The sequence below is a fragment of the Cupressus sempervirens genome, chromosome 10, assembly GCF_028749045.1.
Source record: "Cupressus sempervirens isolate cs-2001-9-10 chromosome 10, ASM2874904v1, whole genome shotgun sequence".
Lineage (NCBI taxonomy): Eukaryota > Viridiplantae > Streptophyta > Pinopsida > Cupressales > Cupressaceae > Cupressus > Cupressus sempervirens.
The window spans coordinates 172,130,321-172,274,499 of NC_143127.1; the positions used below are offsets into that span (position 1 = coordinate 172,130,321).

Genomic DNA, 144,179 nt, shown 5'->3' on the forward strand with positions numbered 1-144,179 from the left:
ATTATACTAAATCAAGGAAAATATACAATTGATATATTAACCAAGTTTGGAATGTTGGAATGTAAACCGGCTGCTACACTTATGGAGATAAATCTACACAAACTAAAAGATGATATGAATGAATCTAAAGATGTGGATCCTACTTATTACAGAAAAATTATTGGATCTTGATGTACTTGGTTAACACCTATCCTGACATATGTTATGCAACTCATACCTTGAGTCATTTTATGTGTGCACCTAAGAAGATACATTTGTAGGCAGCTAAATATATAATGAGGTATCTGAAGGGTACTATTAGAATGGGAATCAAATATGACAAAGTCAATCTTGAGATAACTAGATATTCAGATTCTAATTGGGCTGGAAGTTCTATTGAGCGCAAGAGCACTTCAGGATACTGTTTTAGTCTTGGATCCAATATGATTTCTTGGACTAGTTGGAAACAAATTTATGTGGCCTTGAGTTCTACCGAAGCCAAGTATATTGCATCTTCCCTATGTGCTAAAGAAGCAGTATGGCTCTGAAAGTTGCTCTCAGATCTCTACAATAGACCTTTGAAGCCCACAGTGATTTATTGTGATAATCAGAGTTGTATCAAGCTTTCGTCTAACCCTATGTTTCACAATCGCTTTAAACACATTGAAATTCTATTTCATTACATCAGAGATATGGTTAATCAAGAAGTCATCCAATTGGAATATATATGTACAAATGATCAAACAATTGATATTCTTACCAAACCTCTTGCTAAAGTCAAACTAAAATATTTCAAGGAAAGACTCAGTATGATTATTTGTAATGGAAATTTTTTGAACTAAAAGAGTTGTTCATTTGTTTCCTCTAGTAATTATTCCATATGTAATGAAAGGTGATGATCTTTCATGTACATATTCAGTGATGGAAAATTATTTACAAGGTGACAATCTTGTAAATAGATATTATTTTTGGGCTTCTCTAGACATTGCTTAAGTGCAAGTAGAGATTATTTTTGGGCTTCTTTAGACATTTCTTAAGTGCAAGTATGTATTATTTTTGGGGCTTCTCTAGACATTGCTTAAGTGCAAGTAGAGATTATTATTGGCCTTCTCTAGACATTGCTTAAGTGCAAGTAGAGATTATTCTTGGCCTTTTCTCTAGACATTGCTTAAGTGCAAGTAGAGATTATGTGTGTTATCCCTAGACATTTCTTAAGTGCAAGTAGAGATCATTTACTGTTCATGTAGTATTGCTTATTTGATGACTCTGACTAATGTTTTTCTTCTCCCTAGCTAAAGAGGGAGTGTTGATTTTTAGCATCAGGAGAAGAAAAATTTGAATTTTCTATAATGTTTTTTGCAATTACATTTCAGAGATATAAGCTATTTGTGTTCTAGTATCTATCTTACTTTATAGAGATATAACTATGCACCACTGTCCGATATACATTACAAAGACATATATATACCTACATGTATTCATAGTGATTTATGCATACATATACGTATACATACATCTCTATTATGTATATGGAATTTTGACAAAAAATATGCATGATGATGGGCCAACTTAAGTGGTTGTATTAATTGTAATAGATATCATTTCCATTATCGAGTTTCATATTACCCATGTTTGATGCCATTATCGGGTTTCATATTTTCACCAATTGATGCAATTGTCGAGTTTCATAATTCCATTGATTGATGTTATTTTTGGGTTTTATATTGCTCATGACTGGTGATATTCATATCACTTGAGTCAAGGTTACTTTACTTAAGTCGGGTATTCAACACCTGTGCCTTGGATTTGATTTAATATTGTGTTGTTATTGGGCAGTATACAAACTATTATTGAAACCATTAATTGCTAACTAAACATGCCTCCAAAGAGGCATGTCCCTATGTGGCCTTTACACTACGTAGAGACATGACTCTTTGGAGTCATGCCTCTTCCTTCTATATGTGTGTGCGTGCGCACACATCTGACTACACTGAAAGCATCAATAATAAGCATACAAGTACCTGCAAAATCAGATCAACATTATATCATTGCTATTATTATTCACATCATTTTTCTTACAGTAATTCAGTAAAGTATTCATTACTGAAGAAGGAAGAATTTAAGAACTTGTTGCAAACATAGTGAAAAGATAAGTACTGTCATTCTGCTTATTTGGTTCAGAATTTATACACAAATATTTGCAATTGTTTATCTATCAGAGATCCTTTATTCTCAACAGGTACTGCTCATATTTTGACGTGAATCATAAAGATCCAATTTAGCTTGTGTAATCCACAAACTATCTTCAATAGGTTTTTCTTTCCACTAAAGTAGGTATTCCATGTAATTCTTTCCTCTAGTACTCTTTCTTACTCTTCTATTCAAAATCTTTTCAATGTCTTCTCTATACTTTCTAGGATAATTCAGGTTACTTCTATTCTCATCTTCTGATTCATAGTACTCTAAGATATTTGCAATGTTGAATGTAGGCGATATATATCCATATCTTCTAGTAATTCTACTTCATAGACATTTCCACTATCAAACTTCTTCAAAATCTTACAAGGCCCAAACTTCTTCATTTTCAACTTACTATAGGTACCAATTGGACATCTATTTTTCTTCAAATGAATCATAACCTCATCACCAACTTCAAAATATTTGTGTCTCTTCTTTTTATCAGCTCTCTGTTTATACTTCTAATTAATGTGTTCCAAATTTCTTTTAACTTCCTCATGTAAAGTCTTTATGAAATCTGCAAAGTCCCTAGCTTCAACACTCCTTGTCTTAGTAGGAAATCCTTTCAACTCTATAGTTCCCTTAGAATGAATTCTAGTAACAATCTCAAAAGGTTTCTTCTTAGTGTTTCTATTCACAGAATTATTGTATGCAAACTTTACTTGTGCCAAAACTAAATCCCATTTAGCAGGCTTATCTCCAACTAAACATCTTAGTAAGTTACCCAAACTTCTGTTCACTACTTTAATTTCTCCATCTATCTGAGGGTGAAATGTAGAACTGAACTTCAACTCTATATTCATCTTTTTTCAAACTATTCTTCAAAAGTAACCAGTAAACTTAGTGTCTCTATCATAAATAATAGTCTTAGAAAAACCATGTAGTCTTACTATTTCCTTGAAATATAACTCAGATACATGCAATGCATCAGAGGTCTTCTTACTAGGTATCCTTTTGCTACTTGACAAATTGTGCAACCTCTAACCATTCATTGCACATCCCTGTAAATCTATGGTCAAAAGTATCTCTTAGAGATCAATTGAACAGTCTTATCAATCTCAAAATGTCCAAAAAGTCCACCACTATAATCATCTTTTATTATGTTCTCCCTCATTGATCCTCGAGGTATGCATAATAGAATTCCTATGGACAACATATCCTCTTGAATGAAATAATTTGTCCACTTATCACTCACTATCTATTCCTTAAAAACCTTCCAAGGTTATGCAAAATCTAGATCATTCTCATACAAATACTTCAAGTCATGAAAACCAAGTACCTTAACTCTCATCTTGGTCATCAAATTTCTTCTTTGGCTTAATGAATTAACAACTTTGTTTAACTGTCCAGTCTTATGCTTCTATGAAAAGGAAAAATTCTACAAGAACTCAACCCACTTCATATGTCTCAGATTCAACTTATTTCGAATTCCCAAATACTACAAAGCTTTATGGTTAGTGTACAATACAAAATCGTTAGGCACCAGATAATGACTCCATTTCTTGAAAGCTTGAACAATAGCATAGTGTTCTTGATCATAAACTGAATATTTTCTTTTAGCATCATTCAATTTTGCACTAAAGAAAGCTATGTAAGCCTTCCTTCTTGACTCAAAACAACTCCAATTGCACTTCCACAAGCATCACATTCAACTTGAAAAACTTTACTGAAATTAGGCAAAGCAAGTGTAGGCAATTCTGCAATCTTTTGCTTCAATGTTTCAAAACTCTTTTGTGCTCCATGTGTCCATTCGAAATCCCTTTTATCTCCTCTCATAGTCTCAGTAATATCATTACAAATAGAATTGAAATTCTTGATAAAATTCCTATAAAAAACTTGCCAATCCATGAAATTATCTTACCTCTCCAATATTGTCAGGTGTAGGCCAATCAAGAATTACTCTTACCATTTTAGGTTCCATCTTCAATCCATCAACCAAAATTATAAAACCAAGGTACACAATATCCTCTTTCATAAAAAAAATTTCTTCAAGTTAATCAACACCTTTTCCTCTTTCAAACTCTGCAATACTTGTTTGATATGTTCAAAGTGCTCTTTCTTACTTTTACTGAATATCAAAATGTCATCAAGGTATACGATTACAAAATTTACTCAAGAAAATTTTTAAAACTTCATTCATCAGCCTCATGAAAGTACTAGGTGTATTAGTTAAACCAAAGGGTATAACCAACCATTCATATAAACCTTCATTAGTATTAAAAGAAGTCTTCCGCTCATCTCATTCTCTGATTCTAATATGATGATATCCACTTTTCAAATCAATATTTGTAAAATATTTTTCTCCACTCAAACTATCCATTATGTCATCCATCCTAGGCAAAGTAAATTTGCATTTCACTATTATCTTATTTACAACTCTTGAATTAGTGCACATTCTCCATTCTCCATTTTTCTTATGTGCCAATATTGTAGGTACAATAGACAGACTCAAACTTTCTCTAATCAACCCTTTCTCCAACAATTTCTACACTTGTTTATTCAATTCAATCTTCTCATCAGGTGTTAACCTATGTGGTGCTTTATTAGGAAAACTAGCTGTAGGTATCAAATCCATACAATGACTTATATTTCTCATAGGAGGCATACCATTAGGTACATTATTAGAAATAATGTTATGAAACTCTTTCAACAAAGGTTCAATCTCATGTGCATGTTCTAATTCATCTTGTTTCTAAGTTTTCCTTGGAATAAAAGCATAGAAAATATTGTGTTCTTTCATTTCTCTTGCAAACTCATTACCCTCAACTAAAGATACTTTGATTGTAGTACATTGAATTTCACTCAACTTTTCTACCAAAGGAAACAATATTTGTTTTGTCCCATTCACCCAAATAGTATACTAATTCAATCTACTAGCATTCAAAGCTTGTCTATCATATTGCCATGGTCTACGCAAAAGAATATGACAACAATCCATAGGCATAATATTACACAAGAATTCATCATTATAATTCCCAATTTAAAATTTGACAAGGCATTGTTCACTTACAGGTAGTTTATGCTCCTTCTGGATCCAAGCAACATGGTATGACTTAAGATGTCTCAACCTCTATAACTGCAATTTGTTAACCAACTCTTTAGATGCAAAATTATCAGAACTTCCACTATCAATGATTACCTTGCAACATTTTCCAACAATCTTACATTTGGTCTTGAATAAACTTCTCCTCAAAATAGGTTCTTCATTAGTTTTTGCATTCCATAAGGCTCTTCTCACCATCAAGTTTTCATCCTTCTCAAGTTCATTAGATGTTTTATCAACTTCTTCACAAGAAATAGTGTTTCTGCTATTACCTCCAACTTTCTTTCCTAAGTTATTACTTTCAAAAGCTCTATGACCTTCTTCTCCACATTTGTAACAAGTTCCCTTAAACCAAGATGTTTCTTCCTTTTTCCATTATTGTTATCCCTCAAGTAACTAGTATAGTTCCCTCTAGAGTAATTACCTCTTTTACCAGTAGGTTCATCTTTTCATCCTTTATCTTGTACTAAATTGTCAGATCTACTCCTTTCTCCATAAGTTCTGCCTCCACTTCTCTGAAATCTACCACCTCTTCCTCTATGTCTTTGATCATGTTTCTTTGTCAATCTTTCTTCAAACTTTAAAGAAAATTGATATGCTTCCTCCACACTACCCATCTTAACATAGCTAATATCACCTTGAATTGATATTCTCACTCCATTTAGGTATTTAGCCACCTTTTCAACTTCATCATCCACATGTCCAGATCTGATATCCAATTTTTAGAATTCTTCAATATATTCCTTCACACTCATGTCCTTTTGTCTCAAATTTTGCATCTTCCTCAAAAAAATAACTTGGTAGTTTGCAGGGAGGAACTTCTTTTTCATCATTCCAAGCATTTTCATCCATGTCTTGATCTTTTCCTTCCCTCTCTTCTATCTATCATCTTGAAAATGATCCCACCAAAGAGATGCATGACCTTTAAACTTTGTAACTACTATCTTAACCTTTTTATTATTAGGAGTACCTTCATACTTGAAATACTTTTCTATTTTAGAGATCCAATCCAAGATGACATTAGTCTCAAGTTTTTTGTCATAGCAAGAAACTTCAACAATAGGTCTAGCATTTTTTTAAGATAAAACTCTCAAAATCCTTTCTTCATCTTGTTCAACCTCAAGTTTAGGATTAGGATTAGGTATCATCTTTTCTTCATCTCTAACATCTTCAATATGTACTCCTCTTCTCTAGGCTATCTCCATAGCTTCAAGTCTAGTTGCAATCTACCTCAATAGATCCATTATAGCATTATCAAGATTTCCTCTTCCATGAACCATATTGATAATTATTCTTGCAAGATCATAACCTTCTACAAGTTATGGGTCTGATCTCAGATCTACCACCCTAAAACCAATCCAATAAGGTTTCCCACAATCCAAAGAACTCTCTCTAATACCACCTGATGCATGGGTGGGGTAAAGTAAAGATGAAACACTTGAACTTAAACATAAAAAAAGATCCCTTCTAAGAGTTACACAAGGAAGCAATATAAATATCACATGAAATTAATGAAAACAAGATCCATGTAATGCTAGGCAATTGGCAGCCACAATGATGTAATAATTAAAAGAAGTCTATCAACATGCCTGATTGTGAGGCCTTTCGAGTTTCGGCCATATACAATGAATTATGAAGTTAGAATCAAACTTGCATCCTATCCTACTTCTCAATGTATCCTATCATTCTCTACTTCCTCTTCTATCTCTAACCAAGCTTCTTATATAGCTAGCTAAGCCACAAGTAAGCTAGTCAAGCATTTTATTACACTATAGGTCCAACCTAGGAAGAGTAAACAAAAATTGATGCTAAATGAAACATAAGATAATGTGCACTTGAAGGGGAATCCATATGTGTCCTAGGATTCGGCTCCTAACTTCGTGACATGTCAGGTTAACATAAGAAACCATGCCAAATGAAACAACATGCCTCATTAGAAGGAAACACACCAAAAAAGAGACCGCATAGAATGGTTCACAACTCAAGAAATACAAATGATCAAAGTTTGTGCTCTCAAGAGGAAGATCAAGGATAGGTCCTCATCAACATCTTAACCATACATAACATGACACCAAAAAAAAAAATGACTACTTCACAAACAAAAGAAAGGTACAAAAAAGAAGATATATTTTTGGTTGATGCAAATATTTTTCAAATACCCAAGATGCTCCTGCATCAAAATGGGAGAGGTGTAAAAGGGATGGGATGTAGAAAATGTGAGTGGGTTGGCTCATGGTAAAGACCAATTGAACAAAAAGTGGAGGCATCTAAAATTGTTCTATTTAGATGCCCAAGGAATCTTTGCAAACGAACGATAATGTAATGATGATGCAAGCATGATGTCAAGATGGGGAGTTATAGTGAAAAGAAACTAGACGAAATATGATGATAAATTGTAAATATTTGGTTAAAATGAGAATAGAATTATTGGAAGAGGCTAATGAAAAAATATTGATGTTAGAATGACATCACCAAGGGATGACTTATGAACCTTCCAACGTGAACAAGATAATGAAAAAGGTTAAGGATTTGGTTCATAAGCATTCTAGACCTATGTAAGTATTCAGACATGCCTTTATCATTTTTTTGGATGAATAAAATAAAGGTCAAGTTCAACAAGCTTCAAAATTCTACAAAGAATTAAATTTAACTTATTAGGTGTGAGGAAATCCAAGTGAGTCAAATTTAAAAACATAAAAGGAGAGGCTCTTTTAGACAACAAATTCCTACAAAAGTTATACTTAATTGGATTTTTCATTTTTCTTTCTTTTGCCAAGAATCCATTTCGATAGGACCTTGTAAAACAAATCCCAAGAGAACAAGACATGACTTGGATGGACATGAAATACTTACAAAGAAATAACTTGTTAGTAACTACATATTTTCACAAACCTTCCACCCATTCAAAATAACACTTAAAATATAAAGATACATTCTATATGATTAAAATGGTTAACAAATGGATTGAAGTGGCTAAATAAACACATAAAACTAGCTCCATAGATCTCACTACAAGTCCTATGCACTTGCTTTATTTGTGTTTGATTTATGAGTGCTTTCTCTTTTTGTACTTTCTTTATATGTCATCATAGTTTCTTTATTTGTGTTTTATTTTTGTGCTTTCTTTGTGTTCTTTCTATGTATATGTTTGCATATTTTATTTGTGAATGTTGGTATGTTTGGATACTTCAATTGTTCATTTATTAGAATGCATGTAGTACTATCTTATGCATGCATTATTGAGAAGATATGTAACATCATATTTAAAACTTCATTGTATGGGATGCAATTATTTGTTCATTTTAATGGTTTATGTTCATATGTGCATCAGATGATGGAAAATATATGTTATGAACATTAGTTATCTTGAAATGATTATTTGACATGCTTCTATTTAGGACTGTGTATTGTGAAATCCATTCCATGTATGTTTAATGCTTGGATTTAGAGTTTGTATATATGATATTAAGATAATGAATCAAGACGTAATAATTACTATTATGTTGTACTAGACCTTTGTATTGGATGACATGTCTACACTGTGATTAATGGATGGGGAATAAATGGGCATCCTAATGGTAGATGTAGAGATCCTTCCTTGATCAAGTAGGAGGAACTTATAAGATCTTAGAGGATTACCTCATACAATTAAGCTTTAACTTGTCTAGACACCACTTATTAGGTACATTAATTTTGACCACTTGTATATATGTGGTTGATTTCATGATCTATTATATTAGCATGGATGAGAGGTATGTTTATGATGCATTATATACCCAAGTTATTAATGATACTATCTTTAATTTTGAGTATTAGACAAATTTTTGTGAGAACTTTATATTATTCCTATGTACTTGAGATCTATTCCTTATCATACTACTTGAGGGAGAGGTACATATAATGTGTAGATTCTTATTGGATATCACTTCATGTATTTCATATCATTCTAATTTTATGATTGAAAGTGAATTAAAGTTGTTGAAAGTTATCTTTTACTATTTTTTTAGCATTGCAATATCATCTTCATTAATAGTGAATGAATTTTCTACTTGAAAATGTTTTAGGTTGTTAGACATTCTCCTTTGATACTTATCTAAAAATTTAATGTAAATTATTTTTGAAAAAGCTATCAAATTGCTCTCTCTAAGAATCTAAAATATCTTTAAAAAATAATAATCTATATGGATCACACAACTCTCTACATGCAATTCAACATCAAATGAAAAGAATTAGAAAATAATGAATTTTCAACCTCTAAGACTAAATGTAGAAAATAGTAAATTATAACCTAACATTAAGAACTCACAAAATCATATAAAAATGATCCATTTCACATTGGATTCATGAAGATGAAAGAATGAAAACTAGAGTTAAAAAAATAATTTATTAAAATATAACTTAAGGCACATTTACTCTATCCAAGAAAACACTTGGTTGAGTGACTAGAGGAAATGTATGTAAAATATTTGCTAATTTGGAAAAAGAAATATATTGCTTCAAAGTATATATATGTTTGTCCTTAATTCCTATAATGCAACATGGGCATTATTCTTTATAATAGAAATGGATACGTGGGTTCAAATCTTGGATTTTTTGAGTGAATATGGAGATGTTACAATAATAGTGGTGTTGACTGATTACATATGACAATTAAGTAATTTTCATGAAGAAGAAAATAATATGTAAAGATAATTAATTATTTACTTTCATAATTAACTAATTATAGATGCATGTATTTAAATTAATTAATTAATCATGTATGGATAAAATAATAATTTTAGAGTTAATTAATCATGTGCTTATAACTTTGGAAATAGATTAAATATAAAAAATAACAAGTTTTTGATTATAACAAAAAGTTAAAATGGGTTGACGCTTACAAAACCATACCACAAGAGTAGAGGTGTTAGTTGTAATGAAACACAATAAGGTCACGAGAGGACTATTGACAATAGACTAGTTGCATAACTACTATCCTACATCAATAGTGGGTAGACAATGTAACTACAACATTGGATGGAGAAGAATGATTGTACTATGTTTCTTCCTTTGTCAATGAACAACTATTTAGGAAATACAATCAAAGGGTTCCCCACCACCACGAGTAGAATCCACAACATCATCAAAGACAACATGTTGACATGTTAGATCCTCAAAGATAGAAGAAACAATAACATCAACAAGAGAAAAGTCTTGCCCAACCCTAGTAATCTTAATTTGGAGCATATCATAAGAAACAAAAGTTGGAGATGAGTTCACTCTTCTAGAGGGTATTTACTAAGAAACATGAGGTGGAACCATTGTAATGGTAGAAGATAGAACAAGAGCATCACTAACAAAGTAATTAGAGGAAGAGTTAGAGGCCAAGATAGTCAAACAATCATTATTTGCATCCTTTTACCTAGTGGCAACACCCTCACATCAAGAGAGAACATTCAATGGCCAAATGTATAGTTGAGAAGTACTTCTTGCAACAAAAGAGAAAGTCCTCAAAATCCACTGATGAGGTCCAAGATGTCTCACCAAAAATGAGATTCACATTCCTCTAGAGGGGAGTAGAGATGCCAATATCAATTGAAACGCGAGAAAAGTGGAATGGCTCGCTACAATAATAGTCTTATCCACCTTTAAGAAATGACAAGAGTAGCCAATGGCCTCAAAGCAAGAATTTTCCCAAAAATGAAGGGATAGATTTGGGAGATGAACCTACATTAGAAACACATTCAGTGGTTCAATGTGAGGGTTAAAGGAAGTTGACTAAGGTTTAGTCAAGAGCATCATTTCCCCACACCCATAATTATCTCAAAATCAAATCATGTTCCTCATAGAAGTAAACAAAACAATAAAAATTACCTCCACAAGGGAAGAGTTCAATGTTTCTAGTAATTAACAATCTCCAAGAATTTGAAACCCAATGATGCATATCAAGAAGAGAGGTCCAATAGCTAATAAATTTGTAGATCAATCCACATTGGTGGAAATCAACATTTTCCACCAGCTCTACCACACATAAAAAAAGAGTAATCTTGGAACATGTAATTGGGTGAGGTTTCACCTTTGGACCAATAGTTTTAGTAGCACAAACATCCCTTTGTTCACTAGAAATAACACTATTAGAGGTTGAAGCCCCAACCCTCACAACACTAATTAATGGAGAGGATAATACTGATATTTAATATCAGTTAAAATAACTAACTAATTATCAATAAATCAACTACTAAATAATAATTGATTAACTAATAAGAATGTGATGATATAAAAATTTAGTTAATTAATCAATGTGGTGATGTAGGGGAATTAATAAGGACTGGTGACCATATTTAAGTGTTGTTATAAAGTGATATAATTGAGACGTGTATAGGAACCTACAAAGCTAGGGTTCAAAAAGGCATATACACTCACTAGAAGAATTCTAAAATTTGGTGATAATTGGCTAGCTTAATGAGATTTAGTAGCATAAGAGAGTATAGGTGATGTTGCCACTGATGTAAGTAAATATTTAGATATTATACAAAATCTTAGCAACTAGAAATATTCTTAAAGATCTAAGGATTTCATATGATAAAGATGTAAGATCATCTACAATAACTCAAGTTGATTGTAAGAAACATGTTGATAATGTATCTTACAAACATCAATCATCAAAAGACAAATTTTTTAACACTCAAAAACGATAAGAAAATTTAATTAGAGTCAAATCAAAGTGAAATAATTTGAGCAACCACTAGAATTTTAAATGTTGGACATGTTGAACAATGGTCTAAAAGAATAAACACTCTAAATTGTGTCTAATGGTTCTCAACAAATTGCTCCAATAAATAAGAATGGAAACATATGCCATGAACTACCTTACAAAAGGATGCACCTAGATCATTTTTAATAATTCCATATGCAATAAATTACAAAAGAAAATATTGAATGAATGAAACTAATTGAAAATTTTAACTTATTCTAAAGAAATTCCTACACATGTAAAATTTATTTTGCAATGGGGGCAAAACTATAATTTTCTTTACTAAAGGAAAATACAAAGATAGAAATAACTCCTATTGAAAAATAGGAATAAGGTTGTTTCATTATAATCTATTTACAAGATTGAGATAGGAGAACTCTTAGTTGTTATAGTGAAGGAACATGTTTATAGAGTACAAACTCTAAGAAAATAGAGAAACATAAATGCAAATGACTCTTCTCTAGATATTGTTAAACTCATAAAACTAGATATTATACTAATATGGTAAGGTAAAACTATTTTTTGGCAATTACATAAATACAAGACAAATTAACCAAACATTTTTTTTAAAAGCTTATTCTCAAACAGTATTGGTGATTGGTGGAAAGATATTTATAAGAGGGAATAAAAATATATTAATGGTTCCATCGATGTAAGAAACATTAATAGAGAATAAATTTTTAAAGAAAGGCTAGACTAACTTAATGTGGACATGTCCACTTAACTTTGTATAGTTTAAAAGAGCTAAGAACGAGAATATACAACTAAAATCTAAACACTTGAAGAACAAAATTATAATGAGAGGGGGGCAAATCAATAAAATAATATGTTTTTATCTTCTAATAAGTATTAATTACTTCATGATTCTATCTTAAATAACTCACAAGAAATCAAATAATGAACAACACGATAAGAAGTCTATGTGAGAACCCGTGCTGGAGAAGACCATGACTAATATATTGTTTGTATTAATCTTCTTTCTATACCTAATTCACTTTGTGACCACCAACCCAATAAATAAAGAAATAAATTTAAAGGTCTAAACATTAATATGTCTTTACATTGGCTCATATGCTAATTAACAAACTCACTCATAAACATAATTTACAACTAATTTAAAATGTATTAACATTAGCCATTAAAATATCAATAAGAAAAATATTAATGAACAATATATTGTAATTATTCGAATAACGATCTAAAGAAGTATGAGTCCAATTATTTCATAGCACCGGAAACAAGAACTAATTACTATTATAACATGTAATATAATTAACCTCTTATTCAAATTGTCTTCACAAATTTTGTTATATCTCTCTTCTTCAATTTTCTCTAGTTCTTTTCTTAAACCTACAATAAGATGATCATAAATATGTTGTAGAATTTTTACAATATTCTCATAAACCTACAATTATCTTCATACAAATCACAACTCTCACAAGTCAACAAATAATCTTCTTCATAAACTTGGTGTATACGATGTGTTTTTCTTTCTTTAACTCCACAAATTTTTCTTCTTATGTTTTTCAAATATCAATCATATCTTTATGGCTTAATGTAGAAAGACATCTCTTTTGAATGGTTTATAACCTTTAATAACTTATCCCACTTTTTCCTTAATCACATGCCATGCAAATTTTAATCCCACTCTATTATTCTTTGTTCATTAACCTTTTTTTGTTGGAAATATTAATGGGAAACAAGATACTGAGAGTGGGGGTGAATCAAGATCTTTAAAACTTTTCACTAATAAAATAATTAATTGTATTCAGACCTAATCTATCTCATATCTTAGATCTCATACCATATAACATAAACTTGCAATGTTGAAATTAACTCTATCTAAGCATAACATCCATGAATATATCAATACATAATACAAAAGATTTTGGTAACCCAAAAACATTTCAAGATGAAGGTAAAACTAGGGTGGGAATAAAACCCACAAATATTTACTACTACAACAACAAAGTTTTCCTATTAGAGCTACAATTTGATAATATCATATGATCTACCCTTTGAGGGGTCTTCTCTCTTAAAATATTTTAAGATTGTTAGATCTTACCTTGTTAAAGGATTTTAAACTTACAATACAGTAATGACTCAGTTAGGAGATTTAAATAGGTCTATTATAACCACCCTGATTTAATCTGTCAAATATGATTCAGTACTTGATTCTTTGGTTTTATCTTAAAGCTATTTATAGATCTCCTATCTTCAATATCTAAAAATGATCTCCTTATCTGATATCTTTGTTTTTTCCTTCACTGCTAGATTTCTCTATCTAATCTCCTATCTTAGCTTGCTTGCTCTATTCTTAGCTTGTTCGCTCCTTTACACTTACTTCCACTCATTGTTTTTGATATAAAAGTAGCCAATACTAGGGGGATGACCCCATTACAATAGTGGTGGCACAACTCGCAAAAGTCTGGCCAACAACTAGTAGAGAACCACACACAACACCCTTAACGATTGACATCAAAAACAAAAGTAGTAGAATAACAATAATTAAAAGTACCCGAGATCCAACCCTTAGGACCAACAAAGTTGAATAGTTTAACAAAAAGCATATAGGTGGTCATCACATCGTACCACCTATAGCCTAGAACTTAGTTTAACCAAAAAAAGACCATCACCAAAGGATGGAGAGTGAAAACCAACAAAGTACCAAACACATCAGAAAAAAAAGGGCCACTAAGTGACATCTTTCTTCTTTCCTTTTCTAGCTAGGAGCACCTTGGCCCAATCTTTAGCAGGGAAGCCATAGAGAAACTTTGAGTCCTTCTTCCCTAGGTTGTCCTCCTCAGACTCACTAGCCAATAGTTGAAGAGTAGTGGCAGTTGCATGAGTCACCTTAAGGGTGAACTTAGAGAACAGGGAGAAGCTCTCCTCCACAGCATTGCACCTATCTTTGAGCTCCTGGAGATCCTTGGGGTTAACCTCCCCTTTTTCCTCTGTTCCCAACTTTAAAGCCTTGTTGTTTGTTAGAGTTTTTCTACTATCCTATATTACAAGATTATCAGTGGGGGGCTTTAGGTTTAGCAAACAATCTTTTTTGACCGGGGAGGAGATAGTGTCAGGTGAGTCAAACATGGTTTTGGAGTTCTCCTAGTTGTCAGTTGGATGCTGGGTGATGGTTGCAGAGACATGGGTGGGGTCAAAAAAGGGCTCTTTGATGGGATTTCCTATATTAAAATCCCAAGTACCTTCCAGGGTATCATCCCATTCCTCTACCTCTTTGTTTGTTTCATCTTTCTCCTTCTCCTGGCTATCCCTCGAGTTCTTGTCACTCTCCTTAGAGTTAGTATCATCCTCCTCCTCCTCTTGAGAGTGACAAGCCAGTTGCTTAAATCTTCCACAGGTCTTAGCAATTCTTCCCGACCTTCTTCTACCCTCACCAACTTCCTCATCCAAATCCAAAACTTCCACCTCCACCCTTTTTTCCATTTTTATACTCTTTTCCAATCATTTTTATGATCTTATGGTTGGAACCCTTCTTAAATAGATAATTGTAGATAGTTCTAGATCTTAATCAACAATTCATAATTCATCCTTTTTTTTTGTTTTCCCTTCTAATTTTTAGATTGGTCAATCTGCCTTTCTTGGGATTAATACCTTCTGACAAAATGTATAATCTCCTCCTTAACTATCTCTACAATATTTAAATATCATGCAGAAGCTGGGTAAAATGATTTACATAAATTTTTGTGCCATTACAAACTCATATGCCAAAAATGGTATACCTGGCACTTGAATGCTCTAACACTCATCCATAACTAACATTCATACTGTCACTCGACTTCTATACACTCGATATAAACTGACTCACTCGACGTTATTTCACTTTCCAAATGCTCAGTCTCTTTTGTGATACTCGACATGTATGCTGACTCGATCTCTACTGGGGTGCTCAGTAACCTTTGACTTTCTCGACATGAAATGAAATGTAAACAAGTCCTTTGTAACTTGGCCTTCTTTGGATGGCTCGGCCGTGGTAATGACTGACCAATGCTACCTTGGAAATGGCTAAGTGTTAGATAGTAACGGGAAAATTAGGCTTAGAGATTAACACTTTTTTTTTCTCTTAAAGAAGACCTTAAATGAAATGTAAACAAGTCCTTTGTAACTTGGCCTTCTTTGGATGGCTTGGTCATAATGATGACTGACCAATGCTACCTTGGAAATGACTAAGTGTTAGACAGTAACAAGAAAATTAGGCTTAGAGATTAACATTTTTTTTTCTCTTAAAGAAGAATCACAACTCCAAACTTAAGTCTTACCTTTATTAAAGCTTGATTTCTATCTCATTAACAATTGCTTTGTTTTAAAATAGTTTTACTTCTAACTATGGTGAAATTATCTTTTCGTAGTTTTAGTTTCCGCATGATATATTTCAAGTATTTCCTTTTCCTTATTATATGTTTTACACTATACATGCATAAAATTATTTCTTTCTTATATTTCATTAGAATCCCTTCTTAACTAGAATAATTATCACTCATGATTATTAATAGAAATATATTTCTTTAATCAAGTACACGTTATGCCTTATTTATATATTCATGTTGTTTGCTATGAATTACCTTGGCCAATATTTGCTTGTTCTTGTTATCTACTTGCAATATGAGATCAATGAAAAATTTATTCAAATATATATTATATTTACTCATGCTTTATCAATTACATTTCAAGGTTAATTCCTAAATAGGGACTGGACCAAGTGAAGCTACTTCCCCCAATAATCTCTCCCTCTCTTTTTTGTGCATGCATCAGTTCAGAGTATAGTTTTGATATAGAGCTAGATACCCATTTGGATGAACTCTCCAAATCCACTTTTAGTTTTTATTAGTGTCAATTTTAGGTATAGGTTTCCAAGTCTAACCTATACTTGTAAAGTTTTACCTATACCTATTATGTGGTGGTGAAAATTGACATGCTTCTGAAGTATAACTGAGAACTACCCAATTTAGATTTATAGAATGCAGATTGCCAGGAGTGGAGATTAGTTGATTTTGGGAATCTACTAGACATAAAATCACTCTTCAACTACCTTCTTTCTTCCCTTATTTTAGGTACACACATTCCTATGTCTCTTTCTTGCATCTACTATCATAAATGATCAAATCTATTATTTTATCTTACTCTCCAACATCTCTTTAATCATTTATAACCTTCTTTTTCATCCACATAAGGAAGTAACCTAAATACCTCCTTTGGTTAGGCCTTGTATTTGTATCCCTTCATGTTCTTAGGCTATACAAGTTAGATTTGGTGTAAGGACCAGATTTTTGGTCTTCCAATATATGTATAAAGTGGTTGTCTACCATTGATAACCATTTTATATTTCACAGTAATAATCTACCCCTTTTATTGATTACAACCTCTCAAATAAATTTAATTAAATATATAATGTCCCCATTGCTAAACTAATCTCCTTATCTCAATTTCTCTTTCTTTGACATCAAGGAAAAATGAAGCCATAGTTGTAAGATAATTAAATGAAGAGCTCCTTGCTACATATAATAACCTTAATGGTTCAAACCAAAGGTTTTAACCCATCACTTTTTTCTAAGAAAATGAAATGTATCTTTGGGAAGAGACTTCATACATATGTTTACAACTTTATATTTAGTAGTAACATATTCCAATTTTACTTATTTATTTTCCACTTATTCCCTTAATAAATGGTATTTTATGGGCATGTGTTTAGTCATTGACTACATTATTGGACCATGTTAGAAGTATTAATGACACTAGAATGATTAAAAAAAAATATAGATATTGGACCATCATACTTTGATATATTTTAAAGTTTTTCGTATTTGAAGAACTTGAATACAACTAAAAATAATTTTTATGTATTTTGCATCAACAATGTATAGAGAGATTGAAGCTTGTTTAGATTACTAAATGATGAAATAGGATTGTTTCCCAAAAAGAATGCTTTTCCACAAGAACCCTTTTGATCATCCAAACTAGTATTCTAATCTACATCTATATATGTTTTCATGACAAAATATTTACCTCTTGGGTACCGTAAACCAAATCCAAGGTTCTTTTTTTGTAGTTGAATATTCTCTTCACTTCTTGTACATGTGTCTCTTTGAAAGAAACCTAAAACCTTTCAAATATCCTATTTCTTTTAGATTATCAGGCCTTGAGTTTGTTATACACAAAAAAATCCTCTCATAGGTTTTTAGCGAGTTTGGTTTTCTTTAAGAGAATTGTCATTCTTGCTTAACTTAGATTATATGACTATTAGCATTTTCATAGGAATTATCCCATTATAAAATTTTAAAACATCTATACATCATACTTAGTTTGAAAAATAAAAAATCTATTTCCAAATTTACAAAAATCCTAGGAAAAAAGATAGTTCACCTAAAATGGACATTTCAAATTCTTCATTATTTTGATGCATGAGCATCTTGGGTGTAAGGGCAATCTTACATTAGTCAAAAATATTTTTGATTTATCTTTCACTAAGGGCTATATTAGTGCATAGTTTCTATTTATGGAAGCTTACTATTTTTATTAAGTTAGTTGTTTGAGCTAAAAATGTTCTAATTTATTCCTTGGGAGCTCATTTTAGATATATCAAACTTCTAGTAAAGTTTTATTGTAATATCAAGTCTATTTGTGAAGTTATAAATAATGTTTAGTATTGGCCACACAATATAATAAATTTGAACTCAACTTTGAGGGCTTTAAAGGAAACAAAAAAGGGTCAAGCACCAGTTAGCTATAGCTTGTGCAAATTAGGTTCTATGGAAAAGTTCATGTCATTTTCAAAATGAGGTCATAATAGTCATTGGAGCAACTAATGATGAGTTATGGTCCTCAAAAGTCCCACCATCTAAAATGGATGAAAATGAATTTCCTTCAAAGTTTCTTTTGGGTTCTAAATGTTATTGGGGCCTACTCTATTGTATAAAGTATGAATGCTAAGAATACTTTAAGATTGGTTGGCCTCAGGGTCTCAAGTTAAAATTTATAGAACCTACTTAGTTGGTGGAAAATTGCCTATATAAAGAAGACCCATTGGGTCATCTAGGATAGTTCTGGGGGATATTTTATGGTGGTTTTGGGTTATAGAATATTGTAAGGAAATTTTCCATGTGTCTATGCATATTATATTTCTGAGATTTGTAATTCCACTTTTGGAGATAATAAGAAGCCAACTTTCTATTCTTGCAACTTGCTGTTATTTCTCTATTTCTATTTTGTATTATTAAGGTGGATACCCTTAATTAAGTGGTATCAAAGAAGAAGTTGTTGATTGTGTAGACAAATCATCGAATGTAAGGCAATTTGCACCAAGACTTTGGTTGTACATTTGAGTGATAAGTGCCAGAATACCTCTACAAAGGAACATTGGCAAAAGAGCCAAATGTGTGATAGAAGATGGTTTTATAGCCCTCTAGAGGCAAGTGAAAGCATTGCAAGATGGTATTCATAGAGGGATGGATATTTTAACAAGCGATGAAAGTGAGGATTAATTTTTAAAAGAAGGAAATGTTGAACATGGAGCAAAATCATCTAGGGATCTTGAGGAAGAGAGGTTTTTTAGGGCTATTTCTAGGATTGGAAAAAGACCTAAGATTGAGGTCTCTACACTTTTGGGAAATCTTAACCCAAAGGAATTGATGGACTAGATCAATGAATTATAAGAATATTTTGAGTAATAAGATATCAAAGATCTTGGGAGAATCAAATTTGCAAAGGCCAAACTGAAGGGTCATGCAAAAATATGGTAGCAAGAGATTCAATTGGAGTGAAATAGAAGAAGAAAAGAGAAAATCACAAGATGGGATTGGATGATGGAAAAAGTGAAGAGAAAATTTATTCCTATTTATTATAAGCCTGATCTATTAAAGAAAATATAAGGGTTGAAGCAAACATGAAGATTTTTTTATGAGTATATGGAAGAGTTCTATCAAGTCCTCATTCAAACATGCCATTAGAAAGATAGCAAGGAGAGAGTTTACCATTACCTTAATGGATTATGGATAAGTATTTAAGAGGTCTCAAGTCTACTTAGAATGCCCAGTATTGAAGATGCATACCCATTTTTCTTAAGGGTAGAAGAGAAGTTGAACAAGATGTTCAAAAGAAAGCAAGGTGGAATAGGTCATTGTGGAATATCTAACAAACAATCTTATGGAGGCTGAAATGAAGATACAAAAAAGAGTGTTAAGGCCAGTTGTAGTTATAATTAGAGAGGAAATAATTTTAATCATTCTCACAATCAAAACAATAGGGAATAGTGAGGAAGAGGAAGAGGTCAAGAAACATGAAGAGGAGGTTTTTGTGGGACATGTTTCACTTGTAGAGAAGAAGGACATCAAGCTTATGAGTAACCTCAACATCAAGGGAGAACCAATAGAAGACCTAAGGGTAATGAAGGAGTTGTACATGTGGATGAAGATGCCAAATCATCACATTATAAATATGTTAAAAGAGGAGAACTCCTGATTATTAGAAGAGACTTGCTGAGTGATGAGAATGAACTTGAACAAATGAAGAATTTGTTCCGCACCAAGTGAAAATGTAAAGGTAAAGTATGTAATATCATTATTGATAGTGGTATTATAGATAATATTATCTCTAAGGAAGTGATTAATAAGTTAAAGTTAGAAAGAAAGAAACATCCAAATCCCCTACCAAATTGATTGGTTGTAAAAGGAACACAAGGCCTTGGTTAATGCACAATGTTTCATAAAGTTTAAGATTGGGAACTATCATGATGAGGTTTTGTATGATAATATACATATGGATGTGATGGTATAGAATATTACCCATCTTTTTATTATAAGTTGTTAAGTCTAGGTTCCCTTGAGACTCTAAATTTGATGGTCTTTTATGGTTTATAAGTTTATGTTACGATCTCTTTCTCAAGTGGCATGCATCCACTAAGACTTTGATTAATTCTTTGTTATTTGATGGGTTAAGATAAAAACTTGTGGATAATTATTTTAATGATACGCAATATAAAATATTACTAAGTCTTCCATGAAAATTCTTTTAATTATAATTAATCATTTGATGAGTAAATATGTTGCATAACTTGTGTGGAAGCTTTGCCTCCAATTTTGGTTTTAATATTTGTGATGCATAAGTTAGCTGGAGTAAAACATAAACATGCCTGAAGTAGTTAGCATAAGATTTGGTCCTACAATAGTATCATAAAGATTGAATTGAAATCAATTGCATTGTTAGCTAACTTAGCCAAGTCATAAGGTTTTCTTTTAGTCTAAAAAAAATTAAGGGATGAAAGGCTCCTAGATTCCCATATTTGTATTAAATAAATAATTTTCTATTATGTCATTGAATGAACCTTATCCCCTACTAAAATAATGTTTTAGCCTTTTTCTTTGGTGAATTTAGTTGGTAGTTAGAAGTTTTTCCTTTAAATAACTCTACTATCTGCTGCATAGGATATAAAAATACGAGAAAAAAATGTAATAGACTATTGGTTTTCAGAAATAACCTTTTATTGATTTTTGCAATAATGTACTCTACATTTTAGAGATTAATGGAAAGAATTTTTTGAGTGCATAATTTCATTTGAATTTTCTAGATGCTCACCAAATGAAACCCACTTGGAAAGTAATACTTATCATCATAGTTTTCTTCTTGCTATTAGGATAGATTTCATTTCAATAATTCCCTGTGTTTCAGAAGTAGATGCATGTTCCTACAACCAATGGAATGTGTAGGTTTAGTGTGCTTATCAATCATTCTAGTTTAAGATTTTGATTTAACAATTTTTTAAAGTCATTTCCATTCTACACCTTACTTCTTGCAACCATATAATAGACATTTCTTTCGGTAAAGTTTCCTATAGCATGACAAACTCTAGTTCTTAGTGCATAAGACCCATTTAAAGTAATACGTCCCTAGGATAATAATCAAATGAGAATTCATAAGTGGAATATAGATATTCAGTATGGATTAACTATCCCTAAATCGATCTTTGTTCCATAGTCATTGATCTAATTATGAGGTCGAACAAGATGCTTGTCATTTTTTCTTGGGAAGGCCGTGGTAGTTTGACCATCATGCAATGCATGACCGGTATAAAAATACCTTTTCTTTGACAAAGGGTAGAAAGCGACATAAGCTGGAGCTCTTGAAGGAAATAAAAGAAGAGGTATGTAATAATGCCACAGTTTGTTTAGTTGATCAAAGAAAGTTTCTAGAAGGTATGAGGCATGAACATAAGTGATCTGCTTTAATTTTCAAATGATGAAAAGAGGAAGTAGAAGATGTACCAACAAAAGTTGTAGATTTGTTGGATGAGTTTTAGGATATTGTATTTGATAACGTGTCTAATGGATTTCCACTAGTGAGAAAGCTCAGTCATCAGATGTATTTAATTCCAAGAGCCATTTTATTGAATAAGACAACTCATAGAATGACTCTAGTAGAAAGTGAAGAATTAAATAGATATGTAAAAGAGTTATTGTAGAAGGGGATAACTCAAGAGAGTTTGAGTCCATGTGTTGTACATTAAGTATTAGCACCAAATAAAAATGGAGAATGAAGGATGTGTATAGATTCTAAAGCCATCAACAAGATCAATATCAATTACATATCTCCCTTACCAAGGATGGATGATATTATGGATATTTTGAGTGGATCTATTTATTTCACAAAGATAGATATGAAGTGTGGATATCGCCAAACTTATATTAGAGAGGGAGATGAATGGAAGATAGCCTTGAAGACAAAGGAGGGTTGTCACTAGTATTTGGCTTTTTAGATTTGACAAAGTATCACAAAGGAGGTGTTGAAGATGAAGTCATAGAAGCACAATTGAATATTCCAACAACACTATAGAGGAGATTGCATACATTATGGATAGTTTCGTTGGCACAAGCACAAGAAACAAAACATATTAATAATATTTAGTCAAATAGAAATGACGACCTATTGAAGATTCATCATGACTATTAAGGGAGGATGCTAGCTATCTCATTTTTTCTCTGAACACCTGAGATGTAACACGACCACTTCTAAATTACCTTGGGTGTCTGATGCATGATCATTCTAGGTATAAAGGAAATCTTGCATCACCCAAAATATTTTTGATTTATCTTTCAATAAGGGTTATCTCAACATAGAGTTGTTATTTATGGAAGATTACTATTTCTGCAAAGCAAATCAGAGTTGGATAATATAATGAATTCCAGTCAATGAACCACCAAATGAATCAAATGGAGATCTAAATTTGCAAAGTGAGTTGTATCTTAATAGATCAAATCTAGCTATTACTTTCTAACCATTGTGGTAGTCAAAATCCTTTATTCAAGGTTGGCCCAATAGTTATTTGTAAATCCTTTAATCAAAGTGACATTCTAATTAAATAATCCAAATCCCTCTAAAAAGGTCACTCCTAATAGGGTGATTACATCCTTTAACAGGGTCACACCTAATGGTGTGTTTTGTCACCTTTAATAGGGTTGGCTCTTAACTGAGCTCACTTCAAAAGAGTGAAACAATGGTAGCATGCTAATTGGTAGTTTTCCCCAAATTGGGTTTCCACATCAAATCCTGGTGTCAGATATGTGTGAATGTTATATGTGTGATGCATGTTATTTACTATTAGTTGACATATATTGAATAGAGAGTTAGTGATGAAAGAATAATTTGACTTACATGGATAGAGTGGTTTTATGAGTTTGAAAAATTTGTTTGAAGTTAGTAAAATTTGAATTGGTACATTTGGACTTAAGGATAACTAATACATAAATCATCGTTGTCTTAATGAACTATATGAAATGTTTGATTAATATCTTTAGATTATTTGATGTGCATTTTTTTCTTCTTCTTATCAATTTACAAGATGTCATCAATGATAAATTATCATGTAGTTGTATAATTTTATTAATTTTAATTAATATTATTTGTAAGTTAAGAAGTTTCCTCATAGATTTAGAGATTAACATCAAGTAGATATAAATATTGTCTATTTTCTTTATCTTGTGAATTTAATTAATAATAGAAACTTATGGTAATACATGAGAAAATATATGAATGATTATATTCTAATTTGAAGGGATTGCCCATTAGAAGTTCATAAAACAATGCCTCTAGTCGATAATTAAACTTGTTATATATATATATATATATATATATATATATATATATATATATATATATATATATATATATATATATATATATATATTTGTAAAATATGATCTACATCCACAAATTAAGAGTGTAATGTTGTTCTTGTAACCACTCTATTAACTATAGATCAACATTATGAATAAACACAAAAAACTAGTCCACTATGAAGATAATGAATCTAAAGCATATCCAATTTCAATACCTAGATTGAGAAATAAAATCAAAGTCATAATACCAAACCCAAAATTAATATTTTCTAATCCTTCTAATTGATTATTAACAATTATACTTTAAAAAATCTTAAAGGAGATAGATTGATCAAAAGGTAACACTTCATATTGCTAGATAAGTCTGAGATATTTTTTACAAACTTTTCTTAAGGTCACCCATCTCAACATTTCCTAAATTCAAACAAACTTAACTACAAAAGTTTCTTCTATAATTAAACCCACTTTACTTGTATTAATGATATACAACTTTTTCACTTATAAATACAATTCAAATCATAAAACCTAATACAAAACATTTTATTGTTGTAAAAATTCAAATAATTGTTAAATACTATATATATATATATATAATGTTCTTAACCATGTGTCTTATATTAATATGAATTTTTTAAATAATTTGACGTGTGGAATGAAATTTCAATACATTCAAACTATTAAATATGGATTTTTAAAAAAAAGGTATTTTAGGTATGTGCTATTCATTAATTTCGTCTTTGATACGTCCCGACGATCTCTTCTTAAATTTAATGTCCGTTCAATTCAACGGCGAAAGTATTTTTAGTCCCTGCCTATACATAGGTAGGGAACTAATGTTTCCGGTGGTGGGGCATAATTAATTTTTATGAGTAAAATTAGAGAACTCTGAAAGTTCTCAATTCAATTTATTTTTTAAATTAATTTTTAGTTACTAATTTATGTTTTATGATTGGTTGGATCTAATTTTTCCTGGGTTATTTTTATTTTTTTAATTCAAATAATCAAAAGTTGAATTTCTTTCAATTTCTAGATCGTTCTTTGATTCTCGGGTCACTATTGAGAACCATCTTCAGATTGCCTATTGAGAATTTCACCACTTTATCATACCAAGAAAAACATAAGGCAAATCTCTAGAACATTCTTTCAAGTTCTTGGTTTCTCCACCATGGCTCGGTGGTTCAATATGCAATGTTGAACATAAAGAGGACAAAACCAGGGGGCAGGGAGAAAATGTATGTGTGAAGCCCTTCTAAGGTGACTTTGATGAGATGTGGAATGAAATCATGTGAAGAATAAAGATAACTTTCAATACATTCAAACTATTAAATATGGATTTTTTTTTAAAAAGTATTTTAGGTATGTGCTATTCATTAATTTCATCTTTGATACGTCCCGACGATCTCTTCTTAAATTTAATGTCCGTTCAATTCAATGGCAAAAGTATTTTTAGTCCCTGCCTATACATAGGTAGGGAACTAATGTTTCCGGTGGTGGGGCATAATTAATTTTTATGAGTAAAATTAGAGAACTCTGAAAGTTCTCAATTCAATTTATTTTTTAAATTAATTTTTAGTTACTAATTTCTGTTTTATGATTGGTTGGATCTAATTTTTCCAAGGGTATTTTTATTTTTTTAATTCAAAAAATCAAAAGTTGAATTTCTTTCAATTTCTAGAACGTTCTTTGATTCTCAGGTCACTATTGAGAACCGTCTTCAGATTGCTTATTGAGGATTTCACCACTTCATCATACCAAGAAAAACATAAGGCAAATCTCTAGAACATTCTTTCAAGTTCTTGATTTCTCCACCATGGCTGGGTGGTTCAATATGCAATGTTGAACATAAAGAGGGCAAAACCAGGGGGCAGGGAGAAAATGTATGTGTGAAGCCCTTCTAAGGTGACTTTGATGAGATTTTTACTCAGGCTAGATCCCTAAATCCCTTCTTCATCCTCGTGCTAAAAGGTTTTCGTATATGATCCGTCATGGACATTGTTATGTGCTTGCACTGAAAGAAGTTCCATCTTTGGCAGGGCTCAATCCAGAGACAGATGAGGGTTTCAAAGCCCCTGTTGGACTCTATTTCTTCACTTTTGCAATCATTTCAAGGCTTTGAAACATGGTTTAATTCCCCACAAACATTGAAAGTGTCAAAGCTGGTACAATAGTTCTTTATGCCAATGATTTTCTAGGGTTCTCTCTGCATCAGAAACGATTCCTCTCCGGCATGAGCAGGCATTCAAACATTAAAGCTGAGAATACATTCATAAAAAACGGAACATTTGTTTTTTGGGTCAAAAGACATTCAGACCACGTTGTCTGTGGTTCCACAATTGTCTGTGTGTTGAATCTAATATCTGAAAAAAGCCTTCCAGCTGACATGTCTGTGTGAGCTTCCATTTAGCGCATGCCAGGGAAATGTAACCGTCAGTAGAGCCATTTTATTCTCCAAATTACCTTCACTCTCACAACCTATCTATGAATTTTTTTTTAAAACATCTTGTATTGACTGAGTTGTCTAATTTTCTGGTTCGGCAAGCTGAAATTTGAAAGGTGTCTTCATTCTTGTGAAAATAGAGCGCAGAGACAGCACAACCTCCTGTGTACTGTTAGTTGTGCAGCAGCAAAATAATACTTTATTTTTATCACCTCCTATTCAGACCAATGCGCTCCGTTCTCTCAGCATCTTCTACCTCTTCTAAAGTGAGAGCTTGCGAACAGGGCATGGTCATCAAGCAAAGGAAAGCATATTGGTTCTCTATCTGTCTTGGTGGGCCTGAAGCTGCTTCCATCGATCTATCTATTCGGCTGGGAGTAATGCATAAATGCAATGCCCTTCCGTAGTCTAATAGTGCTCTCCCTCCACCAACCTCAGCCCTGGATTCATTTCTCTGTCCCGCTGGTTCGACTAGTGAATGAGAGCAGAAACGGTGGCTGGAACTAATGTTTCGTTCCTCTGATCAGACCCCTGCTGCTGCATGCATCGTCATTAGCATCCACAACGAGATGACTCCTGTAGAAATTATCTGGTGCATAAGAAATCTATAGATACTTAGAAAAATCCAATAACAATGATTTGATTATGGTTAAATGAATCATGTTTTAATATCTGACAAAAAGTCCAACTACCACATTTTCGATTATCATAATGGTAAGCTACGTGCTACTATTTATTGCGTGCAATTTCCACCTGTCATTTGGGATACTACATCTCACAAATTTATTGACACTTAATATGCAAATTGTGATGTATGAGCATCCTGGGTTGCCTTGTTATCCTGCTCATTTTGTTCACCTAGCAGAGCCTTCATGTGCCTAGCAACCTTGTTTTCTTCATGTGTCTAGTAACCCTATTTTCTTTCATGTGCCAAGTTACTATAGCATTCCTTCATGTGCTGAGTTACTGAGTGTATGACGAGTGATTCTTCATGTGCCGAGTTACTCAGTGTATACCGAGTGTTTCTTCATGTGCCGAGTTACCCAGTGTATGCCGAGTGTTCCTTCATGTGCCGAGTTACTCAGTGCATGCCGAGTGTTTTTTCATGTGCCAAGTTACCCAGTGTATGCCGAGTGTCAGTATTTAGACGTGATTTTGTTAGCCGACTTGCGAGATTTATTTCATTCGCGACATTTATGTTAAGATCTTTTCTTGGGATGAGTCCACACCATTGTTGGGTCGACCTTCCTCTTATGTAATGTTCTAGAATGTTCCATAAGCCATTTTGGCAAGTATAAATAGAGAGTTTAGGCTTAGAGTTAAGTAAGTTTTTGAAGAGAAGAAGAAGTTTCAGAGAAGTTTTGGAGAAGCTTTTGGGAAGAAGATGAGAGAGCAGAATTGAAAGTGCGAATTTGCAGTTGGATCTTTGAATGTGAATGTATTCCTTACAGCTGGGCATGTAAGAAGATATCTTGATGAATCAATAAAAGTAATTCACTCTTCTTCCTTCTTTGGTTGTTGTTCTTTGTGTCTGTTTCCATTGTGTTAACTCTTGCAAGGTGGTTTGGATAGCTGGGTGAGCCTTTGGGCCTTAGTAATTCTTACCTTGCCTGCGTCAAATTGGCTAATTTATTGAAAGTTAATTTAATAATTACAGAGAAATGACTCAATTAAACATCAGTAGATTTCAACTTGTATATTATTTTTAAATTTTTATGTATGTTTCAATGTGTATTTGCCAACAAAGTTGCAAATCAAAAATTAAAATTTTAGGTATAATTATAAGTATACAAAGTAATAAATAGTATAATTGTTTATAGTTATTAAAATTTATTATCATTCTATTTTTTAAATTATTACTAATAATAATATTTAAAAAATCACCAAGATGTATGGATCTATAGCTGGATATTATGGGTTTTCTTAGCTGATTATCAGCATTATGCACTGTATAATCTTGCTATTATTTGGTAACCCATTGTATGCTATAGGGGTTTGCCATTTTCATTTATTCTTTGGGCAACTACGGATCTTTCAGCCATTTCAAACCTACATGCTCTGCTAATATTTTTAGTTTCTTATTATTATGAGTATGATGTACAAACTCTTTTATATTATAATAAATGTATATAGGCCATGTGGCCTTTTCTTTAAAAAATAAAATTATAAATATATATAATAAATATTAAATTAAAAAACAACTACTTTAATAATATGAATTAAAGATCATATTAATCCATTTTCTTTTATAATATTTATAACTTATTAAATTTGATTTTACTCTTCTTTTTTTCATAAAAGAAAATTAAGATTTAAAATTTATCAATTTTCATATATTTTATTTTAATTTCAAATCTTAATTTAAATTCTTATATTAATTTCTCAAATTAATTTACTAAAAAATTCAACTATATTTTTATTTAACTTTATAACTAAAAACTATTTATTTAATATTGAATTTTTTTTTTTTAATTACATAAATTCATATTTTCTTTTACAACCTTTTTTTAACTTTTTAATTTTTTATTTAAGTCAAATTATTGAACAATATTAAAAATAACTTTTATAATTTAATAAATATATAATTTTTCTGCAATATTAAAATATATCTAAATTTTCTAATAAACCCAGTGTAAAGTGCTCATTAAAATCCCACTTATAGAAGTCAAATATATAAGAAGAAACACAAATATTTGGACAACTCAAAATATTAATCGCATAAAACTATTAGTGTCTAAGTACGCCCACATTCTTATATAGGCATCTGGTACTATTCTTCAAGTCTTTTTTTTTTTAATGTCAACTCAACTAGCTTTCACCATTGATAACACCTCATTTTTCTTCGATATTATTGCTTACAATTGTTCAGGGACTCAAGCTCCCAGAGCTTTTGTTTTATTGTGGAACGTGAGCAAGCTGTTCTCGAGGGTTTGATTTATATTTCACCCAGATCGTGTAACATTGACTGTCTGTTATCATGTCCGCTTCAAGTGAAAATGCTTTTAAAGATGTAGCCTTAATATGACATTAATATGACATTGCCCTTACTACATTTTAAGATGCAGATTTAATATCACTGCACATTTTCCATGCTATAATTGCAATTGTAAAATGTCATCGCCATCCGCTGCGTATCTCAATCTCACGGCATTATGCTGGAGAAAGCGCTGCACATTCTGCTTACAACCCACAATCCCCCTGAAGACTACTCTACATATCTTCAACTATTGCAAACCTGTATTCTCAACAACGCGCTTTCTCGAGGGAAAAAACTACACTCTTTCATCTCTCAGAGACAATTTGCCTTTGCTACATATACAGCTTTTCACAATAAGCTTATTCACATGTATGTCAAGTGCGGAAGTTTGGTTTATGCTCGCAAAGTGTTTGACCGAATGAACCAACGAGACGACGTCTCATGGAATACAATTATTGCAGCGTACAGAAAACATGGGTGCCCTCAAGCGGCAGTCACTTTGTTTTACCATATGCAACAAACAGGTCTCCAACCCGATCAGTTCACATTTGCCAGCGTACTCCCAGCCTGTGCCAAACTCGGAGCTTTGAAACAGGGTATGGGTATCCATCAAAATATAATGGAAGGGGGATTTTTGTCAAATAATATAGTTGGAAATGCTCTCATAGATATGTATGCAAAATGTGGGAACACAGACAAGGCGCGTGATCTGTTTGACAGAATGTCTCAGAGGGATGTCATTTCGTGGACTGCAATGGTTGCAGGCTATGCGCAGAATGGATTTGGGGAAAAGGCTCTAGAAACTTTCAATCAAATGCTATTGGCAGGTGTACAGCCTAATTCCACAACCTTTGCAAGCGTCCTCCCTGCCTGTGGCAAAATGGGAGCCTTAGAACAGGGTATGGACATCCATCAAAGCATAATGGAAAGGGGACTTTCGTCAGATATCAATGTTGGAAATGCTCTTGTTGACATGTATGCGAAATGTGGAATTATAAATAAGGCTCGTGAACTGTTTGACAGAATGCCTCAAAGAGACGTCATCTCATGGAATGCAATGATTGCAGGATATGTACAAAACGGATTTGTTGAGAAAGCTTTGGAAACTTTCAACCAAATGCAATCCGCAGGTGTACAGCCTGACTGCATAACCTTTGCGAGCATCCTCCCTGCCTGTGCTAAAATTGGAGCTTTGGAACAGGGCATGGACATCCATCAAACTGTAATGCTAGGGGGACATTTTTCAGATATTGTAGTTGGAAACGCTCTTGTAGACATGTATGCAAAATGTGGAATGATGGATAAGGCACGTGAACTGTTTGACAGAATGCCTCAAAGAGATGCCATCTCATGGACTGCAATAATTGCAGGATATACACAAAATGGATGCCTTGAAAAGGCTTTAAAAACTTTCCAGCAAATGCAGTTGGCAGGTGTAAAGGCAAATTCTGCAACCTTTGCCTGCGTTCTCCCTGTCTGTGCCAAAATGGGATCTTTAAAAGAGGGTATGGACATCCATCAAAGCGTAATGGAAGGGGAGTTTTTGTCAGATATTAAAGTTGGAAATGCTCTGGTAGACATGTATGCAAAGTGTGGAATCATAGAAAAAGCGTGTGAACTGTTCGATAACATGCCTCAAAGAGATGTTATTTCATGGTCTGCAATGATTGCAGGATTTGTACAAAATGGATTTGTTGAAAAAGCTTTACATACTTTCAAGGAAATGAAATTAGCAGGCATAAAGCCAGACTCCACAACCTTTGTCAGTATCCTCCCTGCCTTTTCCAAAATGGGAGCTTTGGAACAGGGTATGGACATCCATCGAAGCATAATTGTCGAGGGGTTTTTGTCAGATATTATAGTTGGAAATGCACTGGTTGACATGTATGCAAAATGTGGAAGCATAGACAAGGCACACACTCTGTTTGAGAGAATGCCTCAAAGAGATGTCATCTCATGGAATGCAATGATTGCAGGATATGCACAAAATGGATTTTGCAAAGATGCTTTCAAAATATTTGAATTAATGCAGCACTCAGGAACATATCCTGATATTGTTAGCTTTGCTTGTGTTTTATATGCATGTGGCCATGCAGGTTTGGTAGATGAGGGCTGTACATACTACAGCCACATGAGCAACTGTTATTGCATTACACCTACAGTTGATCATTACATGTGCATAGTTGACCTACTTGCTCGTGCTGGCTATCTCGAGAACACGCTGAACTTTATAATTAAGATGCCAATTAAACCTATGGCGGTTGTGTGGATGTGTTTTCTTGGTGCCTGTAGATCACATATGAATATAGGTTTAGGAGTATTTACAGCAACACGACTTTTTGATTTGGATCCTAAAAATGCTGCTACTTATGTTATTCTTTCAAACATCTATGCAGAAGTGGGCAGGTGGGGTGAGGCTCAAATGGTAAGGAGATTGATGAAAGATAGAGGAATTAAAAAGATCCCTGGGTGTAGTTGGATTGAAATTCGTAAAATGGTACATGCATTTTGTATGGGAGATAGATCACATCCGCAAACAAAGGAGATTTATGCGAAGTTGGAGCAATTGGCTTGGGAGATGAAGGCAATAGGGTATTTTCCAGATTCAAGACATTTACTTAATGCTGTGGAAGAGGAGGAAAAACAAATATTTCTGTGTCACCATAGTGAAAAATTGGCAATTGCATTTGGTTTGTTAAATACACCATTTGGAACAACTATTAGAGTGGTTAAAAACCTTCGCGTGTGTGTCGATTGTCACACTGCAACAAAATTCATCTCCAAGATTGTTGAAAGAGAAATTGTTGTGAGGGATGCCAACCGTTTTCATCATTTTAAACAGGGACAATGTTCTTGTGGAAATTACTGGTGATGCTAAATAAAGAAGTCCTAAAAATAGGTGAAAGTTTTCTGATTTGCATTCAAAAATTGCTGTGACTTATGTTGTTCTGCTACCAAATATCATTGCAGAAGTGGGTGGGTGGGATGAGGTTCAAATGATAAGAAGAGTGATGAAAGAGAAACTGAAAAGATCTCTGGATCTAATTGGATTGAAGGCCATGTGGTACATGTTTTATTGTAGGAGATGGATCACATCCACAGACACAAGAGATCCATGGAAAGCTGGAGAATTTGGCTTTTGAGATGGAGGCAGCAGGGTATTTTTCAGATTTGACACATTTACTTAATGCTGTGGAAGAGGAGGAAAAGTAATTATTTCCCTAGTACTATAGTGAAAAGTTGATAACTGCATTTGGGTTTTTATAATTAGCTGATTGCCACACTGCTATTAAATTTACCTCCAAGGTGTCCAGAAATGTGAACCATTTCCATCATTTAAAACCTTAAATAATGATGAAGGGAAAAAAGTTATTGTCAGATTCCAGAATTTGTACAATGCAGATCACCCTTAAATGCAGTTCTCACTTATATAGAGTGCTGGGGTAACATGTCAAAGATTTATTTTAAAATGGACGTGGCTATCCTTCCTGTAAAATGCACCTTCGACCAAAAATCAGAAAATTGAGAACACAATGGATTTTTCTGAAATTTTCAACATTTGTTCTTCATGATCTGCATGTTTTGTAATTGAAAAACAGCAAAACTGGCAATCTGAAAAAAAAAGGTTTGACTTTTGATGTGTTTTGTAGGGAGGATAGCCGGCGCCTTTAAGATTAACATTGGTATTTCATTGAAGGAGGAGACCGGAAAAAATGACGCAGAACACTCGAGTAAATGGAAAGATGTTTGCCTAGTAGGAAATGGGAGAAAGGGATCATAATTATCTTCATCATTTGGTACAGTTCTTTTGTTTGGATTAACTGTATGTAGTTTAATGTGAGTGTATATAGATTTTCTCTCATTTATGATTAGACATTTTTAGATTGTTCTACATCTTTTTTTTAGGCAATAGATTTATAAATTTATATTTAATTTTTAATTTAATTCATGTTTTTAATTTTTTAATTATTAAGTAAATTTTTAAGGGTCTAAACAGTCTTACAATAACAAAGTTATAAATATAGTAATAATTTTTTTAAAAAGAGAACTACCTAGAATCTAGATAGGCAAAGATTTGAATGAAAAATACAACAATACTAGCAACAAACTTCAAACCAATAACTTAATCAGAGATTAACTATTATAATTTAGATATGAAAAAGTAAAAAATATTAAATTTTTATTTACGTTATATATAGAGAAAATGTTAGTGAAAGTTGAATTCACATGTCATATATAATGTTTATTTATAATATTTAATCATAACATTCATAATCTTGAAAATTTCTATTTGTTTAATCGTAATTTCTATTTTATTTTATATTTAAGTATAGGAGATCTAATTAATATTATCCCCTTCAACTTTTTTGTTTATTCTAAGTCTAAAAGTTGGAAAATTATCATAAACATATATGTTTGTATTCAGCAAACGTAGAAGAATAGTTTTTGGAGAGATTCTTGAATGATGAACTGAACTTTCTTGCAATGCAAATGCATTTGACATATTTTGAGTCAAGAAGTTTTTATATTTTAGCCTAATACACCAAGTTGTTAATGAGTCAATACACTAACATACAATATGAATAAGATAACCACAGATCTCTAGTGTTGTCGGTCACTTGTTGAGTAATTGTGATATGATTCCATGCCTGTATATGTAATAATGTGATTCCACACGCAAAGCTAGATCCATTTTTATAGAGCTTTTGGTGCATATTGCGATAGAAATATGCAAACACACATGATCACAAATAGGTAAACATGCCTTAACACAAACGAGAGAAGCAATGAAAGGCTATTTCGCTAGAGCAAATAACTATGTTGAGATACAAACAATTACATATAAAACCTTTCATAGAAAGACAAGGAGAAAGATGCTAAACATAATTGATGACCAACTATCAAAACTGTATAAAATTAAATGCAATAATTAACTAATAATTAGATGCCTAAGTAAACTTAATGGCCACGTTGTGAGGTTTTCACACCATTGCTCCATTGAAAATGGGGACCCCTTCTTCCATTTTCTTCTTAGATTGTTGTAGTAGTTCGATTATAGAGATTTTGCATTGAGCTTAAGTGTGAAGGGATGGGTTTGTGTTTAACATTGTAGTGGGGATTTCGCTAAGTTTGAGATGGAACAAAATTGGGAGTGATGCTAAAAGAACAAAATTCAGCTAAGTATAAAAGGCAATTTGGGCTGAGACATATTTCACTACTCATGTACATGTTGCCCCATCTTGAGTTGAGACATTTCATTACCCATGTAAACGTTGCTCCATCTTTAGCCAAGATATATCTCGTTACCCATGTGAAGGTTGCTTCATCTTGAGTTGAGACTTGATTTTCTACCTATGTTAATTTTATCTCATCTTAGAGCCAAGCCTTTTTCCTTGCCTCTAATTTTGTGTCTCATCTTGAGTTGAGCATCCTTTTGCTACCTATTAAATTTGTGTCTCATCCCAACGCATGTATAGGAAGCATTATCCTATCTCAAGCCTTGGAGTTGCAACCCAATCTTATAGAAATGATCTTTGAACCTTGAATTGGGAGGTTGAGCCTACAAGTTTGTTGCAAATTTGTGTGGCATTTTTTTAGAATAATAGTGGGCCCAAAATTCAAGTCATAACAACCTTGGAAAATAATGTATGAGCATGGGGGATTAAAATTCAAATTTAAGATTAAATATTTATAATGGCATTAATCAAGATATAAATTAATTCCAAATTGAGGTAAGACCCATTTTGTAAAATTATAACAAATCATAAACTAAAAAAAAATTGAGGAGAGAGAAAATTACCGAAGTTAAAAAAAGGGGTTTTAAATTGAAATGAGATTTAAATTTACCTCAATTTTGCAAAATATAGATTGATTTTTAAAATGAATAAGTTAATTCACCCATTTTTGCATTGAAATTATCCAAATGACATCGATTTTAACAAATGAGAAATACATCATAAATGGTAATGAATTAAATATTTTCCAATCAAATTTGCATTATCTCATTAAATTATTTTTTTATTAAAACTTAAAATGGAAAGTTTGCAATGATTTCCTAAATTCTATTGCAATAATAATTTTAAATTTTATAATTATTTGCAAGTAATTGTTTACCTTGGAGGATAAGGAGCACAATTTCCAAAGTGATCAGTGGTGTTGTCTACAATGGGCTCTCTTCTCATTGGTCCATGTGCCATTCATCCTTAGTCAGTTGTTATGGATTTGAATTTTTTCATTGGCATGCGAAGGTAGTGTAATTGTTTCACTGGCCCACAAGGAGGTGTTTCATTGTAACTGGCTGGACATTTAATATTTATAGCTATGGCTATGGAAACTTTAAGTAAAGCTTATGTGTATTAATCTTGGTCCTTCATTTCAAATCGATCTAAGTCATTCATTGTATTTGAGCTCCCTATATAAAGACTTCTCCCCTCATTTGTAAGGAGAGGTGTTGGAGAATTGTTGCTAATATAATGCCAAATTTGATCTACTTTTCATTGTTGTGTCTTGCATGGTCAATTGTTTTGATCAAGTTTTCATTATTTCATGGTGATCCATATTTCCTTACTTGGTTTAGGATTTCTCTCTCTTGTTTTGAAGTTGTTTAGTTGAATGGAAGTTGTTGTGGATGCTTATTTGCTTGACTCAAATAAATCTGGGACACTGGCCTCTTATTGATGATAGGAGTGCCCTGTGTGGTAAGCCAATAATTGAGAGTACTTTACGTCAATTGATATTCAATCTTTAGTTTGCATCCATTTTATGTAATTGAAGAGGAGATATTGATGTGAAAACCATTAGAGTGATCCTTAAAAGCTTGCACTAGGTTGGTGGAGTCATTGGCAAGATTACATCTAGTGGAGTCCAAGTCCATCCATGATTCCTTGCATTTATAGTAGAAGAAGAAGTAAAAATAGGGGTTAGAAGTTTAAGTTTGAGTTGAAGGGAAAACGTTTAACTATATTTTTATTGCACACTATAAAGACAAATCTTGAGAAGTGCAAAAGTTGATATCCATTAAACAAATAGCCTTAAGTCCCTTTGTGATAACCATCAAATCACATTATCTTACTAAGCGAGTATCCACAATAGAAGGAACCTTGAAGTCATTTAATTATCTTATTTTGCAAGCTTAACATGAGAGATAACCTTATATCAAGAGACTATTAAGTGTTTGGTGATTCTCCTTAAAACATTAAGTATTTGATTTTGCATGTTGTAGTGAAACAAAACTCACATCAACAGGTTGTAAATCCTAAAAGCATATTTTCGATATGAAAACAAGATGCAATATGGGTCTAATGCAAGAGCATCTAGGGTGCAAGAGTGATCTTGCATTGCCCAATTTTTTAATTTTCAATAAGGGCTATTTTTTGAAAGTTTAGTATTTTTAGTAAGTTTTCATTTGTACAAATTGGAACTTAAAAATTGACCTTGTGGAGCAAAATTAAAAAAAATATAATGAATAAAAAATCATGTCAATATCTTGTATCGTTAGGCAAGAGCCTACAACACAACGGTAACTTGTGAGCCTCTCATCGGGGAGGTCTTGGGTTTGAAACTACTCAAGCTTAACGAATGATAATAATTAATATTCACAATAACTAATCAAGGCTTCGGCCGATTACCTATCAAAAAAATATATGTATATCTTGTATCATTGGGAAATATAATGTTTTAGGGTTTGAAAATGTTATAAAATCTTCAAATTATTTTTTTAACCTTTGAATGATTGAATGGGATGTCAACAAGGTCTCATTGTTTCATGATTTGGGAAAATCATGGTGTAGTTCTCTTCAAGATCTATAGTTAAAAAAAAATGGGGTTCCATTGTGATCCCAGAGTAAAAGTTGCGACTCTTGGAAGTTGCACTACTTTGAAGAGTTAAATAAAAAATAAAAAATATTTGGGTGAACATCAAAACCCATTTTGGGCATATTTTGATATTTTATGGGATATGAGAAAGGAGAGAAAAGAGGCTAACCACAAAGTGAAGAGGTGACACCTTCTAAAAGAGTCTAAGGTGGTTGTACCTACTTAGGTAAAAGGGAAAAGAGAGGGTATTTGAGACAATTTTATCAATGTAGATTGTGGCTCTAACTTGTAGACTATTGTAACAAGAAGCCCCATTTGGATGTAGCATGTTATTTTCAAAATTTTGTAATTTGATATCACTGGAGATAAGAGAAAGCTAGTGTTTTTATTCTTGTAATTTTATGTTTATTTTGGTGTTGTGTTGTGTGTGTCTGGCTAAGTAAATGGAGTACCCTCCATCAAATTGTATTAGAGAAAAAGTTCCAGAGTCTGTAAAAATATCACCAAATATGAGGCAATTTGCACTAGGACTATGGTTGTGGGTCTAAGAGATAAGTACGAAAAAATTATCAATGAAAGAACCATGGTTGAAGAGTTTTGGGTGTGATACAAGATGTTTTTTAGGGCTTTCCAGAGACAAGTACATGCACTACAAGGGGTGTTGTGCAAAGGAGTTGATATGAAGACACATGAGATGAAAGTGAGGACGAATTTAAAGAATAAGGGTAGTTTGAGAAAGATAAATAAGTGATAAAAATTCGTAACAAGGAAAAGTTTTTGACAACCATTTTCAATATTGAAAAGAGGCAAAAGATTGAAGTTTTCATTTATTTTTGAAATCTTAATTCAACCGATCAGTGATATGGAAGCATGCTAAAATTTGGTGAAAAGAAGGATCAATTAGATGGAATACAAGAGGGAAAGAGAAAATAACAAGATGAGATTGGGTGGTGGAAAAAATGAAGAGGCAATTCATTCTTTTTCACTATGAGCTTGATTTTTTGAAAAAATGTATAAGGATTGAAGCAAGTAGGAAAATATGTAAAGAATATACAAAAGAGTTATGTCATCTCTTGATCATAACAAGCCATCTTGAGGCCAACAAGGAGAAATTTGTTTGTTACATAAATGGATTGAAGTTGAGTATTCAAGAAGAGTTGATAATGGTATGAATGTTTACCATTAAAGATGAATATCAATAATGGTATGAATGTTTACCATTAAAGATGCATATCAATTTTCTTTGAAGGTCAAAGAGAAGCTAAATATAAACTTTTACAGAAATAAAAATGGAAGAGGTCATGGTGGAAAGACTAGTGGACAGTCTTATAGAGGAATATATAAAAATCAAAAGAAGAACGATGACTCTAGCAACAATTAGAATTAGAGGGTAAATAACATTTTCCTTGTGATCCAACTAAACGAGATCAAAGAGGAAGAGTAATATGAAAATGATTGGAAGAGAGGGAATATGTGGACATGCTTCTAATGTAGAGGAAATAGAACATATGAGTGTCCCCAACATCAATGAAGGACAAATAGGAGATGAAAGGGCCATGCACAAGTTTCACGTACATGTGAGGATGTCGAATCTTCACATTTTGAAGATGTTGAAAGAGGAGGGGTTCTTATTACTAGAATATCCTTAGTAAATGATTAGAAGGAATCAATGCAAAGGAAATCTTTGTTTTGCTCAAGATGTAAGTTTAATGGTAAAGTTTCCAACATTATTATAGATAGTGATAGTACTAAAAACCTTGTTTTAGAGGAAATGATTAATAAATTGAAGTTAGATATGAATCCTTGTTAGATTTATTAGTTACGAAAGGACCATGTGACTTTTCTTAACAAAAAATGCTTGGCAAAGTTCAAACTTAGAAACTATCATGATGGAGTATTAAATGATACTATGCCTATGATGTGTAGTAAATGATGGATACACAAAAACCTATTATTGGACAACCAATGAATTCTGATTCAAGTTGAACTCATGAAGGACTCAAAGGAAAATATATGTAGTAATGCAAGAATATGTTTAGTTCATTGAAAGACATTTCTAGAAAGTATGAAGCATGAGTATATGTGTTTTTTTATTTATTCCAAATTTTGATAAAGATGAAGTAAACTATGTACCCATAGAAGTTGTAGACTTGTCAAATGGGTTTCAAGATATTGTATCTGATAATATCTTTAGGTACATCTTCTACTTCCTCTTTACCAACTTTTGGAATTAAAGAAAAACATATATGCTCATGCCTCATACCTTCTAGAAACTTCCATCAACTAAACATGTCCTAGCATTGCTAAATGTTTTTTTATTTATTTCCTTCAATGGCTTCATCTTGTGACAAACTCCATTCTTTGTCAAAGAATAGATATTTGCATTCCCATCATGTACTACAAGACAATCGAATCGCCAAAGGCTCCGCAAAAATAAATGGCAAACATGCATATGAATAATATCACACATAACCTCATCATGATAGTTCCCAATCTTAAACATTACCAGGTATTATTCATTAACCAAGGAATTATGATCCTTTTGCAACCAAGAAATCTAGTAGGGGTTCAAATCCTTCTTTTTCTCTAAGTTCAACTTAATAACCATTTCCTCATAAACAATATTATTTATGCTACCACTTTCAATAATGAAAATGCAAACTTTACCATTGCACTTACACCTTGTGCAAAATAAAGTATTCCTCTCATCACTTGGTAAGACTCTTCTAGTAACCAAGACTTACACTCTTTCAACATCTTCAGAATGTGATGAATTGGCATCTTTGTTTACATGCTCAACTCATGCACTGCCTTCTGGTCTTATATTGGTTCTCTCTTGATGTTGAAGACACCCATAAACTCTATGACCTTCTTCTCTGCAATGGAAACATGTCCCACAAAAATCTCATTTTCCCTGGTCCTTTCACTCTTCATCTTCCTCTTTGATCCTTGTTATTTTGATCATGAGAACGATTTAAATTATTTCCCCTCCAATTTTGGTTGGTACTTGCCTCATCATTCTTATTTGATCTTCATTTCAACCTCCATAAGATTGTCCACTAGATTGTCCACCATAACCTCTTCCACCTTGCTTGCTTGTAAACTTCTTTGTCAACTTTTCTCCCACCCTTAAGGAAAAATGGTATACCTCTTCAACACTGGTCATTTTAACTAGACTCAACTCATCCTAAATACCTAGCCTTAATCCATAAAGGTAATGGGAAACTTTCTCCTTGTCAGATTCTACATGGCCTATTTTGACGAAGGCTCGATAGAACTCTTCTATAAACCCCTAAATAGATCTTCCCACTTGCTTCAACCTTTGCATTTTATTTTATAGAACCAACTCATGATCTATGAGAATGATTTGTCTCTTTAATTTCTCCACCATATTATCCCATCTTTTTCTTTTCTCCTTTCCTCTTCTATTTTTCTCTAACTTAATCTTTTGCCACCAATTTTTTTCATTACCCTTTAGTTTGGCCTTCACAAACTTGACCCTCTCGAGATCTTTGATATCGTCAAACTCAAAGTGTTCTTCTAATTCTTTGATCTAGTCGATCGGATCCTCTAGGTTAATATTTCTTGAAAGGTGGGGACTTCCACCTTGAGTCTTTTTCCAATCGTAGAAATGGCCCTGAAAAACCTATCCTCCTCAAGATCCCTAGCTGCTTCTTCTCCTTCATGTTCAACATGTTCCTCTTATCAAATGTCTCCTCACTTTCATCTCTAGCTACAATATTCATTCCTCTACAAATCTCCTCTTGAAATGACTGCACTTGTCTATGGAGGGCTCTATAACCATCTCTTGTCACACCTCCAACTCTTCTGCCACAAGTCCTTCGTTAGCACTTACCACTCAAACCCATAACCTCAATTCTAGTACAAACTGTCTTACATTTGGTGATCTATCTACACACTCAACAACTTCCATTTTGATACCAATTGATAAAGGGCAGTCCCCATATTAACACAAACACATACAAAAAAATAGAGAAATAACAACAAATTGCAAGAATAACAGATTGGCTTCTTATTATCTTTACAAAAATATAATTACAATTTTTAAAAATATGACATGCAAAGACACTTAGGTATTTTCCTTTACAATATTTTACAAGCTAGAGCCACCAAATACATCATTGTAACTATCATAGACAACCCTACAAGCCTTCCTTAGATAAACAATTTTAGCTGACCAAGAAGGTTGTAGAAATTTTAACTCTATAGTTTGAGGCATACCAATCTTAAGATATTATTATTCATATTATATTATATTAGAGAAGGAACCAACAACTTTCAAAGCTCAAAAGAAATTTTAAAGGAATTTCATTTTCATCCATTTCAAGTGGCACAACTTCTAGAGATCATAACTCATTTTTAGTTGCTCTGATTCGCTATAATGACCCCATTTCAGAAATGCCACAAATTTATCTACAATGCCCATCTCATGCAATCTCTAATCGGCCGACGTTTGGCCCCTTTCTTAGAGCCTCTAAATCCTTCAAACTTGAGTTCATAGTTTTTATACCTTGACGCCAATACCAAATATTTTCAATATCTTCAAAAATAGACTTGATAAAGCAATGAAACTTTATTGGCAAGATGATATATCCAAAGTGAACCTCCAGGGAAGAAATCAGAATATTTTGAGCTCAAATGAACAACTTACTAAACATAGTAAGCTTCTAGAAATTAGCGAATTCACACTAAGATAGTTGTTATTGAAAAACACAAACCAAAAATACTTTTGGGTGATGCAATACTTCCCTTACACACAGGATTCTCCTACATCACATTTGACACAAACTTATTTCTAGCCCTCTTAAATGCCATGCCTAGACCTACCCTCACAAACTGAAGCGTTGGATACATGTGGTTGGACCCAATCTAACTAGCCACCCAAATACTCACATGTGCTTTAATAGATGACTACTCGCTTGAATGCATGTTATATCTCCAATTGCTTCACATTTTGGAGACTTTGAATTTTTTAACTAGAGAGAGTGCAAATGACTACAATAAAGTCCACTGCACCCATTTTTAGACCCTAGAACCTAAATAAAGCACTGATTCCCTCATCAACTTCTCCAGCCAACATATTTTTATTCATCTCAACTCTAGTTTTCTACCTTTCAATCACATTTCCCATCCCTAATCCATTACACCTAGCCCATTATTTTTGTAGAGAGTTTGACATAAAAAATATTTTTCTCAATTAATCTCAAAGGGGCGCCTAACTCCATCATTTGGGACACTGGCATTCGACTAGATCCTTTTCCTTACCAACAATATTTCTTTGAAGCAACATCATAATCATGTCTCAAAAATGAGCAAACTATGGACACTTACAATGACCAACACATTTTTCATCTCACGACCTTATCATTTCTCATCAAATTTTCTATCAACATTAATTAAAAAAATTCAAAATTGTATTTGAACTAATATTGAATCCTTTCATCAACAATTATTAAGTATTTTATTATTATTTAATAATTCATCAAATTTTATTTTATGCATCTATTAAATATTTTATTTGATTTATTATTTTATTAATCTATCCTCCTCATCCACATTAATTAAATAATTTTCAAATTTTCTATTGATGGATTCACTATTCTTGTGGATCCACTATAATTCAATAATTGTGAATTGTTTAATCCTAAGATGATATATCCCTCATTATTTATTTTTTCTAAAAATATATGAAATCAATATTTTATTTTATTTCCAACCATGCACATAAACTAAGTAATTTTATGTATATATCTCATTAATAATTTTTCATACATATCTAATTTACTTAGATTGGCTCTCTATCTAGTCATCCATAAAATCTTTACTCATTTATGTCATTAGATAACTTATTTATGAAACCAATTAACTTTCCTATTTATGCCTCAGACATGTTTGATTCGCTTGCCTCTGCCATATGGGATTCTGCTCTCCTTTCTATTCCCCACCGTTCCCCTCTCTCTCTCACAGCTAACCGTCAGAATACCTGTCCTATGAATAAATGGTTTGATGCTGACTGCAAAGCTTTCCATCACTCTGTTCGTGTCGCCTTTGAGGCTCAGTCTCCTGCCTTTACCCATCTACGCATTTCTTATCTGTGTTTTCTTCATCATAAGAAACATTCCTTTGCCTCTTTTCAGTGCAGAACCCTTTGCTCCACGCTTATCCAGAATCCCCAGATCTTTTGGCATACCCTTTTCCCTCGTTGCTCCCCCCCATCCTCCACTCTCGACTATCGTTCTCTGACCTCCCATATCATGACGCTTTATGACATTCCTCAACAGCCTCCTCTCTACTCCACTCCACCTGCCCACTGCCATTTGTTCACCTATTCTAGCATTATGGAGGCCATTAGATCTTTGAGATGCAGCAGAGCAGCTGATGAAGAGGGTTTTCAGGCAAAACTTTTCAAACTTGGTGCTTCAATTCTTGGATCTTACCTTCCTACACTCTTTAATAGAGTGGTTTGCACTAGGTTTCCTGATTCCTGGTCTAGACATGTTGTTTATCATATTCACAAGTCTAGGCCTATTTCTGATCCAAGAAACTACAGAACTATTATGATTGGTCATACTTTTGCCAAACTTTATGCCACTGCTCTGAACACCATGTTAACCAGTGAGCTTGATAGACAGGGATGTAGGGCGAGAGGTTAGGCTGGCTTTCGGGCAAACTACCAGACTATGGATCATGTTTTTACACTGTGGGCTATCATTGAAGAGGCTAGACATTGCTCTCAGAAGGTCTATTGTTGTTTTGTGGACTTCTGTAAGGCTTTTGATTCTGTTCCTAGGTTGGCTTTATTTTAGCAGCTTCAGGAGATTGGGATTTCAGATATGTTACAGACTGCTATTTTGAGACTTTATGAGAAGGTTACTGGTAGACTCAGAACTCCAGAGGGCTTTTCTGATCCGATTCAGAGCACCATTGGCGTGATGCAGTGTTGTCCTCTTTCCCCTACTCAGTTTGGCTTATATATTGATGAGTTGGAGGATTTCCTTATGAAATCCTCTCAACCAAGAGATGGGTGTTATTTACATTAGGTTTTGATCTCTATTCTCCTCTTTGTTGATGATGTCGTTCTCTTGGCCTCTTCTCCTAATAGCTTACAGAGACTCCTTAATAGTCTTGCTTCTTTTTGTACTCAACAATAGCTTGTGGTCAATTTACCTAAGACACGGGTTATGGTCTTTAACTGTTTAAAGACCTCTCATCTCCATTTCTTCTTTTAGGGGAAGGAGGTTGAGATTACTCCCTCTTACATGTATCTTGGTGTGAAGTTCTCAGGACCACGTTTCAATTTGAGACCCGCTATTCAGTCTAGAGTCAGTAAGGGTATGGGCTCCCTGGCTTTGCTGGAGAGACAATGCTTCAGCCATCATTTTTAGGATATTTCGTCCAAGTTGTCCCTTTTTGACTCCTTGGTTCATTCGACAGTCCTCTATGGTTCTGTGGTTTGGGGACCTTCTCTTATTGCTTTTGATTGGGCTTCTATTGAGCAGGTCCAGACACTGTTGTTGTGTCGTATCATTAGGTGTCACAGATTCACCCCTCACAACATTGTTTTAGCGGAGTTTGGTTCTCATCCTCTCAAACTTGCCATTATTTTTTACTTGATTTGTTTTCTTCATCGGCTTCGTGGTTTTATGGAGACAGGTGTTGACCGACATAGATACTCTTTTTTTGGCATATTGTTCTTTGGTGGAGATTATGAGATCTGACACTTCTGCTAGATCAAGATGCTGGTACGCTCAGGCCACCTCTTTGTTGGGTTCGATCGAAATTGAGATTGATCATCTTCCTCTCTATCAATTTTTGCTAGATGCCCCAGCTCATCTTCTTCCCTCTCGTCAGGAGTTGAATGAGCATGTTAGACAGGATATCTATAGGCAGTACATTACCACTACTTGGTGTCATCCCCTGGGTGGGTTGCGACCTAAGATGGCCTTATATGCTGAGCATTTTCTTGTTATTCAAGATGGTATTGTTGTTCGCCCTGCCTATCTTTATCGCCATTGGAATCATGCATTATGGTTCTCTTTGGGCTCTTTTAGGGTTGGTTCTCATCGTCTCAGGGCTCAGACTGATCACCATATGGATCAGGCTGATCGATTATGCCAGTTATGCACTTTGATGGAGGTTGAGACAAAGACTCACTTCATATTTCGTTGTCCTCATTACTATGAGATCAGAGGGAGATTCTATTGCCTTTTTAGAGATTGTTCTTCTCTCTCAATGTTCTTTAGTTATATTGATCAGCGGTGTTTAGCACTTTATCTTCAAGAGGCCACCCATCTTCGAGAGAATACCCTGTAGTCCTTTCATCAGAGACATAATTCTGATCAGCTCATTACCACCTTTTTCTCTCCCTTGTCTCCTCCACGGGGTTTGAAAAGGCCTTTCACTACTTCACATTCCAGATCTATCAAACATTATACCAGTCTCTACAGGCAGCATTAGTCCTATGGGGGTTCTTCACGGCATTCGAAGACTATGGATTGTCCACGAATGTACCTCTCTATTACGGATTTCTTTGTGACAATGAAGGACCCTTAGTCCTTACCTTGTCTTTCTTTCTTCTTGTTGCTTTGTTCCTTTTCAGTCACCGTTTGGTGCCTTTGCTTGGCTGGCTCTTCTATTTGTATGCTCAGTCCCATAAACCGTTTTGATTTTTTGTGGACATTAATAATTTTATCTTATCTTTAGCTCTTTATAGGAACATGACACATGCAAATTCCTCTTCTCCTCTAATGATTCTCATCCATTGGATCTTTCAATCAACCTCTATCATTGATTAATAACAAATAAAAAATCTATAAATGAATCATCTTCAAATATATTAATCCTCCATGATTTTTGAGAATTCATGATATCTTACCATCCCTTATTTTATCAAGGCCATGCTTGAGAATTGAACAGCCTACATATCAAACCATTGGAATACACGACATAAAAGAACATGCTATCCTACCATCCCTTATTTTATCAAGGTCGTGTTTGAGAGTTGATTAGTCTACATATCAAATCATTCGAACACATACACAAACAAGAGAACTATATAAAATTGTTTGAAGGTATAATTGTTTATTTATTCCATTTGTTGCACTTATCTCATGTTTTAAGTGATTATTGAATGTCAATTGGGTGCTTTCATTGTTGATTTTTGTTTTCATATTTTACATTTCAGGACTCACAATTATGTTTACTTATCATTGGAGCACATGCACAAACAATGAAGTAGTGTGAAATTGTGTGAAGGTATGATTGTTAAATTATTTAATTTTTGTACTTATATCATGCTTTATTGAGTGATTGTTGAATGGGAATTTGGGATTTCAATTCTATTTCTTTTTATTTCATATTTTTATATTTCATCAATTATGAATGGAAAAATAAAAAGTTTTTAAATTCTAGTGCATTTTTTTAACCCATCCTAAAATTATTTGGCAGGGAACACCAAGAAAAAAAATCTAAACTTGTAATTCATTTTGCACATGTTAATGGTTAGAACCTTGAGCATAATTTCTTTTGATTTGTTATTTTATTTAGATTTTAAATTTCTTTAAAAGGGTCAAATAATAACATCTCCAATACCAAAGAAGGCACCTTATAAAGTCTTCTAGTAGACTCATTTTTACTAGATCATTGAATAAATTACTATGACCTTAAAAATTCTTAAAAATAAAAGTCCAATTGTTCTTTACAAGTCATATGCATATTGACTTAGTTTTGGCCACATGATGTCAAAAATCAAGATGTGAAGTTTCTTTGAGAATATATAGAATTCAAAAGTACTACTGCAAAATTCATAACTATGATTGAGCATTATATATTGATGTTAATCAACAGTGACAATATGAGTTCATTATATATTGATGTTAATCAACAATGACAATATGAGTTCTATTTGTAATGATCTCATTCTCTATCTCTATTCATAAGATAAATTTGAATAAGGAGTGATATATTTCTTAGATGATATCCCATTAAATGAATTCGAGTTTCATTTTATATACTATCCATGGGAGTGATTGCCTCCAAATAGACACATCTCTTATTTAATTACACCTCTTCATGATTAACTACATATAATATTATTTCATTTGTTCTTTTATTATATTAATACTATAACATAGTAAATAATTAATTTTATATTGTTAGTTTAACATTGAATAAGAGATTGTATTATACTATTATTTCACTATTTACTTATTATTATATTGGATTATCATTCTAATTTCTATTATTGATTATCTAATTCATTTTTTATATTTTTATTATAATATAATATATTCGATAATTTTATAATTTGATTAACATATTCTATTATAATTGTATTATTTAATATATTGTAATTAATTATTATTATTAATTCTTAATTTATATTCTAGCGGGGATATCACATTATTTTTCTCATATCAAATTAATGCTCTTGTTGACTTTCTCATTTGCCTCTAAGTAGATATTGATATAGTATTTGTCTTATTTGGAAATATGTAATCATATTTGATGTTACTATATTGCCACATTTTCATATATAACATTGGTCTAAACTTCCATATAAAACTTTTATGAATTGTTAGATGTTGGGCCTTTTTGGCTTTCATTATTTTAATTTACATTCAATGGAACATTATGCCAATTTATAGCTCAATGGTCTCCATAATACGTCAATATTGTAACTTTTTATTTATTTCTTTATAATAAGTAATCAATTCTTTAAAAAAATGTGCTTAAATCATATATTAAATAAGTTTATAGTATTTTCAAGTGTGTTACATACTTCTCTTTTATTTGATCTCAATATTAAAATAAGTTTTAATAGAAAATTAAAAGAATTACTCCCTTGTTAATGAAGCTAGGAAGGTTGATGTTCCTTTAAACCCTTGTGAAGGGAAAATTTGGAAAGAACCTAAGCTTGGGTGAATGGAAGTCAATGTCAATGGAGCCTCTGGGGGCAATCCTATTATAAGTGGTGCAGTTGTATAATAAGTAATGTTCGACAATAGAGTAATTCTTGACCAAAGTTCAATATGCTTGCGTATAGAGATATACAACAATGAACAATTCAAGGTAGCTCATATTGGTATCAACTGTAGACTAGATCTAAAAATACTTGAGGTACATGTAGAGGGTGACCCTTTGTTAACAAATTTTGACAAAAAACAACTTTGAATTGGAAGTTTAAGAAATGGATTAACTCAATATACGAAGATGTGAAATTTTTTGAAGGCTTCAAAATTTTACACATTTACAAAGAAGGCAATTTAGTTGTGGGCAAATTGGCCAAATAGGCCATAGAATATCCATGGTTGTCCTATGGGTTTGCAGTGGATGAGTTGGCACTTAAGTGGAGGTGGGGGGCATAAAGGTAAGGATGTCACCCTCATTGGCTTTTGAACTTGGTTGATGGGATAAGTACTCCTAGAAATCATTTTGATGTCCTCCAAAAATGATGGCGGTGTGCATCTCAAAGGATTCAATCATGTTATGCATGGTTTTAAATGAGAAAAAATTGACCCAAGGTGCCAAATGAAGCTTGATGACCTCAATTTGGAATGATTAAAAATTAGGTGATTTCAGTGGGTTAGTCTAATGACATGGTAAGTTGGGTGAAGGTACATAAAGGACAGAAGCATTTCAAAGTTTGGTTTTCAAGTTGTGGCCTATTTATCATTCACATAAAGGGGCGTGGCAAGAGTATTATAATACAAGCTATGAAAATTCTAGACTAAGAAGAGAGTTGCAAAAGTGAGATGAATACACCTATTTCTTCAATGAGCAAGAAGAGACAAATGTCTTTTTTAGGAAATAATTTTGATAAAAGTTTGAATTGTGTCTTTAAAACTAGTCATGGCTTCATAACCCACACAATGAAGATTCTTGAAGACTAGCCATTACTAAAAGGTGACCACTAATATTCCTGTCATATTTTGGTTGCTCTACTAGGCACAGAGGAATTAAAGGATCGATAATTTCCAAAATCTTATTGATGTCTTTGAAAGATATGAGATATGTTGGAAAATGGTAGGCAAGGGCATTCCACTTCCCAAGGACTACGATGTTGTTCAACATCGGGACTGTGAGGTTGAAAGGTTTCCACTGATCACCTCATGGATGCCTACTTCACATTTGTGAAGAAGGTTAGTGATGAAGTGGAACATATTTTTTCTGAAACTAGTGTCAAGGAATGGGGCATGTTGGCTCTAGATCCACCTAAAAGACAAGGGCTTGGCAAAAGATGATGAGGAAAGAGAAGATTTTAATGTGGAAATGAAAGAGGAGCATGTTTATAAATGTGGGCATTGAAGAGTTAGAGTTGGAGGAGCACATGACCAATGACCCAGTGTATCCAATCAGGGCAAGGTTGGTGATTAGGTTGGTAGAGTGGTTTGGGTGATAGTCTTACAGGTGATACTTAAGCTTTTTGTTAAGTGAATATAAGTTATACCATATTAAATCATGTTGCAGTAAAGTTTAGGTGCCACTTTTGATAAAATATCTTAGTAATATATGTAACTCATATCATAGGTCTATCTTGATTTTGTTCTGGGAGACATTTTGAGGTGTGTAGATGACCTTTGCGAAGAGGTGGTTTTTGATATTGCATCCTTTGGACAAATGGTTGTTGACAGAGGAAAACTAAACTGATGTAATATTCCTTTTGTATTAATATAAATGGTGTAGCCCCATAGCTATTATTTATTGATTAAAAAAGAAAACATGCACCAAGATAACAAAAGTCACATGTGACAAAAAAAAGCCAACATGTGTAAGAGAAGGCAATTATCTTCTGGATAAAACAATAGACCTATAAGTAATACTTATAGAAATACAATGCATGTGAAAGACAAATAACTTTGTTGAGAAGTTATCTTTCAAACTCGTAGGGGATCAAATTTAGGGACCTCTACACTTCTCAAATGTGCAATTTGTATATACAAATCCGTGCAAAAAGGATCCATAAATAACCTTGTTCTTGGCAAATTCCCATCTAATCCCCAGTTGTATGATGTCACTTGAACCCATTGCTACCTAAATTTGGCAATCCCAATGATCAATCTTGTACACTATGGTTGCTACAAATCAATCTACTTTGGCCTTATGTCAACATTGGATCACCATCTAGATCCTCCACTCAAGGAAGAGAAGGTATTCATCTACATAGCCACCTAAATTTGGCAATTACAATGATGAAGCTCGTACACTATGGTTGCTACAAATCAATTTCATTTGGCTTGGTGTAAGTATTGGATCACCATCTAAATCCTCTACACAAGCAATAGAAGGTATTCATGTATTCTAAATTTGTCCAAACTTGGACGATGTATTAGGCAAGAGATGGTATTCGTGTATTCTAAAGTTGTCCAATCTTGGATGATACATTAGGAAAGGGCTGACACACTTAGATATATGAATATATTAACTAATAATTCACCTTTCATGACATCAATTATAAAGTTTAGGGGAAAAAATAATCACTGAATTTGTTTCCTTCCCTGCTGAAATAAATTAGCTTTGTTAGTATTTGCCAAAGTTGTTCTATGTTTTTTTAGCCATTCCAAATGACCAAACATTTGTTTTTTATTATGTTAACAATTACTATAGAGTATTATTTTATAATTATCTTCTAACTTCTATTTCTTATGCATATCTGAAAGTGGAGTTATAATGCTTGGAAGTTTTTGTTAGGAAAGCTACTCGTGGAAACGCCTTCCAAATGTCAATTTACTAGGGAAATTATATAAAGATCAAATCTACTGAGATGCATAGGAATTAATAAGAACAGAGAAAATAAAGGCACACACAAGATAAAACACATGAGACAAAGATTTACATGGGAAACCCTTTAGGGAAAAACCCACCAGCCAAGAACTAGAGTGTCACCCTGTGTATTATAGTAACCAATACATTATATACAAATAATAGACTTAGGCTCAGATTGTCTTTACAATCAACCCCACTTCTACCACTATGACATTGTTCTTCAAGCTCACAGCCTCTACAGCAATACAATCATCATTGTCAACTGCAGACTTAGCACACTCTATCAACAAATCTTACATACATTTATACACTATGCAATTCGTTATGGAGTACCACAAACGGTTACAGGCAAAACGGTCTTCCAACTATCTGTCACACATGGATGCCCTCGGTGAACACAGATGCTTCAGTCACTTTTTCGATGACGCAGATGCTCTACACGATGAACTCTACTTACCATACTCATCTTGCACACTGTATCGTCCATCAAACAACATCATTCACCATGTCTGGCACCACTGTACTATCTGACACCACCGTACTGTCTGACACCACCATACTGTCTGGCACTCATGGCATAGATATCTGTCACTGTACAGCTCAACACAATACGGCTCATCCACCGTACATTTTTTTAAAATGTGTGTGTGTGAATTACCTCCACTATACAGTAGACTCACCGTATAGTGAAGCTACACTGTATGGTGCACTTCGTCACCCCAAAAATCTCCCACTTGACGAAGTAGCACCAACCATTCCAACAAACTCATCTCTAATCACAAAAGATAACACCATCATCTATATTTCTAAGTTTCCATGAGCACCTACAACTGATCAATCCATGCCAACTCTGAATGCAACACAAAGTATCCAACAAATGATCAATGTACTCAAAACAAAGAAACTAAACCAAGATCAATGTCAAAGTTCCAATCATGGTCTAGGGAAGATAAACATGACAACATGATCTAAACAATCTCAACTAGAGAGACTACATGCTCCATTTATTAAATAAAAACATAAACCACACCCTTATCAAAGACTCCGTTGAAACCTCAAGATTGCAACATCTTTAGTCACCTAAAGATTAACATCTCCATAGAGTACTTCAACAAATGTGAAAAGATCCTTCTGCAACATTAGAATCTTGTGCCTTCAACATCTATAGTACCAATGCAAATCAGTTACTAGGTCATTGTCAACAACCCCCACTAAACCATAGTGTTGAGTTACACATGACATCTATGTCATTGCCAACAACTCCCACTATACGGTGGCACTGAGTCGCACATGGCATCGTGACAAACATCTTCCACATGAAGATTGAATCACTCTAACCAGTCATCATCAAACGACTGATTAGCCAAAGCAACACTCCTTGCATCTTCATCATCACTCTGAGAAGACTCGAAATCGGAAGAACTCTCCATTTTCTTATTCTTCTTCTCTTTGCAATCCTTTCGGATATGACCAGTTTGCCCGCAGTTCCAACACTTCACTTTGGACTTTTTCCTAGAAGATTCGAGCTTCATGTCTTTCTTGCTTTTGTCCTTTGCTTTGCCTTGAGTGATGAGAGCCTCCTTAGCCACCCCAGAAGATTTTCTCCGCATCTCCTTTGACAGAAGTGCAGCAACCACTTCATCCATTTTTAATTGGGTGGTAGTACTTCCAATGGCCACCACAAGATGATCCCATGAATCAGGCAATGAGCACAGCAGTAGCATGCAATGCTCTTCTTCACTAACAGACACACCAATAGATGTCACTTGTGTAATTACCATATTGAATGCGTTTAAATGATCAGCCACAGCCGTTTCTTCATCCATCTTCAAGGAGTACAACTACTTTCTCAGGAAGAACTTGCTTACCAAAGATTTTCCCTGATAAATATCTCCCAACTTCTTCCACAAAGAATCTGCAATTTTCTCCTCATGAACATTCAAGAGAACATAATCTGCATGACATAGCCTTAATAATCCTTTGGCCTTTCGATCTATTAAAACCCAATCTTCTTGCTTCATGCCTAAAGGCTCATTTCCAGACATAGCAATCCATAGATGTCAGTCTACCAACATATCGTCCACTTTAAGTTTCCATAACTCAAAGTTTGTGCCATCAAATTTTTCAATCTCTATTCTCCCTAATGTACTCGCCATCTCAATTTCCAAATGAACACTTTGTAAACTCCCACCAAAACCAAATTGACACCAAATGACCAACCCTACCCAATACAACCAACTCTACCAACAAGATAATGGTCATGGGTAATGGCTTTGATACCACCTGTTAGGAAAGCTACTAGCAGAAATGCCTTCCAAATGTCAATTTATCGGGGAAATTATATAAAGATCAAATCTACTGAGATGCATAGGAAAAATAAGAACAAAGAAAATAAAGGCACACACAAGATAAAACACATGAGATAGAGATTTACGTGGGAAACCCTTTCGGGAAAAACCCACCAGCCAAGAACTAGAGTATCACCCTATGTATTATAGTAACCAATACATTACATACAAATAATAGACTTAGGCTCAGATTGCCTTTACAATCAACCCCACTTCTACCACTATGACACTGTTCTTTAGGCTCACAGCCTCAAAACTCGCAGCCTCTACAGTAATACAATCATCACTGTCAACTGTAGACTTAGCACACTCTATCAACGAATCTTGCATACATTTATACACTATGCAATTCGTTATGGAGTACCACAAATGGTTATAGGCAAAACAGTCTGCCAACCATCTGTCACACACGGATGCCTTTGATGAACACAAATGCTTCAGTCACTTTTTCGGTGATGCAGATGCTCTACACGACGGACTCTACTTACCATACTCATCTCACACACTATATTGTCCGTCAGACAACATCATCCACCATGTTTGGCACCACCGTACCATCTGACACCATGACACCACCATAATGTCACACCACCATACTATCCGGCACTCATGGCACAGATATTTGTCACCGTACGGCTCAACACAGTATGGCTCATCCACCATACATTTTAAGAAAAATATATATATAGGTGTCGCCGTACAGTGACTTACCTCCACCATATAGTGAGGCTGCACCGTATGTTGCACTTCGTCACTCCAACAGTTTGCTTCATAATGTATATATTTTCTTGCTTTTTTGAAGTTGCCATTGTCAACTTCACCTTGCCAATCCCGTCATATGCATCCAGCACTAGACACTCCCAAATTACATTGGACTGTAACAGGAAAATTCATTCTATTCTGGAATGTTCTATTTTATGTTGATCCACCGTTTGCTTTTGACTTAACCTACAAAAGCCACAACTAGAAGCATGACTGCCACAACAATAATATAATTTGTGACTTAACCCACAAAAGCCATGACTGAGAAGCATGACTGAACCACTACAATCAATATAGTGTGTGACTTAATTTTAGGTATACAAAATTACATATCAAATCTGAAAATATTTAATTTAATTTCAAATGATAAACTCCATATAAGCAAAAGATAACAGAAGGTACAAAATGACAAAAATGATTATGAATCCTCCTCTCTCATTACCTGTTGATAAAAAATCTTTCAATTTTCTCGAAGCATTCCTTACCTTCTATTGTTTTCCCATTCTCCATTCTTGACCAATAATCTGGAAGATAAAATGAGAGGAAAATTAGAAACAAAACAAACTAAAAATAAATAAATAAACCTAAAAAACTGAATATAAAACCACATCCCTTCATTGCTACTGTAGGTTTTACATAGTGCATTTTAGTACCAGCCTGTTTTCATATTGCTTCCTTTAGCATCCCCAATAATCTCTACAAGAACATTGTTCCTGTTTAAAATGATAGTACCTCTCGCAAGAATATCTCTTGCAGCTATATTGGTGACAAAATTCATCATAGTGTGGCAATCAGCACATGCTTGGTTCTTTAAGAACTTGAATAGTTGTTTCGAGGGCACATGTTTAAGAAACCAGATGCAATCGCCAACTTTTCATTTACAGAAAGAAGGAAATAATTCTTTTTCCTCCTCTTCCAGAGACAAAGTAAAAGTTTTGAACCTGGAGAATACCCTGCTACCCTCATCTCCAAGGCTAATTAATCCAACTCTGCATGGATCTCCTGTGCCTGTGGATCTGATTTGCCTCCTATAGAAAATGCATGTACCATTTTATGGCCTTCAATCCAACTACATCCAGGGATCTTTTTAATTCCTACATCCTTCATCAATCTCCTTACCATTTGAACCTCACCCCACCTGCCCACTTCTGCATACATGTTCGAGAGAAGAACATAAGTTGCAGCATTTCTGGGATCCAAATCAAAAAGCAAGGTCGCTGTGAATACTCCTAAGCCTATATTCTTATGTGATCTACAGGCACCTAGAAAACACATCCACACAACCACCACAGGTCTAATTGGCATCTTGAAGATAAAGTTTAGGGAGTCCTGAAGATAGCCAGCACGAGCAAGAAGGTCAACCATGCAAACATAATGATCAATTGTAGGTGTAATACAATAGGAGTTAGTCATGTAATTAAAGTATGTACAGCCCTCATCCACTAAACCCACATGGCTGCATGCACATAGAACACAAGCAAAGCTTACAGTGTCAGGATATGTTCCAGAGTACTTCATTGATTCAAATATTTTGAGAGCATCCTTGCAAAGTCCATTTTGTGCATATCCTGCAATCATTGCATTCCATGAGATCACGTCTCTTTTAGGCATTCTGTCAAAAAGTTCCCGTGCTCTGTTTATGCTTCCACATTTTGCATACAAGTTTAGCAGGGCAGTTGCAACTACAACGTTTGACAAAATTTCTTTATCCTTTATGCTTTGATGGATGTCCATGCCCTGTTCTAAAGCTCCCACTTTGGCACAGGCAAGGAGGATGCTAGCAAAGGTTGAGGAGTCTGGCTTTACATCTGCCAATTGCATTTGCTTGAAATGAGCTAAAGCCTTTTCAACAAGTCCATTTTGTGTGTATCCTGCGATCATTGCAGTCCATGAGACTATATTTCTTTGGGGCATTCTCTCAAACAGTTTGTTTGCTTTCTCTATGCTTCCACATTTTGCATACATGTCTAGCAAGGCTGTTGTAACCACAACATCCGACAAAAGTCTTCTGTCTATTATGCTTTGGTGGATGCCCATACCCTGTTCCAAATCCCCTATTTTGGCACAGACCGGGAGGATGCTAGCGAAGGTCATGGAATTTGGCTTTACACCTAACAATTGCATTTGCCTAAAAGTTTCTAAAGCCTTTTCATCACATCCATTTTGCGCATATCCTGCTATCATTGCAGTCCATGAGAACACGTTTCTATGAGGTATCATGTCAAACAATTCCCATGCCTTGGCTATGCTTCCACATTTTGCATACATGTCTACCAGAGCAGTCGCAACTACAACATCTGACAACATTCCTCTCTCCTTCACGATTTGATGAATACACATACCCTGTTCCAGAGCTCCCATTTTGGTACAGGCGGGGAGGATGCTAGCATAGGTTGTGGAGTTTGGCTTTACGCCTTCCAATTGCATTTGCTTGAAAATTTCTAAAGCCTTTTCAGCCAATCCATTTTGTACATATCCTGCAACCATTGCATTCCATGAGATGACATCTCGTTGAGGCATCTTGTCAAACAGTTCATGTGCCTTATCCATGCTTCCACATTTTGCATACATGTCTATCAATGCAGTTGTAACGACGACATCTGACAAAACTCCTCTATCCTTAATGCTTTGATGGATGTCCATTCCCTGTTCTAAAGCTCCCATTTTGGTACAGGCGGGGAGGATGCTAGCAAAGGTTGTGGAGTCCGGCTTTACACCTGCCGATTGCATTTGCTTGAATGTTTCTAAAGCCTTTTCATCAAATCCATTTTGCGTATATCCTGAAATCATTGCAGTCCATGACACCACACTTCTTTTCGGCATTCTGTCAAACAATGCATGTGCCTTCTCTATGCTCCCACATTTTGAATACATGTCCATCAGGGAAGTTGCAACGGTAACTTCTGATAAAAACCCTCCATCTTCTATGCTCCGATGGATGTCCATGCCCTGGTCCAAAGCTCCCATTTTGGCACAGGCAGAGAGGATGCTGACAAAGCTTATGGAATCTGGTTTTACATCTGACAATTGCATTTGTTTGAAAGTTTGTAAAGCCATTTCAGCAAATCCATTCTGTGCATATCCTGCAATCATTGCATTCCATGTGAACACATTTCTTTCAGGCATTTTGTCAAACAATTCACGTGCGTTGTCTATACTTCGACATTTGGCATACATGTCTACCAGGGCAGTTGCAACTACTACATCTGACAAAAATCCTAAATCCTTAATGCTTTGATGAATATCCATTCCCTCTTCCAGAGCTCCCATTTTGGCACAGGCCTGGAGTACGCTGGCAAATGTGAATTGATCAGGTTGAAGACCTGTTTGTTTCATATGGCGAAAGAGTGTGAGTGCCTCTTGAGGACACCCATGTCTTCTGTACGCCGTAATAATCGTATTCCATGAGAAGCCGTCTCGTTCGTTCATGCAGTCAAACACTTTGCGGGCATCAACCAAACTTCCGCACTTGACGTACATGTAAATAAGCTTATTATGAAAATATGTGTGTGCAGCAAATGCAAATCGCCGGTGAGCGATGAAAGCGTGGACGTTTTTACCTTCTGAAAGCGCGTTCTTGAGAACACAGGTCTGTAATAATTGAAGATATGTGGAGTAGTCTTCAGACGGTTTGTGTGAAGTAAGCAGAGTGTGCAGCGCCTCCTTCAACTGACCATTTCTGCATAAACATGTGAGCTTCAAGTGACCAGTAGATGTCAATGGCATTTGATGGTTGTAAAATCGACAGTTTTATTCAGTCTACATCAATCAGAGTGGCATTGCCAGTGGAAAGCCTGGAAGCATTTTCACTCGAAGCGGAACTGATGACAGACAATCACGTAAGGGATTCTAAAAATTTATTCTTTAATGGCAGTGAGCTGACCATTTCATCGATACATTTGGAGGAAGTTTATATAGGTTTAGCAAATAAAATTTAGTATTATCTGTCATCCATTGTAAGTGGGAATGAACAAATTATATGTCTAGTTTGGGTTAAGTCGATTTAATGTATATATAGAAGTAGAACTAAATAAGTTTATTTATTTAATAGATAAATAAATGGTTGCTGTTTTTATTATTTGTGGAAGAAAATAAGACAAGCCTAAAGAAGGAATTGGCAAAGGATATGATCTAAATTCAATTTATTTCAAAATTACATAATGATTGTGATAGTAATATTTATAAATAAAAAATGAAATATTTCTTTTGTTTTCTAATCTAGATTAAGATTTTGTGATCAAAATCATGACCATGGTTATCAATTAGATTTATACTTGCAAACTTGATCTTTGATATCATTTTTAAATTCTTAATGTGATTTAAGAACTAAATGCCATTCCCTTTGTTTTGATACATATGCCTTGCTTGTAGTAGTAAATGCATTTTCAATTTCATGTATGATTAAAATCATGAAGGCACTTTATCTTAATCAACCATTTGATAACAATAAAGATAACATTCTTCAAGTATGCATGTGCTTGTGTATATGTCTAGATTTCTCTATCATTTCCCTTGCATAAAAGTTCATCAAACAAGGTTGTCCCCTTGCACCCTTTCTTTATTCCCTTGCAACTGATGATCTTAGATGTTTGCTTCAACACACTCTTTCAAATAGACTTATTAATGGCATTTCATTGCCAAACAATGCAACAACACTTAATTCTCATTTTGAGGATGATAGTGTGGTATTCATACAAAATTCAACAGAGAAGGTGACTAATGTTTTGGATCTTCTGTGTACCATTTCAAGATCTAAGCTAGTCCTGCATAAAACTGAATTAATTATGACCCACCCAAACCGCTACTGACCTTGGATACTAGTGAATGACGCAAGATAAAACATGGCACCATCACTAGATATCTTGGCATACCCTTTGGCATTAGAGTTTAACTTAAAGATATGCGATCTTGGTTCATGCATAAAATAGAAAACAAATTTATAAATTGGGCCAAAAGTTCATCTTCAAGGCTGGTAGAATCCAAGCTGCTAACAAGATCTTGTTAGCCAAACATTTTTACATAACATCTTGTTTTATGCCCTCTAAAACCTACTCCACTCAACTAACTCAAATTATTAAAAGGTTTCTCTGGAATAAATGGGGAAACACCAATGGTCTTCCAATAAAATATTGGGCACATTGCATCCAACCAAGAAACATTAAATGAGGTTTGGGAATTATTGATCCCTACAAGAAAGGCATTTGTCTCAACACAAAATGGATTGTGAGAACCTTGGATGGAGATGTGCCTTGGAAACATTTGGTTCGACACTATATTCTAATAGCTATTGCTAGTTAATCATGGAGTTTGATTAGTTGGACACATAAACTCATTATGACTCCCTACATTAAAACCCATGGTTCAACTCCCTTTAATTCCATTTGAGAGCTTGGAAACTTACCACAAGAAAATTAAGTTGGTTTGATCATACCTTAAGTCATGGTTTGAATTTTGCTTCCTCCTCCATTTGGTAAATTAGCTAGTCTAGAAAATAATAGTCATTTGGCTACCTCAAATTACCTCAAGAGAAGACACCTATTTAAAGAAGTTATTTTGTGTGTTTCATCATTTATGCCCCCTCCTAAGGTTTGACTAGAATCATGGGATCAAATCAAGTCACAATTCAATATGTCCTCAATTTATAAAATATCAATCCTTAAAATCCTAAAACTTGTGAGACCTGAGTTATGGTGTCTTATGTCCACTCCATGTCATGATAATTTCCTTAAGGACTAAAAATGGCCTAGAAATCATAATGTTTAGAGTTTCCCGTTTATATCTATATATAAATGGTTGCATCCTTTTATTCCCCTTTCCCATTGACTCCATATTAAGTGACATTACAACCTCAAAAGATCATCATGGAATGAGTTAAGAAAAATCACCTGGAAGTCTAAAATTGATGCCCAAGATCAGTTGCTAGCATTGAAAATTGTCCATGTCAAAATTTTGATTGGTGACATACTCTTATTTAATAGGTCCCACCTCCATCCCGCCCCTTCTTCTTTAAAAGAGAGACTATCAAGCATGTCTTTTGTTTCCTCCCTTATGTCCAACAACTCTAGAGGTTCTTCTTTTCCACTCTTCTTGCTTTATTCCCTCAAGCTTGGTCTTGGAAAAATGCCTTTCTTGGTCTTTCATTAGCTAATAGTATTATCATGTAATCCTTCATGCACATTATCCTCAAACTCATTTAGAGAATTAGGTGTATGACTATCTTTTCGTGCACTTTCACTCTTCTCAAGTAGAGTAATTGATTATTACTTCATATTTCTCTCCCATGTTCCTTACTCTTCAAATTACTATCCAAACCAATTAATTTAGGCTTAGAAAATCACATGATGAATTTCATAATTGGCTCAATGTGTTTAAGGAAAAGTATAAAGTACATGTCAATTAAATTGTCATTAGATGGTCTTGAGCATAGTGCATACATAAAAGAGTTAAGATTTTGTGAATGAGGCTTTCATGTGTCTCCAGGGGAGTATTATGATTATAGCTTGTATTGAATAGATATCTTGCAACTTACCAACTTTGTATGTTATGGTTTATTCAGTCTAGAATACAAGCACTTTGCTGTAGTATTGGTTCGACTGTCTACACTCTGATGGATGCAGAAATTGATATATTTTTAGACTTTGAAGGAATCACCTAGCTGCTTGGAGGAGGTTTGGAAACACTTTGGCTCATCATCTATCATACATTATTTGTGCATATTCATATCTAATTGAACCAATACTATTGTTAATTTAGACAATATTTGTATCTAATGACATACACTCATAAAATTTTCTTTTATGTGAACAAAATTGCTTTTTTCAATTAAAAAAATACTAGATATCATTTAGAGCTTCAATTAAGGTATACAAATTTGACTATTATGCTATTATTGCTTTTGATATTCTTCTACATTAGAGTGATTGCAACTAATATTTTTAAATGCTATCACAACATCAACATGCAAAAAAAATATTTTTGGTCAACATTGGGAAGGAAAGGTAATAAATCCTAGATAAATTAATACATCAATAATTTATTAATCTCCCATTTGATGGATCTACACTAATGTTGGTTGCAAAAGAGAGCTACTTTATTCCTTACTAACTTTTTAGCAAACTTATTACTTTTATTTAAGTAATGGTTAAACATTAAGAAATAAAAATCATTTGTTAGCATTTATTTTTCTTCTATAATACAATTGAACCTTTGATTATTCATGCACACAAGAAAGGATTTGAGAATGATTTCACATTATCAACTTTCATAGAATGATTTGACACAAACATAACACCTTAGCTACAAATACAAAACACCAAAGTGTGGTTTTTAATTTTTTTTATTTATGATATATAGGGATATGAATAAAGATCAGCGACTATTCCAAGGGATTACAAAATCTAAAACTTAATTCAAGATGAAATGATACTTTATTCCTTCCTTGCTAAGTTCTTAAAAAAAAATTACTTTCACTAAATTAATGATTAAATATTAAGAAATGAAAATCATTTATTAGCATTTCTTCTTCTATAAAAAAATTGAACCTTAAATTATTCATGCATGCAAGAAAGGATTTGAGCATGATCTCACAAATCAAATCTCATATAATGATTTTACATGAACATAACACCTTAGCTACTAATATAAGACATCAAAGTGTAGTGGTCATTTAAAAAGAAATATGAATAGATAAGGATACAAAAAAATATCAACGAAATATGAAAAAAGATTAGTGACTAATCAAAGGGATTACAAAAACTAAAACCTCATTCAAGATGAAATGCTAACAATTTTTTTCTTTTAGTTCCTGTCTAAAAGCTATTGTCACTCCAAACATTGGAAAGAACCTTCTATTTAGCTTCCTTAATCACCTTAAACTATTACTCTCATTAGTATCAATTTGTAATAAACCTTCCATTGCACCCCAAAATATCAACATTTATTTTATTACTATTCCTTTAAGATATTAAGTCTTGATTCATTTGTACACACAAGTAATCATCTATTCACATGAAATAGGCATCTAACCATGCAGGTTAGGCATCCATCTATCAATATGGTGAGCATCCATCCATCAAATAGGATAGGTGATATAATTCTCTAGATAGATACTTAAACTTAGGGAAATTTTTGTTGGATACAATTGATTGATTATGTATTATCTTTCATGTTACACAAATGTCATATCGTTATCAGTCAGTATATGTCGAGCCCACTCAGGTAGTGAAGACAATTTTCTGTGTTTACCAAGCATTCCTATGGTGGCCTAGTTCAGAAGGCAGTATCTATCAAGTTCACTCTTGTGTCGAAGGAAAGATTGTAGAAGATGAGTGTTAACCAAACTCACTCGGTTAATGACGAAAAGTTGGATGGAACCAGTGCTAACCGAGCTCACTTAGTTGCCAAAGGATCTTTGCGATTTTGTAGTGTTAACTGAGCTTCTGTTGGTTAACACAAGAAATCGCTTCTAAATTAGTGTCTATCGAGTTGGGTAAGCTAATGAAGGATTTTCTTATTTTGACATATTAAGCTTAATTGATTTATCTATTGGTTCTAGCTAATTGATGTGATGAATATTAATTGTTGTAAGTTGTATATGAGCTGACTTGACAATATGAAAGATATAAGTATAAGGTCAAGTTGAGAATTTCAAGTGTGTGTAAAAAAAAGGAGTATGAAGATGTTATGAATGTATTAAAGATGAAGAGAGGAAGCGAATTTGAAGGATAAGTAAAATATCCTTGTGGAGTAGAAAAGCTATATTCGATCAGGAAGGATCAAGTACAAAATAGAATAGAAATTTGTAATCAGCAATTCAATTGCATTCAAATCAGATCATCTCATTGTTACTCTCTAACCATTATAGCAGTGATCTAAATCTCTTAATAGAGTTAGCTTAATAGCTATTTGCAAATCCTCTAACAAGGTGGCAATTCTATTGAATTGTCTTAAGACCTCTAACGAGGCCACTCCTAACAGGGTGATTAAATCCTTTAACAGGGTCACACCTAACAGTGTGTTTTGTAACCTTTAACAAGGTTGGCTCCTAGCAGGACTCACTTTAGAAGAGTGAAAATAATAACTAGTTGCAATTGGTGGTTTTTCCCAAATTGGGTTTTCACGTTAAATCCTAGTGTCAAATGTGTTCATGCTATTTTATTTTATGTGTTTGCAACTAAGTTAAAGTAATGGTAATCACAGATAACATCTAAAGTTTGCATGTTAAGAATTTATCGAGTATAATTAGTACTTACCGAGTTACAACATTTTATGTGTTTTTCAAGCATCAATAGTATTCAGTTTTTAGATTGTATTTTTGTACTGACATCTAAGGGATTTGGGATTTATTTTAGTAGTAACTGATTCACCCCTCCCCTCTTAGTTACTCCTCTTATATTTCCAACAATTGGTATTAGAGCTTTTGGTGCTTGCAGAGAAGGTTTCAAGGACCTAAGCTAAAGATCAAGATATCTTACAGAAGATAGATCCCCAAGCTGAATAGAGACAATTTTGCAGCATGGCAAGGAATTATGAGGTTACATTTGGCTACTATCAGTGACTCAAGATGCAAATATCTTGATATTGAATACAAGACTCCCGCTGGAACATTATCTGTTGAAGATATTGTTGAACATAAGAATCATAACATCATGATGATTGATATTGCATCTACTCTTAGTTATGCTAAATTTGTTGAAGTCAAAAACTACAAGACAGCTCATGAGATGTGGATCAAACTAAAATACATATATTGAGGAGATGACAATGTAGGAAGAGATAAGGCTGAAAGTCTTAGAGGTCATTTTGATTAGATGAAAATGAGAGAAGATGAGAACATTGCAAAATATGTGGAAAGGATCAAAGCAAGTGTAAGTGCAATCAAAGCATTTAGAGGAGACATTGAAGAGAAAACAATTGTAAGCAAGGTACTTAGAACTTTTCTTCCTATTTATGCAATTAGAGTGTCTGCTATTCAAGAAATGAGGTGTGATCGAAATAATAAAATATCTTTGGATGCTCTAGTTGGAAGGTTGATAACTTTTGAGTTAGACAACTTTGATAGCTATGTTCCTAGTTCAAAAGTTATTTAGTCTACTTTTAAGGCTAAAATCTCACTCCAAGAAAAGGCTAAGAAATAAAAGTCTAGTCAATCAGGAAGTGAAGAAGAAGAATCATAAGAAATTTTAGACAATGATCTTGAAGTTGTTGAAGCCCTACTTGCAAGGAAGTTTTCCAAAGGCAGAGGAAAGTACAAAGGTAAAGTTCCTCTGATTTGCTTTTCTTGTGAAGAGGTTGGTCACATTGCTACAAGGTGTCCACACAAAGAAGTCAGAGATGAAAAGAAAAGCAATAAGCACAAAGGTAAGAAGGATTCCAAGAACTACAAGAACTATAAGGACAAAGGTAAGAAATCTTGTTTTATAGCTAAAGATTCTAATAATAGTGAAGATGACATGGTATATATTGTTGTCAAAGATGAATTTGATGATGAAGGAGATAAGATGGCACTTATCTCTCATGTTAGCAAAAATGATATATGGATTATTGACAGTGGTTGTTCACATCATATGACTAGAGACAAAAAAAAATTTGAGCACATGGAATATTATAATACAGGTAGTGTGAGATTTGGAAACAATGAACCTTGTAACATAAAAGGAAAAGGATGTATTTCATTGACTAAAGAACTTGTATGTGACAATGCTTATTGGGTTGAAGGACTAAAGCATAATCTACTGAGTGTGGCACAGTTGAATAACATTGGATTCACGGTAGAATTCATGAATGGAAAAGCCAAACTACTAGATGGAAAAGGAAATCTAGTTGGGTCTAGCAAGCAAACAAAAGGTAGTCTATTTTATCTTGATCTTAGTGATTGTTCATTTTTTATTGCTCAAGTAGAAGAAAGTTGGTTATGACACAAAAGGCTATGGCATGTAAACTTTGATAATTAGGTCAAGATACACAAACATATAAAAGTAATAGGTATTCCTAGTCTGAAGGAGCTTGATATGGGTTTATGCAAGAATTGCCAAATTGGTAAAATGGGAAAGACTAGTTTCAAAAGAAAAAACTATTAGTCAAAAGAAGTCTTAGAAATTGTTCATACAGACTTATGTGGACCTATTGGAATAGAGAGTTATAGTGGAGAAAAAATTTCAATTCTTTTTGTTGATGATTATTCTAGAATGATAACTATAATATATCTAAAAGAAAAATTAGAAGCCTTTCAAAAGTTCAAGTGGTTTTTTGGCAAGAGTAGAAAAAGAAACTGGAAAGAGGTTGAAATGTTTAAGATCAGATAGAGGTGGTGAATTCATCTCCAATGAATTCAATAATTTTTGCATTGAAAGAGGAATTAAAAGACAAGTATCAACCCCTGGTACACCACAACAAAATGATATATCTAAAAGAAGAAACAGATCTATCATGGATTGTGCAGGAACCCTAATGATTGAAAATAATGTTGCTCTCAAATACTAGAAGGAAGCTATCAGCACTACAGTTCATACGTTGAACAAAGTACAATTGGAGAAATATTCAAACAAAATTCCTTATCAACTATGGTATGGCTACAAACCTAATGTAAGTTACTTGAAAGTATTTGGTAGCAAATGTTATATCTTGAAAGAGTCTAGAAAAGAAAAATTTGATGTAAAAGGTGATGAAGGCATATTTCTAGGATATTCCTACAGAATTAAAGCATACAAATGTTTGAACTTGTCTACTCATAAAATAATAGAAAGTGCACATGTTAGAATTGATGAGTTTGCAAAAAAGAGTGAAGAAGAAAGCAACAAGGAGCTAGAGGATTAGACAAGATTTGTTTACTATGAACTTGATACCTTGGAAAATATATTTGAAAGAAAGGAGGCTTCATCTCTCAAGTGCCCAAAATCTCCAACAGTTACCGAGTCAAAGTCTGAAGGACCTGAGTCACAGTCACAGGCTACTAAGCTAGTTCAAACTGAGTCTGATGGACCCGAGTCATAGACAGAAAGACCCAAGCTTAAAACTAAAGTTCATAATGAAGACAATATAACTCATTCAAAATCCAAAGAACCTGTGTTAGCAAGCTATGTCAGAAGGCATCATGCACTTGATTAGATCATTGAAGAAAAATCTAATAGAACAATGACAAGAAGCAAATTAAAAGGTAAATGTTTATTTGTTGAATTTGAACCTAGAAATGTTAAAGATGCTCTGGATAATGAAAGTTGGATTGAAGCAATGAATGAAGAGATAGAAAAAATAGAAAAGAATAAAACTTGGACTCTTGTTCCTAGACCCAAGGATAAAAATATAATTGGCACAAAGTGGGTATTTAGAAATAAGCTAAATGAAGATGGAAAAGTTTCAAGAAATAAGGCAAGTTTGGTATGTAAAGGTTATTCTCAAGAAGAAGGTATTGATTATGGTGAGACTTTTTCTCTTATAGAAATATTAGAAGGTGTTAGAACTTTACTAGCTTATGCAGCACATAGAGGATTTAAAGTGTATCAAATGGATGTTAAATTTGCATTCTTGAATGGAATTCTTGATGAGGAAGTCTACATTGAACAACTAGAAGGTTTTGTAGATCCTAGCAAAAGAGACATGGTTTGCAAGTCACACAAAGCATTATATGGTCTCAAGCAAGCTCCCAGATCTTGGTATGAAAGACTTCATAATTACTTGGTACAAATTGGCTTTCAAAGAATAAATGATAACAATAGTCTATATATCAAAGAAGGATGAGACAAGAAGATTGTATTGGCATAAATATTTGTTGATGATACCTTATTCATAGGAAATGATGACTTATGCAAAGCATTTTTAGAAAAAATGAGTAAAGAATTTGAGATGTCCATGTTTGGTGAGATAAAATTCTTTGTTGGGTTACAGATATAGCAGAACAAAAATGGTATCTACATCACTCAATCCAAGTATATCAAGGAGATGTTGAAGAAGTTTGGAATGGAAGATTCAAGACCAGTTGGAACCCCTATGTCTACTGGACATAAGCTGCTTTCCAAGAACAATGATTCCAAAGAAGTAGATCAGACCACATATAGATCAATGATTGAAAAATTGCAATATGTAGTACATACAAGGCTTGATATTGCTCTAGCAATTGGAATAGTGGCAAGATTCTCAGCAAATCCTAGAGAAAATCATATGATGGAAATCAAGAAAATCATGAGATATCTAAAAGTTACTAATGACTATGGTTTATGGTATAAACTTGGAGGCAATTCAGACTTGAAAGTATTTATTGATGTTGATTGGGCAGGAAATCTTAATGACAGAAAAAGCACTAGGGGTGGAGCATTCTTTCTTGGTAAAAGACTAGTGTCTTGGACAAGAAAGAAACAAAATTACATCTCTTAATCCACAACAAAGGTAGAATATGTGGTAGTAACAGCTAATTATTCTAACATTTTTTGGTTCAAAAAATTATTGGAAGGAATGAAGATAGAGATCAAGGATCCAATAGTCATATACTATGATAACCCTAGTGCAATCAATATATCAAAGAATCCAGTGATGCATACCAAAACAAAGCATATTGCTATAAAATATCACTTCTTAAGAGAATTGATGTAGGATAAAGAAGTAAGATTGGAATATGTGAATACAAAAGAATAGATTGTAGACATATTCACCAAGACATTACCTAAGGATGCACTTTTGTATCTAAGAGGTAAGCTAGGGGTCATTTCTCTATCTTAAGCTCATTAAATAAAGCTTAGTGATGCATCAATAAGAGCTAAGTTGAAGATCAATTAGTTGGTGCAGAATTGACAAGGGAATATTGCAAATGAATCAGTACTTAAGGTACATTGATATTAACAGAGTTGTTGTCTTTGAAATGTGTTGTCAAAGAGGGAGAAGTTTACTGTCATATCTCATAGAAATTTTTGTCATTCCAAAGAAGGAGAAGTTTTATGTAAGAGGGAGAAAGTTCTGTGAATGAACTTGGAAAAAGTTGTTACAAATAGAGGAAGATTCTAGTGAAAGGAAGAGCTCATACTAACAGAGGGAGTTCTCAAGAATAAATCTAAAATTTTATTGTGTTATGACATGTTGTGTTGCCATCAATGCCAAAGAGGGAGATTGTTGGATACAATTGATTAATTGTGTATTGTCTTTGATGTTACACAAATTTCATATCATTATCAGTTAGTATATGTCGAGCTCACTCGGGCAGTGAAGACAATTTTTTGTGTCTACTGAGTGTTCCTATGGTTGCCTAGTTTAGAAGGTAGTGTCTATCGAGTTCACTTGGGTGTTGAAGGAAAGACTATAGAAGATGAGTGTTAACTAAGCTAACTCAGTTAATGAAGAAAAGTTGGATGGAACTAGTGCTAACTGAGCTCACTCAGTTGCTAAAGGATCTTGGTGAGTTTGCAGTGTTAACCGAGCTTCTGTTGGTTAACATAGGAAATCACTTCTAAGTTAGTGTCTACCAAGTTGGGTCGGCTAATGAAGGATTTTCTTATTTTGGAATATTAAGCTTAATTGATTTACCTATTAGTTTTAGCCAACTGAGGTGATGAATATCAATTGTTATAAGTTGTATATGAGCCGACTTGACAATATGAAAGATATAAGTATAAGTTCAAGTTGAGAATTTCAAGTGTGTGTAGAAAAAAAGGAGTGTGAAGATGTTATGAATGTATTAAAGATGAAGAAAGGAAATGAATTTGAAGGATAAGTAGAATATCCTTGTGGAGCAGAAAAGCTATATTCGATCAAGAAGAATCATGTACAAGATAGAATAGAAATATGTAATTCACAATTCAATTGCATTCAAATCAAGCCATCATTGTTACTCTCTAACCATTGTAGCAGTGATATAAATCTCTTAACAGAGTTAGCTTAACAACTATTTGCAAATCCTCTAACAAGGTTGTAGTTCTATTGAATTGTCTTAAGACCTCTAACAAGGCCACTCCTAACACGGTGATTAAATCCCTTAACAGGGTCACACCTAATAGTGTGTTTTGTAACCTTTAACAAGGTTGGCTCCTAATAGAGCTTACTTCAAAAGATTGAAAATAGTAACTAGTTGCAATTGATGGTTTTTCCCAAATTGGGTTTCCACATTAAATCCCGATGTCAAATGTGTTCATGCTATTTTCTTTTATGTGTTTACAACTAAGTTAAAGTAATGGTAATCACAAATAACATCTAAATTTTTCATGTTAATCATTTACCAAGTATAATCAGTACTTACTGAGTTACATCATTTTATGTGTTTATCGAGCATCAACAGTATGCAATTTTTAGATTGTATTTTTGTACTGACATCTAAGGGATTTGGGATTTATTTTAGTAGTAATTGATTCACCCCTCCCCTCTCAGTTACTCCTCTTATATTTCCAACAAGTTTATCATTCTACATTAATCTTGGAGACTACTCTTGCCTAATGGGAGTGCATTGAGGTTAACATCTTCAAGTTTGTATATAAGTAGCTTTGGTTGCCTTTGGATTTGGCCTAAAGCCTCAAGGAGTCAATCAAATCCATACAGAATTACTTTTGAGTATACAAAGTAAATTTTGTTTCTTAACTCTATATTAGAGGTTTTAACCCTCATCTCTTTACTCAAACAATTTATCTTGGATTTGCTTTTACAAACACATCATTTTCTTGAGTTGCATCCTTAATTGCCTATGTACTATAGACAACTTTTTCTCTAGACTTTCTATATAGATCACTTCCAAATGAGATCAAGGACTATGTAAGTTTATTTTCTTACTAGGTTTGATGTGTATCTAACCCTTTCTAGGGTTCATATTCCAAATGATTTCTTTATATATATTTCCCAGATTAGGAAGCACAAAATGAAAATAGGGTTTAAGGTGGCCCTTTCATGTTTACTTGATTCCTTCTAGGTTGTAGTCCTATGATTGCATCATTCCTAAATCTTGTAACAAAATATTTAGGATAATAACATGTTATTAAATGTGACTTTGAATAATTATGCATTATGAGTCCTATTGGGATTTTCTACTAGTGGATGTAGTTACATTGAGAATTACTTTATTATATTACATATCCAAGGGAGACTTTCCCACCTCTTAGATTTTAAATCTATAATGCCCTTTATTACTCTATGAAAATTTATTCAGATGATGCCAAAAATATCATTCTGCTTAGTTACAAATGACATTACATAAGCCATAAACATGATTAATACCAAATGCTACTAGGTTTTTATATGTTTTCTCCTCTTTATTTGAGTTTAATAATATCATGAAAGGAAATTATAACTATTTAAACCAATATATAACATTAATGTTTCATACAAATAAATACAAGATTTGAAAAAAAAAAGCCTAATTATTTTAAACATCATGTTGTACATTCTTATGTAAAAGGAATTTTATGTAGCCAACTTGAATCTTTCATTGGAAGATAAAACTAGTAAATGATAAATGTTATAAGGAAATGAAATTCATCATTTTTTTGGTTTTCAATGTGATGATAGGGGTGGAGTTGAAATTAGATAAATTGATATAACACCAACCTTTCATGTAGCTAATGTTTAGCTATATTTATTTTTTAGGATTATATTATTTATTGCAAAAACTAAGGACAAGTACATTGAAGCTTAGTAAGAAATAATAGAATTTTTCATGTAGGAAAAGGTGATCTATTGTAGACCACCAAGTTTTTTATACATTAGGAAATACACAGCTCATAATAAAGTGAAGCTAACTAGCATGGCCTTAAAGCGTAAGGATGTGTTACCTAGATATTTTAGTGTGAGAGTTAGTTAAATTAATTCTAGAGAGAGAGAGAGAGAGAGAGAGAGAGAGAGAGAGAGAGAGAGAGAGAGAGAGAGAGAGAGAGAGAGAGAGAGAGTTTAATTCCCACCTATTCTAAAATCTTCTCTCTCCCCTTAGTTTTCTCTCTTCCTGCACTTTTCTCTCTCCACGTACTAAAATCTTCTCTTATTACATACTAAAACCTTTTCAAAGGTTAAGGTTAAGAGACCTATTTGAGTTAGGATCTGAACCACTCTCTCTCCATGTACATCTTTCCAAAACTACCTCTCTCTATGTGCTTTTCTCTCTTCCCATACTCTAAATTTTTGCCCTAATCTTAACTTGGAGATTTCAAGAACCTGAACTCCTATATTTTCAAGGAAATGAAATGGCATTCAATGTGCAAGGGATTAATAACTATTTGATAGAGAGCTTGTAGAGTTTAAAAAGAATGAAAAATGCATATTGCCCCTATAAAGTTAATTCCACAAATTTTCCTAACATGTAGGTGCCTACAAATATACATGCATGTATGAACTGGAGTACAGAAGGAGCACATTAAGTGTTTGACGTAATTCTGTTATATTCTTAGGTTTGGTATTGATAGAGAGAATGAAGTTTGCTTGATACATTAGACAACACCATTATTTGGAAAGTATAATTGCAAGGAGAGCCTCATTGGTAAAATACATGATAAAAAATTTTATTTCTTTGTGTCCATTGGCAACATGGTATTGATTTTTCAACCTTTTGATATGCACAAGCCTATCCTTATACGTTTTTGTTTGGGTGGAAAACTTCTTCTAGTTCAAAAACATAAATGACCCACATAAATCAACAATGAACAAAGGTGATTGGGTAGGCGTGTATCCCATATGGAAGATCATGAAAGTATGTCAGCTGTTTAATGGAACCACAACTCAATACTCTTCACTACTCACACATCCCCACATGATTAGGAATGATGGTCTGAGAAAGAAATATTGCTAATTCTCATTGCACTAAGTGAAAGAAGAAAGTTCAAAATATTGCAAGAGAATCATAGAGGTATTGAAGGAGATAGTCAAGGCATGTGAACTCTTGACATTATTCCCTCAAGAAAATATAGGCAGTAGGTGTAAAGTTGAATCTCACAAAGGATCATTACAAAGTGACAAGGTGAGTGAACTATTTGATAGAATTTATTCATTGTCAACTAAAGCATAGACAAAACATGTGACATAACATTGGCAAGGTGCATGACCCATATGGAAAGATCTTCCTTCACTTCTCTAGCCCATAGCCTTGATGGTGAGACAAATAACAAGGCACATAAATTTTTGATGTAGTCATTTCAAGCAAATGCAGCTAGGTGTAAAGCGTTGATGCCCTCATGGTTCAATGAAAATAATGAAATGCATATGAACCGTTTGATTGAATGTCATTAAAGGAAATGACGATTGGTGAAAGGGAATCATATGATATCATTATGTTCTGTGAATGCTACATTTTTGTGATTTTTGGGCATATCAAAGGGAGGGTGATGCTATTATTTTGTTTTGCAATGTATCACATGTCACCTTGTGAGGTTCAATGTCTACATGGACATGTTTTTGAAAATTGAAACCATCAATAGTGAAGTCAGAGAATGTAGTGTGATATGTATGGGAAAAATGTTGGAATGAAACCTTTGGCAAGTCATGTGAACTATTTTCTAGAATGTCTTTTGAGACCATATAAGTCATTTGCCAAAGGTGTTGTCTCTACATGAACTCACCATGCAGTCATAGATTTGAGTATGCAGAATACTACATTTGAGGATGGCGGACACATAAAATTAGTGATGTTGAACCATCAATTTTATTTAAATGCAATATGAAAGCATAGGCAATGAAGTGTAGTCCAAATTTTCTAATAGAATGCAATGTAAAACATGTCACTCTACCACCTTTATTTCTTCATATCCTTGGCCCTTGTGAATGTTGGAATAACCTTGCAAGTGAAAAGAAGACATGCCACCTTAGACTGCTCTACCAACCTCTCTAATGAAATCCTCATCTATCGGTCCTTGTCCATTCACAAAGGGAAAATATCAACAAGATGGCTATGAAAGGTGACCATAAAGATATTGAGCAGTTTCACACATAATCCATCTCAACATGTGACTATGCGAAGACTAGATGCACAAGACAAACACACAACTTCTCTGTGCAATACACAGTTGAAAGTTAGAAATAGATGTGTCTAAAGTTGTATTAGATCTTTGTTTCTATATTTTTTAAAGAGGTCAACTTTAGTCCCAACCTTGTTTTAGTCAATTTCTTAAACTTTGTTAGTTATGGTTAGGCATCAAGAGTTAGAGTTGGTTATGAATCATCTTTAGAATAGTCCAAACTCTAACTTTTTGAATGGTTATGAATCCATAAAGTTGGTTATGCTAGAATAGCTATAAATTCGTGAATCTTAATGTAATCAGAGACTTTCTGGAATTTGGGAACAAGGGAACACTTATGCTTTAAATGATAAGACATTTTTTGGAAAGTATGTATAGAGGTTGTCTTTGTAATCAAGTTTCTTCTTATGTTCTTGGTACAAGGAAATAAAGGAATGTGCATTTTGTATTATCTTTTCTTCAAACTCTGAACTATTTGGATATTGATTTTGGTTGTAATTAATGTTTTCATGGTATGGTGTAGATGTTAATGAATGATCAAATCATCACTTAGCTAATGCTAGCCTTCAAGCATAGTTCTTGATTGTTCTTATTAACGATTTAAGTCATTCAAGAAAGATGTGAAGTCGTTTGGTGCATTTGTCATCAGTAGCTTTCTCTTTAACCTTTAAGATTTAATTCATTTATGTTGAAAAATCAAATACACCCATCATACAAGGGAGCTACCCCTCTTAAACATAGAGGAAGATTGTAATCTAGTAATGAATAGTTGCAATCTCTCCAACTATTTGCATAGTTGTCACTGTTCATAGGACGAACAGGTCATTTCTTAAAGGTAATTTAATAGTGACAAATTTGTTTACCAATAGGATGAAAGTTTGTGATTCATGCAAAATGTGGGGTTTTGCGGTTTCCTTTACCTATGGAAGGAAAATGACAATGATATAAATCCAAGGTATGAAAGTAACTGCAAGAGGAAGATGGAAAGAAACCTTAAAGCTAAGAGAGTAGATCTAGATTTAATTGTCCTAGAGTTGTCAGAATTAAGAACTATTCTAGATCTAGAATTATGGAACATGAAACTTCTAACTGTGAAATTTTCATATTCCCTATATTATGTCAACTAAGGTTGACCTTGTCCAAGAAACTTGACCATGTCCTAGAGGCATAAAAAATGATGAAATTTGTACTAGACTTGTTACTAGTTCTTAAACTCCAAAAACTTGGATTTGAATCTCCATCACCTATTCTTTCATACATAAAATAATGGAAATTATTGCGGTGAGGGATTGCCTTGGTCAAGCCCCTGAATGGAAGTTGGCCTTGAATTAAAATTAATGAAATTGAGAGATGTTTGTCATGTAGTAGAGATTAGATCTAGACAATCAAATATATCATAACATGTAGACGCAATTATACTTAGTATGTGATCAAGTATGGTGATGCTATAGCCATGAACAAACACAAAAAACAAAAGGAAATCATGTAAGACAAAACCTCATGGAGTAGATGTTGTAAATTCACCACAGTGTTGGATTGAGGAAGAAGAAGACTAATGGATGAATGCAGATATCCTTTGTTTTTGCAAAATCCTTTACATGACCACCAAGGGAGAAAATAGCCAGATCTATGGAAGGAAATAAGTCTCATGCATGATGGGAAATGAGTTCTTGAATGTTTGATGATGAATGCTCTAAGTAGATGGATGATTGAATTTTTTTTCTAATGAATGCTTTCTTGAACTCCTTAAATGCACAATAGATTTCTTGTAGATGATTTTTTGAAGGTGAAAAATTACTTTCTTCTTGTAATTGTGGATGTGAAAATGAGATGAAGATGCCTCCTTTTATACATATTTTGGATCACAAATTTCACAAGGCTCACCCTGATTAAGTACCTAAGGGAAATAACCTTGCTCAAGGCTTAAAGATCACTAAGACTCAAACCCCTAGCACAAGACCTACCTAATTCTACCTTTTCTAGGAAGTATTTTAGAAAGATTTCTCTAGACCTAAGATTGTGTGTTGAGAAAGGGACTAGTATTTTAGGATATTAGGGAAAATCTCAGAATTTGAAAGTGCTTGTAAAAGGGTTTAAAATGAATTGAATTATGTAAATGGACAAATGGGAATTTGTGCATAGAACTTAGAGTCAATATAGAGTTTACATAGGATTCAAAGAGAAATATAAACCATTAAATGCAATATGAGACCTTACTATAAGAAATGCACTAAACTAGGCTAAAAATGGTCGTAAAATGAGCACAAAGTAAATTCTTACTTTTTAGGATGATAGATTTAGCTTGCACTTTAGTGGAATTATTATATAAGAACATGCTCATAGTAAAGGAAGAGATAGAATATAAAATAAATGGAGAGAGAGAGAGAGAGAGAGAGAGAGAGAGAGAGAGAGAGAGAAAGAGAGAGATGACAATACTTGAATTGCAAAGAAATAAGGCATCTTTAAGCTTAAGGACACAACATCCAAAACTAAGGATCTTAATGTTGGTTTATGGTGACTAATCATGAAAGTATTGTAAACTCACCATGTATTAATTTTTTTTTTTAAATTCTTATTTTGGGTGTGGGGTTAACTCGTCAAGAATTTTCAAGTTGACTCATCAAGTACTTCCCTAGGTTGACATGTCAAGCATGCTTTAGGATTTACTTATTAACAAACATTAGTAAATAACCTTAAAAGCTATAAATAATTCATAGTGTAATGTAAGATATATCATATTGCAATTTTCTATTTGCTATATAATAAGATTTGACTATCTATGTAATGGACACAACATTGGGTGAACCAAATTAAATCTTAATGTCTTGTGTTATACTTATGTGTTTTAAAATTCCTTTTCATTATTGGTTATATTTGCATGTAACTATTATATTATTATCTTTTAGTCCTAATATGTGGTATAAGAGTGAGGCTTTTTTAAGTTATTCTCCTTAATAAGGTTTTGTAGTGTCTCTCATGTTTGCAGTTTTTACCTTGTTTATTTTGATTGGAGAGATACTTGATACTCTTTTTATTTGTACCTTGAGATGACCTAAGGGTTAAATGTTATACTTTGATTTTAGTATCATAGATGCTTTACTGTTATGTTGTTTAGTTTATCAAATTTTCATGTTGATGCCATATTAAGATGACAATAGGTCTATGATGATATATGATTATCTTGTATAGGGGCAACAACTCCCATGCATCCAGCTGTTGAACCCGCCTTGCCTTTTTTTCTTTTTTTTCTATCCCCCAATTTTCCCACCTATCTCCATAGATTGCCTTAGAATAGTAGGGGAACCTCTCCACCCCACTTTAAGACTCCATCCCTCTACAACAATAGTGAGTGTGGTTGTTGGAGCTGGTTAACCTATTAAATTGTAGAGTAGGGGACCCCCTACCCTACCCTATATTGAGTGGGGAGCGGGGGGTGTTCATGGGGAGGGAGCCCTTACCCTTACCTTACCCTTGATAAATAGTAGGGGCCCGAGGTATGCATGCAGGAGCCCCCCATTTCTCAAAGTTTGCTCATATGACTGCCCCCCCCACCAATTCTATTCTATGGGCACCCCTACTATTATAAGGCTAAGTGATTCTATTATGTGATGGATTTTATGCTATGATTATTTACTTCATTCTTGTCTCTTTATGCTTTATGCAAATGTGACTGATGTAAATGGATTGTTTAGATGTAATTGAATAAATGGTTAAATTAGTTATTTAATGCATTTATTTCTTTGGCTATGATATTATATGCAATTGCACTTGATCGTGTGTTTTAGTATGCAAGATTTATATCCCTGGTAGTGGCACAGGGAGTTAGTGATTCAATTATTCATATTTCACCAATGTCATCCATGCATGGTTGACACATTCTTAACTAATCATTTAGATTAAACCTTTTGGTGATTATTAAATCTAAACTCATTGAATAATGTGATTAGACCAATGAGTGTGTCTATGCATTTAGAGGTTCGCATTGTCGCAAAAGCTGTTAAGGAAATTTCTGTGATTTTGAGTTTTTGGGCTTTGCATTTTATTGAATTTAATTTTTGGCAGATTTGCCTTAGGTTAATTCCTGTTACGAGGGATAACCTATTTTCATTTGGGTCGATTTGGAGTTTAGCTAGTCTAATTGGCTATTTTCCCTAATTGATTATTCACTTGAAAAGTAAATAAGTATGGAAAGAGGAATTTAATTCCTCACTTTTCAATTTTGCAATTTAGAAATTGGAGAGCTTTTTTTGAAATCCTTTTATAAAGGATTGGTCTTTTGTTTGTTGTGAGAGCTATGGGTGTGGGATCTTCACGAGGATGGACTTGTTGGATCCAGCTCGGGCAGACCTTGCTTTGTCGTCACTTTCGACAATATTGGTGGGTTATTTATTTTATTAGGTTGATTTTAGTTTCTACCCCTTTTGCTGTTAGGTAGGGCTCTCCCATTTTCTTGTTTCTACTTCATTTCAGCTTCTGATTCTAGTAGTAGTTTGTTAGGAGGCTAAGAAATAGTGTTCCCCTCTATTTCTATTTGTTGGTTCTACTTGGTTGGTCGAGCATGAAGATTTTCCCTATTTTTGGGATGTGTCTTTGGGATTTCTCACCATTATTTTGGCCATTTTTACATAAGGTGTCTGAACCCAAATTTTATTGGATTTTCAAGGTTTTTGTGCCCCAAGACCAAATGGGTTTTAATTTTGAAGTTTTCCAATTTTTGGGGTTTTAACCTCATTTTGCGTGTTGCCATGTTTTCTCAAGTTTTCTTGGCATGATGTTGGTTGTGGACCTGGATCATCCATTTGGATGTTAGTTAGACCATTGTTGCACTTTTATTTTGCATTCAAATGCATGTCACATCCATCCTCCCAACCTGTTTTTAATTGAGAGATATTGTGCTTTGCGTTCTCATCCAATACTTGTGTTATGATCTTCATGATGGTGGTGCACCACACATGAGTACGTACATGTACAATGTTGGGAGACTTATGAGGCCCAATCTCTTATTTGTACTTCAATGGAGTTATGATCATTTGGGGTTGGGTTGGGAATATGCATGCCTATGGGCACTCATCGTTGGATGAGCATGGGTAGGGTAGGGTAGCATATGGAGAGGGCTTCTATCTCGCAACCTGGTGACCATTGACCAGAGGGTTCGTAGAGGAAGTTTTAAGTAAGTGATAACTAAATAAAACACTAGGTGGTAATAACATTTAAGATAATAAAAATGCTTCAATATGAGATCCTTCTATTGGGAAGTTGAGTTTGCACAATTCCAAGCTTGGCCTTGTCGATGCCAAGCGATTCTCCATGATGTCAGCCCCTACATAGTAGCCCATCAAGTGTCTGACCAGGACCTATAGTTTATGCATTGTCTATGTCCTTGGTTTCAGTCATCATACTATTAGGCATGAGTGTTAGCCATGGATGCTTTCTTTATGTGTGTTTGTGGTTGGATCATTATCTCCATTAGCATGGTGAGAGTGGACCCACAGGTTTCACATGGTTGGGAGGTGTAGCTGCCTTCACCATTGTTGGGGACTAGTGTACAAAGATAGTCTATTATCCCAGTGTGACCATTGCTAGATGTTTTCACTTGGTACTTCGGGTTTTGGAGTATACTTCCTTGTGATTTATGATTTCATTGGAATGCTTGGATATCATGTTAGATGATGTTAGTTTAATTGACACATTCTTGTATTACGATATTTACCATATGTCAGATGATGAGATTTATTCATAGGAATATCTTATGCTTTACTTCTAGCATGTTAGATTTCTTATTCTTATGTTGTAACATGTTTCAGTAGTGACCTCCTTGATGATATGGTTGATAGTTTGGAATGTTACACGTAGGGGATGGCTAGGACCCATGATGGTCTTATGATGCTATTATGGTTGGGAGGAAATGTGTACTTAGTTTGGTTTTTCTATTCATTGCAATGTTGTTTCAATTTATTGTGATGTTGTTTTAGTACACTACAATGTTACCTTTTGTACTTTCCCTTCATTGCTTTGTTAGATGGTTAGATGTAGTTTCCATTTGGCAGCTATTATTTTGAGTGTCTTTGCCTCAATTGTGGATCTAGTACTCTCCAATGTGGAGGTTTGATTCCTTATTTTGGTCCTTAGAGTAATTCTTGCTTTCTCAGGCCAACCATGCATCAATATTGGGTGATACTTTAAAGTATCACATGCTCAAAAGAGAAGAATAATACAATACTAGAAAGTATTGCATGCCCATGTAAACTCTATCGTGTGACACTTTGTTGTATCACATGCCTCTTAGAGAAAGGTCATATGATACTATTAAAGTATCGTACGCTTTCTTGAGAAGTGTCCCCAAACCTTGATTGTACCACTCACCTTCATTAGAAAGGTCATATGATACTAGAAAGTATCGTACTGTGCTGATTTAAAGTATTGCCTAAGTTTCAGAAAAACTTGCTTGGGCAAGCAGCAGGCACTTTTTGGTGTGACCAGAAGTTTTTTGAAGGTGTTTTGGATACCCTTTATGGTGCTCTCAAATACCTTAGAATTGTATTTTGAATTCGGTATGTTTTTAAATTCATATTTGTTTGTGTCCTTCTGTGGTTAGTCATTTTATTTGGGTAGTGATGTTTGGAGATTCGTTGGTTGCCAGGATGGTGGTTAAGTCTTTGAGATCCGTGTATGATGTTGTCATGTGCACTCATACTTGTTCAAAAGAAAATTATCTTATCTTGTATTTCATCCTTGTTCTAAGGATATCCAGGCGGGGCATTACATCTAGTATCAGAGCCCATGTTGCAACAATGGGATCTCTATGTTATGCTTCCACTATGTTTATATTTTCTATTGTGTTTTTCTATGGTATGTTTGTTAATGTGATATCTTGTTGGTTCATGTTTGCATCTCTTATGCTTGTGATGGATGTTTCTAACTTTATCTTGTTGCTTCCATAGTGATGACTCCTACATGTAGATCTGGTAGTCAGGGTGGTAGCCAATGAGTTGTGCAAGAAGAACACAAGAAAGAGGAACATCAAGGTGGAGAGGGAGAACAAGGTAATGATAACAATCAGAATGACATTGGGCATTGATGCCAGTGCTATAGGAGATTCTTTCTTGGTTGGGCCCTCATATTGAGGAGCGCCAACTGGATCATAATTAGGAAGAGGGATCTCATCATGGAGATTCCCATTAGTTAGAGCATAGAGAGGAGAAGCACAAGCAGGAACATTCTCATACACTACCTAGCAGATGAAGGCACCGATGGAGGGGTCATGGTCAGGATGATGATGATTTTACTCAGGTTGAAATGATGTGGAAAATTCAGAGGTCCAAACCACTGTTGTTTGATGGCCTGGGTACATGACTCAAGGTTGAAACCTAGTTGCTAGATATGGGGTGTTATTTCTCCTTACTACCTTATGGGATCAACATGAAGGCCCATTGTGTGATCCCATAGTTGAGGAAACATGGTTCTATTTGGTTGGATTCAAAGAGTAATAGGCTTCATATTGATGTTGTGGATCTCACTTGGGAGATCTTCGAGGAAAGGTTTAGGGAGAAATTCATATCACCATAGTACCATGAGGCTCGCATTGATGAATTTCATGAGCTTAAGCAAGGATTTATGACAGTAGATCAATATGAGAAGAAGTTCCTTGGGTTGAAGCAGTACTCCAGCTATAGGCATGATGAGGCACTCATCACTCAACATTTTGTTAGGGGCCTTAGGGACTCTATTATTAGGGATGTCCATGCTCATCAACCAAGGACACACTTGCCATGGAGAAGGCGAGGATCATAGAGAGCAATGTGACCAGGGGGTTCAGAGTAAATTTGGTTCTTAGAACCAAAGTGTATGACCTTTAGGGTAGGATGCACAGTATTCCCAACCCTCAGGAAAGGGACAAACCAATCAATACCCTCTCAAGGGGGTAAACATCATGGTCACTAGTGCAACTATTGGACCAAGGGTGAGCAAACTTTAGGTGCTTTAAGAAAGAAAGGAGGTAACTAGAACTAAGGATAGAAATCTTAGTAGGATCATCCTCCTCAAAGTGCTCAACAAAAATCTAGCAAGGGTAGTTCACCTTATCCTAGTGCTACTTAGAGTGGTCATGGAATAGGTTCCAACTTCAAGGGAAAATGTTATTCTTGTGGCTAGCTTGGCCATGAATCTTTTGAGTGTTCTATCAAACCTTCTTCAAGACCTAGTAAGAGTGTAGCTAGATCAAAGCCTATAGTGGAAGATGCTAGTAGGAACCATTGAGTCTTTGTGGCAGCTGACAATCATCAAGCTAAGCATCCAGGTATAGTAGTTGAGGCTATAGGTACATTGTATAGTATTTCAACTTCAGTTTTGTTTAACTCTAGTGCTTAAAATTCTTTCATTTCACCATCTCTTGTTCAATGATGTGGGCTAGTAGTAGTGCATCAAGTTGATAGGTGGCAGGTTGAGTTAGCCACAGGTTCCAAAGTGGTTGTAGATTCCTTGAAAAACTGTTGTAGTTTGAATTTGAGAACCTTCACCATCATAGTGAATCTATGCATGCTACCTCTGGCATCATATGACATTATGTTGGGCATGGATTGGTTAGCCACCCATTAGGTGAACATAGATTTCCTTCATAAGATGGTACAATGTGTTGATGACATAGGTGGGTAGGTGGAACTTTTGGGAGTTCGAAGACCAGTCTCACTTTGGATGATCTCAACTAATCAATTGAAGCGGAGTGTGTAGAAGGGTTGTTAGTTGTTTCTTGTTTCTATCAGTGATCTTAAGGAAGCCGAGAGTCATACGATGACACTTGATGATCACCCACTCCTTTGTGAGTATACAGATGTATTTCCTAAGGAGATACTTGATATGCCACCTCAGCATGACGTTGATTTTTAGATTGATCTTGTACTAGGAGCGGAGCTAATTTTGCAAACTCCTTACTGCATGACTACTGAGGAGTTTAGTGAGCTCAGATTGTAGTCGGAGGAATTGTTGGCCAAGGGCCATATTCTTCCTAGTGTATCCTTGTGGGGTAAACCAATCATCTTCCTAAAGAAGAAGGATGGATCTTGGCATTTGTGCATTCACTATCAATAGTTGAATAAGGTGACGGTGAAGAACGGATATCCTCTGCCAAGAATAGATGACTTGTTTGATTAGATGAAGGGAGAATGAGTGTTCTTGAAGACTGATATGAAGTCAGGATACCATCAGATCCATATCTAGGAGGCTAACATTCATCGAGCAACTTTTCATACATGGTATGGGCATTATGAGTTCACAGTTGTACCCTTTGGGTTAACCAATGCACCATCAATGTTTATGAGTTTGATGAATGGAGTATTTCTCACTTACCTTGATCAATGTGTCATTGTATTCTTAGATGACATATTGATCTATTTGAAGACTAGGGAGGAGCATGAAGTCCACTTACATCAAGTATTGCAGTGCTTGAGAGACCATCAGTTGTACGAAAATTCAAGTAAATGTGGGTTCTTCTAGTTGGAGGTGAAGTATTTGGGACACATCATCACTGGTGATGGTATTGTAGTGGATCTAGAGAAAATTCATGCTATTATGGATTGGTTGATACCCACTAATGTCTCAGAAGTTCATATTTTCATGGGATTGGTGGGTTACTATCGTCGCTTCATGAAGGATTTCTCATTAGTAGCTCATCCCTTCACTTCTCTTCAGCAGAAAGGGAAGAAGTATGTTTGGTTAGATCAATGTGAGGAAATGTTTCATGCTATTAAGGAGTGTTTGATCAGTGCACTAGTCCTTGTAGTGCCTAATCTTGTAGGTGATTTCATGGTTTGCATAGATGCTTCATTGGAAGGTGTGGGTGCGGTGTTGATGTAAGATGGTCAAGTGATTGTGTATGAGTCTAGGAAACTCAAGGACCATGAGCTTAACTACCCCACTCATGATTTGGAAGTTTTAGCCATGGTGCATGCCCTTGTCTATTGGAGGCACTTTCTTTTGGGACACACGTTTGAGTTGCATAACAATCATAGGAGCTTGCAGTATATCTTTAGTCAGTCAAACCTGAATGCATGGCAACATCATTGGATGGAGTTCTTGTGCAAGTATGACTTTGATGTTCATTACATTAAAGGGAAGGAGAATGTTGTCATGAATGCCCTAAGTAGGAGGCGACATGAGGTATTAGTGATTTCATTGCGAGTGGATTTGCAACACTGTATTTTGGAGGCTTTACTTAGTGACATTTGGGGTTAGAAGGTGAGGGCGGAGATCAAGTCTGGAAATACCCTTGAGGGGAGATTTTCAAGTTATATGCTTGAGTTGGATGGGCTACTATGACACTTGGGGTGCATCTATGTACCCATGTCAGGTGGTCTTCGTGCCTTGGTTTTGTTATAAGCACATCATGCACTGTATTCTACACATTTCAGTGCCAAGAAGATGCATGTTGATCTTAAACAACTATACTCTTGGGCAAGGATGAGGCATGATGTTACTAATTTTGTTGCTTGATGTCTCAAGTGCCAAAGAGTGAATGCAGAGCATCAGCATCTGATGGGTCTTTTGCAACTGCATACCATTCCAGAATGGAAATGGGATACAATATCTATTGATTTTATCACAGGGCTACCTATGCCATCATGATGACATGATTGTATCATGGTGACAATGGACAAGTTGTCCAAGGTAGCACATTTTTCACCCATAAGAGCATCCTACACAACTTCTTCTGCAGTGCATTTTTTCTTGGAGGATATTATACATTTGCATGGGATCCCTTGTTAGATTATTTTAGATACAAATCTAGTATTTACTTCTACACTATGGATGTCTCTCTAGCATGCTTTGGGTGCGCATCTCAAGTTTAGTTCAGCTTATCACCTAGAGACTAATGGTCAGACTAAGAGAGTGAATCAAGTTCTGGAGGATAAAATTCACATGTATATGATGGATAGGCAAGTGAAATGGGAGGATTATTTATACCTTGTCAAGTTTTCATACAACAATGGGTGTCATAGTTCTCTTGGCATATCACCTTTTCAGGCCTTGTATGGTAGACCGTCTTGTAACCCTTTGAGATGGGATTGTTTAGAGGACTGAGTTCTTTTGGGTCTAGAGATGCTTCAAGATATGGAGCAATAGGTTTTTCATATTAGGGAGCATTTGGTTACTACTTAGGACAGACAGAAGAAGTATACTAATGTCCATAGGTTGGATCGTCACTTTTCTATTGGTGACAAGGTGTTTTTGAGAGTGTGGCTAAGGAAGAGTCCCATCTATTATGGGAAAGGCTCTAAGCTCGTGCCAAATTTTTTTGGACCATTTGAGATCCTTGAGAGGATTGGTCCTGTTGCTTATCGACTAGTGTTTCCACCTAGCCTATTGCACATTGACGATGTCTTTCATGTTTATGTCTAGATGCAGTATATTTTGAATGTGATCGATGTTCTTGATTGGGATGCTTTGCAGGTGGCTGATAGGTAGCTTACTTTGGAGCCCACTCGTATCCTACAATAGCAAAGGATGATCTTGCAAGGTTGGACATCAAGCAAGGGTCCAATGGGACCTAAGCAATGAGATCTCTACATCTTGGGAAGATGCTACATGATTGAGGTGATTGTACCACTATCTTTTTGTTGGCTTCTAGGAGTAAGCCTATGCTAGTGGAGGAGGACATAGTGCCTCTAGTGTTTGTAGTTTGTACCTTGTTTATTTTGATTCAAGAGATACTTGATACTCTTTTTATTTGTACCTGATGACCTAAGGGTTGAATGTTAAACTTTGATTTTAGTACCATAGATGTTTTATTGCTATGTTGTTCAATTTATCATATTTGCATGTTGATGCCATTTTGAGATAATAGTAGGTCTATGATAATATTTGATTATCTAGTATTTGGATATATCTCTAATTCTATTATGTGATAGATTTCATGCTATGATTATTTACTTCATTCTTGTCTCTTATGCTTTATTTGAATGTGATTGATGTAAATGGATTATTTAGGTATAATTGAACAAATGGTTAAATTAGTTATTTAATGCATTTATTGCTTTAGCTATGATATTATATGCAATTACACTTGATCGTGTGTTTTAGTGTGCAGGATTTGTATCCCTGGTAGTGGCACATGGAGTTAGTGATTCAACGATTCATTTTTCACCCATGTTGTCCCTATATGGTTGACATATCCTTAATTAATCATTTAGACTAAACCTTTCGGCGATTATTAAATCCAAACTCATTGAATTATGTGATTAGACTAGTGAGCGTGTCTGTGCATTTAGAGGTTCACATTGCCGTGAAAGTTGTTAAGGAAATTTTTGTGATTTTGGTTTTTGGGCTTTACATTTTATTGAATCTAATTTTTGGTAGCTTTTCCTTAGGTGGATTCCTATTATGAGGGATAATCTATTTTTTGTTTGGGTCGATTAAGAGTTTAGCTAGTCTAACTGGCTATTTGTCCTAATCAATTATTCACTCGAAAAGTGACTAAGTATGGAAAGAGAAATTTAATTCCTCATTTTTCAATTTTGCAATTTAGAAATTGGAGAGCTTTTTTCGAAGGATTGGTCTTCTATTCATTGTGAGAGCTATGGGTGTGGGATCTTTGCGAGGACATACTCGTTGGATCTAGCTCAGGAAGACCTTGCTTTTTCATCACTTTTGGCAGTATCAATGGGTTATTTATTTTATTAGGTTGATTTTAGTTTCTACCCCTTTTGCTATCAGGTAGGGCTCTCTTGTTTTCTTGTTTCTACTTCGTTTCAGCTTTTGTTTTTGGTATCAATTTGTTAGGAGGTTGAGAATTATTGTTCCCCTTTGTTTCTATTTGTTGGTTCTGACCGATTGGTTAGGTATGAACATTTTCCCTATTTTCAGGATGGGGATTTGGGGTTTCGCAATGTTATGCTAACTATTTTTGCATATGATGTTTGAACCCAAATTTTATTGGATTTTTGAGGTTTTTGTGCCTCAAGACCAAATTGGTTTTAATTTCAAAATTTTCCAGTTTTGGGGGTTTTTACCTCATTTTATGTGTCACCTTGTTTTCATAAGTTTTCTTGGCATGATGTTGGTCGTGGACTTGGATCATCCATTTGGATGTCAGTCAGACCATTATTGCACTTTTATGTTGCATTGGGATGCATGTCATATCTATCCTCCCAAGCTATTTTCTGTTAAGTGATATTTTGCATTGTGTTCTCATACAGTCCTTGTGTTATGATCTTTGTGATGATAGTGTTCCACACACGAGTATGTATGCGTACAATGTTGGGTGACTTACGAGGCCCAATCTCCCATTTGTACTTTGGTGGAGTTATGATCATTTAGGGTTTGTTTGAGAATATGCATGTCTACGAGTACTCATCGTTGGATGAGCATGGGTAGGGTAGCATATGGAGAGGGCTTCTATCTCACAGCATGGTGACCATTGACCAAAGGGGTGGTAGAGGAAGTTTTAAGTAAGTGATAACTAAATAAAACACTAGGTGGTAATAACATTTAAGATTATAAAAATGCTTCAATGTGAGAGCCTTCCATTGGGAAGTTGAGTCCACACAATTCCAAGCTTGGGCTTTTCGATGCTAAGAGACTCTTTGTGATGTCAGCCCCTACATAGTAGCCTATTGAGTGTCTAACCAAGACTTGTAGTTTATGCATTGTCTATGTTCTTGGTTTCAATCATCATACTGTCTGGCATGAGTGTTAGCCATAGATGTTTTATTTATGTGTGTTTGTGGTTGGATCATTATCTCCATCAACATGATGAGAGTGGACCCACAGGTTCCACATGGTTGGGAGGTGTAGCTACCTTCACCATTGCTGGGGACTGGTGTACAAAGATGGTCTATTATCCCAGTGCGACCATTGCTGGATATTTTCACTTGGTACTTCAGGTTTTAGAGTATGCTTCCTTGTGATTTATGCTTTCATTGGAATGATTGGATATCATGTTAGATGATTTTAATTTAATTGATGTATTCTTGTATTACAATATTTAACATATGTTAGACAATGAGATTGATTTGTAGGATTATCTTGTGCTTTACTTCTAGCATGTTAGATTTCCTTATTCTTATGTTGTAGCACATTTTAGTAGTAGCATCCTCATAAGATAACACTGACGATCTAGTTGGTAGTTTGGAATGTTACACGCGAGGGATGGCTAGGACCCATGATGGTCTTATGATGCTATTATGATTGGGAGGAACCACGTACTTAGTTTTAATATTTTGTTCATTGCGATGTTGTTTTAGTTTATTGTAATGTTGTTTTAGTAAACTCTGATGTTACCTTTTGTACTTTCCCTTCACCATTATGTTAGATGGTTAGATGCAATTTTCGTTTGGTAGCTATTGTTTTGAGTGTCCTTGCCTCAATTGTGGATTCGGTACTCCCTAGTGTGGAGGTTTTATTCCTTGTTTTATCCCTTGTTTTGGACCTTAGAGTAATTCTTGCTTTCTCAGGGCAACCATGCATCAGCATTGGGTGATACTTTAAAGTATCACACGCTCAAAGGAGAAGAATTGTATGATACTGGAAAGTATTGCACGCCCATGTAAACTCTATCGTGCAACACTCTGTTGTATCACACGCCTCTTGGAGAAAGTTCGTACGATATTGCTAAAGTATCACATGCCTTCTTGAGAAGTGTCTCCAAAACTTTGATTGTATTGTACGCCTTCGTTAGAAAGGTCATACAATACTAGAAAGTATCATACCATATTGATTCAAAGTATCGCTTGAGTTTTGGAAAAACTTGCTTGAGTGGGCAACAGGCACCTTTCAATTTGACTAGAAGTTTTAGGAGGTGTTTTGGATACCCTTTATGGTGCTCTTGAATACCTTGGAATTGCATTTCGAATTTGGTATGTTTTTGAATTTGTATTTCTTTGTGTCCCTCCGTGGTTAGTCATTTTGTTCGGGTAGTGGCATTTGGAGATTTGTTGGTTGCCGGTATGGTGACTAAGTCTTTCATTGTGATCTTTGAGATCCGCGTATGATGTTGTCATGTGCACTCATACTTGTTCAATTTTTTATTATCTTGGCTTGTATTTCATCCTTGTTCCAAGGATCTCTGAGCAGGGCATTCGACAAGTTTCATGGTTAAGTGAGTAATGACATATGGGGGAAAGCTAAAGATTGAAAAGTTTAATGTCCAAAACTTTCAACTATGGAAATTGTAAATGAAGGACTATCTCTATCAGAAGGATTGATGGTTGCTATTGGGAGGAGAATTCAAGAAAGACCCAAAAATGTTAGATGGGGACTAGAATATTTGGATAGAAAGGTACTTGGTAGTATTTAGTTATGCCTGACACAACCAACGACACTTAATATTAGAAAAGAGAAGACAACTGAAGAATCGATGGAAACCCTAGCGAAGTTGTATTAAAATATGCCAGCTTTGAATAAGGTAGTTTTCATGAAGTATTTATTTAATATGAAGATGGTAGAAGGCGGGTCGAGTGTTGATCATTTAGATAATTTTAATACACCCACCAATCAATTATCTTTTGTTAATATCAATTTTGATGAAGAAATTAAGGATCTTTTGATTTTGTGTTCTTTTCTTAAAAGTTGGAATGAATTTGTAATGGTTGTTAGTAACTATGTTTCTAGTTCAAATACCCTAAAATTTGATGAGGTTGTCATTATTTTGAGTGTGAAAATTCTTAGGAAAAGCTCAAGTGGGTCTACATCAAATAGTATCTCAAATGTAGAAAGTAAGGGAAGGTCATTGGAGAGGAAACAAGTTTGAAAACTATGATAAATCATGAGGAAAACCAAAGGGCAAGAGGTCTCAATCCATAAGACCAAGAGATTGTTGGTACTATGGGAAGATAGCCCATAAGAAGAAAGATTGTTGGACCATTTTTGGTCTTGGAAGAACAATGAAGGAGACAAACATGAAGGAAATAATGAAACAAATGTATTAAGTAATAAATGAGAAGAGGATGATTTTCTTCTTTCCCTAGAAAGTTCAGATGAATCACAAGTTTTAGATTCAAGGGCATTGTTTCATGCTATACCCCATAGAAGTTATTTTCTTGATTATGTCCAAGGGATTTTGGACTAGTATTAGGAGTAATAAACCTTGCCAGATCATTGGAAAATGAAGAATAAAGATTAAGTTGCAATATGGTTCATTGGATACTAGAAGAGGTAAGACATGTTCTAAGATTGAGTAGAAATTTAATTTTAATGGGGCAACTAGGTGATGAGGATTGCACAATTACTTTTAATGGTACAAATAGAAATGTTTCAAAAGGTTTCTTAGAAGTAGAAAAATGAGTGAAATTAGACACCTTATATAGGTCATATTGTTCCTTTTACTTCAATTGTTATAGAGAAAAGTCAATGTTCATGAATAGTTGTTGCAATTGAGTAGGAAGAATATCGGACAATTATTGTAGATTCTAAAACAACACTATGACATAATAGGTGTGGGAATATAAGTGAAAAAGGTATGAAATTACTTCATTTAAAGAAATTTCACCAAATCCAAAATGTGTCAATATGGATTTCCATTAAAATTTTGCATATGGAAAGAAAAGGAGAGTTGTACAAATAAATTGGTAAGGTCTTTTACAAAATATAATGATTGAGATTTAACATAATTTCTTACTTTTCTTCCTAATTAAGATTGTACAAATGTGTTTGTTTGCATATATGTATCAGCTCAGTATTCATGTTGCTTATTTGATTACTTCATCTATACAGATCAATCTTTCTATATTTCATTTTAGTTATTTATCCTTAAGAATTTTATTCATCATTTCATTCTTTTCATATGATTTTAGTCATCCTAAGTCTATATTATTATATCCTTTTATCCTCTATCTTGTATTATTCCTAATAATCTTATTATTTCAAATATCTAATATATCCATAAATAGAATATCTTTCTATGAAGTATTTACTCAACCTTCTCACTTGTCCAATTTATCAAACTTGTATAAATATACACTCATTTACTAAACTTTGCATCATATTATTATATCTAGATCTAGCTATTACTTGTTCTATTCTCAATATTTTTTTCCCTATTTTCAATATATTGTTTCTATTCAAATAGGCATTTATTTTGTTATTGTTGAAATGCATCCTAAATATAGATTAAAAAAAAGTTATTACTTCCTTTTATGCTACATGATTTATGGATATGGAGGTAGTATATCTACTATTCATGTATTTCCTTAATATCCTTAAAAAAAGAGTAGTTATTTTCAAGATTTAAGGTATGACTAATATTATAGACTTAAGGTATTACTAATATTATAGACTGAATTTGATGTGTTTATTGAATTCTATATTTTTGTAATCTATGGCTTGCTTTAAAATAAAATAAAATATTCAAGAAAAAATATTGATTATTAAAGACATATGAGTTTGGCACAATTAATTTTATGCATAGGTTGAATTGATGTTTTTGTATGGCACAAATTGGTAGTTGATTGTTTCCACCAAAATAGTATCAAAAGATTATGTGTTGATAAATAAATAATATTTTATACAATTATGTCTTGATTTTAGCATTAATAGAAATTTAGAAACTAAGGCCAAGACATATTATTTGTTTTCTAAAATGTTTGATGAAAGATATTTTAATGACATATAATTGTATAAGAAGTACTTACTAATGAAACAACAATAATTTTTTTTTAAAAATACTAATCTATTTTAATCAATGGTAAAGCTTATTTCATCCCCAAGAAAATAGCAATGAAGTTTGGTAATCAAATATGTATTTGACTATGCTGGTAGCCTATCTTAGTTCTTCCAACTTTAGCATTAGTTTATTGTGAAGCAAGGTTCTAAAGTTGTTCATTGCCATCTATGATTACAATCTTATTGAACTTGTCTATTTAAATTACATGCAACTTAAAGCATATATATACCAGATTTTGCTAACTGTTCATCTTGTGATATTGCTATTAGGATTTAACTGTTTGGCGATGAGTTTGATGAGTACGTTTGTTGTCTTTCTTTGCTTAATGGTGTTAGTGTAAATAATTAATTATTATTACACTTTACTTAAGTTTACTTACGATAATGCATTTTTATATTAGTTGTCATGTAGACACTTAGGAATATGCATAGTCATATGAGTTGTCTTGTTGACAACACAAGAGTTAGCAACTTATTTGAGCACATGGTGTCTACAACATCTCTGTATGAGATAGAACTATGTAAACTTATCCTCTCATCATCGCAAAAACTCCTATGCTTAATGGAGGATAATCCACTCTTGGTGGACATGTGCTTAGTTGTGATGTTTATCTCTTTGCTGACTCCTAGTCATATCAATTGCCTTTATATACAAGGCACATATCAGTTGTCTTTATATACAAGGCACTTCTATGATGTATTCATCCAATTATCCAATTATCTGATATCCATTCTCATTTGATCATCATTAGTCTCTTTTGTGCTAACTATTGAGCTTCTTGATCTTGGTGTTGAATTATTGTGTTAGGCAAATTCTTACATGGTATTAGAGCCACGGGAGCTTCATTGCATAGCCATTGGAAATGTTTTTTATTTGTAGGTCAAGATTGGATCTTGGTGGTGCAAATCAAATATTGACATCATATTCAGAAGGTCAAAATATCCCCAAATCAACTTTTGTTTCATCAAAATTAGACATCTAAGGTGAAATCTAGAGTCAATTGATTTTTGGAGGTGTGACGGTGGCAATTCAGGAAAAGTAATTACAGAGGTGATTTTCAAACATCAATATCTCCCTCATATGGACTTCTTTTTTCGAGCAATTTTTTGTTTTGTTTTGGGGTAGAATTTCGTGATCTACACATTGCTGCAAGTTGTTTGTAAACTTTGTTCCTAAATATTTATGCAAATCACAAATCTTGATTTTTGCAACTTCAAAGGCTTAGTTCGGGCTCATCTAGACACATATTTAGGTGCTATTTTTTTTGACAGTGTATATTTTTTGTTTACTTTCCAGATCTGGTATCAATTTGGAGTAATTCTAAGTAGACATAGTACTTTCAAAATTTGGTCTCATTTTGGCCTATTGGCACTTGTAATTAATTAGATCCTTAAGAGGTCTTGTGTCTTATCTTGCTGAGTCTAATATAGCTTCATATTTGTTGTTGTAACTAGCAAAATTAGAAGTCCACTTAGGCCCTAAATTGAAAAGTGGCCATTGTAATCGCACTAAATATAAAGTGCCAAATCATGCATTAAGGGTGGGTTTCTTTGATTATTTTTGCATTTTGGGGGTGCATACATTATTTGATCTCATGGAGTCATGTCAAAAGTGTCACTTTGGTTTAAGATTCAAATTGACAAAAAAGAACTGTCAGAAATGGAGTGCTTTGATGATTGATCATCTAAGAGAACATAAGAAGTGTTTCCTTATCTATATACGAAGATATTTCCACCTAATACTAATTGGGGACATCTTTCTCTTCTTCTTTGCTTTATGTATAATAGTATGAGTAAGGAATTTTTTGATCCTTTTAGTAAGGCAAGTAGTCCTCATAATGTTTGGATGTGTCTTTCGGAAGCATATGGTGATCCACGAGTCACTCTATTACCAAAGGACATTCTACTTCCAGTCACTCCAGTTGTGGTACCTACAACTCCAGTTAAGATCATACCTCACGATGCTCCTATTGCTTCTACTAATCCAGTTCCAGCCATAGATGCTCTTGATTCAGAGTAGCAGGAAACACCATGTCTTCTTATTTCAGCTTCATGGGATGACTTCCTTCCAGACATTGCAATGTTGTTTGTGGAGTCCTACATTGAAGATGTGGGAGACATTATTGATGACATCCATCTTCTCTTTGTTGAGGATAATTCTTCTTCACTTGTTGTGAGGGAACACTCTGACCCTCAACCACTTGATCTTTCTTTTGAGACTAACATGATTGTGGACACTTCTTTTCAGCAGTTGGAGGAGGATACTTTTACTTCAAAGGAGACATATCAGTTTTTGGAGATTGTATTCCAGTTTCCTCAGACATCATATCTTTTGAGGATTCTTCCTACTAGTTGGGGAGCATTCTCTACTACACTTATGGCACCACTTCTTCCTACAAGAAGGAACATCATTCAATTTTCATAGTGCAACTTCTTCAGTCATCAAGGAGCTTCTTTCATGGGTGTGCATTCATCATTGAGGGGAGGCTACATTACTTCTCTTCCCATATCTTCCTATAAGGATGATTCCTTGTCTTTGGAGTTTGATTCACTTTCATACATGGAAATGTTACCTTGTTTGCTACCTTCTTTTGGGCATCCACTAGATTGGCTTGTGGCATCTACATTCATCAAAGACTTGTCAACATATGAGTAGACTTTAGAGGTAGCATCCATAGCATACTACATATGGATTCCTCATCCATCTTCCTATCCACAATGGGAAGTATACTTGCACCTATACTTGGTGTATCTTCTTCCTAAAGGGAGAAATTTCGTTTGTAGGCATTTGATACTTTTTTGTCTTCATAACATCCTTATAGGAGATTATTCAATATGGGGGGATACCATCATGTATTTTTTCTTATGGGGGATATATGCTTGTACATGCAAGATGTATGTCATGTATGGGGGGTCTTGATTACTTCATCCTTGCATGCATCTTGTACTACTTCATGTCTCTTTTTGGAGGAGGTTTTTCCCATGAAATTTTCCCTCTTTCTTCATTTTCAGAGAGATTGCATTGCATCGCCTTGTATGTATTTCATTGCATTTGTACATGGGTACCTAACATGGCCTAGTAGCTAGGACCCACATTGCATCTTGCATTTAGCTTTGTGAGCTTAAGTGCATTCCCTAAAGTTGCATTTAAGGGGGGGTGTTAATGTAAATAATTAATTATTATTACACTTTACTTAAGTTTACCTAGGATAATGCATTTTTATATTAGTTGTCATGTAGACATTTAGGAATATGCATAGACATATGAGTTGTCTTGCTGACAACACAAGAGTTAGCAACTTATTTGAGCACATGGTGTCTACAACATCTCTTTATGAGATACACCTATGTAAACTTATCCTCTCATCATCACACAAATTCTTGTGCTCAATGGAGGATAATCCACTCTTGGTGGACATGTTCTTGGTTGTGATGTTTATCTCTTTGCTGACTCCTAGTCATATCAGTTACCTTTATATACAAGGCACTTCTATGATGTATTCATCCAATTATCTAATTATCTCATATCAAATCATCTAATATCCATTCTCAGTTGATCATCATTAGTCTCTATTGTGCTATCTATTGAGCTTCTTGATCTTGGTGTTGAATTATTGTCTTAGGAAAATTCTTACAAGTGGTCCTTACCAACTAACCCACATCACCCTTCTGCACCTCCAAGAACTTGTTCAACCTCTTCTGAAAACTAAAATATAGATAATAGTTAAGATGTCCATGATAAAGTTCTCAAAACAAAAGTAGAAACAATTTTTATAGTTCTCTTGTGTCTTCTCATGTAGCACTTGTTTTCTTCATTATACTGCTACAACCGCACCTTACTTTGGTTGACCATCCGGTTGTGCAAGTAGTGCTAACACCTCTCCAAAATTATCGTGGCTCTATGATTATTCTTGGTTCTTGGACATTAGTGCATTTTGATTCAAAATATGCTTTTCATCTCTACAGTGCATTCTAATTCAAAATATGTTTTTCATCAAGAACATCACTTGTTAATAAATGTTCATGTTATCATAAAGTAGGATTTTACCCCAATAGTATACATAATTACTGATTTGCATTTCACTCTATGCATCTATTTTATGAAGCCAAAAGCATAGTCTACATTGCTAAATATTCAACATTAAATTTAATCTTTATTATTGCAGGCCCGACATATTGCATATTATTGCAAAGCCATTTTTCAGGTAGCTTCATTTAACACCACCATAATCACCATATGAACATGTCCTCATTTAGAATGATGGAAAATGTTTGCATCAATTTTTCTTCCAACAATTTTGGAGAAATTTTTTGTTGCAGTGTCGAAACCAGCACATACTTGAAAATTCTTAATAATTCTAATAGTTGTTCTAGAGGGTGTGCTTAACAAACAAGATGCAATTGCGAACTTTTTACTATGGTGACAAAGAAATACCTTTTCCTCCCCTTCCACAACATTAGCTAAATGTCTTGAATCCTAAAAATACTCTGCTACCTCCGTCTCCCAAGCCAATTTCTCCAACATTGCATAGATTTCTTATCTCCAACACAAAAAGCATGTACCATTTTGTGATATTCAATCCAACTATTGAAAAGATAATAATATTAATCCAAATCAAAGAATTCTGCAAAGTGTCAAGAGTAATTATGAGCTCTCATTGTCCATTTCCTTCTAATCAAGTATCTCCATTTACTTAAAATGTTCCTCGCCTTGTACTTTTCCCTTGTTCTCCACCTCGTGTAGCTTCTCATTTATTATAAGGAGGTTTCATAAAAAACAATTCAAAGAAATGCCCATGCTATCATAAAGCGGGGTTTTTACTGATATCCCAACAGTATACACAACTATTGATGTGCATTGTAGTCTATGCATCTACCTTATGAAGCTAACAACATGATCCATATTGCCAAATAATTAAACCTTATTACTGCAGCTCTGACATGTTGCACATCGAAGCTATTTTTCAGATTGCTTCATTTAGCATCACCAATAATCTCCACAAGAACATTGTCCTTGTTTGAAATGATGGAAACGGTTTGCATCTCTCACAACAATTTCTCTTGCAACAATCTTAGAAATAAATTTCATTGCATTGTGACAATCAACACATACTCAAAGATTCTTAACAACTCTTATAGTTGTTCCAGAGGGTGTACTTAACAAACTGAATGCAATTGCCAATTTTTCACTATGGTGACAAAGAAATAATTCCTTTTCCTCCTCTTCCATGACATTAGCTACATGCCTTGAACCTGGGAAATACCCTACCACCTTCATCTCCTAAGCCAATTTCTCCAACATTGCATAGATCTCATGTGTCTATGGATGTGATCTATCTCCAGCACAAAAAGCATGTACCATGTTGTGATCTTCAATCCAACTACATCCAGGGATCTTTTTTATGTCCTCATCTTTCATCAATCTCCTTACCATTTGAACTTCATCCCACCTACCCACTTCTACATAGATGTTTGAAAGAAGAACATAAGTCACAACATTTTTAGGATCCAAATCAAAAAGCAGAGTTGTTGTAAATACTCCTAAGCCAATATTCATATGTAATCTATAGGCACCAAGAAAACACATCCATACCACCACCATAGGTTTAACAGGCATCTTAACGATAAATTTCAGGGTGTCCTCAAGATAGCCAACACGTCCAAGAAGGTCAACCATGCACACATAATGGTCAACTATAGGTGTAATGCAATAAAGGCTACTCATGTGACTGAAATGTGTACAACCATTATCTATTAACCCTGCATAGCTGCATGCACATAGTACACAAGCAAAGCTAACACTGTCAGGATATGTTCAAGAGTGCTCCATTAGTTCAAAAACTTTGAGAGCATCCTCACAGAATCCATTTTGTGCATATCCTGCAATCATTGTATTCCATGAAATGACATCTCTTTAAGGCATTCTATCAAACAATTCGCGTACCTTGCTTATGCTTCCACATTTTGAATACATGTTTACCAAGGCAGTTGCAACAACAACATCTGAGAAAATTCCTATATCCTTTATGCTTTGGTGGATGTCCATACCCTATTGCAAAGCCCCCATTTTGGCACAGGTAGGGAGGATTCTTCCTACTAGTTGAGGAGCATTCTCTACTACACCTATGGCACCACTTCTTCCTACAAGGAGGAACATCATTCAACTTTCATGGTGCAACTTCTTCAGTCATCAAGGAGCTTCTTTCATGGGTGTGCATTCATCATTGAGGGGAGGCTACATTACTTCTCTTCCCATATCTTCCTATAAGGATGATTCCTTGTATTTGGAGTTTGATTCACTTTCATACATGGACATGTTACCTTTTTTTCCACCTTCTTTTGGGCATCCACCAGATTGGTTTGTGGCATCTACATTCATCAAAGACTTGTCAACATATGAGCAGACTTCAAAGGCAGCATCCATAGCATACTACATATGGATTCCTCATCCATCTTCCTATCCACAATGGGAAGTATACTTGCACCTATACTTGGTGTATCTTCTTCCTAAAGGAAGAAATGTCGTTTGTAGGCATTGGATACTTTTTTGTCTTCATAACATCCTTGCAAGAGATTATTCAATATGGGGGGATACCATCATGTATTTTTTCTTATGGAAGATATATGCTTGTACATGCATGATGTATGTCATGTATGCGGGGTCTTGATTACTTCATCCTTGCATGCCTCTTGTACTACTTCATCTCTCTTTTTGGAGGAGGTTTTTCCCATGAGGTTTTCCATCTTTCTCCATTTTCAGAGAGATTGCATTGCATCACATAGTATGTATTTCATTGCATTTGTACATGGGTACCTAACATGGCCTAGTAGTTGGGACCCACATTGCATCTTGCATTTAGCTTTGTGAGCTTAAGTGCATTCGTCGAAGTTGTACTTAAGGGGGGGTGTTAGTGTAAATAATTAATTATTATTACACTTTACTTGAGTTTACTTAGGATAATGAATTTTTATATTACTTGTCATGTAGACATTTAGGAATATGCATAGTCATACGAGTTGTCTTGTTGACAACACAGTAGTTAGCAACTTATTTGAGCACATGGTGTCTACAACATCTCTTTATGAGATACACTTATGTAAACTTATCCTCTCATCATCGCACAAACTCCTATGCTCGATGGAGGATAATCCGCTCTTAGTGGACATGTGCTTAGTTGTGATGTTTATTTCTTTGTTGACTCCTAGTCATATCAGTTGCCTTTATATAGAAGACACTTCTATGATATATTAATCCAATTATCCAATCATCTGATGTTCATTCTCATTTGATCATCATTAGTCTCTCTTGTGCTATCTATTGAGCTTCTTGATCTTGGTGTTGAATTATTGCCTTAGGCAAATTCTTACAAGTGATCCTTACCAACTAACCCAACTAACCCACATCACTCTTCTGCACCTCCAAGGACTTGTTCAACCTCTTCTGAAAACTAAAATATAGATAATAGTTAAGATGTCCATGATAAAGTTCGCAAAACAAAAGTAGAAACAATTTTTATAGTTCTCTTGTGTCTTCTCATGTAGCACTTGTTTTCTTCGTTATACTGCTACAACCGCACCTTACTTTGGTTGACCATCCGGTTGTGCAAGTAGTGCTAACACCTCTCCAAAATTCTTGTGGCTCTATGATTATTCTTGGTTTTTGGACTTTAGTGCATTCTAATTCAAAATATGCTTTTCATCTCTACAGTGCATTCTTATTCAAAATATGTTTTTCATCAAGAACATCACTTGTTAAGAAATGTTCATGTTATCATAAAGCAGGGTTTTACCCCAACAGTATAAATAATTACTGATTTGCATTTCACTCTATGCGTCTATTTTATGAAGCCAACATCATAGTCTACATTGCTAAATATTCAACATTAAATTTAATCTTTATTACTGCAGGCCCGACATATTGCATATTATTGCAAAGCCATTTTTCAGGTAGCTTCATTTAACACCACCATAATCTCCATAAGAACATGTCCTCGTTTAGAATGATGGAAAAAGTTTGCATCAATTTTTCTTCCAACAATTTTGCAGAATTTTTTTGTTGCAGTGTCGAAACCAGCACATACTCGAAAATTCTTAACAATTCTAATAGTTGTTCCAGAGGGTGTGCTTAACAAACAGAATGCAATTGCGAACTTTTTACTATGGTGAGAAAAAGATTATTCCTTTTCCTCCTCTTCCACAGCATTAGCTAAATGTCTTGAATCCCAAAAATACTCTGCTGCCTCCGTCTCCCAAGCCAATTTCTCCAACATTGCATAGATTTCGTGTCTCCAACACAAAAAACATGTACCATTTTGTGATCTTCAATCCAACTATTGAAAAGATAACAATATTAATCCAAATCAAAGAATTCTGCAAGTGTCAAGAGTAATTATGAGCTCTCATCGTCCATTTCATTCTAATCAAGTATCTCCATTTACTTAAAATATTCCTGGCCTTGTACTTTTCCCCTGTTCTCCACCGTGTAGCTTCTCATTTATTATACGGAGGTTTCATAAAAACAATTCAAAGAAATGCCCATGCTATCATAAAGCGGGGTTTTTACTGATATCCCAACAGTATACACAACTATTGATGTGCATTGCAGTCTATGCATCTATCTTATGAAGCTAACAACATGATCCAGATTGCCAAATCATTAAACCTTATTACTGCAGCTCTGACATGTTGCATATTGAAGCTATTTTTCAGATTGCTTCATTTAGCATCACCAATAATCTCCACAAGAACATTGTCCCTGTTTGAAATGATGGAAACGGTTTGCATCTCTCACAACAATTTCTCTTGCAACAATCTTAGAAATAAATTTCGTTGCATTGTGACAATCAGCACATACTCGAAGATTCTTGACAACTCTTATAGTTGTTCCAGAGGGTGTACTTAACAAACCGAATGCAATTGCCAACTTTTCACTATGGTGACAAAGAAATAATTCCTTTTCCTCCTCTTCCACGGCATTAGCTACATGCCTTGAATCCGGGAAATACCCTGCCGCCTTCATCTCCCAAGCCAATTTCTCCAACATTGCATAGATCTCGTGTGTCTGTGGATGTGATCTGTCTCCGGCACAAAAAGCATGTACAGTTTTGTGATCTTCAATCCAACTACATCCAGGGATCTTTTTTATGCCCTCATCTTTCATCAATCTTCTTACAATTTGAACTTCATCCCACCTGCCCACTTCTGCGTAGATGTTTGAAAGAAGAACATAAGTTGCAACATTTTTAGGATCCAAATCAAAAAGCAGACTTGCTGTAAATACTCCTAAGCCAATATTCATATGTGATCTACAGGCACCAAGAAAACACATCCATACCACCACCACAGGTTTAACTGGCATCTTAACAATAAATTTCAGGGTATCCTCAAGATAGCCAGCACGTCCAAGAAGGTCAACCATGCACACATAATGGTCAACTGTAGGTGTAATGCAGTAAAGGCTACTCATGTGACTGAAATGTGTACAGCCATTATCTATTAACCCTGCATAGCTGCATGCACATAGTACACAAGCAAAGCTAACACTGTCAGGATATGTTCCAGAGCGCTCCAGTAGTTCAAAAACTTTGAGAGCATCCTCAGAGAATCCATTTTGTGCATATCCTGCAATCATTGCATTCCATGAAATGACATCTCTTTGAGGCATTCTGTCAAACAGTTCACGCGCCTTGCTTATGCTTCCACATTTTGAATACATGTCTACCAAGGCAGTTGCAACTACAACATCTGACAAAATTCCTATATCCTTTATGCTTTGGTGGATGTCCATACCCTGTTGCAAAGCTCCCATTTTGGCACAGGCAGGGAGGATGCTAGCAAAGGTTGTGGAGTCTGGTTTTACACCTGCCAATTGCATTTGCTTGAAAGTTTCTAAAGCCTTTTCAACAAGTCCATTTTGCGCATATCCTGCAATCATTGCAGTCCATGAGAACTCATTTTTTTGAGGCATTCTCTCAAACAGTTCGCTTGCATTGTCAATACTTCCACATTTTGCATACATGTCTACCAGGGCAGTTGCAACTACAACATCCGACACAATTCCTTTATCCTTTATGCTTTGATGAATGTCAATACCGTGTTCCAGAGTTCCCAGTTTGGCACAGGCGGGGAGGATGCTGGCAAAGGTTGTGGAATTCGGTGTTACTCCTGTCAATTGCATTTCCTTGAAAGCTTCTAAAGCCTTTTCAGTAAATCCATTCTGTACAAATCCTGCAACTATTGCTGTCCATGAGTACACATTTTTTTGAGACATTGTGCAAAACAATGCATGTGCCTTGTCCATCCTTCCACATTTTGCGTACATGTCTACCAGGGCAGTCGCAACTCTAACATCTGACAAAATCCCTGTGTCTTCTATGCTTTTTTGGATATCCATACCCTGTTCCAAAAAACCCATCTTAGCACAAGCAGAGAGGATACTGGCATAGGTTGTGGAGTCTGGCTTTACACCTACCAACTGCATTTCCTTTAAAGTTTCTAATGCCTTTTCAACAAAACCATTTTGTGCATATCCTGCGATCATTGCAGTCCATGAAACTACATCTCTTAGAGGCATTTTGTCAAACATTTCGCGTGCCTTGTCTACGTTTCCACATTTTGCATACATATCCACCAAGGCAGTTGCTACTCCAACATCTGATAAAATTCCTGTATCAGTGATGCTTTGGTGGATATCAATACCCTGTTCCAAAGCTCCCATTTTGGCACAGGCCGGGAGTATGCTGACAAAGGTTGTGGAGTTCGGCTTTACACCTGCCGATTGCATTTGCTTGAATGTTTCTAAAGCTTTCTCAACAAATCCATTGTGTACATATCCTGCAATTATTGCATTCCATGAGATCACATCTCTTTGAGGCATGCTCTCAAACAGTTCACATGCCTTGTACATGCTTCCACATTTTGCGTACATGTCTACCAAAGCATTTCCAACCATTATATCTGACAGAAAACCCCCTTCCATTATGCTTTGATGGATGTCCACACCCTGTTCCAAAGCTCCCAGTTTGGCACAGGCTGGAAGTACGCTGGCAAATGTGAACTTATCCGGTTGGAAACCTGTTTGTTGCATATGATGAAAAAGTGTGAGAGCCTCTTGAGAATACCCATGTCTTCTGTAAGCTGCAATGATCGTATTCCATGAGACAATGTCTCGTTCTTTCGTGTGGTTAAACACTTTACGGGCTTCTACCAAACTTCCGCACTTGACATACAAGTAAATAATCTTGTTATGGAAAGTTATGCGCTCTAAGCGATGAAAGGGTGGACATTTTTGCATTATGAAATCGCGTTCTTGAGAATACAGGTATTGAATAACACAGAATAGCTTTCAGAGGAATTTCGTGCAATCATCAAAATGTGCAGAGCCTCCTTCATAACGTTGCAGATTGAAATGAGCAGCGGATGGCTATGACGTTCAATAATTGTACTTGTAAAGCGGAAAATAAACTGAAGTTGGAGGATTTGGAACCAGTAAGTGAGCTTTATTGGCAATGCAGAGAGCAAAACATTCGGGAGCTGTAAAACAGAGTTTTTAAAGTTGTATATTATTATTATTATTATTATTTTTTATACTGTAAAACAGAGTTATAAAACAATTTTATAGAAACGAAAAAGAATTATGAAACAAGGGAGTTCTACCTCAATCAACGCCTTCACAGCAAAACAATTGAAGATAGCATAGTTCTACCTCAATCAACGCCTTCACAGCAAAACAATTGAAGATAGCATTCTTTAGATATGAACATGCTTAAATTGTAGATAGGTACTTTGGTATTCATTACCAATGTAATGGATATAATAAATATATTTAAATATTAGATTATCTTATTAATTTAGGAAGTATGTATTTAGTAAATTTCAGACAGATAAGTTAAAAAGGAGATTACAAAAATTCATGTAGCAACAATGTGTCACTACTTAGATTGTGAATTAGACTTTGAAATTTCTTTCATTTACTAATTTTTCTATAAATTTATCAATTTTCCTTAAGCAATGTTTAAATGTTAAGAATCAACATTTCTAAAATACAATTTAACTTCTACTGATCAACTTATTAGTCTCGTTGGAGACTAAAGTTTTGGATTGCTTTGGTTGTATTAGTTCATCTTTGGGAGTTGTGCTATATGGAAAAATCATGAAAAAAACTACAGTGTGGAAGAAATAGTAGTTTTATTTTTCTTCGGAAATAATAAGAAAAATGTATTGACCATTGAAGTGACATTGTGGAAATGCCACAAATGCTCTTCTCTTTCTTGCATGGTTTGGGATTTCTCAAAACTTTTGTTTTCTCAAAATGGTTTGGACAGTTGGAAAGGGTGTTGAACAATTGGCCATTAGGTCTTGTGCCAAATGGCCCTTTACTTTTCTTTAATTTTCACAATATTTCATATTATTACCAACTTCTCATCCCTCATGTTTCCTCTTTTTCTTACTTTTAATTTTTCTTGGTTCAACGTGAGAGGTGGATCTTTGGTGTAACGTGAGAGGTGGATCTTTGGTGTAGAGTATATGGATGATATTGGCTCTGTTTCGCTGCTATGATCGTAATATTAAAGGTGAAATGGGCTTCTCCATGTTTTGGGACACTTTTATTTGTTGGTTTGAGCTTTTATTTGAAAGGTTCTTCATTGAAATTTTAATGTCTTTGCCTTACTTAGTAAGTTACATGGTGTTTTTTTTACTTTTTTCAAAAGAGAATCTATGATCATTGGTCTTTGTATTATGCTAAATGATGTCCACTTTTCAAGAATAATTAATTTGAAGGAATTCTTGAAGTTTCTTTTGGTTACTAATACATGTCTTTATTATTTCAGCCAATATATTATAAACATTGACCTGTATACAATTTTGGGTAGTTTTTTATTTAGCCTTTAGTTGAGGAAATAAAGCAATCACCAAACTTTTAAAGACCTCTCAGGGACTATAGTTGTGAATTTTGTTCCTTAAAATTAATTTATTTGCCTTGTCCTATCATATATACAAAGTTTCCAATGGAAAACATAAATAAACTCCTCCATACATTTGAGATACCCAACATAAATGTGCGTAGATAAAGAAAATTTAACAATGGAAAATTGCACTTCTTGAAGCTAAACTTATGTGGATCACATGCAATATGAATAAATTCTTGAACATAAAAAGTTAAAATGTATTTTTATTCTCAAAGTTCTAATCTTCTAATAGTTCTAGACATTTGATCATATGATGGTGTGAGTTTTTTCTTCCATGCTCTAGATAAAATTCTATAATCCATCAATGAGACAGGAGTAAGGAAAAAAAGAAAAATTCTTCAAAACATTTTACATGTGATTCTATGATCTATGAAGAATATAACAAGACACAAGAAAAAGAAAGAAAAATATCCCTAAATTCATACCTCAGCTTTAATCAGGGTGCGCACCTGGAGGAGGGTCATAGTGGCTCTTGAGGGCATTATACTTCTGCTTGAGATTAATATAATCATTTTTGAGTTGCTTGTTTTCCATCTAGCTCGACTATTCTGAAACCACATAATAATTCGTTTGGGTTGAAATCCTTTTGTTCTTTCCAACTTCATTTTTCTCTCATTGTCTAGCTTGTTGCCTCTCTCAAAACTTTTCTCCAATACCTCTACTTGTTCCAATGTCAACTTTGTCTTTTTATCTATAGATTCATCTAAAACACGATCCTTTTTGCGTAAATTATCATTGAGAATATTTTTGTACACAGTGGCAGTCATTGATCTCTTTCCTATATTTTTAGGAGATTCATAGTCTCCTACAAATGGATGGCCTGCAGTGCACCAAAAATATCATGTGGGTTATTATGTACTAGTATTATTTAAGATAATTTATCTAAACAAGTTCGAATTTAAACATTTTTATTCAAGTTAAATTTTTAAAAATAAATTAGATATATGATTGATCCACATGGAAATCACATTAATGAAAATGATTGAAAAACATGGGTGATATAGACTGATCACATAAACATATTAGATGGACGGCTTGCAGTGATGCATAAATGACTGAGTGACTTTAGTTATGAATTATGATGTTAATGTGATTTAAGATTGTTGGATTTTATTTGTCATTGATGCAAGATCCGTTGAAAAGGTGGCATTGAAAAATCAGATCACTCGTGGCTCCTATTATAATGTTATGAAGTATATTTGTGGAATATACCCTCTACGTGTGAATATGGTTTTGAGGGTATGTGTAGGATCATGGTGGGCCAAACTATACCCTTAAGTGGCAGTCTAAAAATAGCCAATCAAGTTTATATCAATTGACTTGACATGCAATTTTGAGGTAGTTTTGAAAATTATATTAAAAGTTGTAAGAATAGAATCTTTAGGAAATTGAATGTAGTTTCTAAACTAGTAGGCCTTATTTGAAAATAGTTTAATCTGATTGGTAAAAAAATTGTATTTTAATATAGTAGTACAAATATTTTAGGACAAAATCAAGAAGTAGGGGTATGTCCGACCACGTTAATCAAAACCATATAATAATATTTTTTATAAGATTCTAGATATAAGAAGTATGCTCATGTCTAGATGTGACACATACTTTTGGGTATTTTTATTCCAAAAAAAAATTAATTATGAATTTTCTACTACAACATTTAGAAAAAAAAAAGCTCATATTTGACCACCTTAACTAATTCAAAACGTTACCAAATTTAACTTTTAAAAAATTTGTAGTAGGTGAAACATAGAATGTGATGCACCTTTTGGATTTCAAAAATGTTTTACAATTTGAAATTTATAGCTATTTTTTAATCAATATGTAAATCAACACTTTATAGATATCTTCATTTTAAAATAAGAAATAATTACTTATCAAACTCATATTTTGACATCAATTATATCGCTGGAAAGCTAAGAACATCCTCAAGAAACAGTTTTTTGTTTTAACAAATTTGGTCATATTAAAATTCGTCACGTACCTCCTTGAAGTCTAGAAGTCACCTAAATGGGGAGAAATCACATTTTTTGAGTTGACCAAGGAGGCTTGATAATTACCAAACCTAATTGGATATCTTACATATCGGGTATTTGATATCTCCCTCTTAAATATGTAAAGGAATCAAATTAAAAATGGAGGGTGGGGATTGAAATTTGAGGAAGGGTCCTCATTATCCCTTCCATGATCCATGTGAGGTGTTTTAACTATTAAAAATGGTATTTTTGTTTATGTTATATTATATTATATTATATTACATTATATACTATAATATAATATGAATTAGATTATATTCTAATATAAAATAAATTATATTAAATTATTTGATACAACATATGTCCCTAGGGGTCCTAGGACCCCTAGGGACATATGTTGTCATGAAATGTGTCGAAAAGGGTCATGACCCCTTTTGACCCATACAATCAATTATAATATGTCCCTAGGGGTCCTAAGATCCCTAGGGACATATGTTGTCATCAAATGTGTTGAAAGGGGTCATAAGTTAACCTATAACTAGGGTTCATTTTAGTGGCAAATGTTACCGAATGACCAACATCATTTTGGTGAATTTTTTATGCAAATGCGGGTTGGCGCATCACCCCAAGTTTACCAAATATAAGTCGAACCCCTAGGCCCATTGCCAAAGGATTTATGCCATCAGATAGTGTTTCAAAATAAAATAGCCAATTAGAAATATTTTTGACACACAACAAATTAAACATGTTTGCCTATGATTTCCCAAGTGGATCTTTTTGGATGACCTCAATTTTCCCTTGGTTTTAAAAAATATTTTGGGAGAGGGACAATATTCACCCCCAAAATATATGGACATGTGTCCATGCAAATTCAATTTTGCCATCTACATTATGCATGGCCATATAATAGACAAACCATATTCACCTTGGAAATTCCAAAATATAGGTTTTTCTTACGCAAGCTTCGTCAAATATTTGGTATGCGCTATAATATTCTTGTGGATTTTTCCAAAAAAGAGTGGTGTAAATACATTCATAGATCAGTAGGTTGCCTGACTTCCAATCAGTAGCGAAGTCTCAATTTCTAATATTATCGAGATCATTGTCGGGTGAGTTGTGACCGCAATTACTACATTTTAGCCAAAGGTGAATAACTTTGACCCCCATCTATTTTTTCTCTGTAATTATAGTTCACTCTTATATTTAGTAGATAAAAGTTAGATTGTTAGTGGTCAATTATCAATTGGGACCAGTGACCAATACCACCGAGTCATGCAATAACTAGGGAAACCTAGGACATCTATATTTTATAGTGTAGGTCATACAACCAATGAATATTATTTAGATAAATATATGTAATAGACTATAGTTGATTGTCACTTTTTGAATAACTAGAACTTAATGGCAGCCTATATTTCTTTAGAGATGTCGAACATGAACATGGGTAAGTGTCTCACATGTGGTAGAAGTCAAGAAAGGCTAGCCAAGTGAACTCACACCTTGGCATCATATTTTGGTGGAAAAAATTAGGAAGCTACATCATCACAAGTGCATTTACAAGATTTCCAACCACTGCCACTACCAGTTCCACTATCACATATTGAAGAAGTTGGCGAACTTGATATATCTGATTAGATGAACTTGAAGAAGATATTTAGGTAAATACACAAAGTAGCCAAGATCTATAGGTTAATACCCAGAGTAGCTAGAATAATATAATAGACTTGACTTCGATGATAATTCCAAAGATGGTGATGGTGCACAACCATGAAAGGGAAAAAGGAAATGCAATGCAATAATTGGTGAGAAATCCAAAAAAGATCAGCATTGGAATTTATTGATCAAGAATTTTCAAATAAAATGGGCCTCAAAGTATCCATTCATTGAATCTGTACACAATCCAAAAGAAGGTGAGCCTTCGGTGGAATGCAAATGTACAATATGCACAAGGATAAATAAAAAGGAAAAGAGATTGTAGCTAAAAATTGACACCATAGAAAAGCATATGGGTAAAGTTTATAAGAAGAAAATCATAGATGGAGTGGAAAAATTAGTGACAAGATGGAAAACCAAGGAGGAATGTCAACATGTTAAGAATGCAAAAGTCTTAGAATTTTAGGAGAAAATACATACGAAGCCTACTGAAGTAAAGGGCTCCATGTAATCTCTTCTTGGAAAAGCAATGGAAGTTCAAGAAATGGGTAAAGTTCTTCAACTAAGTGTTGTCTTCTATATTTTAAGCAAAGGGCATGCCATGAAAGACCACCCATCATTGAGTAGCTTATTACACTTTGCAAAAGTTCATTAAATTATGTAAGGAGTCATTGGTCAGTAAAGAGAATATGGGAATGGGTGAGTTGGCAAAAATTAAAGAGTCAAATTTCATTGCATTATCTTTGGATGAGGTGATAGCAATAGACAATACTTTCTGGGTATGCATGCATGTCTATACTATACAAAATTTTGTCCACCAACCCAATCTACTAACTATTGTTAAAATGAAGGATAACTCAACGATGAAAAACATATTTGAACTAGTAAAGAGTTCCCTAATTGAATATGAAGGTATAGATGAAATGGTGATTGCCCAAAAGTTGGTTTGTGTTGGAGTAGATGGAGCTTCAGTAATGTAAGGCCAAAAGAATGGTCTTGTCACAAAGTTAAAAAATTTATTGCACCTTATGTTGTTGGCATTCACTTCATGTCCCACAGAATGAATCTAACTTTTGGAATTGTTAGCAACTCTCTACAAATATACAAAGTTGAAGTTTTAATCAAAGAGATCTATAGGCACTTTTGTCAAAGTCCTAAATGATTTAGGGAATTTCAACAGTTTGTTCAAGGCCTAACTAATGCAAGAAAGCTACTTAAGGATAATGATACCAGATGGATATCTTTGGATGAACCAGCTTATCGAGTTTTTTTGAATATCCATCGTTGCTTGGCATAATGGAATCAACTCACGATGATCAGGGTGGTCAATAGAAATATGGTGATCTACTTAAAAGGTTAAGTAATGTAGAGACACTATTAATGTTAGTAACCATTCTCCCCATGCTAGAGGAAATGGGAAAAATAATGACGAAGATCCAACAAAGATTTATGTATATTGCAGAATATAATATGCTGCATAAAATGACATGCGTGACTCATGATAATCTCTATAGAAATCTATATTCATTTTTTGTGGATGAAAAACTTTCAGAGTGAATGAGAATCACAAATTTAGATAATCCTGATAAATTTTGAAAGATTGATGCAAAGGGGGAATTAGGTGCCAATATACGGGGTGTTGAGATACCAATGCACTACTATGGAAGGCCCGTGTCCATGAGAAAAGGAAAGAAACCCACGCATCCAAAATTAATTGTTACAAAGGAAGTGTTTGAACAAATTGTTGAGTCTATAATGAATTCTATGAAGGATATTTCTTATAATCTTTCCTCAGAAACTAGAGAAAGATTTCCTCAACATGAATTGCTTGAATCAATGTGTATTGTGTTTCCCCATTATTGGAGTTTAAGAAGACCTAAAGATTTTAGAGATAAGTTATTGGTTTGGATAGATGAATTTTGCAAAAGCAAAGAAATCAATGGGGTGGTTGTAAATGGAGTTTTAGATGAATCTCGTTTGAGAAAGCAGCCCCATCATTTTGCCAGTACAATGATGGAACAATATGTTCTTATGTGGAACCCTAGAGAAGAAGGACTAGTAACCAAACTTTGGACAAATCTAGCTTAGAGTGAGGTATTGCAAGATTCAATATCATGATTTTTCAAGCTTGCTAAATTATGTTTGACCATGATATTGGAGCCCATGGAGGATGAGAGAGTTTTTAGTGCTTTGGGGTTCCTAAAATCAAAAGCAAGAAATAATCTAGACAAGAATTTGGAAAAAATTTCGAGGCTATATACATCTAGATATGAAATCAATACTTTTCCTTATGAAAGGACACTTAAATTGTGGATGAAGAAATGCCAAAGATGAGGTTTGGGCAACAAGATCAGTAACTCAAGTAGTGGTGCTAGTAGTTGTAGCATTGATGTTGAAATTGAGGATTACTATTAGGATGACGACGATATTCCTACTGGAGCATGATGGATTGTTTGAACTTGATGGCAAAGAATCAGAAGATTCAGATGATGAGATGATGAGATGATGTGGCAAGTTTAATAGTTACGATATGATGTGTCAATTCTAAATTTATTACGTATTAGTAATTACTATAGTCTAAATTCTAGATTCTTAACAATATTCTCTAAATCTAATCATGATTCATCTAACATGCATAATAAGTTATATCATTTTTAAAATGTCTAATGTCAAACAAACAAGTACATTTTATGTTAGATGATGTCATGATTCATGAATCAAGATTCATTCAAATTTTACCATTGCTATTTCTTTTTAATTGTATCATTATGCTCATATGATACGTTGTTATGATACAATCCTTGACAATTTTTGTGAAAATATAGAAATTCAAATGATAAAATTCAATGAATTCAATTTGCAAAAGTTAAGAGTACAAAATTGGAGTCAACGCCCAATTTCATAGTCATGAGTTAAAAGTACTATATTTACAATTATAACATTTAGCAAATAACCTTGAATTCCCTTCTACACAAATATTGAAATAAGGGAGCCATACTAGCTTCAGGTCATTTTGTCTCATGTGAAGAGTCTTCGACTAGCATCAAATTCAATATTAGAAACATTTTTTGCCTTTGCATTTGATAGATCTGGTAAGCAAAATATTATTTTGATATTGCTATGTTGATCCTATTCAAGAAATAAAGTTTAAACTTTAAAATCATATCAAACAATTACAAATAGAAATAAAGTGAACACTATATAGATGATTAAAATCACGTTCTAAGTGTCACATACTTTGATGCCTGATGGATGTCTTATGATATGACTAAAGATTCAGTAATCTTTTTAAGGATGTTGAAGGGTGCTTCATTTGGTGTTTTAACATTTGTTATGTTATAGTAGATGACCTTTAACTTCGTTAGACTTACATATTTGGAAGATTTACTTGAAAGTAATGCTACAACCAATAGTGCATTCAGATTTGCCAATGGTTTGATGCAATTCAAAATGCCTTCAGGAGTTGAATCCTGAGGAACTTGAGTACTTTAGACATAATTTTGGCCTCCAACTCTTTTTGGTAAGCTTCCCTTCCAATGAATGTCATTGATTAATTACTAGAGCAAGGAGTAGGAAAACCAAGACTTATCATTAATTTTTCTCTGTCATCCATCTTGGTGAGTTTTCTCCCAATTGAGTTCAAATATTCCCCCCCTTCCCTTATACTTTGGCATTTTTGAATGATAGCTAATGACTTTATTGATGTACTAACACAGCCATGAACTCCTTGGCTGACCAAATACTTGTCACTATGTGTATAATATGTCTTGTAGTCTTCTCAAGCATAAAAATATCATTGTTCTTCTCAATTTGCTCTTTGATACTCCCACAAACAACTCAAAATAATTGATGCAATTCAAACCAATCACACAACTTGTCAGTATTTGCCATAATTTCCCCCCTCATTTTTTCATTAATTAGCTTGACTGAATTTTTCATTTTTTCATTTGAGTCAAACAAGTTATTCTCGAAGGTTTTTATTGTTTTATTAGCCTTCTTTACCTCTTGCACCATTTGTGACAATTGATTTTCACTTTGTTTCTTTATTTCCCTTGCTTTCTCTTCCCATTGTTTTGCTTTTTCCCTCTCATTGTCCAATTCCTTATTTACGTTACTGATTGTGTGTCTACTAGACTCCAACCTTTTGAAAATATCTACTACAGATGTTCTTTCATCCTCAAGTATTTTATTTGATTCTTGCAATATGTCCATGAGTTCTTTGAATTTTACACAGGCTTCCATATTAAAATGGTTCAGAATATCATTGAGTTTCTTATTGCTCTGTTCTGATTGTTCCTTCAATATCTTGAGTTCTACTTCTCTTTCTACAATTACATCAAATAGCTTTTTATTGCTTTCTTCCAATTATTCCTTCGAAATTTTCATTTCTGCCTCCATGTTTTCTAGTTGAGGCTGTGCACTTGGTTCTTGAGAGGAAGCACTTGTAATCCTTTTGTTTATTTCTTTTCTCATGTTATCTACTTCTTTCTCCATTGGCTTTGCATTTTCGAGGTCTACTTTTAACTTTTCAATTGCCTTCTCCAACCAGTTTTTTTCTCTCTCCATCTTGAATATTGAACTGTAGACCATAGAGTTGGTCTTTTTTGCCACACTGACTTTGTCTAGATTTTTTACTTTGGAGAAATCCATAGATAGTGTGCTAACATAAAAATCTAATGGATCTATCTCATTCTCTGGTAGATTATTATCTATTTGTGGGGGAGAAACAATCATAAACTCCATCATTTCTTTATTAGTGTTATATGTTGGAAATATCCTACTTGATGCAAGTTCTTGAGAACGAGCCACCTCAAGTACATCCTTCTTGAATGCCTTATTATTTTTTCTATTCATCTTTGTGGTTTCTTGAAAATTTGTTACAAAATTATTGAATTCAAAATTTGGGTTTATTGATACAATATGATGCTTGAAAGGAGAAAGAGCACTTTCAACATTGTACTTGTCTCCACTGATGCCCAAGGTTGTAATAATTGCATTTTGAGGATTACCAATGGCTTCACCCCTTCCTAATCTAGCCCCACTACCACTAACAAGTAGAGTTTTGGAGTGCTCTGAAGGTTTTGTGTTGAGGGAGTTGCGATTAGCATTTTATCAAATGAGTATCTAAAACCTTTTTCTTCTTTGCATAGTGACCTTCAACTATAGGTATCTGGTCAAATTTCAGTCACATCATAGTTTTTGAAGATGCAAAAACTTGGGAGGTTATAAATCCACCTTGTATGAATAATGGCTTGGGTTTACCTTTTTTTGAATAACCTGATGGGTTATCTGATTTGTCTCCAATGACTGGTTTCTGACCAAGTTTTGGTAGCTCTAGTACTAGGGGTGGATACCAATTTCCTTGAACTGATATGCCCAGCTCACCATCACCTAGATAACCCATTTATTCTATCATGCTTGCCCCTATGCCATACTTTTCCCTTGTCTATTGATTAAGTACAATATATTGTCCAGTTGAATGAATTGTACTAGTAGTAGTAGTAGTTGGAGTAGTGGATTCAGCGGAACTAGTGGCAATGCTTGTGGCTATGGATGGCATATCCTTACAAACCTCATGCTCATTGCCTTCATCATTTGCATCATGTTGTGCTGATGCTACATCTGGATGCTCATTATCTTATAATTTGCTAAATGTTTCATACTCGAGCAAGTCCTCAAAATTTGCAGAGGTCTTAGGTTTGCTAAGATTCTTCCTTATCTCCCAAAATGTATTAATTTTTGATTGACACCAATGTGCAACTACATAATCTTTATAAAAGGCATCTGAAAGATGTTTTTTACTTGGGTGATCCACTTCTGGTAGAAATTGTAGGATGTTACGGGCTGAACTTTTTCTTTTTGTCTGTACAATTCTTCAATTTGTGCTAACAATTCTTGTGTTGATTTTTTTTTTTTTTTACTGGAGCATTTCTCCATCTCCATTTTTACCTTTTCCCATGAGTCCATATTTTTAAATCTTTCAATCAATGACACACTCTCATATTGACATTTTCTTGAGGAGTTCCCATTTTGTCCAAGCTTTGTACCAATTATGTTTAGTGGATCATACTACCAGTGCCTAGCAACATCAAATTTAAAAATTGCAAGAAATTCTTGTACCACATTGAATGCTCTTCTCTCAAATGTCAACCCTTCACATCTGACATGCAAGGAAGGGAAAATGGTTTTCTTTTGCTAACCATGAAACAATACAAACATTCTCTCCATTTGTCATATACATTCCAATGCAAATAACCTCTCTATCACATCTATTGGAAGTTTGTAGGGTTCTACAAGTAAATTGTAAAATCTTAATACAATGTACTCTTTCATAAGGTACCAGTCGACCAATTGAATTTGACTTCCTAGTTAAATTAATCATTTACAAGAAACATACAATCTAGGCATTTAAGTGCTTGTAATTTTATCATAAAGTGGTGCCAAAAAGAAGTCTACAAAGTGGTTGTAGTTCCCTTGGGGATCACCCATCCTAATCACAAATGTCCATTCAAATATTGGTTTATCAAACTTAAGCTAAAGCTTGTTTGTTTCAAAAATTTGACGATGCTATGATAACAAAAGATAGCACAAGTAGGTTGTGTATCTAAATGTCTTCTCTGATAGTGGGTATGACCCTCTTTTAATCATTAACAATTTTTTGGTCATATGATGTACAATGTGCCTAATATAATTATATCTTACAGGCTCTTTTAGACAATGAATATTGAAAATCATTTCCAAAACATTGGCACCAACTTTCTCGTTACTTTCCAAACCTAAACACATTGATAGCAGAGAAATAGTATCCTAGATCCACTGCAAAAAAAAATCCAATTTGTAAGGAGGTTTATGATCATGAGGCAAATTGAATGTTTCTGCTAACCCTTTGATATAATTTTTTTTTTGTTTGAACCTACATTGTCATATGTTTTTGCTAGTTTTTTTAGGTGAATGTGGGTTGGGTTTTGTTTTGCAAACCCTAGGTCCAATAATCCACCAAATTCACTCTGCATGATAGAAAAAATTACCTCCAATGTATTTTGGTTCATAATTTCCTTTCTTTTTTCATCATCGTTTTGAGCACAAAGTATTTCAAATTTTGGACAAGGGAATACTTGAGGGAACCCCAAGCGGGAAATTCCACTAGTCCACGTTGCAACTTTGTTTACAATGCACCCTATCATGCTATTCGATTTAATATATTTTGACTCCTTTTGTGCATCATTCCACTTATCTTCAATTGCATATCTAAGTGCCTTAATACTCCTTCCATAGATAATAGGATCCAAAATAGCATAGAATTCATTAGTAAAATTTGGCATTTGAACAAGTTTGTGCATGTCAAAATATAGTTTATCGGCCCCCTGTATTTTCTTTTGGGTTGTAATTCCACTGCCAGTGCCACTCCTTTTGTATGTTTTCATCATCATCAAAAAATTTACAAAACTATACACAAATGCAAATTGCAATTTATAGACATGAATAACATTTAAACCCTAAATTATATTTCTAATTTTTAACTTTTCAAGTTACCTAGCTGCTAGAAAGTAAATAATTTAGGCTTACAATGCATGATAAATTGGAAATTAAACCATAAATTCGATAGCCAATACTAGCTACCAAACTATCAGTAAAAAATGTATTTAGGATCTTACCTGGAAAGTTGAAACTCTAATTGATAATTATTTTCTGTGACACTATGAGCTATCTAGGAAGACTAGGTTTGCATTACAACTTGTAAATTGTGTTTTGTAACGGCTTTTTGATGCTTTGATGCTTTTACTGAATCTTGGATTGGTAATTTGTGCACACTGCAAAGATCCAAGATTGAATAATGAAAACTAAACCTTATGGTTTTCACAAAATATAATTTTATAAGTTACAAAATTGAGACACTTGAGCATGTGTTTGATATTAATTCTAACATACATTATATAATGGACAACTAGTATTATAATTATTCATGAAACCATAAACATATGATGTTACAGTATGAATCCACCTCTTTCTGAAGACTTCTTTTTTGGGGAAATTTTGAAAAAAATTGAAGGTAGGCAAAATTGGCCTAAAATAAGTCTTGAGCCATTGATCTTTGATTCTCTAATGGTGTTAGCCATCAATCTTTACATGTCCCATTACCACACCATGGTCTATGTCAATGCCACATGTCTTCTTTCTCACCCAATTCATGTATAGTACATGTCTTCTTTCCACAACATTTGAGAAAGCAAGAGGGTTGGGCTCCCCGAGGGAAGGATATAGAGAGTGACAGTCTACTCTATAGAACTAGGTTGAGGGTGACTATCTAGTTGGCACTTGGTTGACAGGCCTAGGGACTAGATGCTTACTATGCCCGAGTGTAGAAGGCCCCTACCTATATGTATATGATGGTAAAAGCAAGACTACTCTAGATGAAATTGGCTCGAAATATGACTAGGGCCATTCGATCTTAGTTGATTGAATGGTGTGTAACATTGTAAGGGATGTCGATGCTACAATAGATGTTACGTCAAGTATGCCACATGTTCTCTTTGTAGGGGATATGTGAATACAAGTCGACTGTTGCTGAAATTGACCTAAATTTCATTTGGAGTCATTGATCTAAGTTGATCGAACAGTGGTCAGCTTGATTCCCTATCTTGTGTGTCACTATGACATCCACCATCCATGTCAAAATGATTAGTGAATACTCTCTGGCATTACATGTATCCCATGTGTCTTCTCTCTGGAGTGATTTGGGAAAACAAGTTGAGTCATGAGTGATGTCTAAATCGGCCCAAAATAAATCTTTAGCCATTGATCCTTGCTCATCCAACAATGGTGGTGGCATCCCCTTTATTATATTAACAGTTGCATCATCATATTAAATTATGATTATAATATTAATTATTACTATATTATAATAATAACAATATCCTATTAACACTTGTTAAAGATACAAATCACTAAATAAAAATAAACTGAATAAATATGTTTATGTTTTTTATTTTGAGAAATGATTTAACTTATTTGTGTTATGTTTTTGTGCATTGAATTTTAAACTAAACCATTTACATTAACAAAATATTTATCTTATTTTATGCTTTTGATGATAATTAAAAAATTATTAAGGACCTAATACAATATAGTTAAATTATTCTAATTCATATAACATATTTAAAATTTTAATTTTAATTAAAAATTCATTACAATATGAATAGTTGAGCATTCTTATATAGCATATTTATTATTTATTAGAGACTAAAGATGACATGTGTCTTTGTTATGGTTGCATTTATAAAAATGGTTGAGTGTTCCCCATATTTTCCCGAAAATCATCTATGGTTGTTGATCTAACTTGATCAAATAGTGGTACTATGAGCATAGTGATTTTACACTTGATCATATTTTCCACGTCTTCTTTTCGGGGCATTTGGAAAAGCTAGTCAGCTGTTACCAAATTCGGCCTGAAATATATTTGAAGTCGTTGATCTTTGTTCATCCAACGGTCATCGTGGAGTCACATTTATAATATTACTAACAAAGATGATAGTTTTTAAATATATTAGAATATTTCTAATTTTAAAAATGAATTATTTTTTCAATGATACTTTAAATTTGATTATAAAATAAGCCCATCCAATGGAGAGTTAAATCTGATTGTAAAAGTAACTATCGATTATGTTCCACATATTCTATTATTCTATATTGTTAGTGCTGAAAATAAACACTGAAGTAAGTGTCAAGTGATTTATTAATTAAATTGATTGTTAAAGTGAAACCTCAATATGTTAATTTTAATTCAATGCTAAATTTTATATTTTGTTTCTTAACAATTTAATAGAAAAATTCAAAAATGCCAAAATATTGCATAAGTATTTTGCTTTAAAAGTCTTCCTCAAGATAGCAAAATGTTGACCCTTGCTTCTCCAAGGTCAAGCAGAGATCCTAGAAAATGGAACATAATTTCAATGTTGAAATGATAACTATTCTCATTCTCCAAAAACTTGTGCCCCAAAATCATTTTCATAGCAGGAATAATGAAATTCATAGCAAGAACAACCTCATTGCAAACTAACAAGAGGTTTTTATCAAGGACATCATCTAAAAAGGCCTTCTATTCCTCTTCCAATTTGTATGTCAAGTGAATTGGAGCATCCATGACTACAGAGCAAGGCCTACCACTTTACCACCAAATAAACTAGACCAGAATTGAATGAACACTAAAAGTATACCCATTACTAGACTATTGACTACCGAAAACGAGATGAGCAATGACAAAAGAAGGAACTCATTTGCCTATAAACAAGCCAAGTGGCTGAGAGATGGTCCCTACATATTTGTCTATCCGAAATCCAGTTCAATTGTTTTAAATTATTAAATCTTTGCAAATCTTCAACATAAATGCAAGTTTGTGCTGAAAAAATTGTAATGTGTGTGAAGCCGATGGAAGAGGAAATGTCACTAACAGTGACAAGACATGTATTTACTATCCACTGCAAGTGGTACATTTTGGAAGGAAATGTGTCACCATTCCAGAGACTTGAACAAGGTTGAGGCTATTGGATACAATTGTTCAATTATGTGTTGTCTTTGATGTCACACAAATGTCATATCAGTCATCAGACAGAGTCTACCAAGATCAGTTGGTCAGCAAGGCAAAGGACAGAGTCTACCAAGCTCAGTTGGTTAGCAAGGCAAAGGGTAGAGACTACTGAGCTCAGTTGGTCAACAAGGCCAAGGATAGAGTCTACCGAGCTCAGAAGGTAGACAGTTGTTACCGACCATTCAAGGAATTTAGTTGTTACCAAACTCACTCGGTCATTAAAGGGAAATATGGAAGAAACAATTTTTACCGAGCTCTCTCGGACAAAGAAGGAATTTAGTTATTACCGAGTCAATTCAATAACCAAAGGATTTTGCAGAAGTTGTAATGTTAACTGAGTCAAGACGGTTAAATCAAGAAATTTTTGGAAGCAGTATCTGTCGAGCAGGGTCGGTCAGTGAAGGATTTCATTGAAATAGCGTCTATTTGTCTAAAGTAATATTTGTTGCCGACTGATGTATGGTTTATTGGTAAATGTAACATGTGAATGAGTCGAATTGATAATCTGAATGGTATAAATAAGAAGTCAAGTTACAAATTCTAAGTGTGAGTTATGGACTTGATGTGAGATGAAGATTGATTATTGTGGAAGAAAATTTTGAAGAATGATCAGAGATCATTAAGGAACATCAAAGCTATACTTGATCAAGGAGGATATAATGATGATGAACAAAGACCTATAATTAGCAAAACCAATTGCATCTTAATTCAGGTCAATTCATTGTTACTTTCTAACAATTGTAGCAGTGATTTCAAATCTCTTAATAGAGTTGATTTAACAACCATTATGTAAATCCTCTAACAAGGTGACAGTTTAGTTGAATTGTTCTAAAGACCTCTAGCAAGGCCACTCCTAACAGGGTGATCAAATCCTCTAATAGGGTCACACCTAACAGTGTGTATTGTAACCTTTAACATGGTTGGCTCCTAATAGGGCTCACTTCAGAAGAGTGAAAAATTGGTAGCTAGTTACTTGGTGGTTTTTCCCATATTGGGTTTCCACATTAAATCTGGTGTCTCTTGTGTTCATTTTATATAACTTTTGCATGCATATTAATAATTATGAATTCTAGATGATCAGTAACTAGTTAATCTACCGAGTTACAACATTCTTATAGTGTTTACTGAGTATCAGCAGTAAATAAGTATTAAAGACATCTAAGGGATCTGTGGATTTTTTTTTGTGGTAACTAATTCACTCCCCCTCTCAGTTACTTCATCTATAATTCCAATAGAGGCTTCATTCAAGATGTTTGGCCTGAAATAAACCTTCAACCATTGAAATGCTATATTTAGATGATACTTTGTAAATCGATGTTAATTGTTACACACATACATTGGAGATATGAAATGTTATTAGAAACATTTCCCAAAAATCCATTACTGCATACATTAATTCTTAGTCACATGTGGCATCTGTAGTATGTATTGGGTACTACTACTAACCAGTAAGTACTTACTAGAAAGTGAAATTATGATTTACACAAATTTAGAAAGTAATAATTAAATACATCATATAATTACTGTAAAATAACTAGAGGCTTAGAGCCTAAAATAAAACACCATGTCCATTGAAATATCAAATGTCAATAAAAAGGGTTTTACTTTTCATCGTATTTTTTGCATATGACTTATATATATATATATATATATATATATATATATATATATATATATATATATATATATATATATATATATATATATATATATATATATATATATATCAATAACAATTGTGGTTTCCCTCAAAAAGGGAAGTGACAAAGCTTTGAACCATTTCATTTCAAATTCATACACTATCAACAATATATTTTACAAAATAAACCCTAACTAACTAGATGATTCTTCATGTAACACTTCTTGTATCCTTCAAAACATCTCAAATGCATTGAAGTTCCAGTTTTGTTGTTCCACTGCATTTCTAATTTGTTCTTCAAAATTAGTAGGGTCGAGACCCATTTCAATAAACATCACTTGGAGGTCTACCTTTTCCTACTCCTTTTCAAGCTCTTTGATGGCATCCCCAATATTAGCAAAGAGAACTTGCGAAGTTGCAATAAGCCCAGTACTAAGATCACTTTGTTCCTCATCCTCCTCCACAGTCAAATATGGGTTGACAATAGGGCTTGGATTTTAATTTGATGACCCCTCTTCCACAAGTAGTCCCATTTTTGGCAACCAAATTCTTTTCTGATAATGGAAACCACTGAGCTTGATATCTACAATTTAAAGTATGTTTTTTCAACCATATTCCATTATACCATAAATGTAATAGGATATTCCACATACGTGTCATCCTATAGAACCCTTACTTTCTTATCACTCTTTGATTTATGTTTGAGTGTAATCTTTTGATAATTTGACAACTGATTTGAAAAACATATGATTAAATTCTAGTCATTGATTCATTGAGTAATCACATCATTTTCTAGTACATTCGCCAACACATTATATATGTTTTTTTAATATATGAGAAGAACCGCCTAATCAAATATATATTTTTTCCAATAAATGAGAGAAATTGCCTAATCAAATATATATATTTTCCAACAAAATCACCTAATGCAATATATATATTTTTTCAATGAATGGGAAAAATTGACATATACAATATATACCCTTTGTATCAAAAGGGACAAAATTGCCTCAATTTTATGAAATTTTGTAATGGTCAAAGAAAAATTGCATCTAACATTAAAATTTTCATGATGTCAAAAAAAAAATTTTCCAACAAAAATTAATTTTTCTCCTTAAAAGTAATGTTGGATTTGCTATGAATTTATTTATTTTTATGGGAGGGGGTTTCTTAAAGTTAACCTTGTCTATGACCGCTCTCAACACATACTATCAATTAGAATATGTCCCTAGGGGTCCTAGGGACATATGCTATCATCAAATGTGTCAAAAGGGGTCATAGGTTAACCTATTTTCCCTTTCAACCCATACGATCAATTATAATATGTCCCTAGGGATCTTAAAACCCCTTGGAACATATGTTTTCATCAAATGTGTTAAAAGACTTCATAGGTTAACTTATGAATCCTTTCGACACATACGATCAATTAGAATATGTCCCTAGGGGTCCTAGGACCCGTAGGGACATATATTGTCATCAAATGTGTCGAAAGGGGTCATAGGTTGACCTATGACCCCTTTCAACCCATACAATCAATTAGAATATGTCCATAGGGGTCCTAGAACCCCTAGGGACATATGTTGTCATCAATTATGTCGAAAGGGGTCATAGGTTGACCTATAACCCCTTTCGACACATAGATCGATTAGAATATGTCCCTATGGGTCTTAGGACTACTACAGACATATGTTTTCATCAAATGTATCAAAAAGGGGTCATAGGTTAACCTATGACACCTTTCTACCCATACGATCAATTAGAATATGTCCCTAGGGAGATATATTGTCATCAAATGTATCAAAAATCGTCATAAGTTAACCTATGATCCCTTTCAACCCATACAATCAATACAACATATGTCCCTAAAGGTCCTAGGACCCTTAGGGACACATGTTGCCATAAAATGTGTCAAAAGGGGTCATAGATTAACATATGACCCCTTTTGACACATATGATCAATTAGAATATGCCCTAAGGGGTCCTAGGACCCATAGGGACATATTTTGTCATCATGTGTGTCGAAAAGGGTTACAAGTTAACCTACGATCCCTTTCAACACATGTGATAAATACAACATATATTCTTGGGGGTCCTAGGGACACATATTTCCATCAAATGTGTCGAAAGGGGTCATAGGTTAACTTATGATCCCTTTTGACAAATACAATCAATTAGAATATGTCCCTAGTGGTCCTAGGACCCCTAGGGACATATGTTGTCATCAAATGTGTCGAAAGGGGTCATAGATTAAAATATGACCCCTTTCTAACCACATGATCAATTAGAATATGTCCCGAGGGGTCCTAGGACCCCTAAGGACATATGTTGTCATCAAATCTGTTGAAAGGGGTCATAGGTTAAGCGATGACCCCTTTCAATCCATATGATCAATTTGAATATGTCCCTAGGGCTCCTAGGACCCCTAGGGACATATGTTGTCATCAAATGTGTCAAAAAGGGTTAGGCTATGACCCCTTTGGACCTATACGATAAATTAAAATTTGGGCCTAGGGCTCCTAAGACCCCTAGGGACATATATGTTGTCATCAAATGTGTCAAAAGGGGTCATGAGTTAACCTATGATCCCTTTTTACCCATATGTTCAATTATAATATGTCCCTAGGGGTCCTATATTCTAACTTATCATATGGGTGGAACCTTTCCATCCATATGTTCAATTAGAATATGTCCCTAGGGGTCCTAGGGGGTCCTAGGACCCCTAGGGACATATTCTAATTGAACATATGGATGGAAAGGTTCCACCCATATGATAAGTTAGAATATGTCCCTTAGGGTCCTATGACCCTTAGGATCCCTAGGGACACATGTTGTTATCAAATGTGTTGAAAGGGGTCATAGGTTAACCTATGACCCCTTTTGACACATGTCGTGAATTAGAATATGTCCCTAGGGCTCTTGGTACTCGTAGGGACATATGTTGTCATAAAATGTGTTAAAAGGGGTCATAGGTTAACCTATGACCCCTTTCCACCCATACGATCAATTATAATATGTCCCTATGGGTCCTAGGACCCCTAAAGACATATGTTGTCATAAAATGTGTCGATAGCAATCATAGGTTAACTTATGACCCCTTTCCACCCATACGATCAATTAGAATATGTCCCTATGGGTCCTAGGACCCCTAGGGACATATGTTGTCATCAAATGTGTCGAAAGGGGTTGACCCATACAATCAATTAGAATTTTATAGAATATAATTCATAATATAATATAATATAACATATTATAATATAATATAATATAGTATAATATGAATATATTATAACACACCTGAACAAAAATACCATTTGTAATAGTTATAACACCTTACATGGATCATGAAGGGGATAATGAGGTCCCTTCCTCAACTTTCAATCCCAACCTCCGTTTTCCATTTGATTCCTTTATATATTAAGGTGGGAGATATCGGGTATTTGATCTATTAGATGCCTAATATATTGAATACCCAATATTTTATGGGTGAACTTTTGAAAAATATGATTGAGGTCCCCTTACTCGAGACATGAAAAAATACGAATGCATTTTCACGATTTATTAGAGTTTTGTTGGGAAAAGACAAATTTGGGGCCCATACTTTCAGAAAGTGATCATATCAGTTCATTAGGTGTCTTGGAATTGCTAACACTATGGGGAAAAGTAGTAGGCAAAAGTCTAAACAAAAGAGGAAGGTGACAAACAAAGGAATTGAAAATATAGGGAAAAATATAGAGAAAACCATCATAAAAAGAGACAAGGTATGTTAAATGTGAATGAGATCGAGCTCATAACAGTAGTTTCCAATGAAGATGATGTTGAATTTGATAATATGAATCAAGTTAATATTGTGAATGAATATGTATCCATCAGAGAGGAAATTGTAGATCTTGAAAGGGGAAATATAAAAATTGAGAAAAAAGTGATAATGTTGGAAATCAACCTTACATGTCTCCTCATTATAATCAAAATGAGGTTCGTTGTAATGAAGAGAGACAAACATCTGACCCTAAACCTCATAGAATACTGAAGTGTTTATTAGAGATTGACGAGGCCATTTTGAGCACATTGGAAGGGAAGAGATCACATAGAGTAGTTTAGTTGGGGGCTTCAAGACTATATGAACAATATTTTGGCAACAAGACATTGGTAGAGTAGTGCCAACTTTTTGTGCAATTGTTAAGGATGCAAAAATTAAGACACATGCTATCAAAATTAGAAATGTGTGTGAAGACAAAAATGGAGAGAAATGTCATTACTGTGAGGAATATTTTTAGTACTCTCAATAGCATAGGAAAAAAGAGCAAGGAAAAGGACAATACAATTTCTCGTAGGATCATTACAACTTCCTTTGTAAGTCATCATTCAAGAAAAGTGAGATTTATTAGACAAACTTGTGTTGACTTAAACATAAGTCATACGAATTTTAGTAGAGGAGAGAGAGAGAGAGAGAGAGAGAGAGAGAGAGAGAGAGAGAGAGAGAGAGAGAGAGAGAGAGAGAGAGAGAGAGAGAGACTTGACAATCCTCTTCAAACTGATACATGTGACTATTGTGGGAGACATCCATCTTGTGATATAAGAAACTAAAAGAGGGTGTGAAGGAACAAATTGCACAAATTTGGCACTCTAGCTCAATAGTGTCACCAAATGCGAAGGATGTTTTGAAGTTGAGAATTAACAATAAAGACTGTACCCTACATCCAAAACATTATTTGGAGGTAAGTCAAACAATGTTGATCAAAAAATTCTGTGAGACTAATCCAACATTGCATATATCACACAGGGCTTTTGAATCAATGAAGCCATTTTATTGTGTTCCTCTTAAGATTTGAAATACATGTTGTTGTAAATATCATGTGGAATTTTCTATGCACCATGAGGTATTACACTCCATCTATTCTACTTTTCATACTAATGAAATGTTCAAAATTTGTGGTGCTACTTGCCTTCCAAAATCATCAAGAACTTTACTAGATTAATTCTTATGTCCTAGAGATGATGATTGTTTCTTTTATAGAAATGATTGCTTACATGTGAAGTGTTTGCAATGTGGCGGTTTATGTTTGCATGAGGGGTGCAAATAAGATATTGAAAAGATGTTAGTTTCAAAGAAGGTTTATGAAACAATGAAATGCACATTGAAGAATGGAGTTGAAGGCTCTAGACGTGAGTTGGTTGTAAAAATAATGTGTGGCTGATTTTATTTTGGATTTCAAGGAATTTTTTTTTTATAAGTATGCAAGGCATAGTCCTAGGTCTCAGTGGTAGGATCAACAAATTAGAATGTGTAAGCACACTTTCCCCATTGACACAATTATATCAGTTGTTGATTTTGCAGAGAACTATATACATTACAACCCCAAAATGAGATACAATTTGAATATTACAACTCCATTCAGATTGCTATTCTTGTCCACATAACATATAGACATGCCCCTAATAGTGCAGAAGATAACTAGAGAGTACCACTTTTATATGAGTGATGATAGATCTCTCTTACACTAGTTTTCCCAACATTATTTCAAGAATTATTTTGAGTTCTTGCAAGAACATGATATTTCTATGGATAGACATCTCATTTGGTCAAATAATTGTACATGTCAATTCAAGAATGATCACATGTTTTATTGGTTGTTTAGAATTCATGTAAATATGGTTTTACCTCATATTTTGAGCTTTTTTTAGTGTGGACATGGGAAAGGTGAGCATGATGGAGCAAGGACATGTGTGAAGAGAGATCTAGTGACAGACAAAATGAAGATTTCACTAGCAAAACTTCTTGATTCTTGTACCAAAGTTGATTGGTGTACATCTACATTATCATAAGGGGCTCTTGATTCATTAGTGTGTAGGTTCTTTTGGTTGGTTGAGAAGGGATACTTAGGTGATAGGTTCAATCGTGCTACAGTCAAAAATTCTTCAAAGATGCATTCATTCCATAGCTCTAATTGTAGTACATGGACCACTTGAACATGATAGTTAGCTTGCTTTTTTCCTAGATTTTTTCAATGTGATTGGGATCATTGTGAGTCAAGTGAGTGGGTGGATACATGGGCTCCACATTATCTTGCTTCAGTATCTCTCATGACCTCTATAAAAAATGATAACATGGAAAGGTCTATTGAACATAACACATTATCAGATCTCCTTAAGCTAGGACAGGTCTTTTGCATTGGTTACACCACAGGGGTATGATAAGAGATAAGATGATTATTTAGCATGTTGTGTAAGAGGTAAACAAAAGATTTCACAATCAATTATAGTTGATGATGGATTCACATATCCTATTGGTTCAGTTGTTGTTGCTAGAATATGGATGCAAACATACATGTTTAAAAAGAATGGAATTCTTGCATTTGAAGACTATGAGAAGCACAAAACAATTCTCATATATACACATCTTATTATAGTATAAAATGTGAAGTTGTTGAAGCATCAAAGAAGACCAAAAGAAAAAGAAATTTGTACTATTAGTAATTCTGATCATTGAGCCTATTAGAGACCCTCAAGTAGAGAGATGAGCCTTTAGGAACACTTCACTAGGTAATTACTAACTCACAACAAGGTTTCATATGTTCATTATATGCTTTAAATTTAGTTTCATATGTTAATTATATGCCTATACTTGTACTTAGTATTAAATGCCTACAATACTAACATTTACTAGGATATTGAATTGTAGGTGTCTTCAACAGTAGTAGTGCATAAAGATAGAAACAATTTTAAGGAGCAGAACAATGACAATTCTATGATAGTTTAGTCTCTAGGATTTTTGGTAGTTCTATACATATAATATGGTTTTATCTAGGTGAATGCACCAAGTTGTGGTCCCAAAAAGATGATATCTTTTTTTTCTTCAAAATTTCCAATAGTGTGCATGCACTATAACACATACGCACTATTCAAAATCTAATAGAATAATAGAAACCCCTACTCTCTCTCCCTCTCCCCCTCTCTTCATTTATCCCCCTCTCTCTCCCTACCCCATCCTCTCTCTCTCTCTCTCTCTCTCTCTCTCTCTCTCTCTCTCTCTCTCTCCCCCTCCCCAACCAATCCCATCTCTCTTTCTTTGCATCCTATCCCATACTCTTTCCCTCATCCCCTACTCTCTCTCTCTCCCTACCCTTATCCAATTCCACCCTTTCACATCCCCTAATCTATTTCCCTCTCTATCTTTCTATGCATCCTATCCCATGTAATCTTTGAAACCTCATCCTCTACTGCCTCTCTCTCTCTCTCCCACTCTTTGCCTCCTTCCCTTTCCATTTCCCCCCCTTTCTCTCCCTCCCCCTCCATCCCTCTCTCTCTCCCTCCAACTCTATCTCTCTCAATTTATTCCCTTCTCTCTCGACCCCATGATCTCTCTCTCTCTCTTCTCTCTCTCTCCTCTCTCTCTCTCTCTCTCTCTCTCTCTCTATTTTAATTTCTCTCACTCTCCTTCCTTTCTCCCTACCCCATCCTATCTCTCTTTCTTTGTATCTTATCTTGGGCATACTCTTTCCCCCACCTCCACCTCTCTCTCTCTCTCTCTCTCACACACACACACACACACACACACACACACACACACACACACTCACTCAATCTCTCTCTCTCTCTCTCTCTCTCTCTCTCTCTCTCTCTCTCTCTCTCTCTCTCTCTCTCTCTCTGTGCCTCTCTTTGTCTCTCTATCAATTTATCCCTCCCCCCTCTCTCTATTTTTATTTCTATCACTCTCCTTCCTTTCTTCCTACCCTATCCTCTCTCTCTTTCTTTTCATCCTATCCCATACTCTTTCCCCCCCACCCCCTACTCTCTCTCTCTCTCTCTCTCTCTCTCTCTCTCTCTCTCTCTCTCTCTCTCACTCCCTCCCCCTCCCTCCCTCCCTCCTTCCCTCCTTACCCCATCCTCTCTCTATTTCTTTGCATCCTCCCTCTCTCTCTCTCTCTCTCTCTCTGTGCATCCTATCCCATACACTTCCCGCTACTCACCTCCCTCCCTCCCTCCCTCTCTCTCCCCCAATCTCCTTACCCCATCCTCTCTCTAGACATTTCTCTCTCTACCTTCATGCTCTCTCTCTCTCTCTCTCTCTCTCTCCTTTCTTCCTAGTCCATCCTCTCTTTCTTTCTTTGCATCCTATCCCATACTATTTCCCACTACCCCTACTCTCTCTCTCTCTCTCTCTCTCTCTCTCTCTCTCTCTCCTTTCTCCCTACTCACCATCCCACCCTCTCTCTCTTTCTTTGCATCCCTTCCCATACTCTTTCCCCCCACCACCTTCTCTCTCTCTCTCTCTCTCTCTCTCCTTTCTTCGTAGCCCATCCTCTCTTTCTTTCTTTGCATCCTATCCCATACTCTTTCCCACTACCCCTACTCTCTCTCTCTCTCTCATGTACGTGTGCTCTCTCCTTTCTCCCTACTCACCACCTCATCCTCTCTCTCTCTCTCTTTCTTTGCATCCCTTCCCATACTCTTTCCCCCCACCACCTACTCTCTCTCTCTCTCTCTCTCCTCTCTCTCTCTCTCTCTCCCACCCTCTTAATTTCTCCCTCCCTTTCTCCCTATCCCATCCCCTCTCTCTCTCTAGGTCTACTTTTATTTCACTAGTGAATACACACTATAAGCATTGGACAACACCAAGCCTAATTCTTGGATTTTCCTTGGAGATCCAACCCAAAGATTTGGAGGCTCTAAACTGGTCTAAAAAGTGTTTTACAACAAGCGTACAAAAAATGCTTGATTTTTCTTTTGTGCTCTCCATCAAGTTTCCTCGTGATTGAGAATTGATAAAATCAAATTACATGATGTTATAGATCTCTGTGTTAGCTATATAATCATATAATTTATTTTGAATTCATACTATTTCAAGCCTTTCAACTATAATTTCTTTTAAATGTATGTCCATTTTCTCTCAAAAACCAACATGTACTAATTGGGCTGTAGATTTTAGCTCATTCATTGAATTTTGCAACAAGTTAGTTTTTTAGACTCCATTTTGCACACTTTGACAAAAAGAAGTTTTGATTTTGGATTAGTTTTCAATAATTTCTAGGGGGAGCACAAAGATATTTCATATTTTTGGGATGTGTCCACATACAAAATTCATTAAAAAAAATACACATTATAAAACTACCTGAAAATTTTGGGATAAACTAAATGGTGTTAGGTAATTTTTGACTAGAGCAATTAAAGAATTTCAAAATAAAAGTTAAAATTTTAGGGGGCCACACTTTGCACTATGTTATGTTTTTTTTTGAAAAAATAGTACCATTTTTTGTGGCCCCCTTTTTTGAGGGCCTAAAACTAAACCATTTTGAAAAAAATTACTAGTTTAGAAACTAGATGCAAAAGACTACTACTTTTGTTTTTGTCATATCTTAAAATTTTGAGCATAACTATCTTCAAATTCTTGTCGAAGTACAAAAATAGAAAAAAAGGTGGCCACTTATACCCCCCTTTTGACACCACAACTTTGTTCACTTACCCATCAATGATATACACAAGGACTTTGGTATGCACAACAATGTACATTATGTACCTAGATATTCTATATACATAACTTTGTATGGCAAAGATATATTCATATTTATATCATTCAGTTGTAATTATGATGAAACACTTGAAATATTAGAAATATGAACTCGTTGATTTATTATATTCATCTCTATTGACTTGTATTCTTCCTTTACCAACCATCTTCATTTCCTTGTTTAACACTATTCACTTGGATGACACCATTTTCTCAATATCACTTCCTTTCTTGATAACACTGTAAAAAAATTTAGTTCTCTAACACATTTTTGCTATACTTCCACTGAATGATATCTTTGTTTAAATTGGCCATCGTTTCCAACTTAGTAGGACATACTTAAATTCCTTGTCTTTTCACTTCACAACTTCACTTCTTTATTATGAACCAATATAACTATTTTGTACACCATTCTAATACTTCATCAAATCATGTAAAATAATCAAACCAATATTACCTTGTCAAAGACCAATTCATCAATTTTAAGTTCATACACTTAACATCATTTCTTCATTTCGTTTTCTATCTTTACCAACCATTTCTTTTCTCAAAACTATATCCTTTAGATGATTTGGTAACTTACATAAATCAACAAGTTAATAGATTTGACATCAGAGAAAGAATAACAACTGATCCAATTCTTTTGCATTCCTTTCAATTTGCTCAGTTAACTAAACTTGTTCATCATCAACATCAGTTTGGCTATCAATATAGGTTGCGGTAACACTTTTCATAGTAGCAAGATCAGTTATGCAAAAATAAAGACAATATGAAATCACATCCTTCTTGATCTAATCTTATAGAAAATTAAAGGCCTCACATTAATAGGTGTTACTTTTGAGAAACAAATCATGGGATCTATAATATGATTTTTAAAAACTATGACTTGCCCACTAGTTTTTCCAAATAAATAAAAAAAAATACTAGAGAAACACAAAGTCAGAGAGGGGGAGATGACATTCAAGTCTCTATTATATATATATATATATCATCATTCAAGCTTATTGGCAAGATTCAAAACACTGTAACTTTAATCTAGCACACTCACCAAAAGGGGATTGTGGTCTTGATCTAGTACCAAGCTTGTTGTGGTAATTGTGACCTGGGATTGGAAACTTGAATGCTTAAAGGTTGCACTATAATTATTAGGTAATAGGGATCAATTTAGTTTAGATTGGAGAAAAATGACAACTCTTAAAAAAACAAAAGTGCATCATTTGAGCTCTAGACAATTCACCAAGTACAAAATATTGATGTGTATCCAAAAGTGGGTAAAAAAAAGTATTATAAGTGCACTTCATGTGCACATAAATAGGTGCTAGTTGTGCAAAAAAAACAAAACAAAATTATAGCCTTCTCGATCATATCCTATAAAAAATTGTAGACCTCACATATAAAGAAGTGGTAGGTGTGAAAAAAGAAAAGGAAAAACAATCATAAGATTTCATTATACAATGCAATACTATCACTTCACCCACTAATTTACATAGACATGCAAAATGTTTTGACATATAACTAGTTTTGTGTCACTCATTCACCAATTACTTATGTGCTTCTAAATAAATTATTAAAAAATATCTAGACAGAACTCAAAGTGAAGGAGAAAGATAACATTCAAACTCTGAAGGCATCATCATTCAAACCTCTATTATAAAGACATCATCATTCGAAGCTATGGATAGCATAGCCTTGTTTGATTAACTCTTCATGATTGAGCTTTTGTGGACCTATACACACAAGTACACAAGTTCTCCAAACAAAACATGAGTACAAGAACATTATTGTTCTCCATGTTAGCACTATGGGGGGCTATATCAAGCAAAGAGGTTCTAAGTTTAGCACGAATATGATGGACCTAGAAATTCACATTGCATACTTTTTCTAGTCATTATTATTATAGACTGAATTGAATCGCTTGGGTGCAATAAAAAGCTCTCCATGTTTTGTTCAATAGTGCTTTGTTTTTGCATTATATATTGTTCTGGTCCCAACACAAGACAAAGAAAGATGAGCTCCACTATATGTGGACAGTGGAGGGAGCCTTGACGACGTTTCAGATTAAATCTCAAATATAGATAAGAGTTGTCAGCAATAAAGAAAATATGTCCAATGAATAACGAAAAGAATCTCAGTAAGCTTAAAATATGTATGTCTTTTGAGCTCACAAATCCCATTTACTCTATTCACACTTCTCGTCTTTTAATTCAGTCAAAGGTGTCTAAGCTGTAGGTGAGAATTGACAAATATCTCTGTCACACTTGCTTATTGTACTCGTATCAACTTCCCTTATTATCGTGTATTGAAACTTTGACCAAGGCTAATAATAGTAATACCGACAAGCTCCTTGAACTTCTTCTTTCTTGAGGATGATCATTATTTGTACCCTAAATTGCTTAATGTGACCACAGTCAGTAGATTTGGAAGCGGCACCTGGCTCATTCGTACAAGTCGTGCAGCACTGATGAATTTGTTATCCACGGACAATATCTGGGTTTTCATCATGCCCACTTCAAAGTTGAATGTTCTACCTTGTACCCAACTGATACTCATTTTCGGCCATTAGTAGCCAAGCAGGACGTAACTCACCCTTTTAGCTTTGCATCCATGTAATGGTCAATGAGATTTTACTTCATTCTATTAATTTTCTATTTTGATGAAGGTCATCCACAAAATCATTTTAGGTATTCGTTATGGGAGGCTTTGCATCTGTGTAATGATCAATACGATCTTATTTCATCATGGCAACTTTTTATTTTGATGAAGGTCATCTACGAAATCATTTTAACTACTCAATATGAAAGTATGAGCTAACGACTGAACCTCGTAGACTATGACCTAAGGACTAAGGGGTTTCCATCATAAAAAGAATCTAGAAATACAATATATATTTACATTTTTAATAGGTCGGTACTAATAATTCTAATAATTTAATGGAATAATTAAATTTGATGGTATTTTTGAAAGGGTAATACTATGGTTGTGTTTTTCAATATTTTGAATTTTTATATTTTATTTATATTGCATATTACATATCTATTAATATAGTAATACTATTTCTCTATTTAAATGTTTGGTATAGATAATTCTAAAAAGTTGAGGGAACAAGTTAGGTGCAACTCCTTCTAGATGATTACGCAAAGAAGAATTTTCATGGTGTTTTGAATAGAAATCGAACTCCTTGTACTACTCACATCATTAGAGAAGCTAAAGGTTGTCTAACTATAATTGACAATAAAGATTTGGCACATCAAACAAACAACAAGGATGATGCCCGCGCCTTTTCACTTGGCCTTTGGATAATTGGTGAGATTGGCTACCAAAACATTCTAATTGAAGGTTAGTTGATGATAATCATAAATGCAATTAGGAAGAGAGGATCCCCTAACTTAAAAATCAATATATATATATCAAAATATGTATCCTTCTCGTGGATGTGTTGCTTGAGCTTTCAATGTTAATCATATTTACAAGGAATTATATGGTTAACTACATTGTTAGAAGTGATGTTTCTATTATATTAAGTTAAGATATGTAGATTGGCTCTTAGTTGGCACCTTCCTCTATGATGTTAGCCCCTACCACTCACTCAGTATGACATGTGATGATTGATTCACTTCACTTTCTAATGATATATCTTATGAGTTTAGCTTCCCTTTATTCATATTGGTGGCTATTATGTGAATTGGGATCCTACTCTTAAATAACAAGCATTTGCCTAACAATCTTTGTCATCATCTCAATTCATGTAGGCTAACCTAAAAATTATCTATTGAATTTAAACATGAAAAAATCAATTAATCTCTCATTCCAATATTTTTTTAGCTATGAAGGAGAAGATAATGTTTGGATAACTTTATCTAGGAGGAAATTTTCATTTTAATTATTTGTGTCACAATTGAGATTATGTTACCCCATAAAGGTGAATATTGGGATCATTCATTTTGTTGTGTCAGATATTGTGCAAAGGTTTTTTTTTTAGACCAAACATATTTATAGTATAAACATGATCATTACATCTATGTTTATCGAGGTTTAATTGGATGTTGGTGAGGTGAGAGAGATGGTAATATGTATGACTAAATTCCTCTTCCAAAATACCCCATCTATGGTTTGAAGGGTGCTTTATATAGACTACTATGTCAGTGATATATTTTTATATGTGGAAGATCTACTATTGATTGAAAATAAAGTGATAATAAGGAAAGTCATTCACTCCAAATTTAGTTGTACTCGATTGAGACTACTCTAAGAGGTTTATTTGATAAAATAAGGTAGCTCGCATACACTTTATTTATTGAAATCAATCAATTAATTTTAAAATTAAAGGCAATATAACAAGTATTGTAAATGAAAATATTGAAAATATTAGGATGATATTATGTAAAATTTTGTTTTTATTTGTTGGCTTTCTTTTATTTTGCTATAAGCTTAATGCTAATTTTTTATATCTTAATCTTAAAACATAATTCCTTGTAGGAATGGGGTTATTTCCCTATAAGCCATAATAAATAAATGTGATTGGTGCGACACGTCCATTAGTGCCATGTGGGATAGAGAAAGATTGTACTTTGTGACCTTATGGTCTTAATCTCTTAGTAGCCCCTTCTAATATTGTATCTCTTACATTTTTGAAGATGGTAAGAATATGGTAAGTCTTTCTATAAACTAGAGTGAATGTAGTGCGATGCGTCCAGTGATACCAAATAGATTAGAGGAAGATTGAACTTTGTGACTCAATACCTACTAGGAAAACTCTCACCTATGAGACTAGTCCCATACCATTAAATATCTTACATTATATACAGACTTTATTTATAAAAATTAACCATTTATCTAAACCCATAATCCAAATTTTCAACAATCTAATTGATCTCTGTAGAAGATCAAGCATTCTTATTGATTTTCAATATACCACCTAGAAGATCAGATTTAGGTTTGGAGATTCTCTTTATCTTTATATGCAAACTTATTATTGGAGTAAGTTGTGTTCCATACGTTTGACCATCTGAATTTCTAGATAAAAGCCCACCTCTAATGGAGGCAAGCCACAAACGTATACATCATGGCAAAAGCACTATGGAGAATTATTTCTGAATCCCTTTGAACTCTGTTTGTGATCAGACTGGTCATAGACTCTACAGCATTGAAAAGAGAGACTCCCCTCAATGGACCATTTTTTCACATTTCTCTATCGTCTTTTTTACGCCTCATTTATTGCACTTCACCCACTGTTTCTCCCCCACGCACTTGAATAAACCCAAACAAAAACTTGTACTTTGTGGTTGCAAACAAATAGAGTGATTTGTGATTGTGGAAATCTTTATGGCCGCAGATATTACCTGTAAATTCTAGTAATGGAATCTTGAAAAACTGCTTGGCTAAAAAGAAGCGGTCGTGCATAGAAAGGTGATGATTGGAGGAGAGAAGAAAGAGGATCTCACTTATGGAGATGTCAGATGTGGACAGCCCACACCACTTCGCATATATTTGGGGCGAGCCCTTACAAATGGGTATACTGGAATTGAGGAAACTTTCCCTTTTCTTGGCTAAAGTTGTGAATTTTGCCTTGGATGCTTGTATTTTTCTTCAATATTGCAAGATGGTGTACACAGATACTTCTTCTGATTGCAGGCCTAGGGATGTTTCACATCCAATTCCTTGTGAAAATGAGGAATACCAGTACCAATACCAATGGTTGACAGCTGATGTGGAGAGGGTGTTTTGTATGGAAGGAGGAGAAGGAGAGGAGAGTTATGCAAGGAATTCTGAAGCCCCTGCTTCCGCCATATCTCTCTCTCTGCCATTCCTCAAGCGGGCTATTCGCACCATGCCCTTCCCCCTTCTCCCCCCTCCTTCTCCCTTCTCCATTGCTGACCTCGGCTGTGCCACTGGCCCCAACACTACGTCTACTGTCGATTTTGTGGTCGACAAACTGAAGAGAGAATATCACGTTAATACTCTTCCATGTCCCGAATTTGAAGCTTTTTTCTGTGATCTTCCTTTGAATGATTTCAACACTTTGTTCCGCTCGTTGCCACCTCTTGAAGATAGCGTGAGGAGAAAGAGCAGGGGGATTGTCAATGGTAATGGAAAGGGCCGTTGTTACTATGCGGCTGGTGTTCCGGGCTCCTTCTATGATCGTCTCTTTCCCACAGGAAAACTCCACATAGCCATTAGCTTGAGTGCTTTGCATTGGATGTCAAGGGTACTTATGACTTCTCTCTTTTCATCTCTTTCTTTACTAATCCTGCCCTTGTTTATTGTGTTCATTAGGTGTTGTCACTAATAATATACTTTCTATTTTAAGTTGGATTTCAATTGGAGACATAAGAACAACCGTAATTTGTGAGTCTCTCATCAAAAAGGTCTTGGGTTTCAATCTATTTAATTCAATTTAATCTTAACAAATAATAATAAAAATATTTAATCTAGATTTCGATCCATTATCTATTTAAAAATAAATAAATGAACCATCTTTTGACTTTAATCAGAATTGTACAATTCACTTTTATTCTTATAATATATGTTTTGAAGAAAAGCATTGCTACTTTTTATAACTGGCTTTTTCTTTTTCTGTTTGGATTCTTATAATTAGATTTCAATTAGAAATTGTGTAAGTTATCTTTTGATTTTAATTATAATTTACTTTTGTTCTTATAATTAGACTTGAATTAGAAGTAACATAAGATTAAGCTATCTTTTGATTTTCTTAGAATTGTACAACTTTAATTAAAAGTCACTTAAAAATAACTTATATTTTGATTTTAATAAAAAACTTGTATAGAGACAAAGATATTGGATGGCTTAAATATCAAATGGTAAGGCTTGATTCCTAGGCTGAATGTGTTAGATAGTCAAAGTTGACTTATTTTTTCAAACTTTATTTTTCCATAAAGATACCTCTAAACATATTGTATACAATTTGTTTATAGCATTCTTTTCACAACAGGCTTTTTTTTCTTCTTAAACTTTTATGCAAATTCCAATTAAAATTATATAAGAATATATATTGCTTTTTAAGACAAATTCTACCATTTCTGCTTTCTCCATTCCACTTATCTTCTTACGAGAAGATTTCAATCAGAAGTCGCATAAGAATGAGTTCTCCCTCAATTTTAATAAGAAAAATCTCTTTTGAAGCATTTTATATTATTTTATGATATCATAATATATCAACTTCCAACCTATGAGTCCCACTTCATAATTTTCAATGGTCTTTGTTATTCGCATTGACTCCTTTTCTTTATGATAATGTCTTCTTGGTTTTGTGTGGCTTTGAATCCATGTTCTTTATGTTTTTATAATGGACAGATTCCTGAGTGTGTGATTGATAAGAATAGTTTGGCTTATAATCGAGGTAGAGCATGGATTGACGGTGCACCAAAAGAGGTGGTCAAAGCTTATGCAAAGCAGTCAGAAGAAGAATTGAAGTCATTCCTTCATTGTAGAGCAGAGGAGATGGCATCCGGAGCTTTGCTCTTTCTTCTCATGGCAGGCAGACCAGACAATAAGAAGCCACAACACCAACTAGGTGACCCAATTACAAAAGCAAAGCATCCTTTCACACGGTGCATGGACAATGCCTGGAATGACCTTCTAAATGAGGCTAGTATTCCCTTATAAATAATTCATTTCTAACTCAACTCCTCTCTTTTTTTTCAATAGATGTGAAGTTTATAGGTCATGTGACCAATTTTTTCCTTTGTCTCTTTGTAATTGAAAAATTAAAGACTTAGAATGGAATGGTGTCTATAGATTATATATTATATGGTAACAATAAGCAATATTGGTATAAAATGACATAATTCATTGCATTATGTGCATCTTTTTGCAGGGTTTGATTGATGAGGAAACAAGGGACACATTCAACATCCCTGCTTACATGCGAAGTAGAGAGGAGATTCGACAAGCTTTTGATGAATGCAATGCATTTGATGTGAAGTGTATTGAGTTTAGAAGAGTTATGGAGCACTCAGAGATAAAACAAGAGCAATATATGAGAGACCCACTTTCATATGCCAAGACCAAAGCCAATCTAGTGAGGGCTACAATGAGACCCATCATACACGCTCACCTTCGCTCTTCTTCTCTCACTGATACCTTTTTCAATATGTTTGAGAAAAGAGCAACTCATGATGAAACTTTGCTCAACAAAATCTGCTATTACGGCATCATTATTGTATTTGCTATTAGGAAATAGTAATTGTTAATAGCATGTATTATTATTGTTAACTATCTCCTGAACTTGCAGCTTTAATCAATAGACACCCATCTTCTTAATATCAAGAAAATTTCATGTATAAACAGCTCCACATTAAAGAGTTTGGACTACTAAGTCCATCTGTGTGTTAATTTTTGACGTTAAGTCTTGATGTGATACAATGTTCATGTCATAAAAAGGAACTGATAAGATTTTAAACCTGGGAAATTTGTGTCTTACAATTTTGATGTATGAACGCAAAAACTCTCACTTGCTAAGGTCAAATAAAAGAAGCAATAAGCATTGAATCCTCAAAGAATTAGTCTTTTAATTTATATATCCACGTGTAAAAGTAAAAATCTCGATTGTAAATATTCTACGCGTGTCGTGTGGTGAACACTCATCTTTTATTAAGGGAGGTCAGCAAAGATATGTTGGGTAAACATATAAAGTCATGTTTACGATGAGATTGAAGACTATCGCAACGCCGTCAAGCCTATTGTCGTCGCGAAGAATCTTTCAGTTATACGAATTTTAAAAAATTACTAAACCACTTGCGTGGGAATCAGTTTATATCCTTGGGTTGATCCGTTTCTTCATTTATTGCTATACCCGTGCACAATATCATCTTCTCCACACACTAAGGCTTGATTCTTAGGCTAAAAGTGTTGAGTAGTCAAAGTTGACTCATCTTTCCAAGCTTAATTTCGTCCTTAGTGTGTGATGCTTGATGGTGGCCCATGACATACAGATACTTTGCACAAAGAATAACACGATCAGTCTAGTCTAGATGGAAACAAAACATTGTTTATAACAATAAATTTTAATATGTGATTTTCACTAGTCTAATCTTCACAATATTGTGAAAATGAAATAAAAAACAATGAAAATATCTTATGTTATGTCAATTTATATTTTTATATTCATGTCATTTTGTGTAGAGAATAGCTAAAGTTGTTCTTCTATGCTCCTCGTTTATTGCTTTCAATGACCTATGCAATCACTTATATCTTCTTTTCTGATGAGAGTAAAAGTTCACACTATACAAATTACCGTTTGATAGTCACCTTGACTTTCTTGTGCTTTGGGATAATGTATTTTGGTAGTAGAAGTTGGTTAGTATTAATTGGGGAGTATTTTATATCAAGATCATAGAATTGTTTAATTATTCAATATGGGACTTGAGTATAAACTAATTTCTTTTTAGTAGATACACATTGAGGGGAATCTATTTTATCAAAGTCATCTAAGAAATACAACCTTGATATCATCTTTTATGATATTAGGACCGTATACTCAACAAGGCTTGATTTCTAGTGGGTTTACTTACAACCATTCATCTTTACTCACAAACCAAGGGACCATTGACTTTCCTTTTATGTTTAGTTGCATAAAATTTTGAGGATCAATTTTGGTCTTGGACATGTATTTTAATCTTTGTTAGATTCATAGTTAGTAGTTTCAATAGTACATAGAAATAAGCTCTGAATTCTTAAATTTTGAATTTTAGTTTACATTTTCTTTTACTCATGTAAAGTTAGTTTTCATCAACCAAATAAAGTGTAAAAATAGTTATTAGTATGTTATGATGTTTTATTTATAAAGAAAAAATAATTCATTTCAAATAAAAAGGGAATTTTCTCTTGGACCACCATTCAAGGAGCATTCATAAGACATCAACATTGTGATGTCTACTTGTTTCATTATTCCTAGATATCATAGTACTGCAGAATGTGCTTTTTCCTTTTAGCTTTCTTTCCATATTGTTACATTGTAAACATGCTTGCTTGAATGAGAAAATCTATTGAACAATATGATGTTTACATTGTCAATGATGTGAAAGGTTTGTATCATGGGAGCAGCTAGATGTTCCCTTGCTATTTGAAAAGTTTATACAATTGTAACTACTTTGGACACTTCATTGTGTCATGTCATATTATTTGTGTTCTGGAAGGATGTAGCTAGCTATGACATTGGATATAAATTCCTTTTGTAGTATGTATGTCACAACATTTGTATCTAAACAATTGTACTAGCTTGTTTTGACATGGCAATATAAATGAAATATATGGGAATTGAGTAGAATGAGTTATTGACAAATTAGCATAGATGTATTGGTATGGTTATCATCAATGTCAATTTTTGTTGTCATTGTATATGACTATCTTGCTATAATCTTTGTTGTGTATACTTCTCTACATACTTTGTATGTTAAGAATCCATTGATCATTTTTTAAGAATTGTGTTGAAGATGCTTTCGATACATCTATTTCATTTTTCTAGGTTTAGAGTTAAGTACATTGGTTTTGTCAATTGTTTGCATTTAGTTGCGACTCATTGTGGTTTTTTGACTGAATTGCATTCTTCACATTTCTCCACGTGACTATTTCTAATGGTGAACTTATGCAAATAATATATCATTGTCCTTAGCTTCACTCATTTTCATCATCCAACATGATTCTTATTTCTAGAGACTTAGTTTCAAAGCTTGATGGTGTTAAAGAGTATGTGTAGAATCATGGTGTATCAGACTAGGGCCATCAGAGGCAATGAGAATTCAAAAAAAAAAAAATTTAGGGCAAGTTAATGTAAAAAATTGAATAATTTTATCAATATTTTATCAAAAATATGTAAGAAGAAAATCTATAGAGAATTGAATTTAGTTTGTAAGATACTAGCTCTTTTTTGAAAAAAAAAAAAATTCTATATGGTGAAAATTTTAAATTACAATCTAGCATTACAAAAATTTTAGGAAAAAGATAAGAAGTAGTTGTGTGTTTGAGCAACTTAAAAATAATCAAATAACATTTCTTTATATGATTAGATAGATATAAGTAATAAACTAATGTCCTAATGTGACACATATTTTTGGATAAGTTTTTTGAAGTAGATACTTAATCATGCTTTGTCTACTATATAATTTTTAGAATTAAAATAAAATCTCATGTCTAACCATCTTAAATTAGTCTAAACTTCATAAAATTGATATTTTTCTTATAGTAGACTATGCATAGAATCTGATACATATTTTGGATTTCAAAAATGTTATATCATTTGAAAGTTATAGCTATTTTTTATTAGTATATCAATTAGAACTTTGGAGGTAAGAAAATTATAAATTAAATAATATTAGCTTATTAAATTCAAATTTTTACAACAATTATATAAATGGAAAGATGAGAATCTCCTTAAGAAACCCATTTCATTTCATCAAATTTGGGTGAAAAACGTTTTCAGCAACATGGCCAATGTCTTGAGATTGCAAGAGCTGGGGAAACAAATTTTTGGGGGTTGAACATCTATATTTTTCACCCAAAAGTAAAAACCAAAGTGAATCCCAAAGAAAATTTGAATCATGTAATTTCTTCCGGATATTCGATAGTATCGGGTATCCAATAACAATGAGATATTTGATATCATACAATACCTAATAGTTATTTGTACTATCTTAAAATGGAAGCACCCATCATTTAAGACCTTTTAGTTCCTACCCTTTAGTGATTTTATCGACCATGGATGGATTTTTTCTCAATCATCTCTTTCTCCTGCATAGTTCCTTTTCTTCCATGATTTTCATCTATGCAGTTTTTGAGACCTTAGGGTTACCCCTTCTTAGGATAACCTTAATGTAGGTTGACCGAGTTGACCTATAATGATAAAATTTGACTAACTTGGGACTTTTGGGTCCTAGAGACAATTTTGTCTTGGTTATTCAAATTTGGCAATTAGGTGACCTTATCAACTTGCTTTGTTTTCACACCCAAAAACTAGTATAAAAGGAAGCCGAGGAACCTTATTTTCACATCCACTACTATCCATTAATACCACAAGACAATAAAATGAAAATTCAAGGATTTTTCAAGGTAATTATCAAGCTCTTTTCAAGATCTAGGATCCTTTATGAGCATTTCCTCTTTAAGATCTAGCAATTTTTTCACCATTAAGGCAAAGGATCTACATTTTGGCATTCATATTCTTCTTCTTCTTTGGTATAAATTTACATCCACATATCCATGCTATGGTTTTGGTCAATCCATTGATTTTGTAGAGATCTCCTACATCCTTCATTGCAAATTGAATGCCAACATTATTGTAAAATCCTTATTGACAAGGGTTTCATCAAGAAAGGTGAATATTTATATTTATCTTTCTTTCAAGGATATTCTTTATATTTCATTTCATTTCAAGGTTGAATCCTCAATCTAGATCTTTACCAAGCTAATATAGATTTTTCTTAAATGTACATAAAAAGGATTTCAAGATTTTGACTTCAAATATAAAAAAGTTACTCATCAAGATCAGAACTTGGGTTGACTTTGTTACAGTGGATCAAGAATGTGTCCAACTTTATGTAAACCATCCAATCAAATTTCTTTTCATTAACTTGTACTGAAAGGCTTGGGATCTTCATGATTTTTCTATCCTAGTCACATAACCACAATCATAATCATATTCATAGTTCGAGATCCATGATTTTTGGATTAAAAAGAATATTTTCTTCCATATTTCAAGGTAGTTTTTCCACCCTTCTTTTATTTCTTACAATAGACATATTTCCATATCTTAATTGGGTTTCTTACATACATATAACACCTAGATCTATTTTACTATTGTCCACAAATTAATTGATTCAATTGATTTACTTTCATAATGTATGGCTTAAAGTTAATTAACATTACACAAAATAGGACTTTCTTATAGTTTCCTTGATATAATTATGATTGGTATTGGAATGCCTTCATCTTACTTGGGTTTTGCTAATCTAACTTGAGTTATATTGAGAGTTATATTTGGAAGCCTCTTTTTCCCTTGTATTTGAATGTTAGTGAGAAGTGAAGTCTCATATTTACATATCTTATTGAGTGTTCCATTTCACCACTAAACATTTTGGTGAACTGGGATTGTGCCATTTTTTATTTTCTGAGTTAGATTGCTCATTTATGTATTCTCCTCTTTGCATGCTTTCATTGCTTTGTAGAGGTAAACTTGGTTATCCTATGAAATTAGGTCTATGTATCTTTTTGTACTCCTTGTTACATTGATATTTGTTACATTTGTGTTGTGGTTAGATCTTATTAGAGTTTCCTTTTGTGATTTCCCCTTTAATGAGTTTTATCACATTAAGTCCAACCTACAAAATTCCCATTGGTAGAACTCATAAAATCATGGGCTCATTTTTTTATGATTCCTGTTTACTTCCTAGGACCCATGATGATACTAAATTTTTTTCTCCTGATCTAAAACCTTTCATGGAGAATAACCCTTCTCAATCTTGCCATTATGAATATGAAGCCTCAAGAGTTCTTGCTTCCCAAGTTGACAAGCTTTCTCATGAAGTTGATAAGTTGAAAACTGGCTTGTGCAAGAGAATAAAAAATCCTACTAATCTTTCCACTATTGGGGCTATTAAGAAGCTTATTACTCATGAGGAAAATAAAATTTCCATTTTGTGTGATATATCTCACCTTATTAATACTCTTGCTAAGCCTTTGATAAAATGTTCTAAAGAGTTAGGACGCACTATATTTCTTGCACAACCATTGAACCTTCTAACCCTCTTCCAACTGCCATTCCTAGCATCTCATGCACCACCTCTTATGATGAGTTCTACACAAGTCTCTAATACTATACACTTTCCACGAGTCTTCCTCCTACTTCCATACTTTCTTCATTATCTTCAAATAATACTATACCTTTCACATATTCCAATCCTCTATCTACACCTTCTAATTGTCCACCAATATTTTTGCATATTCCCTCTGCTTCCTAAAATAATTTTTTTAGCATATCTATTGTGTATATGCCTACTATTTCATCTTCTAATGTTATCATTAATTTAGCTAGGTTAAAAAGATCACCACTTTACAACAACAAGTGGCTCACTTCACCTAGTTGAAGTACAAAATTCCTATATGTGACATTTATAATCCCCTTTCCTTAGACATCCTTCATTTTGTTATCACACAACACATTGAGATACCACTTCTTGAGACTTATCACAGTAAAAGTGATCCCATGATTCATGTTAGAACTTCCAAATTATATGTGGGTATGTGCAGGATCATGGTGTGCCAAAAAGTGGCAATGTGAAAAAAATAGAGTTTGAAAACATCTAAAAGCATTTCAAAATCCGCTCTAACTTTTTTCACCCATCCTGATACCAATACCCGATATTATATCAGATATCCAATAATAATGGGTATCTGATATAATATTGGATACCCGATAACTATCAGTGTTATTTATAAAAAAAAACACAACCCGCGGGTTGCGTTTTCAGTTATATATCCCATTTTGTTGCACGGATATTCATTTTTCAATCAGATACATGATAAAAGGTGAGTTTTTTTTTGTTTTAAATCAATTTTAGTATAAATTTAATAATTTTTATTATAAATTTGTTAGTTTTAGTTGAATTTGTTAGAATTTAGGGTTTTTATGATAGAAATTGTTAAAATTTAGGTTTTTTTAATATAAATTATGTTTTGCAAATTAATAGGAATGGTTGATCAAAATGATGACACTCAGGCAAGGAATACTATTCCTCGTAACCCTTGACTAAATGATCTAGTGCCCCTGCAAAATCATCCACCAAATGATCCTTTACCCTCTCAAAACCGATAATTAAAAATCTCACCGAATTGAGGGCTTTGTGAACAACATATAATAATGTACCCGCATTGGCTCTTATGTTATCCACATTAAACACCATAGTAGATAACATTGAAACCCTTACCAATGAACAAAATGATGCTCTTCATTGGCATGATGAAATGCATGAGATGTTTGATGATGGCTTGGACTATGATGAGGTTGCAGCCCTCAATATAACCAAAGATGATTTGGCTAGCCTTTTTGTGAAC

General features: G+C 34.0%; 1 protein-coding gene and 2 pseudogenes across 3 annotated transcripts; 2 read left to right on the forward strand and 1 right to left on the reverse strand.

The window, feature by feature from the left end:
- Positions 1 to 29,361: 29,361 nt before the first annotated feature.
- On the forward strand, positions 29,362 to 33,424 carry LOC149533175 (pentatricopeptide repeat-containing protein At2g03880, mitochondrial pseudogene; annotated as a pseudogene). The gene has a single exon (XR_016357233.1). The product of XR_016357233.1 is annotated as a pentatricopeptide repeat-containing protein At2g03880, mitochondrial pseudogene (transcript).
- A 21,143-nt stretch (positions 33,425 to 54,567) lies between these two features.
- Positions 54,568 to 102,320, reverse strand: LOC149533176 (pentatricopeptide repeat-containing protein At1g11290, chloroplastic-like; annotated as a pseudogene). Its single transcript, XR_016356809.1, has 3 exons — positions 100,389 to 102,320; positions 54,896 to 57,599; positions 54,568 to 54,766 (listed from the first exon to the last, which is right to left on the reverse strand). The product of XR_016356809.1 is annotated as a pentatricopeptide repeat-containing protein At1g11290, chloroplastic-like (transcript).
- A 32,234-nt stretch (positions 102,321 to 134,554) lies between these two features.
- On the forward strand, positions 134,555 to 137,463 carry LOC149533177 (gibberellic acid methyltransferase 2-like). Its single transcript, XM_089803872.1, has 3 exons — positions 134,555 to 135,321; positions 136,428 to 136,721; positions 136,951 to 137,463. Exons 1-3 carry the CDS (start codon positions 134,560 to 134,562, stop codon positions 137,314 to 137,316), a joined length of 1,422 nt encoding a protein of 473 aa, XP_089659998.1. The 5' UTR covers positions 134,555 to 134,559; the 3' UTR covers positions 137,317 to 137,463.
- Positions 137,464 to 144,179: the final 6,716 nt, after the last annotated feature.

Coding starts and splice junctions, on each gene's coding strand:
- LOC149533177 (XM_089803872.1), top strand. CDS start 134,560: ATGGAGATGTCAGATGTGGACAGCCCACACCACTTCGCATATATTTGG. Junction 135,322..136,427: donor CTTTGCATTGGATGTCAAGG/GTACTTATGACT, acceptor TATAATGGACAG/ATTCCTGAGTGTGTGATTGA. Junction 136,722..136,950: donor GGAATGACCTTCTAAATGAG/GCTAGTATTCCC, acceptor ATCTTTTTGCAG/GGTTTGATTGATGAGGAAAC.